At 38.1% G+C, this 143783-nt stretch overlaps 10 protein-coding genes across 15 annotated transcripts in view; 5 read left to right on the top strand and 5 right to left on the bottom strand.

Annotated features, from left to right (window-relative positions):
• Positions 1-7370: 7370 nt before the first annotated feature.
• Positions 7371-9852, top strand: helt (helt bHLH transcription factor). The gene is made up of 4 exons (XM_085164168.1): positions 7371-7976; positions 8558-8662; positions 8808-8904; positions 9132-9852. Exons 1-4 carry the CDS (start codon positions 7809-7811, stop codon positions 9605-9607), a joined length of 846 nt encoding a protein of 281 aa, XP_085020294.1. The 5' UTR covers positions 7371-7808; the 3' UTR covers positions 9608-9852.
• Positions 9853-34419: 24567 nt separating this feature from the next.
• On the top strand, positions 34420-36647 carry slc25a4 (solute carrier family 25 member 4). Its single transcript, XM_085163280.1, has 4 exons — positions 34420-34635; positions 35301-35787; positions 35872-36012; positions 36132-36647. The coding sequence occupies exons 1-4, from the start codon at positions 34525-34527 to the stop codon at positions 36290-36292; spliced, it is 900 nt and encodes a 299-aa protein (XP_085019406.1). The 5' UTR covers positions 34420-34524; the 3' UTR covers positions 36293-36647.
• Positions 36254-46087, bottom strand: cfap97 (cilia and flagella associated protein 97). Of its 2 annotated transcripts, none has more exons than XM_085163277.1 (5): positions 45896-46087; positions 42967-43900; positions 41627-41907; positions 38202-38364; positions 36254-37487 (listed from the first exon to the last, which is right to left on the bottom strand). In XM_085163277.1, exons 2-5 carry the CDS (start codon positions 43877-43879, stop codon positions 37381-37383), a joined length of 1464 nt encoding a protein of 487 aa, XP_085019403.1. In that variant the 5' UTR covers positions 43880-43900; positions 45896-46087; the 3' UTR covers positions 36254-37380. The 2 variants fall into 2 exon arrangements, with proteins under 2 accessions (XP_085019403.1, XP_085019402.1); XM_085163276.1 differs by having other exon boundaries at positions 36254-37490; positions 45896-46086.
• Positions 46088-47400: 1313 nt separating this feature from the next.
• ufsp2 (ufm1-specific peptidase 2) lies at positions 47401-55481 on the bottom strand. 2 transcript variants are annotated; one of them, XM_085163278.1, is made up of 12 exons: positions 55355-55481; positions 55073-55154; positions 53531-53714; positions 52740-52806; positions 52164-52318; positions 51873-52065; positions 50325-50471; positions 50067-50231; positions 49824-49948; positions 49666-49742; positions 48924-49048; positions 47401-48828 (listed from the first exon to the last, which is right to left on the bottom strand). In XM_085163278.1, exons 1-12 carry the CDS (start codon positions 55355-55357, stop codon positions 48742-48744), a joined length of 1410 nt encoding a protein of 469 aa, XP_085019404.1. In that variant the 5' UTR covers positions 55358-55481; the 3' UTR covers positions 47401-48741. The 2 variants fall into 2 exon arrangements, with proteins under 2 accessions (XP_085019404.1, XP_085019405.1); XM_085163279.1 differs by lacking the exon at positions 47401-48828 and having other exon boundaries at positions 49666-49738.
• An 8334-nt stretch (positions 55482-63815) lies between these two features.
• On the top strand, positions 63816-74181 carry gucy1a1 (guanylate cyclase 1 soluble subunit alpha 1). The gene is made up of 8 exons (XM_085162548.1): positions 63816-64299; positions 64519-64586; positions 65360-65448; positions 65554-66269; positions 67707-68192; positions 69944-70087; positions 71644-71798; positions 72511-74181. Exons 1-8 carry the CDS (start codon positions 64060-64062, stop codon positions 72647-72649), a joined length of 2037 nt encoding a protein of 678 aa, XP_085018674.1. The 5' UTR covers positions 63816-64059; the 3' UTR covers positions 72650-74181.
• An 896-nt stretch (positions 74182-75077) lies between these two features.
• On the top strand, positions 75078-95601 carry gucy1b1 (guanylate cyclase 1 soluble subunit beta 1). Its single transcript, XM_085162549.1, has 13 exons — positions 75078-75193; positions 75553-75626; positions 78079-78179; positions 78301-78419; positions 81830-82027; positions 83100-83330; positions 83494-83610; positions 87336-87469; positions 89182-89379; positions 90540-90777; positions 91436-91576; positions 93910-94064; positions 94257-95601. Exons 1-13 carry the CDS (start codon positions 75191-75193, stop codon positions 94381-94383), a joined length of 1836 nt encoding a protein of 611 aa, XP_085018675.1. The 5' UTR covers positions 75078-75190; the 3' UTR covers positions 94384-95601.
• A 2758-nt stretch (positions 95602-98359) lies between these two features.
• usp53b (ubiquitin specific peptidase 53b) lies at positions 98360-129918 on the bottom strand. Of its 3 annotated transcripts, none has more exons than XM_085162544.1 (17): positions 129420-129917; positions 128292-128481; positions 127609-127769; positions 127407-127499; positions 127130-127264; positions 126702-126815; positions 126395-126477; positions 122802-122907; positions 119598-119744; positions 119148-119297; positions 118879-119047; positions 111839-111961; positions 110975-111698; positions 107424-107485; positions 105998-106076; positions 104388-105229; positions 98360-104262 (listed from the first exon to the last, which is right to left on the bottom strand). In XM_085162544.1, exons 2-17 carry the CDS (start codon positions 128383-128385, stop codon positions 104186-104188), a joined length of 3159 nt encoding a protein of 1052 aa, XP_085018670.1. In that variant the 5' UTR covers positions 128386-128481; positions 129420-129917; the 3' UTR covers positions 98360-104185. The 3 variants fall into 3 exon arrangements, with proteins under 3 accessions (XP_085018670.1, XP_085018672.1, XP_085018673.1); XM_085162546.1 differs by having other exon boundaries at positions 104409-105229; XM_085162547.1 differs by lacking the exon at positions 119598-119744 and having other exon boundaries at positions 129420-129918.
• On the top strand, positions 99923-101063 carry LOC146516985 (fatty acid-binding protein, intestinal-like). The gene is made up of 4 exons (XM_085162551.1): positions 99923-100042; positions 100257-100429; positions 100648-100755; positions 100884-101063. The coding sequence occupies exons 1-4, from the start codon at positions 99976-99978 to the stop codon at positions 100932-100934; spliced, it is 399 nt and encodes a 132-aa protein (XP_085018677.1). The 5' UTR covers positions 99923-99975; the 3' UTR covers positions 100935-101063.
• A 2561-nt stretch (positions 129919-132479) lies between the features above and the next one.
• Positions 132480-136678, bottom strand: myoz2b (myozenin 2b). The gene is made up of 6 exons (XM_085162550.1): positions 136542-136678; positions 135451-135567; positions 134405-134571; positions 133945-134038; positions 133083-133245; positions 132480-133002 (listed from the first exon to the last, which is right to left on the bottom strand). Exons 2-6 carry the CDS (start codon positions 135530-135532, stop codon positions 132777-132779), a joined length of 732 nt encoding a protein of 243 aa, XP_085018676.1. The 5' UTR covers positions 135533-135567; positions 136542-136678; the 3' UTR covers positions 132480-132776.
• An 848-nt stretch (positions 136679-137526) lies between these two features.
• Positions 137527-143783, bottom strand: part of synpo2b (synaptopodin 2b) — a 14765-nt gene continuing 8508 nt past the window's right edge. For both annotated transcript variants that reach the window (XM_085163750.1, XM_085163749.1), the window contains exon 4: positions 137527-138868. In XM_085163750.1, the coding sequence (XP_085019876.1) occupies positions 138359-138868 (510 nt within the window). In that variant the 3' untranslated portion in view covers positions 137527-138358. The remainder of the gene's footprint in view (positions 138869-143783) is intronic.

The raw sequence follows: 143783 nt of genomic DNA, 5'->3' as shown, positions 1-143783 counted from the left end.
TGTTTTGAGCCGGAATCACAGAGAGAGCTGGTTGGCCCCTTTAGGGTCCCCGAAGGTGTGAAAATGACCTCTGCACAGTATGTGGAGTTTCTGACTGACCACTTTCCATGGTAGAAAGAGAAGAACTGTGCCTTCTGCAACACAATGGTACCCATTATTCCCCAACTTCAGTCCTACTGAGAACCTTTGGAGCATCTTTAAGCAAAAACATATGAGGGTGGGAGGCAGTTCACATCCAAACAGCAGCTCTGAGAGACTCTTCTGACATCCTGCAAAGACATTCAAGTAGAAACTTTCCAAAAACTTACAAGTTCCATGGATGCAAGAATTGTAAACCTGCTATCAAATAAGGGGTCCTATGTTAATATGTAACTTGACCTGTTAAGATGTTTTTGATTGAAATAGCTTTTGATTTCAATGAAATTGATCTACTAATGCTGCAAATTCAACAAATGACCATTTTCAATTCTCTACAACCTATAAAATCTTTTGAAACTCTGTGTGCGTAATAATTTGGATCAGTGCGTTTTAAATTTTTTATTTCTACAAAAAAATGTTTTCATTGGGAGTTTTGTTCAGTAACATTTGAATTATACTCTATTAGTCGATGACTCGAAAATTATGCCGACTGTCATTTGAATCCACTATTTAGGAAAAACAGAGAAAAATATCATTTGCATAATAATTTGGAACGCGGTGTATGTGGCCTATAATTTAAAAATGGAATTGACATCTCTTGCTTATCAAATTCACAGTCACAGGGGGCTGGAGCTTATCCAAGCTGTCATACGTGGCAGGCAGGGTGTACTCTGGACAGGTCAGGGCTAACACGTGGAGCCAATCATTCAGCTTCAGATTCATATCTGAAGTCAATTTTGAGTCACTGGTTAACATGTTTCGACTCTGGGAGTTTAAAAAACACAGGACCTTCTTACTGAGAGGCAAAAGTGCTCTTATCAAGAAACCTGATCCTCCTCCCCTTAGACAACCTGAAACAGGAAACTGAAAGTCATTTGACAAACATTATAATTTAACATTATGGTGACATAAAAACACCTTTTAAGACAGCTATGACGACAGAAATCCATAAAGGCAATGAACCAACCCAAAGACTGGAAAAACAGCAACAGCAATAAAAAAAAACAGGGTGCACACTCTGAAACAGAGAATCAATAATGCTCGCTATCAAGTCACTGGCTGTCTGTTATATCACCACCAGAGAGGTTAAAGGTGACCTGTTCCCCTCACCTACATCGTAACCACCTCTGATAACTCTGGCTTTACAAACAGCACCGAGTTGTACAAAGTAAACAAGCATACTGTCAAATTTTTACCAACTACAGTTTAGAGATAAGCATTTACATTACATACAGTGGGGCAAAAAAGTATTTAGTCAGCCACCGATTGTGCAAGTTCCCCCACTTAAAATGATGACAGAGGTCAGTAATTTGCACCAGAGGTACACTTCAACTGTGAGAGACAGAATGTGAAAAAAAAATCCATGAATTCACATGGTAGGATTTGTAAAGAATTTATTCGTAAATCAGGGTGGAAAATAAGTATTTGGTCAATAACAAAAATACAACTCAATACTTTGTAACATAACCTTTGTTGGCAATAACAGAGGTCAAACGTTTACTATAGGTCTTTACCAGGTTTGCACACACAGTAGCTGGTATTTTGGCCCATTCCTCCATGCAGATCTTCTCAAGAGCAGTGATGTTTTGGGGCTGTCGCCGAGCAACACGGACTTTCAACTCCCGCCACAGATTTTCTATGGGGTTGAGGTCTGGAGACTGGCTAGGCCACTCCAGGACTTTCAAATGCTTCTTACGGAGCCACTCCTTTGTTGCCCGGGCGGTGTGTTTTGGATCATTGTCATGTTGGAAGACCCAGCCTCGTTTCATCTTCAAAGTTCTCACTGATGGAAGGAGGTTTTGGCTCAAAATCTCACGATACTTGGCCCCATTCATTCTGTCCTTAACACGGATCAGTCGTCCTGTCCCCTTGGCAGAAAAACAGCCCCATAGCATGATGTTTCCACCCCCATGCTTCACAGTAGGTATGGTGTTCTTGGGATGCAACTCAGTATTCTTCTTCCTCCAAACACGACGAGTTGAGTTTATACCAAAAAGTTCTACTTTGGTTTCATCTGACCACATGACATTCTCCCAATCCTCTGCTGTATCATCCATGTGCTCTCTGGCAAACTTCAGACGGGCCTGGACATGCACTGGCTTCAGCAGCGGAACACGTCTGGCACTGCGGGATTTGATTCCCTGCCGTTGTAGTGTGTTACTGATGGTGACCTTTGTTACTTTGGTCCCAGCTCTCTGCAGGTCATTCACCAGGTCCCCCCGTGTGGTTCTGGGATCTTTGCTCACCGTTCTCATGATCATTTTGACCCCACGGGATGAGATCTTGCGTGGAGCCCCAGATCGAGGGACATTATCAGTGGTCTTGTATGTCTTCCATTTTCTGATGATTGCTCCCACAGTTGATTTTTTCACACCAAGCTGCTTGCCTATTGTAGATTCACTCTTCCCAGTCTGGTGCAGGTCTACAATTCTTTTCCTGGTGTCCTTCGAAAGCTCTTTGGTCTTGGCCATGGCGGAGTTTGGAGTCTGACTGGTTGAGGCTGTGGACAGGTGTCTTTTATACAGATGATGAGGTCAAACAGGTGCCATTCATACAGGTAACGAGTGGGGGACAGAAAAGCTTCTTACAGAAGACGTTACAGGTCTGTGAGAGCCAGGGATTTTCCTTGTTTGAGGTGACCAAATACTTATTTTCCACCCTGATTTACGAATAAATTCTTTACAAATCCTACCATGTGAATTCATGGATTTTTTTTTCACATTTTGTCTCTCACAGTTGAAGTGTACCTCTGGTGCAAATTACTGACCTCTGTCATCATTTTAAGTGGGGGAACTTGCACAATCGGTGGCTGACTAAATACTTTTTTGCCCCACTGTATGTACTCATATGCTGCATTTCACACTACCACAAGCCACTATCGGAAAGGGAAACATTCTACCTTTTTCACAGCTGTATGCACTTGTTAAATTTAGACCGTAGCCAATGAACAACTTAAACTGCAAACAATTGTGGGAACCATTATGTAATCTTTCTATTTTGGATACGACGTTCACGTCCAATTTTCTGTGAGATTTGAAGCTTTGGGAATTGGAAAGCCTCTTTAAGATGACTTTAGTATTTTTAAACTACAGCAAATTTAAACTTTTATGAAACTTTAAAAATATATATATGTACTAGAGGTGGACTGAATTATAATATATCTAACATAGTATTTCTAAAATTCTTGTTGACCGTTGATCCTGAGGTCCCCCTCCAGAGTACTTCGCTTTTTTTTTTGGTCCACTTAAATGTTTCAAATCATCAAACAAACTCTAATATTAGAAAAAGATAACCCAAGTAAATACTAAATGCAATTTTGTATTTAGTATTTACATTCAGAGAAGTTTACAATTCACCAAAAGTCACCTTTTCCGTTTCTTCATTAGGTTTATCTGCAAACACCACACAGCTAAATTACCCCATTGAACTCTCATGGACTTGTTTGAGTGCTTGACAAAAAACAAAACAAAACAATAAAACCCAATCCCAAATCTAAGTCAATATTTTCAAATGATTTAAGATGAATGCCTCTGCAGGTTCTCAGAAGTCCAGTTATTTTCTTTTCAGACTACCATATATGACATATAACTTTATGACTATATAACTTATTTTAAAGAGTTTTTCCTGGTAGTGGAAATCATCTATCACATACCACAGTAATCTGGAGCACTATAATATTGTTTATTTGTCTTTAAAAGAAAGCACACTGAACAGCGTCTCTGCATAAAGATCCTGGCCACTGCATTTCCCGGAATGTAACACAAGAGGGAGCGCTTTTGCCATTAGAGCAGCTATTATTTCTGTTGTTGAGTATTTGATCACAAGCCTCCTTTAAAGGATCTAAATTCTCTCTGACAAAATTACAATATAATTTGTTGCGGAGAAAATGTGTTTATTGTAAGTTTCTTGTGGCTCAGTAGTAATGTAAGACTTCTGTAACTGCTGATCAGAAACATGCTGTTCAGCAGGAGATATCTCTAGAAAGACATGGAAAGATAAACTGGCGGTGTAAACGCAAAACGTTGCCAAACGTGTACGTTTTGAGTCTTCGTTTTAAAAGTCAAGAAGTTACCCCAGAGTCTGATAAGTCTGCCTTCCTTTCTAATTTATGAAAAAAGGAATCAATGAATCACAGTTAGGAAAAAGGAAGAGCTCTGTGATGATGATGATGACTATGTGAGACTTTAAATATGGGCGATGTGTCTTTCTGGTCTTTGTCAGTATCAACAGAAGGCCCCTCAGATAGAGTTGGACTAGTTTTGGACAGCATTGCTCTGAGACAAGATGTCCTCAACTTTATATATTACAGTCCCAGATGCTTGTCTTGTGTTAATATGACTTAAGTGTTGAAACTTTAAAGAGTGTAATGATAGTCAAGGTTTCTCCTAGCTAATCAAAATATAAAAAGCTGTAATTTAGATGTATGTGAATGTTTGTATTTTATGCAACGTTCACACATATTTTTGCAGATTTCTCTATGATTAAATAGCATTTTTCTGACAAAGGCCCAGATATTACTTTGGGAATAGTCTGAATTTAAACGGACAGCTTCCTTCTCTAGCTTTAACGGCTTAAATAGTTCCAGTCTTCGTTTTTCAAAGGGGCCCTGAAGCTGCTTAACCATGCAGTCTGAACTCAGCTTAGATCATTTCCACGGGCTCATTGGGGACCGTGTGAACTGCTGCAGTTCAGGCGGAGGGTGGCGCCCCAAGCCAAAGGATTGTGTCTGGGACCCTCAGAGGTCACCACGGGTCAGAGCGCAGCGCCTGACAACACGGTCCACAGCGGCTACTGCTGCACACTGAGCCGCTGTTAGGCTTCGTGACTGGAGGCTTGTTTATGGTGTTTCAGTGGGGGCTTTTATCTCGCAGCGATGCCATTTGCAATAAAATAAAATAAAAAAATTATTATGATTAGAAAATAACCTAAAATGCAAAGATTGCACCAGACTCCCGCAGGCATACTTGTCAGTCATCTTAAAAACAGATCCTCTGGGTGAATATTATTCTTTTATGTGCAAACTGGAGCTTTGAACAGACAACAAAAACCATTTGCACATCCACACTGAATTTCCTTAGCAGCCCGCTGATATAACTGTACAAAAAAGTTAATTTTAGCAAGAAAAAAATTATCATGCACACATGAGCTACATATACCATTATCATACAAAAAGAGTCTTATTCATCTGATTTATGTTCACATCTTGTTGATCTACTTTTGCATGTAAAGTAAAACTAAAAAATGGATTTAACATGAGCGATGTGTCCTGTTAGGAATACTATAGGCTCACTTTTAAACATACACTATTACACTATTATTAAATATATACAATAAATTTATTAAAATGTTCACAAAGAGAATTCACATCTGATTTATATTCAGTTAGCTGTGTTACATTTTCGCTAAGATCTCTTAAATGTCATTTTATATCACTTGCCATTTTGTGCCATTTTAGGGTAACACAGTGATATTTAAATGCATATTTATTCATATGCGCTCTTGTGTCAAAAGTCCGCATTAGAGTTTTTTTCTCAGTAAATTGAATTAAATTAGCTAATACAAAAGTAATCTACACATTTTTGCTGTTTTTTAATGCCGTAAGAACTTTTTCTTTCTGTGGTGTTCAACAGGTGCTTGCTTTGCGACTGAATGCAAGTGCGCACGAGATAAATCAGCCCAGAAAGCGCGATTCTGTGTCCAGTGCGTGTACAGACTCTGCAGCAGTTTGATTTCATTCAAAGTAGATTGTTTAATATGCTCTAAAAAAGATTGTAATGCTTTTGCTCCTGAACAAACTAAAAGTTAAGCAGTTAATTTGCTGCAAAAATGTTACAGTAGCTGAGAAAGAAGGAGAAACACGGTGTGATAAAAGCTGACAGATGAGTGATTTCATTGACAAGGCACAAAAAACTATTAATATATATCCCATTTATTAAAACATTCGAAGTTTTACCAACAATAATTATCTGAATATGAAATACATTTAATGCATCACTACGAAACAAAAACCGTTATGCTGAGAAACCTCGACTCACGAGTTGGTTTCCTTCTGACGCAACTCTGTCGTTTAAAGTCTGACAGCAAAAACTTCCAGTATTTAATTCAGTTTCTTTTACAAAAGCAACAGCGCACAAGTCCCACAATATTTCAAAGGACAAACACATAAAAAAAAGTGTTAAAAACTCCACACTCAAGTAATTGGATTTTATGCCCCCGTCCCGCACGCTCGCGCTTTTCTCTCCATGGTGCTCTAAAAACTCTCCAAAAGCTTCAGATGTCTTGTGAGCTTTTCTTTCTCGATCTCCGCTGCTATTAATTCGTCGACATCGCTCACAGGATCAAATATATCCAAGCACAGTGAAAGTTTCGAGATTAAAACGTTCTCATTGGAAGAAAAAAAAGGAGCTGGATCAAACTGTTTTGGCGCATGAGAGCACTTTGAATCTGTGAGAAGGAGCGCACACAATAAATCTGTTGTTAACCTTGCTGTGAAAATATGTTTGAAGAAAACAGCCAATTGTTGTATGAAATGTATTCAAGTATAAAATAATGCCCTTTGTTTGGGAGAAAAACTTCAGCAATGTGAGGGTACAAAAGTCCCCTGTGGCATTTACCAGCACCCTTTGTGCTGTTTGCGCTTTGGCGTCTCCACTTGGCGCATTACCCAGGCCCCTTTAAACGCGATTGTTTCTTTCTTTCTAATGACATTTACCGGATCAAAACATGCTGTTAATTCGATCAGAAAGCTTCACCCTTCATAACAATGGCAGTATAATTTCTCCCAAAGTTTGTTAAGTTGACCGAAATTAGGCAAATGAATAGGGGTCTCCAGGCTACCCATCTTGCAGGTGACGGGGAATAATGCGCGTTCACACCAGCTGCATTCTTCTTTATTTCTCCCTTTCTTTCACAGCATTATTAAAATTTAGGCCAATGAAACTATTCATTCGAGTGAATAGACATTTTCTTATAGGATAATAGGATACAAATTGAGCCTCTCCAAAGAGTCTCCAGTGGTGGGTAACCCTCGTGTGCCAGAGGCTGCTGGAGACGCTGGCCTTGACGCGGACGACGCTCGTGTGCCAGGGCTAATCACACACCTGCCGAGGAGTCCAACAAAATAAAGAATGTAAACAAAAAGCTTGCCATCTCTCATAAAAGATGGACGTGTCACCAAGTCGTGTGAGAAGCGCCGGGAACAAACGGGGGGACTCCGTCTCCAAAAGATCTCCCCTGAACTTGGCGGAACAGCCTATTAAAGGCTTACTTAATTACTCTAATGACACTGGACAGGCCTTAAAACTCGGACCGGGCTTGGATGAGAGTTAAGATAGCTTGCTGGGATTTGTAAACAGGCGATCGTGTGAGAAACGCGAGTTGGAAGAAAAAGCGATTCTTTTTTTCGCCGGCTTTGTTTTCAGTGCGCACAGTGCGCCCCGCCGGATCAGCCGATCCCAGCGCTCAGTTCTTATTTCCCGCCTGGGTTGTTACTATGCAAATAATATTCCAAAAGTAATCACGTGTCTTTTGAACAGCCACGTGGATTAACAAAGCAGGTTTGCCCCCCTGCTAGCCTATGGCTTTAGATTTTACTATTTCTTTAACTGATCCTAAATGCACACATTTACCCAATGCATGTCTCTAATCCCATGGAATAATTTACACCATGAATGCGAGAGTCCCTTGGATGGATCCTTTATAAAGGACAGCTTTCTGCTCAAACCTCAGTCTTCTCCTTCACCTTCCAGACCAGGACATCTCTACAGCTTCGAGCTAAATTCATTTTTAAGACGTTTATCAGGGATTCGTTGATGGCATCTAAAATGAAAGACAGGAAGGTATGCGCTCCTTGTGCGCTCGGCATTTTGGGGACAGAAATAATTTGGAACCTGGCACTTTTAACGACTTTTGAGTACACTGTTGGAATTATTTGCTTCTCTATATACAGCTAAAAGTGTAAAACTGCTATCTCCCGGACTTTTCACTTTAGAGGAGTAAATCGCTTTTGTGCATCTCCATGTGGCGCGCGTTAAAGAGAAGCCTAACTTCTGTTGAGGTGAAAGACCATATTATGCAGTTCGGCAGTATCTGGTGGCAGCAGTGTGAATCCATTTATCACAAACCTTTATAATGTGTTACACTCGTTAAACGATAGTCAGAGTATCGTTTACTTGTCTCAGAGATAACGAAATTGTCCAGAGCGCAGGTGGCCGCTGCGCGCTCCTGGAGCAGCACAGCGCGCGACGCGCAAAACCCGCCAGGATTTGTAGCTCTTCTTAGGATCTCTTCCACATTATTTCGTATTATTTTGGAAATTGTGGGATTTCCTTTCTAAAAAAAATGGCTTGTTTAGGACCGTAAAAGGGCGGCAATACAACGATTCCGTTTACTCATGATGTCTCTTTCCCTGTTTTCACAGAGAACTCCAATCTCCCACAAAGTCATCGAGAAAAGAAGACGGGACCGCATTAATCGTTGCCTGAACGAACTGGGAAAAACAGTTCCAATGGCGTTGGCTAAACAGGTATTGTGAAATGTATCGGATATTTATTGTTGACTAGCTTTATTATATAACATCTAAAAAAGTTAATAGGGCAGTCCAGTCTTCTATATATGTAAACATTTTAAAATGTTTTTTAAAATAATTTTAACGATTCATTTTTTCTCAGAATTCTGGAAAACTAGAGAAAGCTGAAATCTTGGAGATGACGGTTCAGTACCTGCGAGCGCTCCACTCAGCGGACTTTCCCCGCGGGAGAGAGAAAGGTCAGTAAAGTCTTGTACTTTACGCATGACATTACCATCATTCTCTCAGCTAAGTTAAAAGCTTCAAACGTGCTGGTCGTGTAAAATTTGGCAGACTTTATTTTTTTAATGTATGTTTCACCGGATGCCCAGTTTTACGCACCAGAATGAGCCACAAAAACCACGAAGTGGTTGTTCAACATGTCACCCGCAGGGTTCTAACCAGCACTTATTTTGGCTAATTTCAGGCGAACTACTTGCTGAATTTGCAAACTACTTCCACTACGGATACCACGAGTGTATGAAGAACTTGGTGCACTACCTGACCACAGAGGATAGAGCTGAAACCAAAGACATCAAGTACGCAAGGATCCTCGCCTTTTTACAGTCAAAGTCCCGTGTGGTCACCGAGCCTGTGTTTGGCTCTGTCGGCGCGATGCCAGAACCGTCTGAATATCTCAGCCAGCTGCATTCCTCCCCGGAGCACCAAAACCACAGCCCCAGTGACTCCGTGTACCAACAGAGTCCACCGGGACACTTCTCGTGGCACAGCTCAGCCCGCAGTCCAGGCATCTCATACCCAACAGTGCCACTCTCTGCCCACACACAACAGCACGGTGGATACTTGTCGCCGGTGCCGGGACTCGATCACCACTATTTCAACTTCATCGGGCACACGCACGCAAATACGTTTAGTTTGCACAATGCGCAACACGCCATGTAAATAGCCTTGTTTTATGTTTTTTATTTATGCATATGGATCATGTAAATGTTGTGAATAAATAGAGTATTTCTGCCTAAAATACTGCTTGTTTTGTTATCATTACACTTACATTAGGTGAGCAAGAGGGCCCAAATCTCCGAATAAAGCAACACACACACACACACACACACACACACACACACACACACACACACACACACACACACACACACACACACACACACACACACAGAGAGAGAGAGAGAGATAACAGGATAAACCACAACTCTGGGAAAAGACGTTTACAAAAGAAAGGGAAAAGGGTTCATTTTTAGCAGTTTGTGATTTCCCTACATTGCCTGAACAGAGAAGAACTACTAGAAGTATACAAAAAACAGCATGCTACAAACTTTTTTTCCTGGTATATTTAAACAAAAGTTAAGTAAAATTTGACTGGAGTAGATTTGAGAGTAAATTGTGTCATTTGGACATGAGAGAGCATGGTGACACATGAGTCTGAAGTGCTCTTGATATGAGCTAAACTAAACTGAAAAATGTATCCACAGAATAGCTTTGAGTATAAATCCCAGGCTAGGATCTGTGGCTGTGAGGCCTAACAAATAAGGGTGTAAACATGAGTCTGATTCCCACCCACCCCTGACTTAACCAAGCCAGCACCAAAGAAACTCCAAATTACCCCTTAATTTCAACATGCTGTTTAAGCATAGTTTTTATGTCAATAAATGTTTTCAACATTCACTATTAAAACAACAGGATGCCCCCCCCCCCCCCAGTGTGTTTTCCAGGCAGATGAATCTGCATTCCAGATTTCCAAAAATCAATTTTCAAAACAAATCCCCCACATAAACAAATAACATGATAACAATGAAAGCCACAGTAACAATTACAATAGCAATAAACTTGCAATAATAAAAGAAATTGAGTAAAAAAAAACCCTTGGAAAAATTGTAACGTGGTAGACTAATGTGCCTGTGTTAATTCAGCTCCATATTATTGTGTGAAGTTGCACTGGGTTGGGAGTGGTTGTGTGTGTGTGTGTCACATTTTTTGTGAGCCAATGGCTGGAATGGGGTTGGACTAATTAGAGGCAGGTGTACTTGATTGCACTGATACACTGGTCTACTTATAGCGCACACTACAAACACTGCTGTGCCATTTTGTCTCTGTGTGCAGGTATGTAATGTGATGAAATTGGATATGTTTGGGATGGATGGGTTTTGCACTATGAATTCTATAGTGAAGGTGTCATTTTGTCTGTCTGTGCAGGCCAGGGCCTATTATATGCAGCAGAGTTGCAGAGGCTGGAGTGACCACTGGCTATATACTTGCAGGGTGGTGGGTCTCAGAGGACAACTTCTAACCTTGTTGAAGGCAACACGTGGAGTGCAACTGGCAGTGTGGCATAGCTGGCTCTGGCCTTGGGACTGTGTGTTTTACTTGATTCATAAATGGGACACTGGACTGTTTTATCTTTTGATTATTTGTCAATAAATGATCTTTTAGAATTTTATTGACTGTCATGTTTTTGCCTGCGGCTGAGACGGTTGGTCAGACCTAGAATCTTTTCTTTTTTTGGGTGTGTTACAAAAATCACAAAAGAACAAACAATAACTTTATTAAAACAGAAGTAAAAAGACATGCAGTGTGATTGACAAAACCTTGACCTCAAAGCATGACTAAATACAAATATAAAATACGTATGCCTTTAAAAATGATTCAAATCCAGCTGTTGGACAGGTCCTCATGTCAGATGGAAATATTAGAGAAATCATACTCTCCTTTAGTTGTTTAGATGATGACACTAAGAGAAGCTGTTGGGGGGATGACCTCAGTGACCTTGGACCCATGCAGCTACTCAGTGTAAATGAGGTAAAATGGAAGAAGTTTTGACCCACGTGCAATTGAAAATGAGTGGAATAATAAAATCTGGGGGTTACAATAGTCCAGCCAAGAGGTGATAAAGGCATGGATCATTTTTTCTAAGCTCGTTAGAGGCAAAACTGGCTTTAATTTAGTATGAATCACAGTTGTTCTTCACAACACTACTGATTTGACTGTTCAAAGTCAACAAGAAAGCATAATGATTTTCATCTACAGTTAAGACCAAGGGCCTTGATGGCAGTGACTTTGAGGCTGGGTTGGGGCAAAATAAATTTACCTGAGCTTTGCTGGAAATTTAGTTAAGACTTAAGACTATTTGAAATCATTACAACATTTCAAGAGGTTCTTCACAGAATAGTCACTGTCACTTACAATCAGAATATTTTCTGTATAACAGTGCTATTAAATATTATGTTTCTAAAAGACAGAGCTGAGGGGTACTTGTAAACTGAAAACAGAAGAGGACCCAAAATGGATCCTTGAGGGATGCCACGTCTACTGGAAGCTGGCCATGATGAACAGTTCTCTATAGAGCAAATGTTCTAGTTCAAATACGAGTAACACAAGCCTAGACATCTGATTAGAAAGATTTTTCTTCTTATGTGCGTGTGTGTACTTTTAAATCAAAAGTTGCATTTTATTGATCACAGAGAACGAAACAAAAGTTATCCTGTCAGAACTTTAGCCAAGTTTTCCTGTTTCCATATATTTAAGGAAATGAGGATCTTTATTAATCAGGATTAAAGAAGGATGCTATGCAGGAAAAAGAAAACCTGCCACAGTTAGAAAGTTTCTGTTTATTTACATTTGACATTTGTTGCCTCTTCAGAGCAACATAGCACCAACATTTTTATTGCGCTGATCAATCTTTACAGTCAGTAGGTTTCTTTGCCTTCAACAGAGTAAGAACTTGTTTTTGGCAAGCTTGTGTCTGCTGTATGTGACTGCCACATCTCAATAAGTGGAACAAAGTGCTTTCAGGCCCCTTTCTTTCTTACTTTCTGAAAAAGAAGGTAAGAAAGAAAGAGTGGGGGAAACCACATGTTGTTGTTTTTTGAAACCAAGAAGCTCCTTTGTGGTGCATCTGGAAGGGGAACAATTGATGAATCCTTGTGCTTCATCCTTGAGTGACTGCGAAGAAAAATAATCAACACCATGAAATCAAAGTTTCTCTCTGAGAGGAGAGCAAGTAAACCCTTTCTCTGTGTTTTAATTCATAGGCAAAGCTGAAATTATTACACGTAGCTTACCCCCTTTGCCACTTTAGGCATCTGCCCTCCAATGTGGTACTGACAGAGAAAAAAGGAGCTGGGTAGGTGTCTTCATGTGCATGTTGTCATGTTAAAATTGCTGGATAGGTGTGCGAATCATTACTCAGTGGATAGGTGGAGGACGGCTGGATAAGCCCATATTAATCGCCTGGATGGCTGGATAAACCCACATTAACCAGCCTCTGACCAAAAAGACAAGCAACAAGCGAGCAAATGAAAGAAATGGAAGACAGTGGCCACGCAGATGGAAAAGTAACAATACGATGAAAGAGGAAAGGCTTTTCAAGGAATACTTGGATCCCTGCAGCCTCAATATTGGTCTAAATCCTGACTCTAGCAGGAAGAAAGACTCATGTTCAACCAGATGAGAAAGATTTAGCCACAGCACCTCACATGAATAATAATAAATTGAGCAGGAATAAAAAACAGACTCCAGACCATTCACCATTCATTGTCATGTAAAAATGAGCCGCGGTGGTAAAGCTTCAGTTGGAGAATGTTTATTTTAGCATTAATATCACAGGCTGAACATTAACAATCGGCTCTTTCATAAAATTATTCATCATGGGAATATCAAAGCACCTCACCGTCAGAGCTAAATCTTAGAGTTGAACTTTGAGGAGAATGAAGTCAAGCAACTTCATAAGGGAGAAAAAAGGAGTTTTATCATCCTACGGGACAAAGACAAAAGTATTTTATAAAGATAAAGTAAAATAAACCTTAAAAAGATCTGCGTATTCATCCGTTTACACACTTTTTAACTGCAACTCCTTTTTGTGCACTTTCTGAGAAATGGATTTGCATAACATGCAAGACACATGAGACACAATTCGTCACTTGCTCTGATTTTGTTTGTAAAAGTAACCAAGACTACATTTGCAGTTTTTTTTTATACTGACAAGACTCTTTGCACACCAGCCAGCTTCTCTTCATCAAGAGTGATATGACTTTTTTTGTCTGAATACATGTTACAGTCACTATAATTCTGCTGGTTGTGTACTGTTATATGTAGCAGTTTTTCCTGCATCATTTTAAAAAGCAGGTCTCAAGTTCTCCTTAAGCTAAGTACCTGGGCAGCTACTCCTGTCATTGTGATGCTTTAATGCCTAATGTCTATTAATGCTTAATTAAAAGACTTCATTCATTTTTATCTTAAAATTTTTTTGAAGATAAAATTTATTGCAAAATTAGTTTTGCTTCTGTAAAATCATGTTTTCAAGGTTTTAAATGTAAAAGTTAAAATTGTGTATAATGAATGTACTAAGGAGCAGTGGTGGAAGAATTCATCTTTATCTGAATAGCCAAACATCATCTTCACTAATGAGAAATTCTTTAAATTTTCGCAGTTTTCTTTTCTTTTCTTTTGTTTTTTAATTCTGCCTCTTGTCTTCTTAAATAATAGATATATTCATTCAATTAAAGTCTGAGAAAGAAAATGCCCATTTCATGACTCATGATTAGAGATCAGTTCATCTTAAGGGAAAAATTTTGGAAAATTTTGGACAATCTTGGAAAATGTCTTTATTCACATCTGTAAGAAGAACCAGATGAAAAGATGCAAACAGCCTGCTTATTTGAGCCTTTCAATTGTTTTAGATTACCAGAGGAAAAGTATTACATGCAAATGTTAAAAAAGCCCTCGACCACCTCTAAAGTTCAGAAATGAAAACAGTGGGCTTGGTATTTGATTATTGCCCAGCAGTATAGTCTACAATGAATGGCTGAAAACAGAGCAACACACACTGTGTTTGATTGTTACTACAGAACAAACAGGGTGAGAATGCATAAACGCCTCAGCTGGTAATGAAGATAAAAACATTTTTTTCAAAGGATTTCTGATCACAGGTAAAAATGATCAAATGAACTCTGCTATAATGTGTGCGCTTCAACAATTGACTGCTCGCTGGGCATGGTTTGTGCTGGAAGGACCTTGTTTTGTTGGTGTGCGTGTTTCAATTATTGTTTTGTTAAGATGTTCTTTGTTTCTGTGTTGAGCTGCTGCAGTGTCACAGTGTGAAGAATAGCTACTGCTTTGCTGTGTGTCTATGTCTGAATGCACACAAATACATGTGTCTGTGTATATGAATCTATGCACATATTAAACCTTTTTACTTTTCATGTATGGGTCCATGTATGTCAGTAAATTCCATTTAAATATTGTATTTTCTCATCATATTTGTGGTGTTTATGGTGTTTTTTTGCACCAATTGAGGGAGTATTGCCTTAATTTCATTACACTTGCACAATGACAACAGAGCCTTGCATATTGTTTTCTTTTTCCAGGCTGGAAGCAGAAGCAAGTGGGGGGAGTAATTAACTGCTCTCAGCGAATAAATCTTCTCCCAATGTACCTGTGATTTTCTTCTTTCTTTGTTTTTATAATTCGGTTTCAGATCAAAGAGATCATGGACAGCATGATACTTTCAGAAAGAAACAGGCACTGTTTACCCCTCTTTCCCATCGTAATATCAGGCTAAACTAAGCCACTTGTATTTATTTTACAGACACAGAAAATGTGCATTTACATAACTTTTCATTTAAGAGGCCATAAACTGGTAAGGTTGGAAATTCTAAATGCTGATTCGCTCAATATGTGTCTCAAAGCTCCTGTTTGATCTTTGCACTAAAGTCAAGCTTAGTTAAGCTTCTCAGGGCACAACATCTCCTGTTGTACTGCATTTGCATTGCGCCTTTGTATGTGTGTGTGTGTGTGTGAGTGTGTGTGTGCTTGAAGGAGGGTTACAGTCATACTTTGGGAGTGAAGCCAAAGAAGTACCCAAGCTGTGAGAAATCCAACAGCCAGTGCTGGTTGATAATCAAAGTGCTCCAGTGGCATCGGATCTTTGCCAGCTCACCTCAGGATGGTTGTCTGATCTACAGCATGAAAAGACAGAGACTGGGGAGGGAGAGGGGGAGGGGTTCAGGAGGGGGGTGAAACGGGGAGACAGAAGAAGAGAGTGAGTGCGAGAAACAGAAACAGCAAGAGATAGAGAGGGAGAGAGCGAGAGCCCTAAGTCTCAGAAAAGGGGGGAAAGGGATGAAGATCATTCCCACAACAGATAGCACTATCTCACAGGGTTTAAAGGGCCCCCTTTCTGTACTCCCCCCACTCCCTACCCTCTCCCTCCCCACCCCTTCCTCACCAATAATGCCAAAACTTGGCAGCCAACACAGCACATGAGCAACAGTTTCCCATCAGAGAGAGGCAGCCATCCCACTGCCTTGGCACCAGTGATGTCTGAAGAATGACAGCCACTGTAAGACGACTGCAGACATGAATGGAGTCTGTTTGGGAGGGGGGGGGGGCACTTATCAATTGCTTTAGATTGTCTGGGAGTGATTCTGGCGAGAGGACCTTGCTGAGCTTTTAGCCAGTGTCAAAAGTGATAGGATTTGATTTGATCATGTGGGTTTTGAGGGTGTGTGTACACATATTAAATAAGTGTCATAATTCTCTATGCAAAGCGTATGTTTTGCACAAGATGGGCAAAAAAATGAGTGCAAGCAGAACAAATAAAACTTGCTATGATCCTGTCGGAGGAGGGTTTTCATAGCTGTTTCTGCCCCCTGCCAAGGGATGAGGGCTTCACCTTTTTGCACTTGGCACAACCCTCTATGTGCACACCAGCAATGCCATCAGATTATGCAAATCCATGGAGATACTCTATTCAACACTACCACCATTTAGAGCAAAGATATTTGAGCCAAAAATGAATAGAGTGATAAAGCAGGCAGTGTTTTAAAGGAGAGGGAGCAACGAAGGGTCAAAGACATCTCCGATGTAAATGAAAACATAATGAAGACTGTACAAAATATCCCACTGTGCACCACGGTTTTAGTCACACCCTTGCTTTTCTTGCTGCTTTGTGTCATTCTGTTGTTTGGTAATGTTTTTCTAGTTTACAGCACAGCGCAGTTGCTGCAGTCTGAAACATATCCGGCCACACGGCAGCATGGGAATACCCCAACCTGCATGCAGCATTACACTGCAAAAGAAACAACACAACAAGCAAAAAGAAAAAAAAAAGAAAAAGAAAGAAAGAAAGAAAAAGAAACAAACTTGAATCAAACTCTTTGTTATTCATGGGAGAAAAGGAGCAAGCTTGTTAAGTTGCACAATTAAGGCATCATTTGCCAAGAGAAAGTGCAGTTCTTTGTTTTTGGAGGACAAAAGGTTGAGAAAGTGCGTTTTGGATCGGTGCTGAGTGTTTCACAAGGGAGGGTTTAGTTATCTGGTGTGCCACAACAAGGGGCACTTTTGTCATGAGCACAGACAGTGTGACATTGGAAAGTGCTCAAGATAAATCAGGTAATTTTGCATGGTAGTTGGACAATGAGCACCAGTCATTCTGGTTCCTGGCAAATGTAACACTGTGTGAGTAATTTCACAAGGCGTCCAATGGAGTGGCATAATTTAAAATTTAAGGCCTTTTTGTTAAAGATTAAAGGCATTAAGTTAACAACAATAACAACATCCATAAATTATTCATATTGGAAAAATATGTTAAAGAAATCTTAACCTAAATATTTAAGGCCAATAAGTATTTATAATATTATAACACACAGTTTTCTCCTGACTCCTTTATTTCTTTACTTAAACTTGATATTTGAGACTGGCATTAAAAAATATTGGAACTAAAGAAAATAAACAGTCGCATATCAGTTGAAATTAAAGTCAGTGCAAATGATATATGATAGACTCTTAAACATGTTATGGTTGTTGGTACCATAGGGACTGGTTGGAGTCTGCTGATATACTGGGATTTCCCCATAAAAGCATCAGCTCCCACCAGTCTGGACATTAGCTTCTGACCTCTGGCATACTCAAGGCATCTTTACCCACAGAACTGTAATCACTGGATCTTGTCTCTTTTTCAGACCATTCTCTGTAAACACTAGAGATAGAAAGGCAACAGCAACTCAAATAACCACTTGTTACAATTGTTACAGGGTATGCAGAAGAGCATCTCTGAATGCACAAACCATGAAGTAGCAGCTAGAGCATCTGAAGACCACCTGGATGTCACTCCTGCAAGTTAAGAACAGAACTGAGGCTACAATTTACTCAGGCTCACCAAAACTGCACAATAGAACATTTGAATAATGTTGCCTCGTCTGATGAGTCTCGATTTCTGCTGTGACATTTGAATGGTCAGGTCAGACTTGGATGCCGACCATGTCTATCCCTTAATGACCAGTGTACCCATCTTTTGGTAGCTGCTTCCAGCAGGATAACACAGCATGTCACAAAGCTCAAATCATCAACTGGTTTCTTGAATATGACAGCGACCTCCACAGTCACCACATCTCAAACCAATAATCCAGCCCAAGCACTTTTGGGATATGATGAAACAGGAGATTAACATCATGGCTATCATGTCAATATGGACCAAAATCTCTGAGGAATCTTTCCAGCACCTTGTTGAATCAATGCCATATAAATAAAATACAATAACAACAAACAAATAAACATGTTTACAAACTACATGTGAATGTGCTGGAAACAATAATAATAACACAAAGATTCAAATAACAATCTGAACATAGCCACTTAAATATTTTTAAGTTTTGTGTGTTTAAATAGAGCAAAACTAGCAGGGATTTTTTTTGTACTTAAAATCAAAGATTGTCTGTAATTTAAGTAATAAACTTGTACTTTTTATTTCCTTGCTAAGCTATCGTGTTGCTGTCTCTATTCTGAAAGTAGAGCTCAAGATCTCCAGCACCACTGGAATCCCCTTCTTGTGTTTGAAAGGGGAGATCCGTCCTTTCAGCTTCAATCACACCACGGTCGTGAGACCGTATTCACGCCTAGGGTTTCTTCGGGAAAGCCTGCAAGTCGTAACCGGTTCATTTGCCCCAGAAATCTTTCTCAAACATAACGCTTCAGTAGCATGAAGCATGAAACCTGACAGTGTGAATCAGGGGAGTGCAGCATGAGGCTCTTTGGGAATCTGAAGGGCTGTGTGAGAGTGTGATGTGGTCAGACGGTCACAGCTGAGGCACCTGACAAACTTGACGCCCCAGCCGACTCTTTGCAGGAGCAAAAAAAAAGGGTAAATTAAACTCAGAGGTCCTAATGTGCTCCCTGTGCGCTTGGCTGGACTCATGAGGGGTGAGCATGGTATGTTTGCCCTTTTGTCCGGTAAGATGACGGCTGCTCCTCTGTATTTAGCTGCTCCTGGGGGCAAGCGCAGGGCCAGCAAGAGGGGACCCCAGGGCTCGGGTCAGGCTCTGAGGTCACGATCTGAGTAACCAATCGAGAAAGGGAAAAAAAACAGCAGAAATGAGATTGGCAGCCAGAGAGGGTGGAAAACTTGATCTCAAGTGAGTGCATGTGTTCAAAGTGAATAAGCAAATGAATGTTCTCGTGTGAAAGTTATAGTAGGGACAGAGTGAAAGGGGTTTTTTTGGGGGGGGAGGGAGCTTGCTTCTGAATACACATCGCAGGGACATACTTTAACATATTAACAAGATAACTGTTTGTAAAGTTTTTTAAATAATAAACAATACTGTGAATGAAAATAATCAGAATTTAACATCTCAACATCTCACTGGTTAAAAATCAGTGGTCATCGTGGCGGCTGGGTGAAACAGTCACAGCCCCAGTGACCTCACCCTGTCCTTCACAGCAGGACACCCGTGTCCAACACTGGGAACATGATGCAGCACAACATGAACAGCCTGCAGAACGAGAAAGACACAATAACAATAATTATTATAATATAGATATATAGAGTATGAGCGGGTGACACGCAATAAAGAACCCCATTAAGACCGAGAACAGGGGCTTTGAGGACACTGTGACCACTGTGACCTCTGTGACAACTGTGACGACGACTATTTCCACTGGAAAAAAGAAAAGAAATCTTTTCCTTCCATAAGCGAATTTTTCACAGGATTATCTCAAAATATAATATAAAATGTCAAAAATATTTTCTCAGTTAGTACGCTGAAATTCTGCAATACCTTTTTTCAGTGACATAAACAACACATGACACAGATGTCTTTTTAATTTTAACCTCACACAATATTATTTGACTTTAAAAATAAGACAGTGACATTTTGCTTGTACCCATTAAACTGGCTTTGAATGAATCAAAGTTAGCCAACCTATAATTTCAATCACATGTACTTTATCTCTGTTGGGATGTGTATCAGCAGCTATGCATAAACCTTTCACTGCTTCAGGGAGGCAGAAGAAGACTGTTCTGGTGTCCGCATAATATTTGCTGTTATTCCCACATTTTTAACAGTAGAGCTTTTTGTTTTGCATAAAGATTGAATTTCCAGTTTATTACAAGCCACTGATGTTAAAGCTTGATGTCCACATGCAACTTCTGTGAGTTCAGCTCAATGTCAGCGCTCTGAACACCCACTGTCACTGCAGGACTGTGTTACAAAAAAGATTATTTTTATTGCGCAGAATTAATACCCATTAGGAAAACAACAAGGGCTTGAGGGGTATCTGCTGCACTCAGACTTGGCTGCTCTTCCTGCCAACATTGGTGAACACTCTGCTTTCTCAAGACGAGCTGGAATTTATTCAGAGTGACAACCAAGCCACTTGGTTTAATAGTAATACATCTTAAAGATATCGAAAATAATCATAGCAACGTTAAGGATTTATTGTAAATATATGTTACTTTTGTTTTCCCACCACTTTTTAAAATTGCCAGAAAGAAACAGCAAATTTAAATTTGAAGCTTTAAAACATGTGAAGGGACTCCCACAGCATCTCTGTAGGCGGTGCTAACACATAAAGACACATCAGTGTGAAACTTCAAATCTCGCTAAAGTTCAAATGAGGGCTGAGTTGAGATATCTGAGCTGAGAAAACAGAAAATCCAGCGGTCGAAAGAAAAACGGGGATTAAAATAACAGAACAAGCCTCGTTTGTGAGGGGAGAAAACACCCACAGATAACTTTCTGAATGGCTGCTTACGCTTCTCTCTTTAAGATAGGCGAGGAGAGAAAAAAGACTAACAAGATGCACATTTTACATTGAAAACTGTTATTGTTCCCCTCCTAATCTGGCCCACCATCTGAGAGGAAGGCTGCGCTAAAGAGCGCAGGGCTTTAATGGGAGGATGACAGCCAACTCAGTTACAGGGGAGATGAGGGGAGGAGGGGGAGATGATGGTGCTGGTGGTGGTGGTGGTGGAGGCAGGGGGCTGGTCTTTGGCTTTAAGGAGGGGATCAGTTGGGAAGTGTAGAATGGATGTTTCTTTTTCGCTATGGGGGGAACTTTGTATTTGACTGTTGTTTGTATCTGTCTTTCAGCAGCCTGATCCCCGTGGGCCAAGACAGGGAGATGCCTCTATATGTGTTTGCATGTGTGTGTGTGTCTATATGTGTGTGTGTGAGGCAGAGAGAGAGAGACTGATGGTGGGATCTACCCCTCTTCTTTCCTACAGCTGCAGCTCAGCGGATTAGCCGTCATCCACAAGGCAACATTACACAAGTAGCCTTTGAACAAAAGTCATGGATACTATTAATGATATGGTAATCCGTAATGGAGCTACCTCCCAGTAGTGATTATACTGACATGGGAAGAATGTCCAAGAGTCCTGGACGCAACTACCCAAACAACACTGTGGCTATTGTTGCCAGGCCTGGTCTGAGGCCTGCACCTATTTCCACTGGCATCGGCCAACGAACAATCCCTTCCTCCTACACACACACACACACACACAGACACAGACACAAACTGCCCCCTGCTTTCTTGACACCCTTCCCTCCACCCCGACCACCCTATGAATAAAAATGAAAACCCCAAAAAATGGATGGACAGAAAGAGAGGGAGGGAAGGGGTGGGAGAGGAGGGGAGAAAAACAAAGTGTCTTGGCCAGGATCAGCCAGGGATTTCTTCCTATGTGGTTCCCACACACTGACTGAAGCTCCTCTCTTTCTCTGCCCGGTCCATCCTTTCTCCCCACGTCCCAGAGAAGACCACACAAACACTAAATGATTTCATGATTTAATCTCAGAGAGGATGCTGGAGAGGATGAGAGTTGAGTCAGTGCTCCTCTTTTCATTCCTAGGGTGCTACTGTGGTGGGTGTGTTGGGGCTAAGGTGGGGGCTAGGGAGAGGCCACTGTTTGCCTGGGTAAATGTTCTCTGCAGGACAGACTAGGTCACAGCAGGCATGTTTAACCCTAAAAATTTGTTTCTTTTACCAATTACTGAGTTCTCTGTTAACTCCCACCACTAATCCACTCTGAGGTTCATCCATTATCTAAGGTGAAAACATTCAGGAGAGCTTGGGGCGCGTAAATCAACAAGATGGATGGAAAGAAGGGGTCCAAATTAGCATATTTGCTTATTACCGTCCTGATTGTTCATTTGTTCACTTCATTAGTTTTTTATGAGATTTAATTCAAGTCACTTTTATTTATATAGCACTAAATAACACCTAAAGGCACTTTTTATTGTAAGGTAGAGATGCTATAATAATAGAAAGGCATTACAATGATTGCATGTTTCAAATGTTTGCCGTAAAACTGCTGCATTATTTCTGTTTTCAATACCTAGCATAGTGAAAAACAAAGGATGCTCATTTGTTATTTGTGCTCTAATTTCCCAAACGGGTTCTACAATGTACTAAACGTGAAAAAAAAAAAACACAACATGGAGTGTTTTGTTAAAAAAAAAGAGCTCATTTTGAAATGTCTTGTAAAATTCCAGAAAGGCTGGCATAAGGGTGGCAACGAAAGACTGGAACATTTGTGTAATGCAAACAAGAGGAAGAAGATGTCAGAGCTAATCGGGATAACTGGCTAACATAAAACTGCAAGAATGTGATGATTTCAACACTGATATAAAATACATAATTCACAGCACAAAGATCCAGAGAATCCAGAGAGAAAGTCAGTGTGTGGCCTCAGGACTCCTGATCATTGCTGCTACTTTCAGCTTGTCAATAAAAATGGAGATTTACATTCAGCAATATTATGTGCACCAAAAGTTGTGAAAGGATGCTGTCATCAAAGCTAAAGGAAAGTGAATAAATGATTATTGGGCGACATTTTGGCTGGGCAGAACAGTGGTTCAGTGGTTAACAGTGTTGCTTCACATCAAGAAGGTTGTGGGTTTGAATCCAGCTGGAGCCTTTCTGTGGGGGGTTTGCACGTTCGTATATGTGTCAGTTCTCTCCTGCTACTCTGGCTTCCTCACAAAGTCCAAAGACATACATTTAGTAGGGTTAGATTAACCAGTAATTGTCCATAGGTGTAGTGGGAAACTATGCTGTGATCTGAACAACCAAATATGGAATTGTACCAAAGCATGAATAAAGCTAAATCATATCTACAGGTTTTAGAGTCACATTTTACTGCCAGGTTTATTTCAGCAACACAATAACACACCACATTCCAGCAGCACGGCTCCAGAGTCACAGACCGAGTACTAAACTCCTTCTGAAGTGCAGACCTGCCAGGTGGCCCTGAAAAACAGAGCAGCCCAACTGGTATATTAAAAAAGAAAGAAGAAAGATGTTACTTTTTGGTTATCTCAGTTTCCAAAATGCTTAGAGTGCTTTTAAAAAATGATGTGATAAACATGCTACTGTCTCAACTAAAAACAAAATGAGCATGTATTTGTAAATTAAACTTTTCATTTTAACTCTATCTAGGTACTAATTTTGATTAAATATATATATATATATATATTAATGATAATTTTCTACTCGGCATCCTGTCTTATAATAATTATAATAAACACATTTCCCACATGTGGAACTAACAAAGGTTATCTCATCTTATCTTATTTTGGAGAAGGTGATATATGTGATTGCTGAAGTTTTTTTTGTTTTTGGGTGGCGAAATTTACAGGAACTTGTTCATTAAAAGCACGTGCAAAGATGGGAGTTCAAGTTGCCTGAAGTATTACAAGACAAGTTAAAAGTATCTGTAATCTGTATCTCTTGAGAGGCGAGATAGAAAAAATACATGTTTATACATTCGCTGTTAGGTAGCAATAGTATATTTCAGTTATATTGTCCCTCCTTTTTTATATGTCCCCAACGAGACTAGACAAACCTCCAGTGCCACAAGCTGAGGTGTAGCTCAGAACTTCTCCTCACTCACACCTTCTGAACCAAAGACTGAGCGGAAAAGTTTCAACTGTAAAGTGAAGACATACTTTGAAATCTCTGACAGTTTCAATGTGAAGATATTCAGTTTAAACATTTAGTTTAATCCAAAAAAAATCTGAGTTCTATGTAGATATTTTATATTCTAAAGACAGAAAAGAGACAGTATTATGATGATATGCAGATTTCATACTGAAAACTACACACATATTTTCTGTTTGGAGGTTTTAAAACTTGTTTTTGATTTTCTGGATGTCTTTCTGCCGTTTTTTTATGTCTCGTTTGTTGCATTGTTCTGTTGCTTTTGTTTGTCGATTGCTTCCTTTGTGAAAGCTTCTTGTTCTCAGATGTTTTTTTAATAAAAAAAAAAACATGTTTAAAAAATAATGGCATTTCTGTCTCATTAAGGCTGGCTGACCAAATGAACTATGAATTCAATGTATACATGCATTTATGGCAAAACACAAAAAATATTAGATACTGATCCAGTCTCATAGCTTTAATACATAAAAATGCAGTGTTTGAATCTAAAGTGCATGAATTATTTTGCAGAGAGACAAACTTATTATTTATTTCATCAATTGAATTATTCTTTTAGAAAATAAAATTTCTAAATATTTATTCCAATTCATTTATTGCTCGTTTTGCATTGTTAAGTTGGTCAACATGACAAAGGTGTCTAAGCATGATGTAAATCACAAAATGTTAGAGGGATTTTGTGTTTTAAGGTTAGGTTACAGGAAGTTTGAGGCAAGTAGTATTAGATTAAAAACAAATCTCCAGTTAATGTACTACCCTCCTAAGTAATGGCCTCCATGTGTGTGTGCGTGCGTGTGTGCGTGTGTGTTTGAGCTTAACAATTTATAAACACCCTTATTATTAAAATGCATGTATTCTGTGTGTAATTAACACGTGCAACAAAATCAAGGCCTTCTTGATTGTGTCTTATTACACATTCTTACACACAATCTGAACTTAATAATGTCATGCACAACTTAACAGCATGTCTGTTTAATGATGAAGAAATTGATCTCACAGCCCATCAGTGCTGCTAGTTTCAGTCATTATACAAACCTCAGAGATCAGCAGAGACTGAAGAAGTCACTTGGATAAGTAACGTCCACATGACTGGACAGATGAACAGAACAACTTTCGGGGAGCATGTCTAATGTTGCTTTGTTGGAGCTCTAAAGACAAAGGTGTTTTAAACAGTTTGTTTCAAGAGGACCTAATAAATACATGCAAATTTACAAATAACATTTAAAATGCCACTTCTTAGCCATCAGTCTGCCTTCGGATCAGCACTCTTTGTGGCAGAGTGTCCTTGCTTGACTGATATGTCAAAGTTGAGGACATGGCGGAAAGAAGAGAATGAGAATACCACACAGGCACTGACACAGGGATCAATCCGATTGGAATGATTTAGCATTTCTACATTTTGAATAAAAATGAGTGCGCTAGACGGTGGAGGTTTGATTAGTGAGATCCCTAAGTCCCCCGAAGCCTTCAGGGCCCTTTTTCTCTTCCTTCACTGCTAGAAGAAAAGTCTTCTTTCTCTCTTTTCAAAAGTCCCTTGGTACCCCGGCTTTTTGCTCACTGTTGGTATTACAAAATCCCCATTCAAAACAACCCTTGTCACCTGTCAGCTAAGCCAGGCTAATTTGCTAGGTCTTTATCCCCAGCACATACACTCACACGTACACAGAGGCTAACTCCCTACCCCCACCTAACACCCCCACCATTAATGCACATATCCCCCTACATTCATACAGATACATAGACACAGCCACAACTGCAAATCCTAACCGCACACACACACACGCCCACCCACTCACCCATGCTCACACACTAAAACCACATGTCTGAGAGCTGTTACTAGAGCAGTTTAAAATTCATTACCCTGTTCACTTTAACAAACGTCCGCTCTGGGATGGGCTGCTTTCAGCTGTACTTTGGCGTGCTGTGGTTAAGGTCAGAAAAACAAGTCTGCTGCTCCGTGGGTCAAATCTGTTGGACACATAGGACAAATTAAGAGGAGTTAAAGAAAAAGGTAAAGAAACATTTAGCAAGACAATTTAAAAGTTATTGTCCTCACATCCCAACCATCCTAATCCAATAAAAAAAGAAAGACAGATAGTAGTTAATAATTTTGTTTTAACAATGTATAAAATCTATTCATGTCTCAACAGGGTTTACCCAACTAAATATATTACCTGATTAAGTCACTGTAATCTATTTGTTTGATGTTTTATTGACTTTTTTAGTTCATGATTCAACTAATAAGGATTTCTGAGGTTACAAAAAATACATCAGCAAATAAGAAATCAAGAAAAAATAAATAAATAATAAAACAATAAAGAAAATCACAATTTCATCTTTCCAGTGGGATGTTTGAGTTCGGTAAATCTGTATACATCACTACAGCTCAGTGTCAGTCAGGATAAATGTGGCAAAACACTCACCTTCACTGTTAGTGCATGTATTTAATAAGGTCTGAAGCACTTTACCTAGATCAGTGGGTCACGTGCAGTATACTTTTTAGAGTAATCTGTGACAGTGTTGTAGTCGATTATTATGAAATTCGAGACAGGTGTTTCAAAAGCTGTTTCATTTTTAGTAGATTGTTACTGTTACAGCAAAGGATGCCAATACTCCTACACCACAGAAGATGGATGGATGGATGGATAATTGAAACAATTACTACCAGCGGACTAAAATGAACTATTTTTAGCATTTGTGTACTTATAACACTTATAAAAGGATTATGTCATTATTCATATCCACAAAACTTACATATTATAATGTATTGTGTTGGTAACCGGCTGATAATGAGAAAAACTACATTTACATAGCAGAACAGGATATAGGCATGTACTAGTCTTATGAATAGGCTGTAACATCTTTCATTGTGAGTGAAATAAGTTTCTACATGTGTAAAAATTCTAAAAGCCTAAAGCAATGAGTTACACGAATAAACCTATTAAAACATGTTTTAATAGTGCATCAGGATAACCTTTATTCTAATGAAATTTATGCTTAAAAGTCAGTTTCAGCTTTCAGGGTTTTTTTTTTGTTTTTTTTAATAATAATGCTCCTGTGTTGATAGAGTTGCTGCACAGCTGCCACAGGTTCAGTGATCATTTCCGCTGATGAGCAGTGAAAGCTTGAGCAGCAGCTGTACAAACCCGAGCTTAAATCCTGAGTCCCAGTTTCTCTCACAGAGAGGGAGGAAGAGCAGAGGGTATTTAACTGAAGGCCATAGAGAGATACAAGAGTCGGGGCAGAGGGTGGTCATCCGGTCTGGTCACTTAGCCAGGGCCCAGTATGCCCCGAGCAGCCGTCGCTCATTAACCCACTGACAGGAGCTCCGGACAGCGAAGAGAAGAGCGCCACCCCACACACAAAGGTCATGGGGTCAATCTGCTCTCTCTTCGGCCATCAAATCAAGATGGATGCACAAGCAGAGACTTATCCCCCAATCAATGAATTAGCCATGCATTGTCAGGCACACGCACACACTGACACAGGACCACACGTGAAAACAAACTGATTTACCAAAGGCTTTGAGTTGCTTTTGAACTAATCTACCTTTAAGATTTTGAAATACTCTAAAACCTGAGACAAAGACAACATGAAGACATTATCCCGGACCAAACATGTGTGACTGGGTGCTTTGCAAGAAAATGATACGCTAGTGTTATAGGTGAGTATAAGAAAGCAGACAGAAGCAAACAATGTATGACAACATCTTCGCTCTCCTGGGGTGGAGCAAAAATATCTGAAAAACAAAATCACATTTCAGTTTCAAAAGTTTATTTTTGTGTCTGTCAGATTCTTATCTCTGAACATCTGTAGAGTACCACCTTTCTGGGTGTGTGAGTACGCAAGGTCGATGTTATTTTTAATAAAGTTTACACACACACACACACACACACACACACACGCACACAAAACCCTAAATAAAGATAATGGAATAAATATGAAAACAAATACACAAAACAATAAAAATTTAACAAAAATATTTAACCTGCTGAGGATAAGAATATTTACATTTCACATAGTTGTCTTTAAGAAAGAGTTAAAATATTCTTACCTAAGAACATGATTTGATATTAAAATCCAATAAATAAATAACATCAACTGTCGAAAGTATATGTGCCAATTCCAAAAACAATTTTGCACTAAATGTTTCTGACACTTGTTAATAAAAGCTAAGCTATTCTAAGTTAGTTAATCAATCAACCAACAGAAGGATTTTCTTGTGTGTGTGTGTGTGTATGTTTTTCATCAACAGTCCACTGAATAAAAACACTCCAGGCTCTGCAAAATTGTGATGATTTATCCACTTTAAAAAAAAAAAAAAAAAAACTTGTTAATTTTAAAGAAGTACAAAAAAAGAACAATAAGGTTAATCTACACCATAATGAAAGCATATTTGTTTCAACATATATGAAACTATTATTTGTTTAACGAAGCTTCAAATTTATTTGTACAGCATTGCATTTTTTACTTGACTTATTTGAGATTTGATTAAAATGTATAATTAAATATTATTACACTCAAATAAAGACAAATATATATGCATTTTCTAAAATATATTTTCTTACAGCCTTTGAAGTCATCTCTTCTGGTCTTCTTGTTTTCTATCTGCAAATGCAGAAAGATGCCCTCTGCGCAAGAAAGTGACCGAGCCTTTGTACAACAAATTTCCAAGACAAAACCTGTACTCTTAAGTACATCTACACAATAGAGCCTCTAAAATTTAAACTCAACAAGCTGTGCAACAAAGCCTTCCTCATTGCACACTCTCACCCGGGCAGAGATAATTTCACAGCTATAATGGCAGCACTAATTTGAAAGTAAAAGCTCTTGAGAAGGTTCAGAATCCGTCTTAAACGACCCTAAAGTTTGAAGAGGTTGTTGTCTTTCCGAGCAGCGAGACAAATGAATGAATGCCGTGCATGCGCTTCTATGAGAGGGACCATCATCTCGAGGGTTTTACAAGTATGTGACTACTCTGAACTGATTAGGTTGTCTTCACTGACCACCAGTCCAAGTGAAATGCTCCCATTATAGGAAGAGATGAGTGCAACCATTTAAAATTTCCAACGCTGTGGTGCAAAGAAACCATGGCAGTGGAAGGTAAAAGAGACTTTAACGTCAAAGAAAAGAAGAGAGATTTTGTTCATTACTTTGCTTTATGCTGACGAGGTTTGCACACATTTCATCGGCCAGATGTGTACCTGAATTACACAAGAGTGACATCAATTAGCCGATGAATGTGAACGCCAGTATGCATAAACCTTCACTAGGCTTATGCATATTAGATATTCTGATGCATGAAAACCCGAACAAAGAATGTAAAAGCCTTAGTGCACTTGATCATTCTTAGTAAGTGAAAACGATCTAAAAGGAGAAGAAGAAATGAATGAATGCAGTAAACCTCTTATAAAACACTCTCTCACACAGAAACACAAGCTGGGTGATCCTATTACTGCTCATTCTGCACCACAGCCACACCAAATCCTGAAAATGGACTCTAAGTAAAGTTTACAAATGGCAAATATATTCAATTTAGGAAACTTAATCTATGAATCCCTGAAATCTTATCATTAAAGACCAGCACAGAAGGTTCTTAAGTCTCTGATTTTGTATGTGAGTCATTATTAGCGCCAAATGCAATGCTTCTTATTGTTATAGTAATTTATATTTGTTTTGAGGCACTGGGTGAAGATATGACACCTCAAACAACCCGGAATGGGAATCTGGCTGGAAAAGTATAACAAATTTGGAAAATTAACTGGGACTGTACAAAGGTTTTGGCCCTAATAATAACAGTAAAATGCAGTGAATCAATAAATGAACAGTTACTAAAACTGCTTTACCACCTTATTAGGACCAGACATGTAGTATCAATACATAAATTCAGCAGTTTTCTCAGGAGGATTGCTTGCAGTCCTCCTCTGGGACCAGAGGCACATCTTTTACTACCTCACTTAGCACTTCTTCTTATTGTAGATATTTTGTATTAGTAGTTCTCATAGGAGCACTTTTAAGTGCAGCTGATAAAATGCTTTACTGGATATTTCTTCCCTGTGCTCTGTTTACAATATGTCCCTGTTATATTAACATATGTTGTTCATTGTCTTACAATCATTTTCAATATTGTATATTATATATTTATCTGTAGATTATTTACTTGACCAAGCAATTACCATTTTTCTCTTCAAGGTCAGACAATGATGAAAATAGCCATGAAAAATTCCCACAGCTCCAGGTCATGTGTCTGAATTTTTATCCTTAAGTATCCTTTAATGTCAAAAAACTATTTTAGCTGTGCAATGACCACCCAGCCGTGAATCATCTTCATAGATATTTTTAATAACATATTTTTAATAACATATTTTTAATAACGTAATTGTTGTGCAGACATTATCATAACAAAACACCAACACACAATGAACTTGATTGCTCAGGTTTATTTGACAGCTGCAATCATCAGACTTCGCTCTTAACTCTCATCTTTTCTTCTTCTTTCCTCAGCAACACATCTGCTCTCATATCGTCACTCTCCCCCACTTCCTTTTCTCATGAACTGTTTTTTCCTGTCACTCAAGTGTCTGTCAATCTGAAGCCCCCACTCTTGCCCGGTCCATCTTTAGTCCCCCACTGACTGCATGTCTCCAGGTCCTTCTGATTGGTCATGGAGATTTTTACTCTTTCGCAGCTGTGTGTGTGTGTGTTCGTCCACCTTGCATGCTCTGCCATGGGCACTGCCCTGACTGCGGGTGTTAAATGGCAGCTGCATGATGCGCTCTCCCTCTCACCATGTCTGCAGCATTTTTTATATCCACAGACACACACACACACACACGCATATGTGCTTTTGACATGTTTAGTCCCCAGTCAGCCCCTTTAACGTTTATGAAGAGGGGCCAACAGCCAATAATGGCACCAAAGAGAAGACGGAAAGCACTTAAATAATCTCCTGAGCCCCAAAGAGCTCAGTCTCTCTGTCTGCCAGGGAGAACTCATGCTGGATCTGAGGCCACGGGATTGAGTTAAGATTGTGCCTTTAAACTCACAAAGCTCACGGGACTGAGTATTGTGAGGAAGAAAATAAACAATATGGTTTTCTCTTAAGAGGGAGCAGGTTGTTTGCTGATTCATATGTAGGAGATCGGACAAAGAATTATGAAACATCCTCCAAATGTCTGTATAATTATTGGTTTTTGTGTTGTATCCCCATGCTGCCTTAGGACCAGTTAGAGCTTAGTGCTACAGACAGTGTAGGGAAAGGTTTTTCTTTTTTAACCTGTGTACATGAGAGGTCAAAGTATCTTGGAAAACTAAGCGACTGTGGTCGGTGAATACTGTAAATCAAAATAACACAAACATTAATGTTTACAATGTTTTGGACTAAACACTAATACTGTCAAGGCAGCGCAGGAGGTTTGCAGCAGTTTTTGTTGCATTGTGGCAAAATTAAATTAAATCCTCCAGACAGAAGAAACCTACACTGCTGAGTTCTGACCTTCATATGAGTGGTTTTAACCCTGTCTGACATTCATAATCTCCATTCTCATCGTGCCTCAAATAGACAATAGGGGCTCAGGGGAATTAAAAAAGAAAAGAAAAACATGCCTGCTTCTTAACAGATAAAATCAGTGACTGTATTAGTGTAAGAGTGGTGTGTAACGGCTCTGTGTATGCGTGTTCTTGGAGCGGTGGGAGGGGGTTAACTGTCTGACACCTGCAGCTCTTCATACTCAAAATGCAAATCCAAACTCAACCCCCACCCCGGGTGACCCCTCCCTCAATCTAAAATCCAAGGTTACTGAGCAACGACTTTTGCAAACCTAGATTAGATTTAAATAATAGCACAAAAAGAGGTTTGACAGCAGCAAAGGCAACGTTAAACTGCTTCTCTAGAATTATAATGAGATATCAGATCACTTCAGATAATATTCACAGCTCATATGTAGACCTGTAGACTTTGAAAATCCTTGAAGACGACGAGTCATAAGAACATTTTTAGAAACAAAAAATCTCTCTTTGAATATTAGGTCATCCAAAACTCCCTCAGTGCACATCATCTTCAATTAACAGAAGATGACTGATGCAGTGGATCAAGATATAGTTTCATTTCAAGAATACTTTCCAAAAGTAGCCTTTAATAATCCCATTAAATGAGGCTGTCTGCTGTAACTCAGGATAAAGATGCCTTAGAAGACAATGATGTAAACTAGAAAAGCCAGGTTTGAGTCTGTGCGCTTGTAACTGCAAAAACTCCAACATTTGCTCACTCAAAAGCAGGTGCAAGTCACGGTGCCAGCCAGCATCTGCCTTACCGAAGTGCTCAAGTGAACAAGATGCTGAATCCCTAACTAGAAATAAGGTCACAGGCCTGCAGCCTGACCTCTGACCTGGGTGGTGGGAGGGGGACAAATAAAGTGGTGCATTATTTTCATTGTTGTGTGGTAAGTAAATAAGGAAAAGCACCTGTTTTACTGAGTGCACAAGTTGCACTCTGGAGGCGTTAGTGATGCTCTGGTGTGTAATTCAGCTCTCTGGTGCCACCCAGTGACTTCTTTTAATTCAAAAGTCAGCAGCAGGGAAATGGGGAAGGACCACAACCAGGGGACCCTCCAGATAAACATTTAACACAGTTAAAAAGTTAAAGATGAAAAACATTGTTTTCCCCATTCTATAAATAAGAGCATCAGCAAATATGGTTTTTGATAATGAACTAAATAAATAAATAGATAAATAATAATAATATTGTCTGTTAGATATACTACCATGAAGAATCTGTTTCTACGTCTAACATACACTCATATACATACAGTCTGAGTGTTAATGTAGGAATAATGAGTTTTGTAGTCTTACAACGGGGTTACTGATGTTATCCTGACAGGAGACGCCTAGGAGAAGCGTCAAGTTGACTGTCAATCTAAACAGTCAATAAGCGCCACCAAGTGGCCACAAGGTGGTAGTTAGTTATAGACATATTCTTAGAGTGTAAACAAGAACAAAGCATTTCAGGGCTTGGGGGACGGCAAATCAAACATTTATCAGAAATAAAATCTGTGCAGAAACGCTAACATTGGGCACAATTTTCAGAATCCTATTCCAAATTTATTATGTGAAAAGTGGAGCTGCATAAGACTTTAAATATAATTTTGTGTTAGATAGTTGCTTTGCAAAGTGGGAAAAAAACCTTATTTATGCTTTTAACTTCAGTAAAAGTTACAAACCTACTGAAGTATTATAATAGTGCACAAATTGCTTCATCAATCAATGGTGTATATATGTCGGTGCAGTGGTTTAGGACTGTTACCTCGCAACAAGAAGGTCCTGGGTTTGAACACTGTGCGGAATTTGTATGTCCTTCTTGCTTGAACTTGTCATAAAGGCCTAGCGTAGATTGTAAATTGTTTAAATTAATGTTATTGAACTTCTGTGCAGTGAATCTGGTATTGCCCTGGCTTATTGAACAGAAAATAAGTCTTTGGGGGAAATATGTGAATGGGGTAATTTTGGAACACTATAGAGAACATGATACTCCGGTTGGTTAACATTTGCTCGGCAACCCCTCAGTGCAACAAATCCAGGTTGGCCAGTTTACCTGTTTCAGGTAAGTTCATATCATCTCTTATGCAACAAGAAAAAATGACCTAAAACTATATTTTTGCTTTTTGACAAGTGGTACGCATTACTTAGAGAGTTACCCTAAGCACAAAGAGTTAGGGTTAGGTGGGGCCATAGAGGTGGAGCCATAGAGGTGGAGCAAGACTACATCAGTGCGAATAACTTCTCCTCCCTACTAACAAAGCTGGACAAGTGACATGTTTGAAATGACTATTTATCACAAATGAATACGCGACAAAACTGCCAGTGTGATGATACAAAAATCTCTAAGAAGTATCTGTTATTCAAGGGAAGGCCTTAGTTTAATCTTCTTTTTTCAGAAAATATGTGTTTCATCCACTTGCCCTGTCTTAGAACAGATTGTATTTAGATAGATAGATAGATAGATAGATAGATAGAAATCTATTTTATGTTCTTTTAGGTTTCCCAAGGCCCTAGCAACTGGAGTCATTTTTGGATAAAAATTACACCATGAGGTTTACAGATTTACAGAGTACACAGCTTTCAGTAAATGTCATACTTGGGTTGAAGTCATGATACACATTTAATACGCTATGAAATTTAAATGTTATCTTAATATTATTCTATTAAAGACAGGTTTTTTTTTCAGTTTTCTGGAAACTCAATAAACCCCACAAGTGTGTGTAGACAGAATGCAAAAGCTGTTCTCCAGTCGGACTTTAGATAAAGGACTTCTCCATCATAAGGATTAGTGACACCTGACTTTTAATAATTATCAAATTACACACATTGTGTCCTTTAAACGTCCCCGGGTAGGCCGACTCTTGACTTCAGAAACATGGCGCACGAGTTGAACTTTAACCTCGGAAATTTATTCGGCCTCGTTTATCTGTTCGACAAACTGCAAATCCATCACTCAAGATTCTCGCGATAATTGCCCCGCATATATTAAGACACATGGGGGTGCCTCGTCCACTTGGAGAAGCGTAGGGTTTCCTTGAGGATCTTGGCCACCTTTGGAAAAGTCAGAAGTCTCGGATCTCCACAAGAAACAACCAATCATGTCGGACGCAGTGACTAGTTTTATGAAAGACTTTTTGGCCGGTGGCATCGCCGCTGCCATCTCCAAAACAGCTGTCGCTCCCATTGAGAGAGTCAAGCTGTTGCTGCAGGTAAAATGACTGAACCAACTGCTGCCTCTGGCACGGTCGCATGTCTGCGTAAAGCGTGCGTAATTGTGGGGCTTCTGCGATAACTCAAACACAAACTGCAACACAAGAATTGTTTTTCAAGAAAGAAATGGCCCTTTGGACTCATTTGGTCTCGTGCGTAATGCCAGTGGGCACGTGAGAGGTCATGGATTGATGTGGAAATAGTTTTACGCGCCGAATTACGCAGAATTCTTCTGGTGACAGTAAGGGTGGCAAGCCCTCCTAATAAGCGTTGCAGTAAAACGACCATAAGTAGCTAGTTCATCATGCTGTTTGTGCTTTTATTAAGTTAATTAATCCTTTATTATTACAGATGACCGCTGCAATAATCAGTGAAAGTGGACTGCTAAATTTAACTTGAAGTGTGTAATCTAATACACAGTGAGGTCTCAAATGACAGGAGTGTGCCTCTGCTGGGCCTACAACTACATGATGTCTGTCCGGAGAATATTAAACATAGTAGTCTAAGATTATGTAAATACCAAAATTATGTATTTAAAATTAAAATTTTGCTCAGATATTGCATACTATTTAGAAAAAATGGTCCCTGTCGTGTCAAGGTTTACATTTACATGGAACTATGGCACACGTGTGTCCAATACAGAACTTTCATGCTTTGTTTGCAGGTCCAGCATGCCAGCAAGCAGATCACAGTAGAAACACAGTACAAGGGAATCATTGACTGTGTGGTTAGAATCCCCAAGGAACAGGGCTTCATTTCTTTCTGGAGAGGCAACCTGGCCAATGTCATCCGTTACTTCCCAACCCAAGCCCTCAACTTCGCCTTCAAAGACAAGTACAAGAAGATCTTCCTCGGTGGCGTGGATCAAAAAAAACAATTCTGGCGTTACTTCGCTGGCAACCTGGCATCTGGTGGTGCCGCTGGTGCGACTTCGCTCTGTTTCGTGTATCCTCTCGACTTCGCCAGAACGAGGCTGGCTGCAGACATCGGCAAGGGCACAGCAGAGAGAGAGTTCACTGGTCTTGGAAACTGTATTGCCAAGATCTTCAAAACCGATGGGCTCAAGGGTCTTTACCTCGGATTCAACGTGTCAGTGCAGGGTATTATTATCTACAGAGCGGCCTACTTTGGATGCTTCGACACGGCTAAAGGTGCGCACAGCTGTGACACTAGAATGTATTAACAGTGTACATGTGCATTTTACACGTGGGTGACTTAACTTGTGCTTCTTATAGGTATGCTGCCAGATCCCAAGAACACGCACATCATCGTCAGCTGGATGATCGCCCAAACCGTCACTGCTGTAGCTGGTCTCATCTCATACCCCTTCGATACAGTCAGACGTCGTATGATGATGCAGTCTGGACGCAAAGGAGGTGAAACCATGTTAGATTCGTTTGGCCCAGTTATTGCACAGTTATTAAGCATTCATGTGAGAGCATTATGCAACATTATTCATGTCCGTTTTCTTCTTCTTCTCTTTTTATTTCCAAAGCTGACATCATGTACAAGGGCACAATCGACTGCTGGAAGAAGATCATCAAGGACGAGGGACCAAAAGCCTTCTTCAAAGGTGCCTGGTCTAATGTGATCAGAGGCATGGGTGGTGCCTTTGTGCTGGTGCTTTACGATGAGTTCAAGAAGTTGGCATACTAAACTTTCAACCAATCCCCAAGGAAACCCTTTACTTTGTTTAAGTCTTATTTCTGGTGATACAGTGATAACAGCTTGGTGAATTTACAGTGTGGGCGTCTACAGTATGACAGCCCAGGTAAGGAGGGTGGGTGAACCAAAAGTGTATATATCCCATCTAGGACATGCCAACAGGCAGTCGTTCAGTAAAAGTCAAGCAGGTGGAGATTTTGTGATGACGCACATGATGATGTCACTTCAGGTCATGCTTCCCATGTTAGTAAGTTTGTGAAGCAAGTTGAGGAGACCCATGTGTTATGCTGTGACCACTCTGATCCTCATAAATTATTTTATTAAGAATAAAAACATATTATTCTAACAGTCCAGTCTTTTTGATGAATGCACTGTTGTCAGTCTTGTTGGTTTTCAAATGAGATTTTCTGTTTAACACCCCACACGGACACCAAGCCAACATACACAATGCTTCAGAAGTGAAGCAGCAAAGTGCAACTTTTCGATTTATTATTTACACCCATTTTTTTCTGCTGTCCCATCAATTCTCTTCCATGATAAAAGCTAATAAATGCATCTTCCGGCAAGAATGTTTTGAACAAAACTTGCATCTTTAAAGATGCAAAACAGCACACTAACAGCTTTAGTTAACAGGAAACAGAATAAATATAAACAAGTAAACCTTTAAATAACTTAAAAACACAATTTTTTGTGTATCCTATTTAATCAAGCAATGTAAAAAAAAAAAAGGTTACATTTATAGGAACTGAAATTCAGTCATAATAAACAATAATTTGTACATTTATACCTTCAACAAAACAATATCTTCTGCTTGCGCAGCTAACTTCGGTACTGCGACACTGCTGTGGAAGCCACACATACCATATTTCAGATTCAAAGAAAATGTTTATAATGGATAAGCATGGTTACACGAAAATCACTGAAGAGTTGATTAAGCCAGATGAAAGTATGCTGAACACATTTACGTGACAAGAACCTTTGAGCTTTGTTCCTTTTTTAATATTTAGCGATGCAAAGATATCAACTGAATATGGATAACAGAAACCAGATTTTAGCAGATTAAATGTTAAGCAGCGCTCTCAGCACCATGCTGCCCGGGCTGCACCTGTTTTTTTTGATCTGGGTGAAGGTCTGCTGCTGGAGTCAGTGGAGGGGAGTGATGCCCTGGAGTTGACTGACCTGGGACCTGCTGGATAACAGAAACATGCTCTCTGATTACAGGCTTATCATTACAGTTTAATCAGAAAATAACACAACTTTAAAAATCATTAATACACTGCTAAGAAAATATGTACATATTTGAAATTTTTATTAAAAACAATCAGGCAAACACATACACACATGTGTTTTATGACAGTTGGAATCTGGTTAATTATTTCAAATGTTATTTTAACACCAGGAAGCAACAATGAAACACAAACATTAAAAAGACAAAAAGGTGTTAAGAGGAGAAACAGTTTGTCAGTTACTGAGCCATGAAATTCATTTCATAGCAGTGTTAAGAGCTGCTTCTTACAGTCTTCTCGTTCTCTTTAATCCAGTCTTTGCAACCATCTGGAGATAAATTTGCAGCCGTCAGTTTGACAAGAGTGCGTACCACATGCTAATGCCTTTTTCTACCTTAATTAAAGCAACACAAGCAAATAACAGCAGGCTTCTCCAAAATTCTTCTCCCCACACACACTCCTGCAGGTGGTGTGCTCGTTGAACAAAAACACTGAGGTCTGCATGCAAATTTATTGTTTATTATTAATATTCTGTAGCTGTGCTTTAAGTGCAGTATGATAAACTGTAACTGGAGGAGGATATAGCATGTACTAGAAGGTACATATCTGTTATCTAAACCAAAGAACTTAAAATTAAAATTGTTGGAAAACAGCCAAAGATGTAAGACACCAACCGGAGGTAGTCCTGCTGCTAGATCGATCTTTCTTTGTGGTGGACCTGCAGATGGGAAATGAAGAACCTCCCAAGTATCCGGCTTGGCGCTGATAGTCTGCCAGTTGCTCTGAGCGCCTCAGGCCAGGTGTGGGCTTCACAGACTCCAGCCTCTTCAGGAAAGCCTGAGAGGAATAGAAAGATTCTTACCTCATTAATACTCCAAAAATACTGTAAAAGTAAACTGTTCCCCTACCACTGCGGGAGGTAACTACATTTAATTAGGTACTGGACCTAAGGTACTGACAGAAAAAAATACACACAGTTTGTAATATTGTATGTGATATAGACCAATGATGCCAAATATACGTCCCATCAGGCCCACTGATGTTTAGTGTAATCAGCTTGTGAAGGTTTTTGTTTGTTTGGTTTTTTTTTAAAAAAAACATTAAGTCAGTGAGATTGTTTCTTTGAAGTGCTTAACAAAAGTATTAGACCACCACCCAATGTTAGGGTTATGCCAAAGCTGCCTGAAATTAACTACTGTATTGGCAAAAATACTTTTTTTATGTTTAGGTAATGGTTAAATCAACATCAAGCTGGTGTGCAAGCTCTTTAATTAAAATAACATTTTTAAGTCTAAAATATAATAATTATTTTTCATGAACTTTTAAATTTACCATTTTACAAAAAAGCTGAAACAACAGTACATGAGCACATGATTATTTTTTGATTAACAAGCTAAATTACCGTTTGTTTGGTTTTTTTTGCAATACTCAGCAGAAAAAGTTGAATATTAGGCTTGATTCATTTCAGACTTCTTTGAGAAGTCTAGTCTGCTGTTTCAAATTTCCGTATTAAACATTAATTCAGTGAATTCAGCAATTTTAAGTTTTAAACAGGTTTTCGACAGATTTCTAAAATATTTGTGTTCTTTGTTTTTAGGTGGTCAAACAGTTTAAGTGCTGTATGTCCACTTTAGATGAAACCGGGGTGACACTCGAGCTAAACTACGCAGCACAGTTACAGTAGATATAGATAAAACAACCTGAAATGAACACCGTGCAAAAGAAATATATGGTAAGAGGTTTTTTTTTTTAAATAATTTTTTTAATATTACTTTTTTATTATTTGATTTGACTGGTTTGATTATATTCATTCTTGCTCTTGGCTAGAATGAATACATAAAAAAAAACAGCACATACACTAAACTGTATTTTAAAACAATCTACCTCTTAAGAATAAGTCACTATTTTATTAAATAAGTCAAAATTACCAGTCAACAATTTACCAACTGCTGTGCACCAGGACTTTGCAAAAGGTACACAGCAACCCCAACAAAACAGCATGAGGCAAATCAGTGTAGACAAGTGGCTAAATGTCACGCATGCACTCCCACACGCAGGGTCTGCTGTAATCTCTCAGTGAACAAAAGCTCCATATGAAGCAGTGTGATGAGGAAAAAGCTCAAGCATCACCAGACCTTCGTGCTGAAGATCAAAAGTCTTCCAGAGGGGATGAAAAGGCACTGCAGGCTTCTAAATACAGCCAGAATTACCACCTACTATATTTTTAATGTTTGCATTACAGGAGACATCTTCAATGAAAATGTACCCATTGTACTATTATTATTATTATTATTATTATTATTATTATTATTATTATTATTATTATTATTATTATTATTGTATATAATTTCTTTGAAAGAATACTAACTGTAGAGGGTAAATGAGGACTTGAAATACACAGAAGTGGTACTACTTGTGATTGCCAGAGGTGTCTTACATGTGTGATGTGTGGGGTGTATACACTGATCACACGGGCAGATTCAATTACTAATCTCTAAGAATAGAGAAGGCGAAAAGCACTCCTGACGCAGAGAGATGGGCTCAAGAGAGAGGACAGTCTGTCCTTAAAACCATAGAAACATTCTGGCTCATAGCAGCAACAGTAGGGATCAATTTAAAATATCTAATCATTATTACAGGAACACATGAGTAAAAAAGAAGTCAGGTTTTCACTTAGTAACACCAGTGCCTTGGCTGGCTACCATTAATTAATATGTCTTTACTTCCCCATCTCCTCTTTTGAACCTGTGCTGCATGTAGACATAAAAAATGTTGCCAAGATAAGTCAGTATATGGGATGAGAGACTAAAGCTGCAGAGACTGAACTCTGTCAAATGTCAGTCTGCGGCACTGCTGCTGGCTGCCACCTGCTGCCATCTGTCCAAGTCTTTCCATGTACGTTTGCAGAGGTGGCACTCTTGGACTGACGCTAAACTCAAATCAAAATATCTCTATTCTTTATTCTCTCTATTCTGTTTTCTACTTAAAGTATTTATGAGGAAACTTCATTTTTTTCATAAAATGTTTTCTTTATGTTTCTTCAATAGTTTACTAAAGGCAACGTAAAAAAAACATTTTAAAAAAAGAGTAAATAATTAAAAACTAGGATGTAATACAGTAACATGTAGGCTGGTTTTCAAGGAAGTTGCCAACTTGAGTAACAAGTCTAGTGGAAAAAGTCAACTTCTATAGTTACATGTTGTATTTACAGTCTCTTTAAGAATTTAAAATACAGTAAGAAAAGATTGGTTTTAGAGTAGAAACCCAAAAAGACTTATTTAGACGTCCCCTAACAAAAAATAATGCCACTCTGACTCTATCTAGCAAACTGAAAGTCATTTTTATTCTATTAATTTCACACCTATAGACATTTAGATTCAACAAGAAAAGAAATATAATTACATTTGAATTATGAATTCAAATGTATTATTACCTCAAAACCAGTCCTAAGATTTCTGTTTGGGACTTTTCTGACTTACATCTTAACTTTTGGGTGATTTACATATTATTAACCTACACGATCTCTCACAGAGTGACAAGCCTGTCCACAGCAACATTAAATCTCTCTGCTCTTTTTGATATCCACTCATGTTAATAATTATCTTTCTTAGTTTTGAGAACTTCTATTAGGGGTGTTGTTCTTTACAGTCTTTCTCCTCAAAACCATATTGAAGAAAGTTGCTTTCAACCATAAGCATTTTGAGATATTTGAAAAACGGGCTAATACAAATGCTGAATAAATAGCAAAATAACAAAAGAAAATACATTTTCTTATCCTTTCTAAAAATTTGTTGAAGAAAAAAAAACATGAAATTTCTTTCTACAGATTATATGTATACTGCAAGGACACAGGAGTAATTTTTTCCCCAACATTACATACTAGAATTAGTTGGGGGGATCATCCAATTCAATACATTAGTGGGTGAAGAGTTGTACGCCTGGTGAAACTCTTCTGTTGTTTGCAAAAGACAAAGACACATAAGCAAATTAATGTCTTACCCAGTTTATCACAAATGTTTCTCTTGCTATTAAGACCGCCTATTATCAAAAAAATTAAGCAAATCAAGGGTTGAGTTTTGACCCAAGAAGTGAAACTTACCAGGTTCTCCTGCTCAATCCGTTGCTGTTCTCGTTGCCTGTTCACTGCACTGTGAGTGAGGCGAATTCGAGGAGAGTTACTTGCCCCATGGCTTTTCTTCACTGGTGCGCTTCCCGATCTGGGACCCGGAGAGAGGCGAGACAGCTCGCGAAGTAGTCGCTGATTCTCTAAATCAATGCGCCGAACCTCGTCATTGCTGAAGGAGTAGTTTTTCCTGTTTCTCCCTCCAGGATAGTGGAAGACCAGTTTTCTTCCAAGCTGACTTTCTAAATTGAGAGAGCCTGAAAGGAAAAACAAACAGTTGTATCATCATTTGAGTTTCACATTTTGTGCTAGTGGTGGAAAATGTTCTGTTGTACTGATGCTCAGGTCAAACATCAGTACAACAGAATATCCTCTGCAAACAGCTAAAAACGCATCTTTTTCCAACTTGTTTTTGAGTCTTTGTTTTTTAGGTTTTAGCATTTTTGTTGTGAATTTCTCTATATAAATAAAATTGTACTTACTTCTGCTGCTTATATAAGTTTGGGTTCTTTGATATGAAAAACTGAATTTTTGAAGAGCCATATTCTTGAGCTACATTTCTGCAACCTCCATCATGTACATTTTGAAAAGTCACAAATAAGTGAAGTGGAATCTTTTTGTGCACTTTATTTCTTCATCAGTGTTCAAAAGAGCTTGCTCTATAATATTAAGCACACTCTGTGCAAACGCCTTCTGAGCTACATTTTGAAAAACAGCAGTATGTTGAAACTAAAAGAGAAAACCTTGAGAAAGATTTTTATGTGAAGCAGAATTCAACTAAAACTCACAAATCTTTGTGTGGACAACTGTTTTCATACACGTTACAATTACTTTGGGGAAAAAAGCTGATTTACTGAACTCAGGAGGAGAAATAAACTTCTGTTTTAGAGAGAGAGAGAAGCTCATATAAAGCTTACACTACACTTACCAGCTAAAATCTTTAATGAAATGCATGTTTATGCAACAATTCCTATTTGTCAGGTTTGGGGCTGAAGTGTTTTTTATAGTTAGACTGCAATTTTAAGTGTAACAAATTTTCATGTCATTTTCACCACATCAATGGACCTTTTTCATAACTGCTATTCTGAACTGTGTTTGTAGGTTAATTATGGTCTTGTCCATAGTAATGCATGCTGTCTCACTGGAATGAGTGTGGCGTAATAAAGGAAATGTTCCCATAATACCTTTAACCAATTAAACATCTATTTACGCTTCTACGACATGTCAAAATGACTACTGTGAAAAGAGGCCTAGGGCATAACTCCATGTGGGCTTAGAAATACAACTATTATAACGTAAAGCTCAACCATACTCACACTCATCCACATCCTGATCTGAGTCGTCATCTTGTATGTTTCTAAGACCACTGGAGGGCACACTCTCCCGCGGCTGCTCCTCTTTATGACTTTCTTCTTCGACCTCTGTGACATTCAAGTCCAGTGACTGAAGAGGACTGGTGTCAGGTGAGGAGAGTGGGGTCACATCTGTCACTGAATCATCTGAGTCTGCCGTGTGGAGAACAGGAAAATCACGAGGCCTTGCTGAGCCTACTCTGGTCCTTCTTATTCCTGGACATGAAGAAGAAGTTGCACTTGGTTTCGGGAGGGCAGGGGACTCTAAGCTGCTCTTGTGACTGCTACTGCTATAGGAGCCCTCAGAGTCTGCATCTGTGCTGGTCTCAGTCGATGAAAGAGAAGGACTCTCAGACCTGCTTGGAGGAGCTGAAGGACTTTGGTTGTGCAAATTTCTAATTACTTTTTTAGGAGATTGTTTATTTCTCCTTTTAGAGCTGGCACTGAATGGTAATGCTTCTCCTTTGGTCTCTTTTGGACTCTGAATGTAAACATCTGTATTATCTACCTCTTTGGCTTCAGCCAGTAAAGCCATGAATGTTCTACTGGACCTTTTAGGTTCTAAATTGACGCAATCTTCACTATCACTGCTTTCATTGCTGACTTTATCTGATGTAGTGGAAACTACTGCTCTACTGCTCCTATTACAGGTCTCCGCTTGCTTTAGATGTTTTCTTGTCTGATCAGTCCTTGATGACAGATCGCCACGATAATTCTCTCTGTGTTTTGCATGTAACTTATCATGTGCTTTTGAGATCTTCTTCTCAGCTTTCAAACCTTTCTCCACCTTATGTTGTGCATCTGTGCTGCTTTCAGCACAATCGCTGTCGAAAAACGAGTGATCCACTTCACCTTCCAGTTCACTGGGGTTGAACATGGCAATTTCCCCTCTGCACACCTGTAATGATGTAATGTGAGATACCTAAGTAGTAATTTTTTAACCCATTTATTTAACATAACAGCTAACAACTTAGCAAAACCTGCTAGAGTGACTGCTTTCAAAGACTGAAATGATTGGCCAGGTGTCCCTCTTTATGTTGGATTGCACAGCATTTTTATCTTTTGTCCACCGTCTCACATATCGAGACAATGTTCCACATTTTATGTGGTTCTAGCTTACAAACATCCTTACAAGAAGCATGGTTTAAACAGACATGTGCAAACAAGGATCCATATTGAAATACAAAATAACATTTTTAAAGTTTTTTTGCAATATAAAACGGGTAACACTGCATAAATCCATGAAAACAAGAACAAGAACAATAGGATAGTCCAGTGAACTCAGTGAAAACACACGATGGAGAAATGTTGATATGCACAAGTTACAGAACTTGAATGCATTTCTAAAGAACTGAAGATCATCACTTAAAACTGCTGTATGATCATCAACTGTATGATCAGGCTCAAGCCTGCCATGAACTGGAAACTGTTCGACCACCAGTGCCACAGTCTACAGTGAAGAGAGTTTTACATCACCATGTACCAAATTTCCCCTTTTGGGACAATTAAAGGATTATTCTATTCTATTCTATTCGACTGAGAGGGCGCCAATGAAAAAAGATGCCCCTGTTACAACATCAAAACCTTCAAGTTCAACTATTATTTGCAGCTGCCCACAGGGATAAAATAAATGCCTTCTGGAGAAGAATTTTATGGTCAGACGAGACAAACACTGAGCTATCTGGCTACAATGACAAGAGGAATGTTTGGTAGCATGAAGGCGAGGCTTTCAAACTGTAGTACCTGTCAAGTACTGTGGTATTAGCATGATGCTCTGGGGCTGTTGTGCTGCCAGTAGTACTGGCACACTACACAAAGTGGGTGGAATAATAAAGACAGAGGACTACCTCCAAATTCTTCAACTTCACCTCAAATCAGCAGCTAGAGGGTTCAAACTTGAACCAACTGGGTGTTCCAGCAAGATGAGCACACACTGGCTTTGGAATGGATGAAGCAGGCTAACACTAAGCTTCATTATTGGCTTTCCAATTCAAAATTTGTGGACCCTGCTTAAAAGCTGTGGTCTGATGAAGGAAACCAACCGGTTTGAATGAACTCTACTAACTCTGCCAAGAAGAGTGGTCAAATACACACCCAGAATTATGCCAGAAAGTTGCTGATGACTACCAAAGATGTGTGCTCCAGGTGCAACTTGCTAAGGGACATTTAACCAAATATTAGTAGGGGTGCATGTATACACGTGAGACTACATGTATACTGACGATGTGTGGATTAGAGAATCCAAATTAAATTCAAACTTATGGACCCAATACTAAAGTAATTAAAGATGTAGCTGTACAATCATTCTACCCTGGAAAAAGAACAGTCCACAAAAATTAATTAAAAGCCCCAAATTACCAAGATATTCAGGCCCATGATGTGTAATCCTTTGTGTCAGATACAGTAACGGGACATCTGCATAGTTTGTGTGTGTGTGTGTGTTTTTGTTGAGGTTAGATAGTACATCTTATACTATCGTGTAGCTTTAGCAAGCTTTGTCACATATAAATAAAATCTTTGCCCCAAATTTCGCTTGTTGGTCCCCCTAGAGTGGCCTCTTCAACACTTTTCCTCAGCGCAAAGACCGGGTTTCATTTAGCTTAAAGTGGCATAACAGCAAACTGTTGTGTAATCTATCCATCAGTGTGTAGCAAGCTCCAAAACACTAACACTATTGGTTATCTGTTTACCTACACTTTCAATCTCCATTACTACAATAATATAAAAATGTATGCAATAAAATGTGGTGGGTATAATGCTTTCACATGTGTTTAACCCATAAACAACACACGTTAAGCCTGGCAGTTAACTAACGTTAATAGTAACATAGCTAACTTATCCAATTCGTTTAGTTTAGCTAACTTAAGCTCCAAGAATATCTTATTTCTCTTACCCAACGAAAGAAGGCACGATGGACCGTTTTCACGTTAGAATTAAGTTTCTTCTTAAGAAAGAATGTCAGGAATCTGAATAAATACAGAGCAAACCTGCAATAAAAACAAATTTAGCGTTAGCAGGCTGAAGCTGGAGTAACACGGTGCCTGGTAACTACGCGACGTCACTTCCTGGCAACGGTCGCCCTAGGAGATCTCTGCACTAGTTAAGAGAAGCAGTCCACTCCAGCATTTTATCGCTATGAGGGTTATCAGAGTTTGATTTATTTTATAAAAACAATAACAGCGAAAATTCAGCCGCTGATTTGCTAAATCCGATTATTTCAATCAAAGTAAGTTAAACTGATCAAAACTACATTTATTTTTTGGTACTGAATCTAACAATAACTCTTTGTGTTATATTTGAAGGTATTTGGGATAAAATTCAGTTAACATACAGTTTACAAAATGGTTTCTTATTGAGTAATATTAGGTAAACTTAATTTATATTGTATTATTTCTTTCTCATGATTTTGAGTGATAGAAAACATGCGCATTAACAAGACAAAATTGATGCAACTGCTACACTGGGATAACAGAGTATATGACATATAATATGTATGTACTTGAATTTGAATCACCTTTATTCTGATTCCTATCCTTTATTTATCTTTTGTTACTTTTCCTGCCCCTTGTATTTGTTTACGCGTGTCTACTTACTAAAATATGACTTAATACAATGATGCCTCTCCATGTTTTATATTTTTCACCTTTTTTCTTGAGGTTATAAGTTTTGTTCTTTATAGACAATAAAATTTACTTTACTTCCTGCAATCTGGCCACCCAACTTACTGTTTTATGCAGAAAACAAACAAACAAAAAGAGAGTTGCCCTGTGTTGTGTGTTTTTATCTTTGTGCACAAATTTCTAACCTACTTAAGAAATATGTCAAGAAACAGATACTGGAGACAAACAGATGGGAGGTCATTAAGTTTCTCCTGGGGAACCATTATGCCACAGTAACTGCTCCTCCTAGTGCATCTCCATTACCAAGAAGAGGATTATCTGGAGGCGCGTCCCCTGAAATCACAATTTGTCATGGTTTTACTCTTAATAACATAATTAGACCAAGAAGTGACACACACTAATGAAATGCCGATGTCCTGGGACAATAGCACTCGGGGGAATCTGTTGTATAAACCTGTGACTGGTCACTGTCATATAATTTACATGCCAATGCAGGATGGGTAGAAATGAGGATTGAATAGGGGGGGGGGGGGGTTCTTTATTTGTCCCATACTCAGACAATGAAGGCATAAGTAACTGCAAATTTAGTATGAAAAAGATGAAAAAAAGTTAATAAATCTCTGTTTTCTTTGAAAGAAAACCACCCATTTGACTGTGACACCTGGCTAATATTGGAACTTCAGTTACGAAGAAGGAGCATTTTCCACAAATAACTTTTTCATTAACCATTTTTTTTAAACCCAAGAAACGAATACCTGCATATCCTACAAACTGAGGGTTAGTTTCAGTGAAATGTATTTTATTCATTAAAAACAGAGTTAATTTCTTTCTGTTTCAACTGTAACTTGTTTCCAAATGAATACAGAATACATATCCGTACAATGTGATGTAAGGTTTGTTCTTTAGTTGTCTTATATAGGACTACACCAACGAATTATTTATCATATAAATAGTAATATAGTGGCACAGATTCAACAAGGTGCTGGCAACATTCCTGAGAGATTTTGGTTCATATCCTGGAAGTATTGATCAGAAGGTTACACTGAGGTAATAAAAGGATGGACATGGTCAGCAGCAAAGCTCCCCACACCATTACACCACCATCCGCCTGAACTATTGACATAAGGCAGGATGGAGCCATGATTTCATGCTATTTACACCAAATTCTGACCCTACCATCCAGATGTTGCAGCAGACATCAAACTCTTCAAACTTCTTTTTTCCAATTTTGGTGAGCCTGCACGAATTGTAGTTTCCTGTTCTTAATTGACAAAAGTGGCACCCAGTGTGGTCTTCTGCTGCTGCAATCCACCTGTTTCAAAGTTCAACACATAAAAGATGCTCTTCTGCATATCTTGGTTGTCAACTTAAAGCAGTTTGATCATTCTCTTCTGGCATCAGCAACATACTTTCACTCTGAGAACTGCCACTCACTGGATAATTTCTCTTTTTCCAGACCGTTCTCCGTAAACTCTATAGATGATTGTGAAGGACCAACTTGTCTGGCACTAACAATAATGGCATAAAATCACTTTAATCACCTTTCCTCCCCATGCTGATGCTCAGTTTGAACTTAAACAGGTCATCCTGTCCATGTCTACTTGCCTAAATACATTGAGTTGTTGCTATGCAACTTGCTGATTAGATATTTGTATTAACAAGCGGTTAAACAGGTATACCTAATAAAGTGACCAATGAGTGCATTGCCCTTTATGGCATTTTAGCAAGGACTCCATCTTTCATGGTAGGTTCATATGTCCACCAGGAACAAAAGGCAATGAGAAAACTGTTTAACTGTTTGAAATGAAGTAAGATCAACATATATAACTGAGCATAATTGATATAATTGATGAGCCTTTGTTATATTAAACCATGTCAAACAATGAAAGCACAGTAAACAACTATTTTCTTATTTCAGTACAAACATTACTTCCAACTGTAGCTGCAAGTTAATCATTTATGCAGGACTCAACCAAACCAAAGCCTTTTGCATAATAACACATTTTACTTCAGTTTGCAAAAGTTGACACGTGTTCATAAAGAAGGCGAGTTAGAGTGCTCCTCCATATTTCTGAACATGATTCACTGAAACGAGATCCATCTGGAAGGCTGAGGGAGCTCAGATGACCTTCGGCCTCTGAGGCAGACACAAATTATAATACGCAGTTTGATCCCAAAAGTCAGGTCCTTTCCAGCCACACCAGCCCTGGAAATATAACAGCCACACCAAGATCAGCACAGTGTGTGGGAACCTGCTTTTCAGACTGAGAATTGCTGGCGGTGTGAATGCTTTTCCGTTACCTTGTCTGTGATAACCTGCAAGTCCTCAGCTCCAGTGTAATGAGGATCTAGGATGAGGTAGCGGATCTGCCCTGTGATCTCACTCCAAGCCACACCCAGGATAGTGTGAGCTAAAACGCCTCCTCCTGCAACACAGAGCAAACAGCAATGTAAGTTTGAACAACCTTTGTCTATGTTAGCTATCAACAGTACAGGCTTCTGAAAATAGTCAGCTCCCTCCTTTTCCAAATCCATAATCAATAGAGTACAATTCATATTTTTGGGCCAATTAGTAAAATTCTTAAGATGTCGACTGTACGCACAAATCCTGGAAATGATAGCAGGCTCTGGTTTTCTTCGAGTTTTTGTGGTGATGTGACTTTAAAAAAAAAATGTTTTAATGTTTATTTGTGGTGTTTATAGTGAGTTTTATGTTGTCCTGCACTGACAGCAAAATTCATGACAAATTTCCACTACTTTGTAATGGAAATGAAGTTTATTGATTCTGATTTTGAATATAATGAACTCCCTTCTTTACCAAATCCAAAATCAATAAGCTGCCAATTAAAACAAAACAAACAGAAAAATCCTGGGAATGATAGTGGGCTTCTGCTTCTCTTCGGGTTTTTGCGGTGAGGTAATTTTTCTATATTTGGATAATGAATTATAAAAATAAGGCTTATCATAAAAAAATATCAAGAATACAAAGTTTCTGCGAGGTCATAAAATTAATGTAACTATAACAGTTTGAAAGTGAGCTCACCAATCATGACTGGAGTTCCTTCAGTGAGGAAGTGGTTGGCCAGTTCTCGGCCTTTGGATGCCAGCTCAGCTCCCTGACTACAGAGAAGGCAGATTAGTTGTCAGATATATTAAAATCATCCACAAACACATAATCATTCACAAGAAATTCAATCCCACCTCACAAACAGGATCTTGGAAGTGAGCCCAAGCAAATGACTCAGAACAGCCTGAACCTCAATGGATCCAATCCACTGACGTGACCCGACGAAGGATGCCTGCTTGTCTCCAACATCCACTAAAGCCTGGAAAGCAGAGAACCAGGCAGCTTGGACATGTCTGATAACATTGTAAAAAAAAAAAAAAAAAAAGAGGAAATGTGGACATATCTTGTACTCGGATCATATTTTATAGGGCAACTACCTGCTGGATCTCCTTGTGAGTGGGCACAGGCCGCTCTACGTAACCCTGCTGCTGGAACCACGAGCAGATAGTCTGCAGGGAGCGATAAGCACAGCCCCAGCCGTTGTCATCTACACGGTCCTGCATGTAGTGGTGATAGCTGTAGATCCCCTGGACCAAGTACACCTTGAGAAAAGAAAGAAAATTCCTGCCGTGTTCATCTATTTCTGCAAAAGAGCAGAATACTGTTAAGGATTTAAAATAAGTAATTAGATATACCTTTCCATTATCTAGGGTAGGGTGCGTGAGAGCCAGATGAGGGTTTCGGAGATAACCATCTTTGTAGGGCTCATTGGGAAAGTGGTAAGCATTGGCTCTTCTGAAGTAAGGCATGTCATCTGGTAGCTCAAACTGCTCATGCAGCTCCTATTCAGACAAAATAAAGTTTCAAGGAAAGGTCATTCATTTTTTTTCCCCCTTTCTTTAAACAAGAAAGCACAAGTTGAACTCATTAATAATAATAATAATAATAATAATAATAATAATACATTTTATTTGAAAGCGCCTTTCAAAACATTCAAGGTCGCTGTACACAGTAGAATAAAAGCAACATAAAAGCAAGAAGTTTACAGAAACATAAAAGCATAAGACATAAACAAATAAAATAGGAGAGTGGAAAGGTTATGTGGGATAAGCTATTTTGTACAAGTGGGTTTTGAGTTTGGACTTAAAGAGAGAGAAGGAAGAGATGTTTCTTAAATCAGGAGGTAGGGAATTCCATAGTTGTGGAGCAGAGCAGCTGAAAGCCCTGCTCCCCATGGTTGCAAGACGGGGGGAAGGGACGGAGAGTGAAAGGGAAAAAGAAGATCTGAGACAACGAGATGGGGCGGTGATCTTAACCAGGTCAGAGAGATATGGAGGAGAGAGATGATGAATAGCCTTAAATGTGTACGAGAGTATTTTGAAATTGATGCGATATTTGACCGGGAGCCAATGAAGCTGCTGCAGGACATGAGTGATGTGGTGGGCAGAAGGGGTCCTGGTGATGATACGGGCAGCAGAGTTCTGGACGCGTTGGAGCTTGTGGGTGGATTTTTGAGTAAGACCAAACAGAAGTGAATTACAATAATCAATCCGGGAAGTAACAAGGCTGTGGACAAGAATGGCAGTGGCATGTGGGGTGAGAAAAGGACAGATACAATTAATGTTGCGCAATTGAAAATATGCAGACCGAGTAATATTATTAATGTGTGAATTGAAAGATAGAGTACTATTGAGGATGACACCCAAGAAGAAAGAAGACCGGTGAGTTATCGATAGCAATAGAGAAACTGTTGGTTCTGGATAATGTTGATTTAGTGCCTACCAAGAGGAGCTTGGATTTATTACTATTGAGTTTGAGAAAATTAGAAGAGAACCATGAATTTAGTTCAGCTAAGCAGAGGGTGAGGGAGGATGGGGGAAGAGCAGAATCAGGTTTAGTGGACAGATAAAGCTGGGTGTCATCGGCATAACAATGAAAATAGATATTGTATTTACGGAAAATGTGTCCAAGCGGAAGAAGGTAGATAATGAAAAGAAGGGGGCCCAGGACAGATCCCTGGGGCACGCCAGTGGTCAGAGGAAAGAGCTGAGAAGTAAAGGATTTGAGTTGAATGAACTCAAATTAATATGTCTACGATTATAGAAGTTCAGTCTGCAGTTCTTAGTTTACTTTCCCAAAAAGTTGATTCTGCTCATCTGGACGGAGCTCTAAATCCAGATGAAGTGAATCAACTTCTTGGGATTTCCTTACATGGATGATTGAGCACATGTTAAGACACTAACCTTACGTTGTGCTACTAGCTGGCTGTCAGGCACTCCTACTGGATAAACCACAGTCACCAGTCCTTTTGGTTCTGGAAGGAGGAAGTGGACCGGTTCAGGAACAAGTAATGTCATTCCCTTCATGTTCTGAAGAGTCACTTTCTCCATCTCACACAACTGATGAGTTAGTGCCTCAATTAGCTGCTCGCAGGCACTGCAATACCAGAATAAAAAAAACAAAAAGTCATATTACTGTAAGAGACGAGCTTTGGTTAGTGGTATGAAACCAGATGTTTTGTATAAAAGACATACTCCTTGATTGTATCGCTGTGGCCAGTGCAGACAACACAGTCTAGTGGAAGAGTCACACTCACAAAGTGGGATTTCAGAACTGTTTTGGTGAGGATGGGGGCTGAGAGGGGGCCTGGCTTTGTCACCTCCGTCATCAGACAAAGGTTTATGACACTCTGAAAGGGAATAAGAGTGAATTTATATTAACAGTTAAACGCAAACACCATAAAGACAACTAGACATAAAAAACGTTATGATGAGAGCTGGAACAATTAGCCAGTGGCATAGGTTCAAGTCTCATCTGCAGTGAACAGCAGGTTGACAGAGCATGCCTGGCCTGTGGCAGCAGGACTGAGCCTGCTCTACTGTGTCAGCACTTTTATCATGTATTGTCACTGTGATATGAACTATTGTGATTAGACTGGATCAAAGCATCACACTGGGCTCAGGAAACAGTGCTATTTTCTCCTTTCTTTCTTTTATAAACAAAAATTGGTCAGATAATTAAAAAAAATCACTGTCAAACTGATTATAGTCTTTAATATGGCTCCATATTATTCACAGAACACAAAATATTGCTGATTATTCGATACGTACTGCCACCGAACTTTTTTTGCTTTTCTTTTTTGATGATTTTTTCCCAGAACTCTCTTGTTCGTCTGCCCTGAAATAAAAAACAAAACAACCCCCCCACACACACTTTTCAATATAGCCCAATAAAATACAAAGAAACAACAATGACAATAAAAGAGGTCCAGAACAATATAGGGAAACACGCAAACACACATTTAAAACTATAAAACAAAACAGAGACTAAAACAGATGAGCACAAATCAAAGTGTCAAACACATGAATGCATTTATTCCTATAAAGTTCGTAGTATGGAGTGCATAAAATGTATTACATGACCACAGATGTCTGAAATTTTACGTAATATCTGAAATTTGCTGTGGGTGGCTGCAGCTCAGGGATAGAGTCTACTCTGAAGGTATCTGGTAGTTCAAGATACCGATACTAAATGTTCTACTTCAGCTTTTTATTTTTACCTTCATCTATTCTGCTTTAGATTTTTTTCCATCATGCCACTAAAAGATGCTGATTAATATGTCACTAAAGACTGTATTCCTGTTGGTTAGTTGGTAGCAACAGTTTTATTGTGTGTTAGTCGTCCATAAATTTCAGACATTTTTTTTAATAATTACATCCCAAATTATCTGTGGTCCACAACTCTGAACATCTCTCACTGTGCAACAAGGGACCACTGTTCATGAGCCACAATCAAAGATATTGTCTCAATTCTTGCATGTCGGTCAGCCTTCTTCTTACAAAATAAGATGAAGAATCTATTCAAGAGAGAAATAATGCACTGTAATAATGTCTGTACTTACTGTATCCATTGATGCATATCTTCACATAGTGTACTTGGAGTTATTTCTTCAGGTGTGGCATAAGCATCTTTGTTTGGCCATATAATAACAGGACTGTTGCTCACTGCCAGAACACAGGATTCAGATTTCACCTGGGAGCGAAGAGTCTCAAACGTTCTCGAGATGACATTTCGCACCAGCTGCTCTGTAAGAAGAACATAGTGTTTCTCTTTAACATTACTACAGCGTTAGGGTAATAGATTTGTATGGCTTGAGTTCTGGAATTTGCATTTGACCAGTTACTGCCACTCTGTTATGGAATTTACTGTGTCTAGTACACTAAACGGCTACACATGTATACATTTTACTTTAGTTGACTAAATATCTTCTAAATGAGGACATCCAAAGTAATGTTTGGGGGTTTTGTCTTAGAAGGTCATCATTACATCAAGCATGTATGTTGACATTATATTCCTGGCAATGTGGGTAAAGTTTGAAATAGCATTTAGTCTGACTCAATTATAGCAGGAAAAATGAATAGAAAAGCTGCAATTTCTATAATCCACACGGGATCAAATATATAGATAGATCCCCACTAATATTTGGTTAAGTGTCACTTAGTGAGTTCCATCGTGGTACCCAACAACAAAATTCTGGCATAATTCTGGCTAGATATTTGACCACTCTTCTTGGCAGAATTGGTAGAGTTCATTTAAACTGGTTGGTTTCCTGGCATGGACGCAGATTTTAAGCATAATCCACAAATTTTCAATAGTCCTTCAGTTGAGCTTGAAGGTACCGATTTTGGAGCAAGGGCTTCTTTCTCAGTCTAAGGTGATGTGAAACTCTCTTCATTGTGGACAGTGACGCTAGTGTTCCAGCAGTTTCTAGTTCATAGGAAGTTTGAGCTTTGGTCGTTCCTGGGTTGTTCCTGAGCATCCTAACCAATTTCCTCTAATCTAAGGGTGATAGTTTGGGTCTTCTACCAGACCATGACAAAGTGGCGACATATGTAAATAACATGTAATTATGTACAGTTGTTTGAAGTGATGATTATGGAATCTGCAGTTGTTTAGAAGTGGCTCCATGAGACCTTCTCAGCTTGTGTAAATCTGTAATTCTCATTCTTAGATTTTCATGGAGCTCCTTTGACTTTCACAACTACAAAGAGAAACTACAATTTATTAATCAATCATGATCACAAATGAGAAGGTAACAGGTTTTAGCCCCGTCAAGTTAAAATACATTTTAGAACCTTAATCTCCATTTATTAAAAAAAAAAAAAAAAATGAAATGAGTGTATTTATTTATTTGAACTTCGCACAGAGTTTGACTCTGTGTTTAGTAGAAAAAAAAAACCCAAATAAACATGTGCACACAAGTCTTAAAACTGTGTGCTGTGCTCGGAAGACAGCACTTCCAAGAAATCATTAAAAGCCCCAAAATATCATGACATTCATGCGCGAGCTGAATGGATGCAAACCACTTACCACGACTGTGGATGTTTTAACTTTACGGGTGTGTACATTTAGACATATCATGAAAAAACGTTTCTGAACACACCATCTGTGCTGTCCAGCTGACATCTGAACTCCAGCAGACCTTTGACACGAAGAACAGTCGCAGTCTCGGAGTCAACAACGACCTGATAGCACACAAAACGACAGAAAGTCAGCGGCTGGTTGGGGAAATCATCTGACAACGATTGTAATTACTCTTTTAGCGTTACTGGCTAGCTGCTAAGCCACGAACTGAAGAACCCACAAGATAAACTTACTCGTGGGTCTGAACACAGAGGAACACAGACACGACCTCGTTTCGATAACTTAATTTCAGCAACCTTACCATTTTGTAGTTCTCAGCCTAGCAAAGGAACTACACTGTTTATTATCAGTTGTTTCTAAGCACTGGGGGCTGACATGTCTACTAAAGCAAAAGTTCAACGTGTCTCTGGTTGGGGCTTTCTATTGGGCCACAATGGCTCCGCCCATTTATGGTGCATTTATAGTAGCTCGTAAATTCGGGAACGTTTTCTAGATAGTTTGTCATACACGTCTTCACAATATTTCGTTTTCTTTTATCATTTTTTTCCCTTTTAAATTTAAAACGCCTATAAATGTATTGTATATTACCACCTATATCCTCCCGAGAACCGAGGAAAAGTGCATCTTCTAGTTGAACTTTTGTTGTGAAATGTGAATCCCCTGAGATTCACATTTACTGCATGGATTTTTGTAGTTCATGAGATAAACAATCATATACTCAATAGTTTACAAAAAAATAATAATTGAAAAACCAACACCCAACATTAGTCTATCTACATCTGGGGTAAAATTAGCCAATAAGTAAATAAAGGCACTTATAATCCTCCTCAATCCTCCCTTAGAGAACGCAAAATCTTGTGCTTAGTCTCTAATGCACACTTTACTCCATCTAATTAGTCTTGCTTCACTGCCCATGTTCCCCTTTTTATGCAACATTTGACCCAATGTGTCAATATTCTTCTTATTATTAATTTTGTTGAGATATTTATTTTGTATGGGTGTGTATGACTGTGTGTGTGTGTGTGTGTGTAGGGGAGGAGGGTATTATAAAAAGCAAGAAGTGTTTTGTAACACTGTAAGTGCTCACAGTCAGACACACACAAAAAAAGGTTAAAATGTGTTTCTTGGTGCATTGCCAGTTTACCTCAGGATATTCATAAGAGTTATGTGAGTTAAGCCAGAAGTGTAAGTGTAGACAAGGCTTTTGATATTTTAAGTTGCTGTTATGCAGGCTTAAGTCATAAATTGTTCCAAACATCACTGCCAAAGCTCTTCTAGTCAAAGGCAGATAAATTAAATCAGCATCAAGGCTCTGCTTGCAGATAAATCAGATTTACACCCTCTGATTTATAAAATATAAAGGGCAACTGTTGAGCCTAAGAATTATAAATTACAAGAATATCTGTAAAAAGGAGGATCTACTGAAAAAATATTCCCATTACAGACCTTTTCCACCCCATTTTAAATCGTATTAGCTATTCTTAGCTGCTATGTCAAAGTCAAATAGCACAAATACCACATGCCAGGAAGTGGGGTTGAAAATGAGGACAGTTTCAGGTCACTGATGTTTTGTCCTAACAATGCCTCTGGATAAAATCAAGTTTGTTAGGATTACTGGAAAACAGAGATGAAATGGTTCATCTTGTACACGCATGAAGTGCGTGTACAAGATGCACAACTTTATATCAGTTGTATATTATACAACTGATATAAAGTCAGTTGTCTAAATCTAACAGAGTGTCAGATAAAATAAAATAAACACACCTAACAGGTGCAGTGCAGGGAAAAAGTATTTGCCCCCTTTCTTATTTCTTTCTTCTTCTTCTTCTTCTTTTTTTTTTTTGCATATTTGTCACACTTACATGTTTCAGAACATAAAATTTTAATATTAGACAAAATTGTGAATTAACTCATTTCAATTTCACTAGCAACACTCACGTTACTTTGGTTACTGTTGACTAAAGAAATTACTTAGTTAGAGCCTGTCTGACAGAATGAAGTCAACTAATAGATCTCTAAAGGCAACACATCATGACAGAAACAGCTGAGAAGCAAAATCAGTCACATCTATCGGTCTGGGAAGACTTTCAAAGCCATTGTAACTCTTTGGGATGCCAGTGAACTTATGGTGAGAGCTGAAAACTCTGCTGACCAAAAGGAACACAAAGGCTCGACTCACATTTGCCAAAAAACAATATTTTCATGATCCCCAAGACACTTTGGAAAACAGTCTGTGCACTGAGGAGACAGAGGCTGAACTTTTTGGAAGGTTTGAGTTACATGTGCATAAAATTAATAGCATTTCATAAAACGAACATCACACCGACAGTCAAACATGGTGCTGGACCTTAAACAGGCCATTTATGCTTGAAAACCTTCCAGTGTGGTCAAAATAAAACAATTCTGAAAAGAAGAGAGAAAGTAATGGCTTTTTTTCACACAGAGCCAGGTAGGTTTGGATAACTTTTTTCTCTAAATGAACAAAACATTTTGCATTTTGTAAATGTTATCTTTGTCTAATATTAAGATTTCTTTTATCTAAAACATTTATAGAATATTCAATATTTATTCAATATATACACTAAAGTGCTGGAACACAACATTACCACAGTATGGTACTCCAAGTATCTACATTATTAAACAATTCTCTGTGCCCAAATGTGGCAATCTGCTCCAGGATGTTCCCTCTTATCAAACTGAGTCCGGCAGCAGCAGCATGCATTGTAACAGTGTGAAGTCATGACTCTTGAGTTCCCGTGGACTTAGTGTGCTGAGGAAGATTTGTGATGAGATTAACTATCTCCCTTTGTATCATAAACAGAGCATTAAGATCTTTTCAGTTATATGCTATAAATATTAGAGTGTGAGCGAGGAATGATTATATGGCAAGCACTCACATTATAAATGCACATTCATCATATGTCCATAGGCAGAGTTTATCTTTGGAGTCTTTTATTTATGTGGAAAAAGTGGCAGATGTGCTGGGATGTCAAAAACAAAACAAAAAAACCCAACTTCAATATATATATAAAGAATTTTTGTGCAGCTGTGATAAAACATTTTGGCTTTCTAATGAGAGCTATATAAAAGCATTTCAGTATCAGCAGTGTGATTATTTGCTTGCTCCTTTTGCTGAGCGGCTGGTGATTGTAGACGAGCCATGAAGGTTCAAAGCTACATTTTTACAAAATAGAAGCACAAATCTGTCTTGCACACCTATGTGAGCAACGTCAGAGTGGAAAATTGGTGCTATATGATAAAAAAAATCCCAAAAAACAAAACAATTGTAAAACATCCACTAGCTTCAGATTAATGTTGGAACATTCATTTGTACCAAATAGCCACTGAACGTAGATTAGGGAGGTTTTAATGACCACTTTGAACAAGAGGAATGATTATTGCAAGAATCTCTTGTTTCAGTGCTTCTATGAGAACTTGGTAGTTATTTTAAGGCCCCCTTTAAAAAAATCCTTTAAGTAATCTTAAAGCCTCACAAGATACTTTTTTTCAAGTAATGTCAAGAAGAGAAACATCTGGATCATGTTGTGCTCAGAGGTTTCACAAATGAAAGAAGTAGCTTTTGGCATATGTGTGCTCTCTCAGAGCAGGATTAATCTAGTTCATGAAAATCTTCTAATTTGTCTATATCAGGCAATGTAAGCAGTATACAGTAAATACTTTATGTAACTATAATTACATTTTCCTGCCTGCCTTTAGATTATCCAGCCATTAAAGCCACTATTTGATTTTCTTTCCCAAACGCCATCAGATAATGTCAGAAATAATTTGAGCATTGCAGTTTCTCTCTGCTCTCAAACATTTGTCACCTGCATGGAACTAAAGTCCAAACAGTTATAAAGAATATTACATCTTATTGGCTTTCCTACAAATGTTAGGGAATGTCAAGGGTAATTAAAAATAACAAGTAGAAGAGAGCATTGCATGAAAACCTCCTTTTGCTGCAGGATATCAAATGAGCTTAGCTTCACTTGATTGGTCTCCTATTGAGGCATGAGGTCTGCACACTGGTCTCTAGTCATTCCTCAACACTAAGAGGCTCACCACAGGGCAACATCTGAGGGACAAATAGAGGCAGGCAACAGACGAGGAAAAGGAAAGCATACTTTTCTGTTCCTTATGCTGCATTAAAAAAAAGTACATATATATAAATAATTTAATCACAAATATTATATTTATGGATTTCCACTTCATGCTGTGGCCCAGAAATGATGATATTTGTTTAACTTTTCAACATAATGAGGCCAATAATAAAATAAAAACATAATTTATCAGTAGAATATTCCAGTATATTAGCTTATTCATTCAGTCACATAAATGGATTTCCCTTTACGGATTTCCCTATATTTATGCTTTGCCTGAATGTACTTGGATCAGCTGGATGTTAAGTTTATGTCTCCAAACATGGCTGTTCCCAAAAAGGATGCTGCAGAGTGCCCTTTTGTGGACAAACTGTGTAGCATCAACTCTTATAATATGGTTGAAGGGTGTTTCTCCCATCTCTTCTTTACTCTTTAGAATTTTTCAGTTATTCCCTGTTATAAATAAATACAATATAAATTATACTGATACATGAGCAAATAGCTAATATCTGGTGTAAATACTGGCTTGCCAATAATCAGCTGGGCTTCAATATGCAGTAAGGCTGAAATGTAATTATGCTGCCTAATGGCTTTCACATTTGCTGCTATTACAGTTTGCTGATAAAATGTTTCTTATTTCCACTTGTATGACTTCAGGCTTTAACAGTGTAGCCATAGATGGAAATATTGGAGGATTTCATGCACGGAAACCAGATTCCACAGAATGGAGGAGCTGGACTTTCTTCCCTCTTTTTCCAACCTCTTCTAGGTACTTTATTTTATTCTATTAACTGATATCCTAATGACATCATAGAGCTCTGCATGAGCTCTCTCTCCACCTTCCCCAAATTTCTAGCACAGACAACCAGAAGTAGCTGTGAGATCAATCTCGGTTCAGTCCTGTGATCATTGAGAGTATGAATGAGATGTTGAAGATATCATGTCATCTCTTATTAGCACCTCGTCTTTCTCTGAATTTGGATCCTTAATCATAACAACTGCACTTAGACGGAGAGCCATTTTCCACTTTCCCCTGTCGTCAAGGTGTTACTTGAGAACAAACAGAGCGAGAAACAGACCTGCCTGCTGTGTCAGTCAGCGCTTCTCATTTTATCTGAAAGATGTGTTGAAACCTGGTGGTTACTCCCTCAGTGCAAACAGGGCTCCTCTGAAAGAACACACTGATAAGACACAGAGTAAAACAAAGCCCAGATTAACACTGAAACTTTTCAGCCAATCATGACAAAGATGTTTGTTCATGCCAGCGCAGCTGGTGCTCTCTCCACTGGGTCCTGGTGAGAGGCAGCAGCAGCTGTTACCTCTGAGGTAGCAGATGGGTCACTAAGACCTGGGGAAAAAGATCTGCTTCAAGATGTTGCCCTCCAACCCCATATCAGTGCCCTGAGAGGCAAATGCAAACGAGCAATTCACTGGCTGGATAGCTGTGATAGAGGCTATATTATTAACTTAAAGTGAATTAGAAGTCGTTGCTCTGGACTTGTTGTAAAGCATGATCTTGTTTCAAGCTAAAAATGTCTGAAAAAAATCACACAAATGCTGCTACATGTTAAAAATATTATTCAATTGGTCTCCATTAGAGCTGCTTTTAAGTAAATTTGCTTGTAAGGGGGTGGGGGGGGGGGGGGGGGGAGTGTTTGAAATGTTTGCTAACTTTTGTGAGCCGGCCTTTGAATGGAGTGGTTTTACTCACCTCAAAGCAGTTTTATACAACAGCCACTTTAACAAAAAGTTAATTGTCTTTCCCAAAATATCTTCATCATGAAGATGGAGGAGCTTGGGATAAAACAAAATTAGGAAATGAGCCACATCCTGAGTCCTGTGGCTCAGGAGGCCTATTCATCAGAACCCCACAACTGGGTGCAATAATTTTAAGTTAAAAGTTAAAAGTCATTGAAAGTCTTTAGAAACTCCAAATGTAATTAAAAAGATTTGGTTCTCTTTCTTAAATCATATCTACAGGGGTCTAAAGGGTCAGAAAGCCATCATTCTTAAGAAGTGTACGTTACAACACCACCAGACCAACACCTACAGTAGTTTTAAAGATAGTCTGCACATTTAGGACTGTGTGGTTTCAAAATGTTTTATCTCATTCTTGAATAAATTCACGATCAATGTGTGGGTCTGTGTTAAATGACAGGTTTTGTTGTATTCATGACCAAGATTGGGTGACTTACAGTACTGTTTTTTTTGTTTGTTGTTGTTTTACAATTATAGTAAAACAAAATCAGTTGTTTCACTTAAAAAGAATTCAATAAATTTTAAAATGTGGGCAGATTCAGTGATAAAGTAAACTGGACTGAACTAAAATACCGTCGTTGTTACGACTACAGGAGCACGTTCAGAAAAAGAAATCATTCCCACCTGTGGCCGTCAAACTCGATGGCTCCTCCCCATGACTAATCATGATTACAGACTGAAACCTGGATTATTCCACTTTCCATTTTCTTTTATATGAAGAACATAACTTAAATTAACTTCGGAGTATTGATTTAATATATTTTAAATATTTTTTTTAATAAATATTTATTCTATTTTTCTGCATTTCATATTGTGATTTTGTTTGTGTAAAGATTGACTTTATTTTGTATAAATATTATTTAACCTTTACACAAGCATGATACTGCGATTCTTGAGATTAAGAGACACCTATACACATAGCAAAAATCCACAAAGTGCATTAAGTCTACCAAATATGCAATAGATAAAGAGGAACATACTCAAATCTGTCAACTTCAGTGGCAGTAAAGCCTAAAACATCAGTAAAAGTGATTGTCCAGTGGTATTAATGGCACTGATTTGCAGCCTCAAGAAGCTGCTTTCAGGTTAGTTAAAATCATCTTAAAATTCACTGACTTTCACTGAATTTATTTTTATTTATATTTATTTCTTTTATTTATTTCTTTTATTGCATGGCCAGATGTAGCTAATAAGCCACTATCTGCCTGTATCACTAACTTTAGCCTTACTTCAGAGCATCCATGCTCTTGCCATTTCAGTTAAAGTACTATAAAACTGTCACATGTAACATAACTTGCACATTTTAAATGAGTAGCTTTTTTTAAAATTATTTCTCTCCCCCCACCCCCCACCTCCTTTTCCCCCCTTAGGTTGAACTGTTAAATTAATTACTCGAGTGGGGCGCCCACCCTGGGGCCCGATGAAAGGGTTCCTCCTTTAATCTCTAACCTATAAACCTTTTGTTTTATATGGTAGCAACATCTTTGGTCTTGACCTTAAAAGAAGCTCAGGGTTATATAAGTCCCTGTGAGAAACAAGAAAAGTCCCATGTGACAATACTATTCATTACTTAAACTCTCGAAATTGATTTATGGTGTTGTAGTGAAATTGCTTGCTTTTCAGACCAAACATGGCCAATAAGCACGAGTTTAGCCTTGTCATAGCCAACAAAATCTATTTCTTTCCACAATTTTTTTAATAAATGATCATCTAACATGTCCAATCCTTTCTGCGCCTTTCCCGACCTTCAGCAGAACAGACCTAATTCAACTCACACAGGGTAACATCTTCTGTCGAAATGTGATGTCATGTTGCTCAGACTTCATGTATTTACAAGACTAAAGCACATTTGTGTTTTTGTAAATGTGCCACTGTTAGACAGCTGCTTCATGAAACCCTTGAGTTATCTGTGGTTGATGTAGCCTCGAGCAGAGATGAGGAGGACTCACTTGTTTTTAACATTAGTCCCTTTCAGCCAAACTGGATGCAATGGCATCAGTTAAGTTATCTGTACAGCTTTATAAAACGCGTATAGGCATGGGTGTGAGTTAAACAAGTTGGGGACCATCTTTAAATCATTGTGCTGCTCATAAAGCATGTAGAAATACTGCTTTTCATACAGTCTTCCGCTTAAATGAACTTTTGGTTCAATAGTTTGTGTAACGATTGCAAGTTGCGGCACCACAAATTGTTTAAGAAGACTTAAGACCCTGTAAGAGTTGCAGTAGTGACATTCACTCTGTCAAAACAGATCAATTGGAAATTTACTGCCCAAAATGTAGAAATGGTTTTTAAAGCACTGTCTGTGACTCAAACTTCAATTCTCTTTATGTATCTGACAGAAAGCTTTGGAAAGTGTTCTCGGTGAGGAGAGCTTTAATGCGATGATTCTGATCATGTTACTTATTTATTTATATATTTTATGTTGGATAGAAAATTATTCAAACAATTAATTTGTCCAACAGCTGTAAGTTACAAAATGTTTAGGAAGGCTTAAGTCGTTGGTTCGAAAAGACAGGACAATTGGCTGCATTGGCCTGATCCGAGTACAGCTGATTGTTGGTACAGGAAATACTGGTGAGATTCTGGAATGAATTAAACGTGCAGAAAACATGAGTGACACATACATTATTAGAGTAAGCTATGCGAGATTTGTAATGCCAAATAAGATAATAAATGTAAAATGAACACCTTTCAGCGCAGAGCGGGGATATAACAGAAGTGTGGTTAACCTTATAGGTTACTAGTTTTATTTGATGGTTCCCCGTCGGGCTAAAGTGAAAAAAAATTTTTTTGCATGCGACGAGTCGTCTGGAAATAATTTCTCATTGCTGATAGGTTGCTTGGCTACACCATCCCCACTTGCGCATGGATTGGCTTAGTGCTCTTGCCCCCCCTCTAGTTCCTCATTGGCTTTTGGTAATGATAGTTCCCTGCCATCATTTGCCCATGCTGTTTTCAATAAATATTGTATGTGGTCTCTGGCTTTGGTGCCGATCATGTGAATCGGCGGGTTGAGAGGAGGAAGGTATCCTGAATGAGCACATCAGATGATGGAATTTCCCCCAGAGACCACAACTGCTCGTCCACAACTGTCTCCCTCCGAAATTAGATAAGAGAGAAGCGCCAGGAGGTTACAGCCGGGAAGATGTTCTGCGCCAAGCTGAAAGAGCTGAAGATATCCGGAGAGTGTCCGTTCTCTGCCAGCGCCAAAAATAATGAGCTCGGAGACTTTGAGGAGCGCTCAACTGAGACGGCGGATTTATTGCCTGTTTCCAAGGACGTGCACGGAAAAACAGGTGAGGGTGTACCTCGAAAGAAGACAAGCAGAGCCAAAGTTAACCTGCATACACTTGGGGATAGCATCCGAAAACTGGCATGTCCCGAGGTGAGTTATAAATGCATTTCTTACTGCATTTATCGCATCTATTTTTATTTTATTTTATTTTATTTTTTTTGCCTTAAAGCACAGACACCATGCCCCTGTGTCCGCTTGAGACAATGAAACAGATAAATCTTATGCTATAAATATTAGAGCCTCTGTAATTGACGTTTAAGTATTCCCAGACGCTGACCTTTAACTTGCTTTGGGCACTCTGTGATACAGTTTCAAAGGCTGCACACTGCCCTCCAACGAATGGTGACACTATCAGATCACAGCAGGGACTCTGAAAGGTAACTGGTGTTTTTAATTTCAGCTGCCACCAACACATCAATAAAAACACTGCTCATCCTATCAGCCGCAGTCTGTGAATTATAGGTCTAGCCCACAACTTTCACCACAGCATGTATTCCTCATGATAAAAATAGTGAGGGTGAGATGTGTGATTTGTTACAAAATACCTTCTGGCACTCTCACTACTAGACTGATACAAGGAGTTGTGATACAGACTCCGGCTGCTATGGATACCTGGAGAAAAAGTGAAAAGCCCTCCCAAATGAAGGGCACATTAGACTGCTATGGAAAATATCACATGCGCAGTGACACTAATGCATAGTTTTCACAGTAGGGTCACGGTCTGATGAGGAGCTAAAATGATTAGTGTATTAACCAATTAGCTGAAAATTAATTTGGAACTATTTTTGGTGATGTTTTCCCTCATTTTTAATGCATGTGTACCGATTTTTACCTTGCCGCAGCCTCTTAAATGCAAGGTTTTGCAGTCTTTGTGGTCACCTGTCATATATGTGGATATAGAAATATAAATATGGAAAAAGAATCTTTGGCTGTTTGTTCAGACAAAAAAGCACGTAGAAAAATGCCACCTAGGAAGTTATAGCAGACATTTTCCATTTTGTCTGCGATGTTACAGACAGATGAAAAGGAAAATCAATAGTTAAAATGATCTTGTGGACAATTCCAGCCGAAGTCTGATGTATCTCAGTGACTGTCTACTGAAAGTGTGTTTTTTATGTGTGTCTGACTTTGATATTTGTTGACTTTCCAGTCTAGCAATTTCCTGTTCACATCACCAGAGCTGTAGCAGTGAACCAGAGCATTTATTAGAGATGATGAACATTCATTCTGTCAAAACAGGTAAAGACAAATCGGAATCTTATTGGCCAAAACATGCTAATGTTTTAGGCGGGTTTTAAGCACTGATTGTGAATCAGATCCCTATCCTCTTCATGTATCTAACAGGAATCCCGATAGAAGCTTTGAAAATTGCTCTTGGTGAGGAGATTTTCAATATGTGTTACGAAGAGGACAGCCACATTTTGACGGTGGTGGGGGGAGCCCTCCACGACTTCCTCAACAGCTTCAATGTTTTGTTGAAACAGAGCAGCATGCTGCCCAACCAGGATAGAGGAGATTGTGTAAACGAACCTTCGGTACTCTGCTTAGACAAAGATCCGGGCCTGCTTACTGTCTATTTCTTCAACCCTTGCACCGCCACTGAGCTCTTTTTCCCAGGAGTCATCAAAGCTGCTGCCCGCCTGTTGTACAACACCACTGTGGATGTGGTGATGGACCTCCAACATGGCAGAGACACCATCTTGCAATCCAGTCCACAGCCCAGCCTCCTGTACACAGTTGTAGTTAAAGATACAAAAAATCTGAGCCCCAGTCCGTTGCGGGCTACCTCAGCTGGGACCCTTCCTACCTCTCTCTTTTCCACTATCTTCCCTTTCCATCTGATACTTGACCAGGATCTGGTTCTGGTGCAAGTAGGACACGGGCTCAGGAAAAGACTGATCAGGAAGGATGGACTCAGACGGTTTAGTACCTTCCAAGACCACTTCGCTATTGTGTCCCCCCAGATCAAATGTACCTTTCAGGGTATCCTCACTATGCTAAATGCACAGTTTCTCATTCGGATAAAGCATGGAGTCGCCACCACAGATAACACAGGAAAGGTATGTTGATACATCTGTGAAATTCCTTGAACAGTGACTAGAGAGACTAGAGAGGCTGAAAACATTTTCCCATCATCACCTACATGTTTAAGGGACTTGGGTAGAAGAGGGGAAAAATGGGCTGCTTATAAGCATCGTAGCTTATTAGTGGTGTACTTGGGTGCACTCGGCCTGAGGTAGAGATCAACATTATACCCCCAGTGGAGATCAGAAGGAAATGTCAAACCATTTTATCCATCAAAGCCACAGCCATGCTCATGCTATTTTTGTAAGGGTGCACAGCCATCAGTTGCAATGAGAGGTACTGGCGAGTAAATGTTGCATGCTATAATGAAACTTATTCAAAGATGCTTCCACTTAATACCATGTGGCACTTGTCCTCCAGTGGTAGATTTACAGCTAGTGAACAGGGTCCAATTAAAACAGGTAGAAATCAGCAAGTGGGCGAGCCAGCAAGTTTCACAGTCTCTTGCATCTTGGGTCAGCAATTTGATACTTATATTCCAGTCAGCAGAGATAGCACATTAACATAACTTGAATTATCTGATACGTTAAAAAAAGGAAAAAAGGCCCACTCCTATGGCTCCACAAATCAAATTTTCATGTTAATTTATTCTAACAAATATTTAATATAAACATGAGAAATCAAAAGCATTCAGTGCCATTGTTGGGAAAGCTGTCTGTCTATGAAAAATAAAGAATAAGCTGTCATTTAGGGGAGAGAAATTTTAGCTATTTTCAGACAAAATGAATGAAATCGGAAAATTGTTGAGAAGACGATGTCAGATCTCTTCAAAGGCAAACAAACAAAAACACACAAACCAAAGGCTTGCAAAGGTTTTTATTTAAACACCCCACATTTTTATCTTTTGAAGTCTTGACTGTGAGACAGATTGACCAATTGACCGGCTTACATTCCCTACATAAATAAACCTTTCAGCTTTGTTTAAAACTGTGGCTGATTGCAGCTGTACGCAGCTGTCATTTTATTTTACTGGAATATTTACATCTCTTGAGGGAATTAATTGTGTATACATTTGAAAAAACTGTTTCCATGGATTAAAAACCCCACAGCATATATGTATATGTATGTATATATATATATATATATATATATATATGTATATGTATATATATATGTATATGTATATGTGTATATATATATATATATATATATATATATATATATATATATATATATATATATATATATATATATATATATATATATATATATATATATATATATATATATATATATATATATATAAATAATTTTGGCTGTGGGAAAGCTGTACTTATTTTTTTAAAGAAAAAAAAAAGGCATCCTACAGTACAAATGCACATAATATTTTAGCTGTAAGGATCTCATAGCTTTTAATAACAGTTTCGTTAAAAATTTCTAAATGTTTCTCATCATTTTACTTTTCCTTTTAGCACATGGACCTTAAAGGTCAGATGATTTACGTTTCAGAGTCAAACGCCATCTTGTTCTTGGGATCGCCATGCGTGGACAAGCTGGAGGAGCTGACAGGTCGCGGCCTCTATCTGTCAGACATCCCTATTCATAACGCTCTCCGTGATGTAGTCCTGGTTGGCGAGCAGGCCAAAGCACAGGATGGTTTGAAGAAGCGTTTGGGGAAGGCCAAGGCAGCCTTGGAGCATGCACATCAAGCTCTGGAGGAGGAAAAGAAGAAAACAGTGGATCTCCTCTTCTCGATCTTTCCCGGCACTGTGGCACAGCAGCTGTGGCAAGGTGAAACCGTCCAAGCCAAGAAGTTTGACCATGTTACGATGCTCTTCTCTGATATTGTGGGCTTCACGGCTGTTTGCTCAATCTGTACGCCCATGCAAGTGATCACCATGCTCAATGAGCTATACACCAGGTTTGACCACCAATGTGGAGAGCTTGATGTGTATAAGGTAGGTTGATATATATTGCTGAGCTGAGCTGAACTTTTTTTTTTTTTTTTTTTACAGTGAACATTCACACATGCTTTCATGTCTGCACTGCACAAATGTTGGGAAGCTTTCAAATTTGTTATGGAAAAGTAAGTGACATGGTACAATATTAAGCAAGACTCAACATCAAGATTGAACATCCTAGCATTTTTTTTTTAAAATAACAAAAAATGCAGTTTATTAGAAAGTCGTTTTGCTGGCAGAAATTTCAGACTTATAGATAGATGACTTCTTTCTTTATGAATAGCCACAACAACAATTGTTATTTTATTAATTCATTTGTTGGTTCATTAATTTTTATGTAAGTAAACTCGATCTTGCTAGGAATGTAAGTGTGCAAGTCAGTTGTAAGTACTCAGTTTCTGTCTTTTGTAAACCATTAAAATCCTTTTCTTAACTCCCACGTAAATTAAGGTGGACCTTACCTGTATGTCCCCCATGACCACACAGCTGTGCCAGCAGCTTGAATAACTTAGATGTAATTATACAGTAAAATAATATACACATACTATACACACAAAACTCAAAGACAAAGAACTGCCCCTGTAACCCATTTGGTAGAAGAAGAGCCTGTTGAAGCTCTTTCTGCAACATCCTGGGCCACCAGGATAAGTATAATATACATACATTTATATATAAATATATGTGTATATATATGAATAGGAGGCTACAAAATGCATTAAATGCTTTCACAACATTTTGAACAAAGTAATACCATTTTGTGTACAAAGGACTGTAACTCAACCAGCTAGCGAAGTGTCTTGCATAGGCTGCTAATCTGCAGGGAGGCTGGATAATGTAATCAAACCGTCGTGGAAGCATAACAGAGAGAGGAGCGCGTTTGACAAATATCTCGTAAAACGCTAGGAAGTCAGAGGTTCCTTGAGGACCCTGTTTCCACTCCACATGTGTGAGCCTAAAAATAGTTTTACTTTGTTCCAGCCACATAGCAGCTGAGTGCTCTCCGGTTCAGATTTACACAGAATAGAAGAAGAAAGGGGAAAAACGCTGGACTTTTTAATAAAGTACTACAGTATTACAGTTTAAGTTTTATTACACTTTCTTGTCTTCTGCTGCACGATGGAGGCAAATTGTTGCAGACTGTTTAGTGAATATCCATTTTACACTTATCACTCTGTCTAAGGTTCGGTGCCTTCATGTCAAATGCATTCTTAACAGTTAAATATCATAGTCTCAGATTAAAAAAACATAGGGTCCATATTTTCTTTTGATCACACCAGTCACAACACCATTGACCAAGCTTCAAGAATATCACATTTATATATCAGATGAAGATAGCTCATATTGGAAGACTTACTAATGCATTGGAAATGAAAATAAAGGACTGGTGAGTAAAGTAAGGGTGGGCTACTTCTGCTACGTCTTACCCATTATTCATGGGTCAGACCACACACACATCTTTAAAGTTTAAAACTACACACCTAAACACGTTCACAGCTATCACATAACTATTGCTTTAACAAAACGTGCCTGCTTACACATAGATAAACACACACACACACTGCTACTGCTACAATATTAATATGCACCAATGTCGCGGCTCATAGCTTAAACGTGGTGTGCCACTTTAAATGCAGCAATAAAGCCCTTGACATTGAGTAGGAGAAGACATAAAAAGCTCCTGAAACAATGTATGCCGTTTTATATTTGTCTTTGTAGAAATAATTTTAACAATCTTCCGCTTTATTCAGGTGGAGACCATTGGTGATGCATACTGTGTAGCTGGTGGCTTGCACAGGGAGAGTGACACTCATGCTGTTCAAATTGCACTCATGGCTTTAAAGATGATGGAGCTTTCAAATGAAGTTATGACACCAACGGGAGAACCAATACAGGTGAGGGCCAAGCACTAATTACTGTACAATTCTTTATTCAGTCAGATTATGTAACTTCCAACAGTGTCAGAGTGTTTTTATTTGGAGAGTTTTAAGAACAAGAAAAAGAGAACTATCACTACATTGTTGCTGTTACAAAATGTTGTTTATTATAATTTGAATATAAAGCAGATAATGATTTCACACAATAAGTAATGCTTTAATGGCTTCCTGCACTTTAAACTGTTGTCACTATTATTGGTGGCTTTCCAGTTATTGTCCTTATCTGCAGAGAACTTGGCACAATTAACGAACAATGAAGTTGACAGCCACTACTGCCACTGTATCAGTGAGTCAGACAATTTAGGGGTTTTTTCAACATGAGTCTAATCTATCAAAACAAGAATGTGAATCACAAAAGGAAAGTGTAACATCTTTAATAATTAGGTGACACTTTCTAATCAGAGACACACAATTAAATCATCCTGAGTCAGATGTTGGTGAAACATTATGATTTGTACTCTGTGTCTCTCTTGACTGCTGGTTGCTCTTAGTAGTAGTTCACACAAAACTTATCTTCTGTTAAGAAATGTTGATTCACGCACTCTACAGAAGAAGTTTATGTATGAAGCTAGCTTGATTTCTATAACAGAAAAGTGTATTCAGGGTAATGTATTTCTATATAGTGTGTAAATGCATTATTAATTGAATAGCCTCACATTTCAGCTATTTGGTTGCATATTAAATTATGAAAGAATTAACTGTGAATTATTCATCCTTAACTGATTAGCTCTATTGACCTTGAACTAAAAACCTAAATAGATACATATCTTGATTGAATGGCATTGATTCAAGATTCATTCTGCATTAATTTATGTATTAAATATCAGAAATAAAAATAAGTTAAACATTACTTAATTTGTACTCTTCATAAGATGTTACAAACTGCACGGCACATTACAGCACAGGATTTATTACACAGAAAGAATTGTATTCATAAAAGTGAACTGTCTTAGATATTTGACTAAATACTCTGATATGTAATCACGCATGTCTGATGATGATAAAACTGTGTGGTGTCTTTGCCTTAAAAAGTCCTAATTGGCCTAATAACTGTCAGAATCAGCCAAACCAAACATGTGTAAAGTCATGTCATTAACTTCCACGAATGCCAGAAATGCCATTCAGGATGTTTTCCTCAGTGGTTACTTGGGAAGGTTTTATTTATATATATATATATATATATATATATATATATATATATATATATATATATATATATATATATATATATATATATATATATATATATATATTATTTTTTAATTTTTTTCAGGGGCCCTAATCCCTGTCTACCAATATTTGTAAATCTCACTTTTCCCAAAATTAAAATTACATTGGCTTCTTGGTAGGTCTCTGCATTTGTTACTGTATTCAGATGTTACTTTCACCATAGGTGATGAGTATAGCAGCATGAGAATGAAGGCAGGAATGGGTGTCATCGTGCACACAACTGCGTGCATGTGTAAGACAAGACAAGCTGAAACTTGAACTAAAACATCTCATTTTCTTCCTAGATGCGTATCGGCCTCCACACCGGTTCAGTACTCGCTGGTGTAGTTGGGGTTAAGATGCCTCGCTACTGCCTTTTTGGGAACAATGTCACATTGGCCAACAAGTTTGAATCATGCAGCCAACCTAGAAAAATCAACATCAGCCCCACAACCCACAGGTGATATAACTCTGCAACTCTGTAGCTCATAGTCACATGTCACTGTCTCAAAACATATAATCTGAAAAAAAGCTTCAAAACAACTGTCCACCAAGCTAAATATTGTATGTTAAAGTGCCCGTATTATGTTTTTTGTGCATGTAAAAGCTTTGCAGGTTCAAGTAAGTCCATCCCAAATGGAGATATTATCTCCCATTGAAAATGCTACCCTTTAACTGCTTGAAATGTCCTGTTTATCATCCAGACAGTTCTGCTGTGACTTATCTACATTGCCAGGTAACACAATGACAATTACCTCCTACAGACAGACCCACAAACAAAAAGAATGACCTGCTACCTAGTTGGCAGCTCGTATGGGGCCACGCTGCTACTTATAGACTTATGAAAGGTGACCACTGCCTCATTTTTATGAGACAGACTGACCAATCAGAGCAGACTAGCTATTACTGGAGCTAAAGAAAAGCCTTGCAGAACAGAACAATAACTGTTCAAAGTAAACCTATTCAGGCAGAACCCCCCAAATAAAATTGCATGCCTCTCTTTCTGCACAGTATAATTTGTTTGCACAAGTGGTTGTTGCAGATAACAAAAAACCCAAAGTGCTCTTGACAGGAAACTTAACATTTGGATGAGCACTGTGTTTCCTCTTGTGTCAAATAATTCGCCACGTTGTTTTGAGATCCATCTTTTATCTGTGTGCTCTTTGTCCCAGATTGCTGAAGGGTCGCCCAGAGTTCGTGTTTGTTCCCAGGAGCAGACAGGAGCTTCCGGCCAACTTTCCAGACGACATCCCTGGAGTTTGTTACTTTTTGGAGGCATCTGTCAAAACTTCAAAACTGAATATGAAATGAAGTCATGTGACAGATCCCAAAAATGTTAGCTATGGAGTAATATAAACCTATCTAGTGAACACAGTGCAACAACCTTGTATATCTTGGTTTTGGTTGAGTTGATGTTGATGATAGTGTCTTCGAGTCAAACTCTTGCAGTTGCTTAATTACAGAGATGTCAGTTTACTGTCAAACATGAGTCTTGTCTCTGTACAATTATCCATTTGTACAGTTGTTGTAGAAACTTACTTCATCTTTCTTCCAGAATGAGTCATCTGCGCAAACTGATATGATATAAAAGTAGCTTTCATTTCTAGCTCCTGCCAGAGAAATAGAAGTGCTGTCAAGAGAGGACTTTGGGACTGTTGTTCTAAGACTGTTGTCTGTAAAAATAGTATAAAATGTATAGTAAATGCACCAAAAAGCATACAAATTTTTAAAAAGAGTCATTAAAGTTTTTAATCTTGTAAAATGTGGCTATGTTACAAAAATACATTTTTGATATGATGACCTGTAAATGTCTGACTACCCAGACTAGGTACCTGGTAAAGCAATGTGTCCCAGAATTAGATACAAATAATAAAAATAAATAAATAAAAATATATTCTTTAATAACATATAACACAAACAATTAAACTATGTTTAGGATTAAACCTTTGAACCAATGAAGCAATGCTGAGCAGATCAAGGTGCCTTATGCAAGCTCTACAGGCAGGATCATATGTTGGTTTACAAACAAATGCTTTTATTTATTTATTTTTATTTTTTAGTAAAACACAGCCAATAATTTCTTTCTGAGTCAGATAAAAAAACATATACACCGTTTTTTAGGTGTGTTATGTAACATAAAGCATTCCTAACTCTCACTATCTTAACATAGTTAATGTTTGTGCATATTTATAGTCTTTTTCCACACCTCACATTTATACTATATTTATTACATGAGTTTCATAGCACTCCTTTGCTACAGAGGGAATATGACACGGCCAGAGTACAATGAATGTCACCCATAATGATGTGCTTTAACCATTATTGTAATGTAATCAAAGTGCAATAAATATTGACAAACAGTTTTAAATGAATGACTCTGTAGCACATTGCATTGTATGAATAATTGTCATCTTAAGTTATTGACATATATATGATGCAGTACATGCATTGAAAAGTAACTAGAGGCATTTACTCAATTACTTCTTTTCTGTATCATTTCAGGCACTTTTATTTTACTTGAGTGTTTTTAGTTTAAATTTCAGAGTAGAATAATTCCCTTTTTACTCCAGTACATTTATATGATAACTTCACAAAAATTAATTCCAAGGCAGAAACACATATGAGCTTCCTAAATTTGGGATTACAAAAACTATTTCTTACTATTCAGATTCATGCTCATTTAAATATTGGAATTGTGAAATTGTTGGCTAATATGTATGTTTTAAATAAGACGTTGTCTGATAGCTGATACTTATACCGCTGATTTTTGTTTATTTTTTATGTTGCTATTAATCCCTGTTGTGTAAACAAAGAAATTATTATAATAAATAACTATTAAAGTCTTTCAGTCCATTATCATACTGTCTTGAAAGAGAATACATTTTGTTCTATTACTGACCAAACTGCATGTAGGCGCTGCATTGATAAATAAAAAAGAAATAAACATCCAACCAATGCCATTGGTGTCCTGCTAGTTCCAGTGTTGGGTTGATAAATCGCTGCATCACTGCTTAATGAAATATAATGACTTTATCAGACCAATAGCATATAACACTTTTAAACTTTATGTGACCAGCTACAGCATTAAAATGCTGCATGGAGAGCAACAAAAATATTACGTGCACATATTAGGTAAAGTGAGGATCATTTTAAAAATAAGACCATGAAAGAAATTAATCTGGATCTGTGTGTAGCTGCAGAAAGAATGAACACAACCCTGATGTGTGCTAGACAGGTTAAAATACTAACACCTTTATAAAATACAGAGTTATTAGGAAGTATTTTGCTATAGGCAACACTTATTATTCTTAATCTTAATATTAATTATGTTAATATTTCGTTACTTATAGCCTTGTTTAGTAGAAACATAAATGCATGACCTTTATTTTGAAAAAGAAAAGTAGGTCTGTTTTAAATATATTTATATATAGTTGTGGTTCCAGGTGTATCACCTGGGTACTTCTACCCTTAATATCAATAATAAACCCTGTTACCCCGCATACTTTTTCAAAATGATGATTTTAGGTAAGTTTAAATGAAAAACTGTTAACATGTTTATCAGAATATATTATCAGGGCATTACAGTTGAACGCTCTTAGCAGAAACTATGTACGGAGAGTGCAGGTTGACCAGCATCACTTGGGCAACAGCAGATTCATTGCCATTGGTCAAAGTCTGCTTACGTAACGCCATTGCCGATCTGTTATTGGACAGTCTGGCTGTCAGTAAGAAGCTGACTGAAAAACGGGAGCTGGACCCAGAGACAGTCAGCATCTGTACCAAACGATGAAGATTTTGCTGGATTCTAATAATTTTGCTCAAAAATAAAGAAAACGAGAAACAGCGGACATCATGGTAAGTATTTAACATTAATATTTCCGATTGTGTTTGAATACTAATTAAGTAAGTAGCATTTCCCCCCCGAAACGGTGTATTTGCGGTTGTCGTTTCCTGTTGGAATACCGCTATGTAGCGGTTTTTACAATAATATCCATGATTATCCTCATATTAAAATATATTAATAGCTGGACAGAACGTACATGAACACAAAAGGTCATAAAATGTTTAAGAATATTTAATGTAATAAGCATATTTATATTTATACATATATATATATATATATATATATATATATATATATATATATATTTAAGAAAATTGCGTTCGTTCCATGAAATATAACTCACGTTGCTCGTGTTTTTGAAAATTTACAGTATGGTTTTGTGAATCACGCCCTGGAGCTCCTCGTTTTGAGGAATTACGGTCCGGAAGTGTGGGAAGACATCAAGTGAGTTTCAGGATGTGTTTACTATTCAGCCATGTTGGTATCAAAGGTTACACTGTAGCAACTTAGATCACAACAACAAGGACACAGGCCAGGCCTAATGTATACTGTACAGCCAGCCCAGCAGCATACACTGCCACAGTGTTACCAGCAAGAACAGATTAACCTGAATACCCTCCACCCTCTGTAGGCTCATGTAGGTTCACACCAAAAGTTAGTTGGTGAAGTGACAAAATGCCATTATTATTATTATTATTATTATTATTATTATTATTATTATTATTATTATTATTTCCCATTATGGTTGTAATTGTAACAAGTAAATACCTGCAATAAATATGCAGTACAGACTTGTTTGATGAAGTAACCTACTAAGAAATGCAAAAATTTATCATTCTGCATTCAAAATCTTGCTTATGTAAAAATATGCATAAATAATCACCAATATCAAGTAAATTCAAGTACTAATTATTGTCATGTTTGTCTATATTTGAATATATTTGCTACCTATAAGTGGAATATTTAAAGTAAAAATGTAATCTTACTTTTTCATAGAACTGGTTGACCTCTGGAACTTTAATCATAATTGCTGTTTACCGTTTAGATTATCCACTTTATTAGTGGAGTTTAAAAAAATGTAAAAAAATAATTCTCTTCTCTAAATCCATCTGCCATTTCTTGCTTTAAATAAGCATTTCTTATCAGGTTCTTATATTTAGGCCTAGTAAGTTCGCTGTAATCAAAATGTTATTAGTCACTGAATAAAATGCCTTTTTCACCAGAATGTAACTTAAATGAATGTGTTAATTCTGTTATTTTTATTTTTATTTTTTTTGCAGAAAAAGCTGGCAATATCTTTTTGTGATGTTTTTACATTTTTTCAAAGAAAAACTGCAAGTACACCCCTTTGGACAAAACATGATGACTTAACAGTAGGAGAATCAGTAAAGATGCAACTGGAAACATTGCTAAAGATCAGCATTAACCAGACAGTACAACCGCACAGTGTCACATCAAAAGACAGGAAACTTTATTGCACACTCTGAAATAACAACAACAATAACAACAAAATAAATAAAGATAAAAAATAAAACCAGTATAAAAATAACTATGAACTATAACTATAAAAGAGTGTACTTTTGTTATGTCTAGAAAGCGAAGATGCAAAGTAGTTCATGGAGTTGGCAAACAACATTATGATATATACACTGTGAACAAACTGATAAGTGGGACTCGACCAGCTCTAATATGACAATCTGCTGCTGTGAACATAGTGACTTTAGATGACAAATGAAAGTGCTGTTTGCAGGTTTCTGCCAGTGAAACCTTGTTTAGGAAAGAGACACAGTGTCTGATTTAGTGGGATTTGAAACTAAAGCATTCGAGCTGATACTGAGAGTAATATCAAGTAAGCTTATTATCTCATTTTAGACTGAGGTGGCATCCGAGGCAGTTGCCTCTTAATATGTTTAATATGGACACTAAAGATTGACAAGGATACAGCAGCAAAACTAACGAATCCTTTGTTTATTCATATACAGTAAAGTATAATTCAAATGTGCTCCAATTGCCAAAACCCCATAAAATAAAATAGTTTACACTATATGAGCTTTAAGTTTAGTCAACTTTAGGTTTAGTCTTAATGAGTCCTTTCCCCAGAATAATGGCCATTTTCTTCAGCTGTTGAAATATTTGGCTTAAAGTGAAGTTTATTTTTCATCTGTAGTCTTCTATGCCCTATGCATGACCCTGTGAGCTGCAGCTGCCTTTTGTAAATGTTTTCAGAGTGGTCATTTTCCAGCCACCACAAAAAAACATGCTTCAGCGTGGCATGCTACAGCTCAGGGTTATATGTTACATCTCCAAATGTAACTCGCTGTTACTCAGTGCTCAGTTTACCAGGTTCCGTCATGTGCTTTTTTAAAGGTTTTCATGAACTCAGTTATTTATATCAGAATTCTTACTTTTTCAAAGCTCGGTATGTTTTTCCAGCTGTGACACATTATGATAAAATTGTGGTTGCTGGTCAGGCCTGTAAATCATTCCTGTTTACTCAGTTAAATATTTGCAATCAGAAGCTCATTAAGCTTTCTGACAATTTTGTGAAAATTGGATTTTCTAAGATATAAATAGCAAAATGTACTCAGGAGCTTGGAGTGCATTGTATCAAAGGACCTGCAGTAGATCTAAACCTGATTAGCTATCTCTGCTTGTTCAGCAGTGCAATTCACACAAGGACTTCAAAGCAATATCAAAAGCTTTATTTAATGTTTCCAGCTGAATATATATCATGAAAGAAGACCCAACCGTTGGTGTCGAGTTGTTGGTGTAAACAGAAAAGCAACTGCAAAAAAGCCAAAGCTAGTGGTTTCCTGAACAAGTTGCCTACGAGACTGTTTACTTCTGCTGTGACATTTGCTGTAGCTTGTGAGTAACAGCTTCCCTTTGTTTTCAGGAGGGAGGCTCAGCTTGATATTGAGGGCCAGTTCCTCGTTAGAATCATATATGAGGATGGCAAAACATATGATCTTGTTGCAGCTGCAAGCAAAGTTCTCAGTAAGTAACAGCACGATTTTAAATCCCTGGAAATGAAATAAATGTAATTTGATGTAGGATACAAATGAAGCTTTAGCAGACATTTGCCCGATTTTAATAAGCTTTTTGTTTTGTTTTGCAGAAGTTGATGCGGGAGAGATCTTGCAGATGTTTGGCAAGATGTTTTTTGAATTTTGCCAGGAGTCAGGATATGACACCATCTTACGCGTGCTGGGCTCAAACGTTCGTGAATTCCTGCAGGTAGAGTCTTCCTCTTTGCCTTTAGGAGCGAACTGAAGATGAGAGGAGGTTTTATTCATCACACTGAGTTTTTAGCCTGTGAAAACATTTGTATGATATTTTCTGCTGAGTTTTGGAGGGTTCTTAGGCTGAAGATTTGAGGCTTTTTAACAGAAAGCCAGACTTAACACACTGTGGCTGTAAAGTTTGAAAGACACGATAATTTACTGAGCACAAAAAATGTTATGTTGTAGTATATCTTTTTTTTTTTTAGCTTAAAGGTCAGCTGGATGTGTTACATCGCATAAATCAGCTTTGGGTGTCACGTGAAAACACTGGATTGTTGTAAATTGGTCGTTTCATGCTGATAAATACCATTTGTTCGGGGAGTATTTGTAAGATTCCACTTTTGCAGTAAATTAAAAAAATAATGTTATACTGTATAACTATATATAGCTGGATTCTGCTGCTAGAAATCAGCAAACGTAAAGGCCTCAAGTTAAGTAAACACTTGTAGAACAGTACTCTGCAAAAGTCTTGGCCTATCCCTCAGTTCTGTATATTTTAATAGTAAAATAGAAAACAGGTGTAGCAATTTATTGAAAGATGTGCAAACATAAATGGGAATACTGTATAAATACAACTTGAAAGTTTGTAATGCTGTGACCAGGTTTATTCTTTAACACAGCCTGAACTTTCTGAGACAGTCTTCCTTACAAAAAGTAGTCTTCAGAAATAGTTATTTAGGCTTTTTGAAGGACATTCAAAACTCTTCTTTGAAAGTTGGAAGCCTTTTGTTCCATGGAACAGGATCCATCACAGATCACTGTAGACAGTCACTGTGTAGCCCTGTTGCCACTGATTTTCAGTTCTTTCTCCCTGTTTTCATTCCTTAACAATGACTTCTTAACAGCCACCCTTCCAGTGACACTACAGCAAACAGTAGATTGACATCTCTCAGGTCCTGTGTCAGGTCTTTACTAAATTGTTTCCTATTTCTGAGACATGGCTTTCAGATAAAGTTCAACTGCTGTAGATAATGTTTAGGTCTGCCATTTCTTCTTTTGTCCTCGACTTGTCCAGTTTTTGGAGATAACCCAAGTTTTCAGCTTAGCTTTCTAGCTCTTTGGGAATCCCCTTGATGGTGCAAAAATACTATTTTATGGCTGTTTTGTATTTCTTTGGTTTTTGGTTTTTGTTCAAAAAGCAACTTTAAAAGTAGGGCTGCAACGATTCATCAGTGTAATCAATCAAGTCGACTATAAAAATTTGTCAATGCGGATTTTCCCGTCATATCCTAATACCACCTAAATGTGTTTTTGTAACTGCAATACACTACAGGAAGCCATGGGGGCAGTATTGTCTATATTGTCTGCCAAGACTGCGCTCAGTACTAACGAAGAATAACATAGCGAGACCCGCTAAACATTAGGATAAAAGAAAATGGAAGCAAAGATTTAATAAAAAAAGTAAACACATTTCACATAAAACAAACAAAGTTAAATGCAGACTGTGCAAAACAGAGCTTTCCATCCACTACAGCACTATTGCAGTGCATATCAAAAATGATTGTGGGAATTTAAGCTGTTATAAATGACTTGCTGACCAAAAACTGTTAAAAATAGGTCAATCATATCTCTCATGAAGAATATCAAGTAATTTAGAGCCAGAAATAACATTTCTAATACAAAGTAGATGCTGCAATCAGTTTTTGGCTAAGTGACTTTTATATATCCGTTATTTATCCTGGTAAAAAGTGTCATTGACATTAAAAACATGGTTTTCAAGCGAGATCTAGCCAAGGGGACAGCTGAAATTGTTAGATATATAACATCACAGTTCTATAAACTTACTTGAAGTGACCTGTTCACTACAGTCTATTTACTAATATAAGTAAAGATATTACTTTACTTATATTAGTAAGATAAGTTAAGTAAGTGCATCGTGTTGAAACCATGTTTATGTGAAGGGTTAGGGTTTGTACGGTTTGTACTGTGATGCTTATGTTAGCTCACCTATTGGAAACTTCTCAGGATGACGCTTGCTTTTGTTTAAATACTAGTAGCACTTTAATTTGTATTATTTCATATTTGTATTTATTTTATTTTTATTCTGACAGTCCTATTGAGTAATGTTAAAAATACATTTGATTATTTTCAAATTTATATTATTTTAATTTGCTGTGGGATGAGATCATCATTGGCAAAAAACTTCTTGATTTTGCCAATAACTGTAGTGTGGCATGAATCTTAGACCTTAGAATATAAAAATTACAAAAAAATTTTGGTGACATTCACAGGTGTGCAACTAGAGCAGGTGAGCTTAAAACAGGAGGTTTGCCCAGGAAACGGAGATAAGACTTATCGACTAATCGAAGAAAAATTGGCAGATTAGTCGACTACCAAAATTATCTTTAGTTGCAGTCCTATTTGAAAGAACTTCAGAAAGCCTGAAGAACTATCAGTCAAGACCACTTTAAAGATTACAAGAATGTCTGGCTGCCTGGAAGCAAAATATAAAGAAATAAGGGTTGGCACAAGTCTTTTGCACAACACTGTTCTTTAATAAAAGGAACAATTTCTCACTGTGCCCCCGCATTCTGTTGTCTGAAATCAGCAAACTTAAGAAATGCCAGTATTCTTTTAAAAGACTTCAAAACCTCTAGAAAGAGTATATATTTCAGTGAAACACAGTGATGCTCTCATTATAGTTTAGGCTGTGTGATGTCAGATACTAAAAAGAAAGCAAGGTCAAAGCGAAAACAGTCGCTGGGTTATTAGATTTCAGTTTATTACAGTACGAAGGGTAACAATGCTGTGTACAACAGCATGATAGAAGACATCATCCACGAGCTTTCCATCCTGTGTTCAGTAATTACTAAAATGTATAATCAGCTGTGACAAAATATGCTGATAATAGTACTTCTCAGTAAATGTGTGTGCTAGGATGATTATGATGTAGTGCCCTTCATTTTGCATTAAGTTTGTTAGGATTTTTTAATCATATTCATTCAGATTAAGTCGCACTCTGTGAAACAAGCCTATTTTCACCCTGCATAGAAACAAGCCTATCCCTTCATAGTTTGTAAGACATCTGTTTGTACAGCTGGTTCTTGCATGAGGCCCGCAGTCTGCATTTTCACAAAAAACAAGTAGAGGAGGAGCAGCACTTCAAAGGGCAGAAGCAAATCGTGATGTGGGGGAGTGCAGCTTCTTTGTGCAGGTGTTTTCTTTTTAGTAGTGATCACATGATGCGATAATAGTTAAAGATAACTTACTGTTGTCATATGTGGTCTAATGAGGTTTTATGATGAACACCCAGCTGAGCTTTTAATTTTTTTATTCACCTTTTGAACTTCTTCTATTTGCACAACATAGAGGGTCGTGTTACAATCGGCTGTTCCATATTTTTTCTTTGATTTGAATTTTCAGAATCTGGATGCTCTCCACGATCACCTGGGCACCATTTATCCCGGGATGAGGGCTCCCTCGTTTCGCTGCACCGATGCAGAGAAAGGAAACAATCTGATTCTTCACTATTACTCGGAGAGAGAAGGCCTGCAAGACATAGTGATTGGCATCATTAAAACCGTCGCTCAGCAAATCCACGGAACAGAGATAGAGATGAAGGTCTCCTTTGTTGTTTTTGTTACCTTTTTGTGCATCGCGAAACCTTCGACTCTTTGGCTCACTCTGTCACTGCTAATGAACGGATATGACTTCTTCTCGCTCCCCTTTAATTTATGGTACAATATTCAAAGGCACTCTTGTGTTCCTGCATTGCATTGTGTCAGAATGTGTAAGTCTGTGTCACACAATATAAGTGGCGAGGCTGTAACGTGAAGATTAAACAACAGAAACTTCTCAAATACCCAAATGGGAACACTGTGACAGCTGCAGTTGAGTAGTGAATTTTTGGATAATGTCTGTGAGTCACAGGATATTTTTAGATCTAAGATATAGAGTCTCTAGCATAGAGACGGTGGGAATCTTTCAAGGAGTTTTATTCTTGCTCCTCATTTTTTTCAAACTTTGCTCTCACTGCGGCTGAACCAAAAATGACTGAGGGAATAGAAGAACAAGCCACATTTAAAATGTTAACTTAACCAGGCTACTCTCAGTAGCACCAAATTAAAAATTTCTAACAAACCAGCATTAAAAACTGTTACGCTTGTTTTTTTTAATTGTAGGCCACCAAAAGCCTCAGCCTTAATCTGTACCATTCCCTGCAGCACGTTATTCCCCTCAGACGTCTACTGTGTTTAGATTGAGCTTTTCCTCTTCATTCAGTCGGTGACATTTTCTCCCAAACTTAATCATATTGTACAGACAGGATAATATCTTTCAGCAATTCTATAATGAAAGCACAGAAAATGGCAGACGCTCCAAATGTGACACACAATTTCTGGAAATATTAGCCAGTGTTGCTGTGGCAACAGGGTGCAGAGACACCAGGTTGACGTCAGCATGCCTTATGCCCATAAAGCCACAGGACTCTGTCATTATTACCCGCCTAATTCTATATAATAAATGCAAAATTAACATTGGTATTATTGGTATTATGTTTATGAAATGAAAATTGCAACGTTAAGGTTCAGATTTCTCTTTAAGGCCGTCATAGTGCTCTAATGATGTGCAACACAGTTAGTCTTGCATCAGTGTCGTCAATATGTTATCAACTTATGAACTTCACGTGATGCAGATGATCCAACCCAAAAATGAGGAGTGTGACCACATCAAATTTCTGATTGAGGAGAAGGAGTCAGAGGAAGAGGCGTTCTACGAAGATCTCGATGGCTTTGAAGAGAACGGCACGCAGGAGACTCGAATCAGCCCGTACACATTTTGCAAGGCCTTTCCATTCCACCTCATGTTTGACAAGGACCTGATGCTCACACAGTGTGGGAACGCCATTTACCGAGTCCTGCCACAGGTCTGCATTCACATTCAGTTCTCCCAAACTCAGAATTTCAAGAAATTAGCAAATAATTATGTTTTAAATATTTGTTTTGTCTTTTATTATCAATAATAATGCTATAGTTTAATATAAAGAATAAATTCAATGTTACTAACATATGGATATTTTTATCATATAGCTCCAGCCGGGTACCTGTATCCTTCCTTCAGTTTTTTCTTTGGTACGTCCTCACATTGACTTCAGCTTTCATGGCATCCTTTCCCACATCAACACTGTCTTCGTTCTTCGTAGCAAGGTATGTATGAAACATGTATGTTTGTAAGAGTGCGTTTGGCTAATCGCTTTTCATGTATTCGTTTAGCAGAGGAAATAGATCAATAAAATACACCAAAGTCTAATTAATTAAAATGTGGTTTGAAAGAATGTGTTAACAGTGTGTTAATATTCATAAGGTCACTGATATTTTTAGAAGCGCCGTAAAATTTGATGCTGTGGAGCTCAGTTAAAAAAAATAAAGGAGAAGGAAATTGTTGCCATGCAGGGAGCACTGAGCATATAAACAAATAGAAATAATATGTAAATTAGAATAATAATAAGAGCATCTCTATAAAAGTAGAAGTTCTGACTCTTTGCTGTTATGGAGCATAACAGCAAAGAGTGTAAACATAGTGCCCAGCAGGAAAGACATCAGAAATGATCTCAGAGAAGCAAATGCTGTTGCTCATAACTCTGGGAAGGGTTTTCTGGTCATTTCCAAACACTCTAAAATCCATCATTTAGCAGTGAGAAAAATTATTCACAAGTGGAAAACATTCAAGACAGTTCTTCCCAGGAGTGGACTTCCCAGCTTATTCACCCTAAGGTCAGACCATGGAATGCTCAGAGAAACTGCAGAAAAAACCAAGAGCTACATTTCAAACTCTACAGGCTTCAGTTTGCATGTCTAATGTTAAAGTTCACGACAGTACAGTTAGAAAGAGACTGAATAAGTATGAGTTGTCTGGAAGGGTTGCCAAGAGAAAGCCTCTTCTCTCTAAAGAAAAATGACTTAAAGCTTAAATTTGCAAAGTTGTATCTGAACAAACCACAAGACCTCTGGAACAATGCCCATCTCCAAGTTAGGTGAAAACCTAACTGTCATGCAGCACAGTTAGAATATACCTTTGTTGGTCAGTGTGAAGTCAAATGAAAAGTCACATGGTAAAAATAGAGCAAGAATAGAAAATAGTTTCAGATTTAAAATTTGTGTGGTCTGGTTTCTCATGGGATGGTTAATTCTTAAGTGACAAAATAATTCAATTCAATTCAATTCAATTTTATTTATATAGCGCCAAATCACAACAAATGTCGCCTCAAGGCGCTTCATAGATACAGAGAAAAGCCCAACAATCATATGACCCCCTATGAGCAAGCACTTTGGCGACAGTGGGAAGGAAAAACTCCCTTTTAACAGGAAGAAACCTCCGGCAGAACCAGGCTCAGGGAGGGGCGGCCATCTGCTGCGACCGGTTGGGGTGAGAGAAGGAAGACAGGATAAAAGACATGCTGTGGAAGAGAGACAGAGATTAATAACAGGTATGATTCAATACAGAGAGGTCTATTAACACATAGTGAGTGAGAAAGGTGACTGGAAAGGAAAAACTCAATGCATCATGGGTATCCCCCGGCAGCCTACATCTATTGCAGCATAACTAAGGGAGGATTCAGGGTCACCTGGTCCAGCCCTAACTATATGCTTTAGCAAAAAGGAAAGTTTTAAGCCTAATCTTAAAAGTAGAGATAGTGTCTGTCTCCCGAATCCAAACTGGAAGCTGGTTCCACAGAAGAGGGGCCTGAAAACTGAAGGCTCTCCCTCCCATTCTACTTTTAAATACCCTAGGAACAACAAGTAGGCTTGCAGAGCGGGAGCGAAGTGCTCTAATAGGGTAATATGGTACTACAAGGTCATTAAGATAAGATGGGGCCTGATTATTTAAGACCTTGTATGTGAGGAGCAGGATTTTGAATTCAATTCTGGATTTAACAGGAAGCCAATGAAGGGAAGCCAAAACAGGAGAAATATGCTCTCTCTTTCTAGTCCCTGTCAGTACTCTTGCTGCAGCATTTTGGATTAACTGAAGGCTTTTCAGTGAGTTTTTTGGACATCCTGATAATAATGAATTGCAGTAGTCCAGCCTGGAAGTAATAAATGCATGAACTAGTTTTTCAGCGTCACTCTGAGACAGGATATTTCTAATTTTAGAGATGTTGCGCAAATGGAAGAACGCAGTCTTACATATTTGTTTAATATGTGCGTTGAAGGACATATCCTGGTCAAAAATGACTCCAAGGTTCCTCACAGTGTTACTGGAGGCCAAGGTAATGCCATCCAGAGTAAGAATCTGGTTAGATACCATATTTCTAAGCTTTTCAGCGCCGAGTACAATGACCTCAGTTTTATCTGAGTTAAGAAGCAGAAAGTTAGTGGCCATCCAAGTCTTTATGTCTTTAAGACATTCCTGCAGTTTAACTAATTGGTGTGTGTTATCTGGCTTCATGGACAGATAGAGCTGGGTGTCATCTGCATAGCAATGAAAATGTATGCTATGTCTTCTAATGATGCTGCCTAGGGGAAGCATGTATAATGTAAACAGAATTGGTCCTAGCACTGAACCCTGTGGAACTCCATAATTAACCTCAGTGTGTGAAGAGGACTCTCCATTTACATGCACAAATTGGAGTCTATTAGATAGATATGATACAAACCACTGTAGTGCAATACCTGTAATACCTACAGCATGTTCTAATCGCTCTAATAGGATATTATGGTCAACAGTATCGAATGCTGCACTAAGGTCAAGAAGGACAAGCACAGAGATGAGTCCACTGTCAGAGGCCATAAGAAGATCATTTGTAACCTTCACTAAAGCTGTTTCTGTGCTGTGATGAGCTCTGAAACCTGACTGAAACTCTTCAAATAAACCATTCCTCTGCAGATGATCTGTTAGCTGTTTGACAACTACTCTTTCAAGGATTTTTGATATGAAAGGAAGGTTGGAGATTGGCCTATAATTAGCTAAGACTGCTGGGTCTAGAGATGGCTTTTTGAGTAAAGGTTTAACTGCAGCCACCTTGAAGGCCTGTGGTACATAGCCGATTATTAGAGATAGGTTGATCATATATAAGATCGAAGAATTAATCAATGGCAGGACTTCTTTGAGCAGTTTTGTAGGAATGGGGTCTAAAAGACACGTTGATGGTTTGGAGGAAGTAATTATTGAAGTTAACTCAGAAAGATCGATTGGAGAAAAAGAGTCTAACTTAACATCAATGGTACTAAGAGTAGCTGTAGATAATATTACATCTGTGGGATGATTATTGGTAATTTTTTCTCTAATGATAAAAATTTTATTTGTGAAGAAGTTCATGAAGTCATCACTAGTTAACGTTAAAGGGATGGTTGGCTCAAAAGAGCTCTGACTTTTTGTCAGCCTGGCTACAGTGCTGAAGAGAAACCTGGGGTTGTTCTTATTTTCTTCAATCAGTGATGAGTAGTAAGCTGTTCTGGCTTTGCGGAGGGCTTTCTTATAAAGCAACAAACTATTTCTCCAGGCTAAATGATGATCCTCTAAATTTGTGACAGCCATTTCCTCTCCAGATTACGAGTCATCTGCTTTAGGGTACGTGTTTGAGAATTATACCACGGGGTCAGGTACTTCTGATTAATAGCTGCAGGGCCCGACCGCTATACTCAGATTAATTGTGACAAGACTGATCCTTGAAGCACTGCCATTCTTGGGGCATAAGCTACATGGCTACGTAAGCCCTGACAAAAAAAGAAGAGTTTACTTTTTTTTTTTTCTTTACACAATAAAATCAAAATTAATTTAATGTAATGAGCGCTGAAAAATGTAACATTTAAAATGAAAAGCCAGATTTAAAAATAAAGTGCGAGCTAAACTGGCGCCCAGTTTGGAAGCACATTTAGAAATGAACGCACTGCATCATGAAATATTCATAAGAGGGATGTAATCCTGACAGGAGGGCCTGCTGAATGTGGAGACTGTAGAGAATGAGGACGAGCTGACGGGGGTGGAGATCAGCTGTCTGAGACTGAAAGGACAGATGATTTATTTGCCAGAGGCTGAGAACATCCTTTTTCTTTGCTCACCCAGGTAAGCCATCAGTTGCAGAAGCCTTGACTGAAAATGCACACCAGAAAAATGTTACTTTTACCCACAGAATGAGAATGCTCAGATTTCAGGTGAAGACATCTTGAAATCTAAAGGTTCAAGGTTTTGACTTACAGCAGAGTATAATCTATCTCTGTAAACCAATATTTGAAATAAAGCTGATTTTTTTAAAGGAAGAGTTTTGTTCACTATTAATTGCTCGTATGCATGAAGGTTACTTACAATGTGCTTTTCTTTCTGTGATTTTTGTTTCCAACCAAAATATAAGAAACGAATTTCCACTTTTAGAGCTGTATTGCTACATGATAGTGTTGGAAAAAACTAAATATTTCTGCAAATTACAGCGAGCTGAGACAAACCTTAACATTCAGGATATATAGTCTAACCATAATCTAAGACAGCTAACTTAACACAGGTGAAGTGGATGCTACTTTGAATCAGAGCTGCTGTCAGAAGGAGTCTATTACAGAGTTGGTGGTACTCTGTGAAAGTCCTCGTCCAGATATTCACTGATGATATACTGTTGGACATCTGTAATAATGTTTTTCGTTGTGCATTTAGCATTTCTTATGTCCAGCTGGCGATGCTTATGCTGATGCTAGATGCACGGAGACTAATTAGGTCCCTTCAAACAGCCAGAGTGTTTAAACGACAAAGTTAACTGGAGAATCTGAGAATAATGGACATACTGGTCATATGCAAACATTAAAGATTTCAAAAATCACACTCAAAGTGTCGACATTAAAAATAGATCTAACTTCAGGGGAAAAAGGAAGCTCACCAGAGTCATCAAAAACATCAGTTAGCAAAAACCAAGGAGACAATTATGTGTTTTCACTGTGCTGTATGGTCTCATGGAGTTTAGCATTGCTATATATGGTGGTTTGACACCCCTGGTCTAGATGACTACAAGGCTTATCCTTTAACAGTGTATAGTGTAGCAAAGACAGTATTCTGTGTAAAACGTCTAAGTGTAGTTAATTAGAGCAAGAAAATGATTGATGAAAAGTAGAAGAGACATCAACAGAAGATCTGTTTTTGATTTACTTGTAATTTTGATCTGTTATAATCTCACTAATGAAAATGAGGTTATTTTTTCCATGTAGTTACACACTCTGTTAATCAAGCAATTACACAGAATACTCAGAAGTGTTTTCCTCTTGGCCTTTTGGAAATGACAATGGGCAGGTAGATCGCCAGAGTGTGACCTCCGTTATCCTCTGTAGCTCTTACGTAATCATTCAGAATTTTTTAGTAAACTGTTCGATCCAGGAGATGGCAGGGTTAAAAAGGTCTTGTCCCCTTACATTGAAGGCAGTTTTCAGATTGTAGGATGAGTGTTTTCACTAAAGGTTGCTGCCTTGGAGGACTTTAACTGCTAATGAATGAAAACGAGATGCAACCTGACCAGAAATGATCCGAACAGCACAGCGTCTGACCTCACCAGACAAAAAGCAGCATTTATCTGGAAACATTACAGTGCTCTCAGCCCTCACAAGAGGATGATGATTTCACTGCTCATGCCTCATTTTTTATGCCCTGTATAATTTATAACACCTCTTGATATGAACAAGAACAGCAAGACACAAATCAAATGTTTCCAGCAGCTTCACTCTGCAAAAATCTCTTATAATTTATGACTCTCACTTTTTTTTGCCCTCGCTTTGTTGACCTGTTCCTACTTTTCTGGTTAGTGTTATGAACTTGGACGATCTTACACGGCGGGGACTCTACCTAAGTGACATCCCGCTGCATGATGCCACGCGCGACCTGGTGCTGCTGGGCGAGCAGTTTCGTGAGGAGTACAAACTGACCCAAGAGCTGGAAATCTTGACGGATCGCCTCCAGCACACACTCCGAGCCCTGGAGGACGAAAAGAAAAAGACAGATAGGTTTGACTGTTTTTATATTTTCATTAAAGTAGTCTTTAAGTACAGTGTGGGGTCAGATATTTATTAATTACAGGTATTATGCCCACCAATTCTCAATCAGTTTTTTGACATTATAATGTAGCTAGTATATGCAGCTTTAACCCATGTTGCCTGTCTCCCTTCATTTTTTCACTTTATTTAAACAAAAGAAAGTATTAAATGATATCATTTACATTTTCTAGTTATGTCATTATCTGTAGGTTGTGTGCAGTATCCAAATTCACTACTATAAATCTCTAATAGCACTGTCATGATTCATTTGCTAGGAAAAAAATGATAAAAAAAAAAGATTGTTTATTATAAGTCTTGAGTAGGGAGATAAAGAGAAGCCTTAACCAGTTTTCCCTTTTAAGGGCAAATCACCGACAATACAGAAAGACACAGGTCTCAGTACAACAAAGTTGCATTAAGGATGTATGACAGCAGGGCAAGCAGGGACTGATATTTCAGCTTCTCTTCAGTCCCTGTCAGAAAAAGGCCTGCCATTGTATTTTGTCACAGCAGTGGGTGACAGCTGGAGATGGAGAAGGGTGGAGTGTGATCTTTATTAAGAGCGCTGTAGCAGTTTATCTTCTCTTAGGAAAAGACTTTCACTCTCCCACTGGATTCCCACGTTATTATTCTGACCATTCTCTGGACTCAGATTGCCTCGGGCTCCAGACATCGATTTGAATTCATGGCTTCTCTAAATTTTAAGAGAACTGCTGCTGCACTGTTGTTGCCTTTTTAGATGCTACATCACTCTTTGTTTTTGCTTCTTTTCAACTTAGAGGTACAAGGCTGTGCATAAAATCTTAACTATTTTAGATTTAAATATATGTATTTAAGCGCTGTATATATATATATACTATTTTTTTTATGAATACATTTTAGAGTTTGCCATCTGTATGCATCATTCATCCTAAGATTATGATGCATCAAGGAAGGTATTTTGCTTTTAAGAGGCAGCCATGATCTAACCAGTTACCATAGAAACACCACCCTCCTTTCTGAAAGCAGCTTCCACAGCAAAATGACCAAAAGGTGGTGTTTGTGCAAACAAAATGCTGATCCAAAGGACGGACTTCAGCCCGGCGTCCCCAGCTCTCGCCCAGAATGTTCATTTCTCTTCTCCTTCTCAGATTGCTCTATTCTGTCCTGCCACCATCTGTTGCCAATGAGCTGCGACACAAACGCCCGGTGCCAGCAAAGCGCTATGACAACGTGACCATCCTCTTTAGTGGCATTGTCGGGTTCAATGCTTTCTGCAGCAAGCACGCCTCAGCTGAAGGAGCCATCAAGATCGTCAACCTGCTCAACGATGTTTACACACGCTTTGACATTTTGACAGACTCTCGGAAGAACCCTTATGTATACAAGGTCAGAAGCAGGAACTTTACCATCACGTAATATTGAATACTGGTGTAAATTTGTGGTCAATAAAAAGACCAGAAAGGAGGAAGTTTTGCTTCTACTCTGGAGGTCTGGTTCTGCAGCTGTAATGCACTAAGCTGCTGAATAATATTATGCAATTATGCACATGCAACTCAGTTACAGAGTATTTATATCAGTTAACTTAGGGTAGTACCAACATCTAAACAGGGTGTAGTTTTACAATGGCACTGCACCATTTTATAGGCCTCGTGCAACAGATTTACTCTCCAGGCTTTCAGACAAGAATGCACTTTAAGAAGTCAAACAGACCTCTTCCATGAGATTGGCTTCAGGCACTGGGTCACCAAAAAAAGTAATATTTACTCTACAAGCTGAATGGCTAGGTGGTCCAGGGGTTTTAACAGGGCTTAAAGAGTCCCTGAATGTCTTAAAGCTGATGTAAGTGTTTAAGTGTTTATCTCAGGGTGTTTCAGTTTATTTCTGGCTGCACAGCACATTGGAACACCCCCCACCCCCCGTTGTACAGTGGGAACAAATCATTCTACATGAAGCAAAAGTAAATAGAAGCAGAAAAGAAAAAAGAAGTCATGACATCACTCATGTGGAGAATAAGAAAATGTTTTGGTTTATTTTCTTTATACAGGTGGAAACAGTCGGTGATAAGTACATGACGGTTAGTGGCCTGCCCGAGCCGTGCACACACCACGCAAAGTCGATCTGCCACCTTGCTCTCGACATGATGGAGATTGCTGGACAAGTGAAAGTGGATGATGAACCAGTGCAGGTGTGATATGAATCTCAGGTTTCAGAATAAAACCTGCATATTATACTTCATATTCAGCTGAGCAACTTTTTATACAGTACTTTTGCTTGACCTTAAATAATACCTGTTGCTGCTGAGAAAATTAGCAGAATATATTTATTTTTCTATAGTTTTAGCTGCTTCCAACACTGATAGATTATAGGCGTGCCTATAGAGATCTCCTTGAACACTCTTGCCCACCATGTTACAAAAATTGTGAGGTGTGTAACTGGCCTAAACCACACCAGAGCGCAGCAAAGCCGTCACTTTTGTTGTGCCTTAAGGCAGTAGTGGCGAGTGTAATCTTTAGGTCTCGCTCGCTGATCGCGATTATCAACGATGAATCATCACAAGTGAATCAAAGTGTGTTTATGATTTGATTTTAAAACAATTGGTTTTAATCAGAATAATTTCTCCCAAATTGGGAAGTTAATGCATGTGAGAGGAATAATTTCCTGTATTAGTCCTGGTTTGATTGGGTAGCAAAGGAAAATGTGAAGGTGTCGGAAACATTACCTCCACCTGCTGAAGCTCAGTGTGGCAGTAGTATATGTCTGTCTAGTCTAAAGCCAGTTCAGATGTTGTTCAAATTTAATCGTGGTGGCAGAGAATCAACACACTCAGTCACTCACTGTGGACAGTTTACTGTGGACCTGTCAGCTCCAAGACTTTTATAGTAAACAAAAGCTAAATTAAAAACTAACACTAGATGTGGAAAAAAAATTCAAATTAAAAATAGACTTTTGAAAAAAAAACTGAAACTGAAATGAGAATATAGAGGAAACATGCTTAGTTTGAGAGTTTGATAGTTTGGAAAAAATCTTATTATATCTTTGATGGATGTGTTTATTGAGACTTTGGATGACTATGAGACTGTAAGTCAAGTCCTTTTAAAAAATTATGTGTTTTTATTGTAACACCTGTACTGATTTTCTTAGATCTTGCCTCCGACACATGTCTTCCATACATGAATTAATTTAGTAAAAAGACTAAAATATATTATTATAAACTGAAAAAAACCAACCTGAAACTGGAAAAAAAAACCCACTCTGGAAACTAACTAAAACTAAACTTAATTTAAAAAAAAAGGTAGAAATGAAATGAAATAGAGAAATTAATTAGAAAATGCAAAACTATAATTCCATTTTTACATACAGGCTGTAACAGTTAAGAACGTAACAGTGTAAACTTTAGTGCACAGAGGATTTTTTTAAACAAATTAAATAGACCAAAAAAAAGGACTAACTGGAAAATAATGTCATTGCATGTATTTCATCTTGTCTCTCTAACATGTCTGTTATATAGCTGTTGGATTATCTCTGTGTGGTGATGCGCGCTGACTGTCTAACTGTTCTCCTTCACATTTAATTATTTTTCAGCTTCTAAGCACTCCATCTGTTATTTTGGCACAGATGATTTTTTGGAGCGCTGTCGGCTTTCTAATATTAGTTTGAAAATTCTCATATTAGTGCACCATATTAATGTGTCAGGCATTTACTCTATTACACGTAATATATACACATTTTTATTTTAGAATAATTATACCTGCGTATCTGGGAATGTATTTTCGTGCTGAAGTAATGAGCAATGAGAAGTTGTTTAAGTGAGTGCTGGAGATTGTTATTATATCAATGACTGTTGAGACTTAACTTTGGAAAATTGTGTCTGGTTAACAAAAGACTGTTTATTTTCAGACATGGCACTGGCTAAAGAGGGGCCTGGCTTAGTAGCAGAAACCGACTCAAATCATTTCACGATCCTGTGGCTTAAAATAGATTCTCATTTGTCCCAAACACTCCTGGCATGTTCATGCTCTGATGGCAGCAAGCGCTGAAGTGCCTATAAGATTAAGTGTAAATATTAGTCTCTTGATTGTCGAGGATTTCTTTTGGAACTGTTTACTGCAAATTTGAAACTACAAGGAAATTTTAATTTTGTGCATGGAGACACCCCAGGCAAAGTCAACCTTATATTTACCAACCACATGTCAGTCGATGGCTTTAAGAATTTGTGCCAACACAAAACTTGCAATTTATTTCTATAAAGCATAAATTATTCATTCAAGTCCTTGAGTTATAATGTACACGGGATTTAAAGTAGTACATTTTGTAGGAAATAAGGTTTGTTGTGTGCTGTTTTACAAATAAATGTACAGCAGATAACTAATGATCTGTGCTGCAGAGATGTATTTAAAGTTACGTTTGCAAATTTAAAAAGAAACAGGGATGTCTTTAGGTAACTGCAGCATTTATTTTGCTTTGGTTAAAGTGTAAACATGCGCTTCGATCACATGTTTTCTTCTCTTTTCTTTTCAGATTACTATTGGGATCCACACAGGAGAGGTGGTGACCGGAGTCATTGGGCAGAGGATGCCCAGATATTGCCTTTTTGGAAATACGGTCAACCTCACAAGCCGTACAGAGACGACGGGTGAAAAAGGAAAAATAAACGTGTCTGAATATACGTACCGGTGAGCAGCAGCGTCTCCTTATTTTTCAGGATCAGTTGTACTGCTAGAATTTTTTTATTCTTTTAACTTTTAAGAAAATATCCATTAATAGACATAAAACATGAAGCATATACAAGGAAAAACAAACCTAGTTACTGTGGACGTGAGCACGGCAAGTGTGCAGCTTGTGTGATATGTAGCGTTGTATTGCAGGTGTTTGCAGTCTGCCGAGAATGCCGACCCTCAGTTTCATCTGGAGTATCGGGGCCCGGTCACCATGAAAGGAAAGAAGGAGCCAATGAAGGTGTGGTTTCTTTCCAGGAAGCCCACAGACGCTTAAGGATCATCGAAGGATTGCATTAATGCGGTCATGTCCTGTCACATTTTGTTACAGGGATGGGTTGGATCAGGTGACACATATGCAGATATTTTTATTATGATGAAACACATTTGTCTATCCGAACACCCGCCTCTCTCTACGTACCCATGGTCTGCCATTACCTCACTACATTTTATAGCTGTGTAGCATTTCATCGAGAGGTCCGTGATACAGTATTTGGTGCAGTCAAGTTTGATACGTTTGATACATACAAAGTGGTGTATTAGACTACACACTAAAGGTTTTAATAAACAAAACAATTTCCATTTATTGATTATTTTTATTTTAGTTTCCGTTTTTGTCTGCCGTGTTTGTGTAGTGTGAAGCGTGCCAAAAAAAGACAATTTATAGCCAAATTAAGTAATTTCAGAATATGCTTTATTTTATCATCATCATATTAAATTTTACAGGTACAGAATATATTAAATGTAAGTAAAAATTTGACTAATTAGTTTAATGAAAATGACGGTAGAGCTTACATTATTGTCCTTGTTCACCAAATGTGAGAATTTATAGTTTTACACTGAATATATTACACTGGCTTCAAGATTATTATAACAAATGAGAATTTAGATTTAGACTAGATATTATTATATATATAATACTGATGTCAAACTAGTGTGCCAACTACATTCATATACAGTTTTACATTACACAGACTTACTTGTATTTTTAAAAGCCACAAATCATAAAGCATTTGAGCCAATAGTTCTTTACATGTACCCATTACTTAATTATTAAAATACCCTTAGTATTAAAAGCACTTAACACTATTTTATATATTTATGTTACCTCTGTACACATTGCACAATCACCTCATGTCTGCTTAAATGATATTGAATGCTATTTTCAGTTCTACTGTATGTTACTGAGATAAAGCTACATATTTATTGTGTCATGTTATTTTGTATTTATTCCTTTTTTGAGAAAAGAACTGTTATTACTTTTAGAAATGAAAAAAGAAAACGTATGGTAAATTTTGCTATGTATGACACTACTTTGTGCCTCCATCACATGTTGGATTAATCTCACTTGAGTTTATGTGCTGTACAATTTTCCAAATCACTATTAATAAACTAAACACAGTGTCCTCCGAGGTTTAATGTGTGACAACACACAGGTGCCTCTTGTGTTATAAGAGTGCATTTCTGTGCTTGTAGGACATCTTGTTTTATCTGGTGTTTATTTTGGAGGTGACTAATAAATAATGTGGACAAGTGTGGATTACTTGATATAGATATTTTATTTTGTACTGCATATATATATATATATATATATATAATCCGTCAGGAAATTCAGACTGAATCATGTAGCTGTATTTTATGGTCTTTATTTTTGACCAAAGGCTGAAGTATGGCACACACACGTATGTTTTTTTGAGATGCACTCCCTCTAGTGGTGTGTCAGAAAATTGCAGCCCTTTTCTGTGATAATGGCCACATACAGTACTGTGCAAAAGTCTTGAGCCACCCCTTTTCTTTAAAATATTTTGCTTTTTGTAGGTCTTTCAACTTTTTAGATGGCTGCTTTTCACTCATTTTCAGTCCAGTCCTTGTACCTGAACATTTTCAGAGGAATACTTTTTTTTGGATTTGTCAACGCTGAGCTATGAATCATTCAAGCATAAAAAAGGCACCTAACTCAAGCGACGAACCACTGTAGTGTTTACTCATAACAGACATCTTAGCAAAGAATTAATTTTAAATTGCAACTTTAGGGATTTTATTACAAGCAGCCTTTTGCAGCCAGTGTGGTAACACACTGCCATTGTAGTAAAAGCATACCTGGATAGAAAAACACACAATAGAACATTATTAGTCACGGATTAGCCTCTCCATAGTCTGGATCTCAACATTACTGAAGCAGTGTGGGATCATCTCGACAAAGAACAAAATAAAGTTGACTTTCATTCACATTAGAAGTGTACAAACGCAGTTTTTGCCTTATATACTGCATTTCCATGTATGTTTTCATGTTTCAATAAATCACTGCAATCACTGTTTCCCATTTTCCTACAAAAACTATGAAGGAATGGCTCAAGACATTTACACATTACTCTACCTTCAAAATCAGGTAAATTGTTTTATGTGTCTCTTGTCCTGCTTATCCATTCAGAATAAACTTTCTATTGCAGTACAATAATTAAAAAAAAATTGGTCAAGCCAATTTTCTTTAAATAACCAAATGTGAATTTTGCTTAAAATTAGATTCTTACCTTCATATGTAAGAGGCTGGTGGGGTCTTGGACAGGCAAGCAGAGAACATGGACACCCAAGTTTGTGAATGTGATAACTCGAAAATGAAGCAATGTAGGTGTTTCAAATTGATACCACATGTATTTTCTAAAAATCTCAGATGAATTCAAATCTCGGTGACTTCAACTTCAAAGTCGGAGGTTACGTTTTCTGGAAATCTTGTAAATGCAATAACATGATGTAGGATTTTGAAATTGATACCATAGGTATCAATGGGCATCCTGTCTATGGTGCACCCAACCTCTCATCCTAAGGTAGCTGGGATAGACTCCATCCCTCCCCCAGCAACCCTGATAAGGATAAGTGGAAAAGAATGGATGGATGAATGGATGAGCTGTACCACTGGCCAAGGCAAGTATTTTTCAAATTACAGGTATTGTCCTTAAATCTAATTTAGAATGTGGCACCTTGTTCTCCTAGAAAATTTTAGAGACCGTGAAAAACAAAATAACTACTCAAAGACACATTTACCATGTTGCTTCTATGGTTGTTTTCAAGCAATGCAACAGAAGCTAATACTAGCAGCTGATGGTAAAGTCAGGAAGATTAGGGAGTAAACCTGTAGCTAAAAAGTCTGCGTAGGTTCTCAGTCATCCAGGCCATTCCAGTCTAAGGAGACTGAAAATGTGGCAGCTGAACTTGTTTAATTTTTATTTTCAAGATGTTTTACCTCTCATCCAGGTTTCTTTAGTAACTCTTCTTCAGCTCTGTAGCTAAAGAGACAGTTGTGTTTAATTAGATACCAGATATTGGAAAAAGGTAAACTGGATTTTCATTTCACTTTCCTGAGGTAATATAGCATTTAAATGTTTCACCCAGTGACCACAGATGTAGTAAATAGTTATAGTGACTCCTTCATCAAATGGAGCACTAAGGAACTTAAACAGAGGCATCATCCGTATCAGTTCTACTATAGATTGTGATCAGCGTTATGGGCTCTGGCCATGACAACAGTCTGGCCAGTGAGCCACTCTGGAGAATTAATAAGCTGTTAAGAGTCTTGCTCAAGTCTCTTTCACTGTTATTAAAAAGTGAGGGACAAGTGCTCTTATCTTCCGTACCCAAATTTATCTTGCTAGGTCAAGGTCCAGCATGGAATTATCACGAGCTCGCTTGTAAACTTCTGGTAGCACAACAAATGTTAAGCTGTTAGGTTCATAAAGTTTTCGAGTAATGACCCAATGCTGAGAATTTTGCCTTCGTACACCAAAACAGTGGATTTTAAATCAAACAAGACCCTCAGCTTTAATTCCAAGGGTTTAGCATGAATTGTTTAGGAACACATAACTAATTTTTAAAAGCTCAAAGTTAATTGAACTAACAAATATCAAGATTTAAAGTTCAAGATTGTTTTTCATATTTGGATGAAAATCCTTTACAGTCAAGGACTGCCTGAAGTCCGGACCATATGGACATCACCAAATGCTATGTTTACCGTCTTGAGATGCTCTGCCATGCATTTACTGCAGCCCCATTCAGTTACACCCTATTGTAAATCCTCGGTACTTACTTACATTAATGAAACCGTCTTATGATTGTTGACTTTGACAAATGCATGTGAATTTCCTAGAGGGTTTTCTGGGTTAGATTTTGTAAAATTCACTTTAGTCCTCCTCCATGGTCTTCCAGGCCATAGGAGCTTGTTGCAAGTGCATTTCTCCTATTTTTAAAAAAAATAAATAAATATATATTTCTGATATATTTATTTAGGTTTTAAGCCTAGTGATGGCCTACTTCACCTACATTTCTTTGAACCTCATATCAATTCTGCCAGTGCAACAATAACTAAAATAAGCTCAACACTTGGAATCAACTCCAGATTTTTTGCTGCTTAGTTTGTCCTGGGATAATGAGTAAACAGCCCATGTCAGACCATAAAAACTTTTTGGCAATCAATTATCCAATTATATTACATATAATTGCCTGATTTAAAAGTCACTGTGGTAAAGTATGCAGACAAAATTACAAAAAATGTGTCACTGTCCAAAAACCTACGCACCAGACTGTACTTGAATGGATTTGAAAAAGACGGAAATTTGTTATCAGCATTTGTTTAGTATTTACTAAAATGGAGTTCACTGAATCACTAATTCAACCCTTTCAGTCTAGTCTATTTAAGCACATTTGTCACGTGCTTTTATGACTTATATTACAAACTGGACAAACCTCAAAGGATATAATTATGTTATAAAGAGTTTCCACCAGACTTGATCAACTATGGCTCCAGCTCACCTGTGAATTTCATCACTGCAGTCTTGACAGAAAGGTCTTTTGTCTGATAAGATGCAGTATTACTGAGGTGGAATTGAAGGTCAGGCAAAGGTCTCTTTGACACATAGAATGACAAGAAACTGTGATGAAAGAGAAGACATGCTCTACATGTTTTATTCATCCCATTCATCCACTTGGTTAGGTATAGGTTAAAATAATTTTATTGCATATTTTAGCATTTTTTTTCTTTCTGTTAAACTTAAATATTTCAGTTTTAATAGTGCAGTTAGTTGTGGGTTAGTTAATAGTTTTACAATGTTTTTGATGTCCTTAAATTAAATTAAATTAAATTTCGGTGGTAATTTAATTACATAAAATTACTAGATGGTGGTAGACACAGTAGTGTCTACCACCAATAGTGCTAGACACCAGTAGTGTCTAGCACTATTTTTTATAACATTAACTTTAGATGGCAAAGGTCTTGTTTATTAGCAATGGGCAATTAAGGACAAAGGTATCACATATAATCAAGTATAGTGGAAGAAAGAAATTACAACTAGTACACTGATGCAGTATCTTGGATGAATGATAAGATTTAACCTGCATTAGCTACATACAGATTTGGAGGAGTGCATATGTGCAATGGATCTGTAATAATAGTAAATGGCAGGAACAAAAAAACAGATTTACAGTTTTAAAGTAAAAAAATTCTAATATATTCCTCTTGTATCAAATAGTGCAGACTTAAATGCTGCAGTTCTGAACTGAATATGGTTAGTGGTTAAGCTGTGACCAACACTTTTGGCAAACAGATTCAGGATAAGTGGCTATTAAGCATTCAACAGAGCACTTTGAGTGCTCTAGTAGAGTAGAGAAGCACTCTATAAGCTTGAGTCCATTTACCATTTAACTATTCATTGTCACACAGTTAGGATATTACCTTGGAAAAAAAAACATGAGCTTTAAACGGCCACATCAGCAATCAGATAGATGACGAGATAAGAGGGTGTGTGGTTTAAAAGGAGCGGCAGAGTTTGAAAAGGGCACTCCTTGTTGCAGAGTCCTCCAGCTCACCCTCACCGCCACCATGACTTTCAACGGCACCTGGAAAGTTACTCAAAGTGAGAACTATGACAAATTCATGGAAAAAATGGGTGAGTGCTAGAGTTGCCTTGATAAGCTGCTTCTGAATCTTCATTTTTTCTTAAATAAAGAATACTGATGCATTAATGTCTAAATATAATCTTTGCACCAAACTGATAGTCATGCACATTTTTTTGTGACTGCATTATAAGTGATTAGCCTTTAGACAGGTAAAACTTCCTGACATTGCTCAATCTATTGTGACCTTATTGTGTCTATCCATAGGAGTTAACATGGTGAAGAGGAAGCTGGCTGCTCACGACAACCTCAAGATTATCATCGCGCAGGAGGGAGACAAGTTTAACGTCAAGGAGAGCAGCACTTTCCGCAACATCGAAATTGAATTTACCCTCGGAGTCACCTTTGAGTACGCCCTTGCAGATGGAACAGAACTATCAGTAAGTTAAAGTGGCTCCTAGTTTCACTCACTTTAGACTTTTGAGTCCCTGTTACTAAGTCAACAATCCTTACATCAAGCCTTGACTTTGCCCTCTGTTCAATACTGCAACCATAAAAGTGTCAAACAGCCTAGTCAGCCTTTCGACTTCTGCACAATATCCCCTCCTTGCCTGTTCTCTATTTCATTAATTTCCTGATTGTTGGTTTCAACTCTCAGGGTGCGTGGACCTTGGAGGGAGACGTGTTGAAGGGAATTTTCAAGAGAAAGGACAACGGAAAAGACCTGACGACAACCAGAATTGTTCAAGGAGATGAACTCATACAGGCAAGGCAGAGCTCCTACAAACGCATAAAAAATAGAGATTATACATTCAGAAATACAAATATTCATCCCGACATAAAAAAAATGTGAAGTTAAATAACAACTGTATTTGATTAATCTTTCTTCAACAGAGCTACACCTACGAAGGTGTGGATGCAAAGAGGATTTTCAAGAGGAGTTAGACCAAATCCATCTAAAGAACCGAATTGAAACATTTTCAGGGTTACATACAGTTTTGTGCCAAGTCATCAACAACATGTAACTCATCATATTTTAATAGCTGTATTAATAAAGTCACAACTGCCTATTAATTTGTGTGCTTGTTTCCTCTGCTTTTCATCAAATAATATTCTGTGGAAGCTCATGCAAAGTTAAACACACACACACACACGGTCAAGTGGCTAATTTAGTAGTGATACAATAATTGAAACTTTATTCAACAATGAATAAAAATAAATATATATATCTACAAAAATATAAAGTGTAGACAGGTTTCACATGTTTCTTTAAACTGACATGAAGCATTTACTGTAATGTCAATAAATCAACTCAGCAGACCAAATGCACAGGACCAAAACCAAGCAGACGGCAGGATTCAGGGAGGCATCCCGAGCCTACTTATCAGGCATCGTCATCTTATAACTTCTTATAACTTCTTATAACTGATAAGATCAGTGACATGATGCAGAAAGCTTTCTTTTGTTTTGTGGTTTTACAGCGTAATTAGCTTGCGGGTAGCCCGAAATAAAAGAAACAGATTGATGCAATGCCAACTGTGACTTTAAGTGACACAGGAGAAAACCAGTCTCATCAAGCAGGCCTCGAGAGCAAATTCAAACTTTAACTGAAGACTACAAACTGTGGATGCAAGACATAATCGTATTTGCACAATTGCATTAAGTACTGTTAGTTTAACAGAGGGAATCGTTTTTGAACTGCTGAGTTTGCTGCCTGCAGCTGTGATTGTTGCATCAAAGTCTGAAGGAGCCACTAAGAACCCCAATCCAACCTATAAATAACATTTTCACATACAGGAGTGTCAAATACGTCACCGGTAGCATTGCCTGCTCCAAAGTTTTATCGCAACATCGTCTATTTTCCTTCATTCATCATTTTTATTCTCTAAATGTGGTTCACCAACAAAGAACAAAACAACAACAACAAATGAATTCACTGAAAGTGTCAAGGCACTGTTGATACAACTGAAGACACAATGTTCAGAATGTAAAATTAAACTTGTGAGGAAAAGAGAAGAGTTTTTTAAGATGAAGGAAAAAAAACCCCACAATCATTATGAAGAAAAAACACTTCACATGTGAATCAACGTTAAGGTAATCTGGTTATTATTCGTGTACTGAGCTTCTGTTTATCGGTAATTTAGTTATTTAGTTACTTTTTCCATTAAATATATAGGAAGTCTTAAAAATAGCAGGGATTTATAATTACTACAGCACAATCAAGTTGTTTAAAGGCAGTCTAGTGTATATCATCGTGTACTGTATCAGTGAGCGATAGACTGGACTGCCTGTGAAGTCCAAGTCTTGTTTTTCTTATATTTAAACAGTGTAAGTAAACCATGACAAATACAAGTAGAAACACACAAAAATCGAAATGATCAATGCAAATTTCAAATGTCTGTCGGGTCAAACACGGCATACATACACAGCTAAATGTGTTCAGTAGGAGGAGTAAATACCTGGACAAAGGTTGCTGTGATAAAAATGTAAGGTGAAAAAAAATATGTGTATATGGCATGATGGTTATAAAGAGACTTGACAATCTAGTGAGTTGAAAAAAAAAATATATATATATTGAGATTTGAAAAATGTGCATATAAAAAAAAGGATCTAAAAACACCAAAACCTGCTCTTAAAGTAATTATTTTTTAAAGTAAATGCATAGTATGTCTCGGACAGTTTGTTTTCAAACACATTGTTTGCATTATACATTTAGATCCAAAAATGTAAGCATAACATATTATTGTGTATTCTAGTGTGAGCAAGAGAACATTCAAGTGTTTAAAAGGTTACAAATTGCTATTTGATGACTTTGTTTTATTACAATTGAATAAAATCAAACAGAATGTTATGTTTGCTGGAGTCAGTCCAGGATTATCATGCTCATGCTCAGGCTGTACAAACAGCTAGTATGACTCTGTAAAGGCCACATGCAGGTTTCAGAATATTAGTCTTACTATGAACAAGGATACTTGTGTGTTATGTTAAGTAGTATGGTTAATAGTTATGTCAGTTATATCAATTACATTGGCATTATTATGAAAATACCTGGAAATACAGACCTGCATTTAAATCTGCCTACTTTAAGAGGAAGACTGGGGAAAAATGGTTTTGACATCACTGGGAATTACAAAAAAAAAGGTTACAAGAATCAGCACTGAAGACAAGAAAACACAAAAATGTTGCACGACTGTGTATGGTGGTTACTAAATAGCCTGAAGGCTGCCCTGTGACATTGCCAATAAAACCAGCCAATAAAACAAGTTACACTTTTGTTTTTCAAGGATGACATAAAATTGACCTTTACTGGGGGTGGTTTTCTCAAGTAAATGAACAATCGATCATCTTTTCCAGTACACTTTTTTTTTTTTACATCAAAAGACTGACTGGTGTGGGGCAGCCCACACTCATTCATTAACAGAATAATGTTGTAAAATAACTGATAACACTTAGAACACCTCAGTAAATAAATAAGAGTCACTGTTACAGCGTTTGTCCTCTGGTGACCTAAAGCCTCCAAAATGTGCATAAAACTCATAAGGTGCTCAGAAATCATGAATAACTTTTCCAATCTTACTCCTTTGACAGGGGTAATTAGATTAACTGCCTTTAACCTGCTATCGATGAGGCCAACCTTTGATGTTATTGTGTTGTGCAGAATGACATCATAATCAGATAATGTATCTTTAGCATATCTTTTCATGATAGCATGCTCTTATTTGTGATCACACTCAATTCTTTTACCGTACAGACCACAGCACATCATCTGTGATTCACCTTAATCTCTTTTGCCTTACCCTAAATATATTTGTATAGTTTAATTTCTGCAGCACTAGTGCACAAATAAAATATGTGCACTAAAATACAAATATTTTAAAACGGACATATGGTGATAAAAAATAATGATCTAACCCTAAAAAAACTTCTTAGTGCAAACTGAAAACAGGGTTTTGATGAAACAAAATCTTCGTGCAGCAACGCTACAAAACAAATGAAGATACACGTGAACGTTGATAATCCCTCAAGTCATACACAACAGCATTTAGAAATAGGTTTTATTTATGTGACAGGCTTGCATAAATAAGTTCGTCTCGGTTTGGAGGTGCCGTGGCTTCCTGACATATTTCCATTCTGTAAACTCTTTGGCATCCAGTTAATACTGCCCATCCATGTAAACAAAACTTACCAAGTTACACTCATAAAAAACCACGTTCATCCAGTCCTTTGGCTGTCACTGGGTTCCATTTTGCAGAGGGTTTATTGCTATTATGGCCTGTAAAGGGAAAAAAAAGAGTTTCCTTTAAAAAAAAAACTTGTTTTTACGACAGTCATGTGTCACTGACACAGCAACAAAGAAAACAATACGATATTGTCATTTTGTCCTTTCCAGTAACTTACTGGTTTTGTTTGGAGGCTTACTTGTTTCCGGTCTGGCTTTTGGCACATCTTGTGAATGTGTGTCACTGTTATCTCTCCGCTCACTTGCAACCGTTGTCCGTGGCACCGTGGCAGAGAGGACAAGAGGCCTCTGGTTGTGGTACTTGAGACGGTATGTTTCCGTCATGCAGTTATCCACATTGAAGTATGTTGTCAGAGAAACCTCTTGAGCAGGCACTGCCTGTTCCATCCTGCATCCAGCTGCTCTTTCCTCGCTTTCACACGATGATGGGGTACTCCTTTCTGGGTCAGACCCCGACTTGGAGCTTGCATCTGAGAAGGTTCGGAGGCCCGACATGTCGGGCTTTCTGTGAGGACTGACGTAAGATGTGGACGAAAGACGAGGACTTGATGGAAAAGGTTCTTGGAGCATCCTGGGACGAAACACTGGGTGGCCTGTTTCCCCTTGGTGAGGAGTCCGTTGGCTGGGTCGAAGGTGAGGCAACCCTGTTGTACCAAGCTGACGCTGGCTGTTCAGTTGAAGAGGTTCTGCCGTCACATTGCTGGGAGGGTGGTATGGCAGGCTTATATGGGGACACTGAGAATCAGAGGCTGTGGCCTCGCTGTTACTGGAGAGGTAAGTGCTTTCTCTATCCTCTGGCTCAGAGAGAGCAAGATCATCAGAGCTGTTCCATTCTGAGCTGCTGGTTTTTGTAATGTGCCTCAGGTTTGTACTTTCTCCAGTGTGCCCTCTACAGTTTGTCATCTCCTGCTGCTCACTCTGCCTGCTGTCCGAGCCAGACGAGATCCTCTCAGAAGACCCTGCTTTTCTGGAGGTACTAGACGTGTACTTTGATTTCCGTCTACAGAAAAAGAGGAAATTAATTAAGGTGTAAAAACTTAAAATTCATGTATATTGTCTTAAAGCATTTTGCTATATATTATTGCTATATTACATTTCAGTGTAATAACTTGGATTTATGCAAAACAACACATTTTGGGGTGCAAACTGAAGCGGCGCATGTTTCCGACAACTTTTCAAACATCCAAGATCTACAACTTGCTGGCTGGCCTAATCACTGTAATCCAAACTACTCTGACATGTCACATGTATTTTTTTTTAAAGATATATTATACAACTGTACTTTTTCTCAGGTATCACTGATTTTCACTGAATGAAATGTCCAGGAATGTTCAGGAAGGACGCTCAGCATCTGGTCTGGTTTGCTTTTTTGTCAGCTGATGTTTGGGGAGGAGAAACTAAAGTTTCCATGACAGCAGTGCTGCAAAATAATCTCTTCTAGTAGTTATGCACACATCTATTTTTGATGTGGAGGGCATTGTAGGAACATAACAAGTTTCCAGAGGTAAACTGAGTTTTAGAATCGCAGTGTTGACTTTCTGGCTCCATCCTTTAGGCCTCCTCTTCCATTTCATTTAGCTCTCTGTCTGTGTTCTCAGTTTATACTAATTATGCAATTTGTTAATTTATCCAATATGACCCATTACACACTATAACCACAGTGCAAGTCATCCCTATATATACAGGTGGATTAAGTCCATCAACTTGAACTATTTTTTAAAAACTAAAGCCATTTTTATGTAATTCAAGAGAAACAACATGAAACAACCTCGAACATGGACTGCTCTTTTGATGTGAATGTGAAACTTGATCATGGTTCTTTCCCTGAGGTTTGGGTTGATGTTTGCCTATAAAACAAAACAAAACAAAACAAAAAACAGGATCAAAACAAAGCAGTAAACTGAATAAAACAGGAAAGATGCAAAAAAGATAAATCCATCTTTTTATAAGGTTTATTATTACTATTATTACACAAGAAGAGCTATACAAATATTAAGACATGGAAAATCACAGGCTAAGAAACAATGAGAGGAAGTACCAGACCAAACACAGAAAAAACCCCAACATGTATGTTTTTTCCTCAGACAGTGCAGACAATTATGCCTATGTTAAAAAGCAAAGCTAAACAAAAGTCTAAACTAATAAGGCAGATGGGAGAAAATCATCTGTCTGACGTCAAGGCTGTTGCCCTCTCAGGACACAAGGTGGCAGCAGAAGCAAGTTAATCTCACACGACTTTCACACAGCTGGATGAATCAGTCAGCAAGCTCCCTCCATGCACCAGCGCAGCGAGAGGCAGTGTGGTGCTGAATTCCTTCCCTTTAAAAATAGATGTGTTATTTTTTTCTTCGCTGTTGCCCTGGAGAGGTCCATGCAAGGATAAAAGTTCTAGCTGTTGGTTGGAAACACTGGCTCTGAATGCACATAGCCTTGATTAAGTATTGAGTGCAGCACACTCCTAAGTACAGCATGCAACAGAAAGATATTTATGACAATGCCAGCAGCTACGTCCAGCTGTGCTAGCTGAACAAGCTTTGTGGGATTATCATCAGATTAATGCCTGTGCAGGACTGACTGGGTGAAGAGGTTAAATAAGCCAGTCCAAACTCAGAAATCAACATAGCCTTTACAAGACAGGTTGAAGAAAGAAAGAAAGAAAGAAAGAAAGAAAGAAAGAAAGAAAGAAAGAAAGAAAGAAAGAAAGATGAACTTTTGAAATCTAATCTAAGTTTCTTTTTTCCTTGTAAATCTTTTCATGTAAGTATTGCAAATGTTTTAAAACATATAACTGAGATCAAAGTCCTGTTTCAAATGTCACATTATATTACTTTAATTTTTCTTTTTTTTTACATGTTATCCTTTTTTTTGCTTCTTTTATGGCAAAATCTACATTTAAAACATCCACATCATGTTTTTAAAGCAGATATGACTTTGTTTTTGGAGGGATAATTACATCCACCCACAACGTATGTTTCCATGCATACCTGTTATATAAAGTGGACTTAGTGGACTAGAATAAGGCTGTTACATACAAGTACATGCATGTTAACATTTTACCAAAAACTGAAAATTACTAAAAGCAGGTTACAATTACGCACTGCGCTGTGGTTACTTCACACACTGCATTTATTACCAGCTAATTCTTTTACTGTGCCACGAAAACCTCAGGAAGCCTTTAAAATCGTGGAACTTACCATTGTGTGGAGGTGAGGACATTATACTAGATTTTGCATCGCCTCCTTTTTGGTGCTGCTGGCTGAAAATAAAAGACAGCAACTGAGTGTGTTTCCAAGTGTAATACAGAACCAGCATAAAAAAACCCAGAAGCATCAAACTTTTACTCTTTTTCTGGCAATAAATAATGCACATCAATCCAGATAATACCAGTAGTATGGCAGGACCAAAGACATATTCAAGGTCTACTGAGACTCTAATGACTAGAATTGACTTTAGATGGAATTGACTGTATAACAGTTGTTTTGAATCTTGTCTAGTCGACCCAATATATTGTCGAGCCTGTAAAAACGCATGATTGCTTTTAATTCTTACATTACATTCAAATTTTCATGTAGTTCTCTAGCTATACCATATATTGTTCTACAAAATGACAAAAAATGTGCATAAAAAGGCTGAAAACAGTAGTAGTCCATGGTACCCTTTCATTTAAAGTGTTTTTATTTTCAACAGACACCTAAGGTAAATAACCAACCACAGAAAATATCTATTGTTATTACCAAGTTAAAACTGATTATTAATTGCTACATTCCTTCAGACCATTACAAAAATAATGCTTTGATGAGTACCATCATCAATAACATTCATGATATTTCAAAGATACCTTTGTAATATGATAGTGACTAAATGCAGTACTCAATAGGCTGTAAAAAATGCAGCTTTTATTAAATAATTATTATTCCTAAAGGTGCTTATTATATTAGGAATCCTCTCTAAAATTTACCTGTGTGTATCGGTACTCTCTGTTTATAAACCATACTCACTGACAAAGACTTACAAACTGCAAATTGAACAATTATGGAGAAATTTTATTAAATTTTTCATAATATTAATTAGGGATGGGTATTGATAAGATTTTCACGATTCCGATTCCATTTTCGATTCTGTTTAACGATTCGATTCTTTATCGATTCTCTTATCGATTCTCTTATCGATTCTTTTTAAAAAAGGAGAACACTAAGGTCAAATAGCTTAGAACTTTGTTTTATATCTTCTCTTTGAACAAGATAGAAATTTAGGAGTAACATGGCCTTACAAACCCAACAGTGAGATCTTAAGAGATCCACAGCCTACGGCTCTTCAATGGGGTGTCACTGGGTCCCCAGGAAAAAAAATTGTAAATGTAAAATAATAAAATAAATATTCTTCTGTAGCAATAACAAAGTATAACATCAATTATTCTGTAGCAATTACACAAGAATATCCAGTAATGTCCCTGCCTACAATTAAACACATTCACTTACCGAAAATCATCTGCTGTGGCAAATGGGTGCAAACCTTTGACCACAAACTTAGTCACTGTTCGGTGACATTCGTCTATCCTGGCCTGAAAGGAGACGCTAACGGTAGACTGCAGTGAGAACTGCCAGCATCTGAGCCAGACTCTGACTGTCTCTCTCATCATGGTCATCTAAATGCACAGTAATGGCAGGTTTTGTAATAAGGCAGATCGCGCTAACATAATATGCACTGTTAGTTGATTATTTACCTGCCGCATTAACGGGAGAGGACGTGCAAACGTTACCGCTGCTGCTGGGTTGAGATTCACGAGTCCGGAGCGGAATTAAAAACACGACATTCATTTAAGGTCATCGTATGTTTTGTGAGCAAATGCTTTTGTATATTTGTAGTGTTTCCTCCCTTAAATGAAATATCTACTTTGCAAGTATTGCAAGTTGCCCTGTTGTCATCCATTCTCGTAAAGCAAAACCAAACTTTTGAGCGTTTGAGCCGCTTAGGCGCCGTGTTTCCTGCCAGGTAAATGACGCTCCGCAACGTGGTGACGTCATTCGGGGCGACTGGAATCGATAAGGGAATCGTTTGCAAAAATGGCAAACAATTCCAAGGAATTGAAACACTGGGAACCGGTTCTCAACAAGAACTGGTTTTCGATACCCATCCCTAATATTAATTTACAAAAACCAGATGATTTCCTACCTTAAATACCTTTTACACAATATAATTACATACTTAAATACTTACTTAAAGTATTTTAATAGTTTGCTTTTACTTGCATGAGGCACTTTCATATTTTAATATCTCCGTGTACAGACTGCAAATTTAGAGAGCATTTACACATGCATTTCTTTTTAAACTTTAAAGTCCTTTTTAACCATACAATTTTGGGTTGAATGTGACCTTTAAACAATCAATATTTACGTCAAATAAAGTCATTAACTGATGGGTGATTTGGAGCCTTGGTGAACACAAACAAATTTAGGACCAAATTCTCACAGCGTGACTGCTTCTCTACACACACACACAAAACAACCAATCAAAACATACTGAGTAATGAAAAGTGCCATCTGAACAAGATTTAGAATGAAAACCACTCAAAGATGGCTTTCAGTGATTAATAATTCTTTGTTAAATATACAGCCAAAACTGTTTCCTAGCTTCCAGGTTTGCTTATGTATTGTAGATATATGTGCATTTCTGTGTCTGCTGCTGGCGTCCTCCACACACTCACCCTTTAAAGTGTACATGGGAATAGAGTATTAAAATAAACTTCCCTTTTTTAGCTTCTGGGAAGCTTTTATAAATATAAAATGTCAGAGAATAAAAAAAATAATGGAAAAATATCCTGTTTCCTATCAAAGGTTTTTAAGGTGTCTCTTTTATAATTATGGCGCTCACTGTGGATCCAAATGGATTTAGCTAGACCTACTCCAGCTGGACTCAGTCCAGGTACACTGCAGTGAGCGGCGTCCATCTCAGTCTATAGAGAAAAAGCTTTTTTGTCCACAACACAAAACGTAACCAGTGGACAAGTGGAAAAAAATAGCAAGTGGCAGAATATATCCAGCTCTCTTAAAATAACCATAGACGCAAAAGGAAAACAAGAGTGCGCGTGACAATGAAACAAAAATTTGCAGAGCAGCATTTTTAAAACACATAAGCTAAAAAGATGGACAACATAAGCTTGTTTGTTTTTTTCTGTTTACATTGTAACGCCAATTGCGTGTTTTTCATAATAGTTTACAAATAGAAATGCTAGATATTGTCACTGACAAAGAACTTGACATATTCTCAAGATGTTTATTAATGAAGGTTTTTATCCATAGTGTATTAATGCCATGGTAATGAGCTGAATCAAGAAGAAATTGTCTTCTTAGATTCACACATAGTACACATTTCGCAGTGCAGGATGAGTCATAAACTTCGTTTGGTTTTCCAGGAAAAGATAGGCCTTAAAATACATTTTGAACATATACAAAACTACTTTTTGTCATTGTTAACACAGGCTTATTGGTGCTTTTAGAAAAAGATATCTGAAAATGTGATTTCTGGGCCAAAGTTTTCTGGGTCATCAAAATGTCCTTTTGTCACATGTACTATTTTAATGAGAAAATTCATAACAAAAGATTCACTTAAATCTTACTCTATTTCTAGAGATCTTATGATGTTGCCTATTAAAGAAACTATTTATTTATGAACACAGCATGCTGGCGATTTGCCGCAGGTAAAATTAAAATGACAATATCTGTCATAGTCATCAACTGAGTCTTACCTTTGCAGCGGTACCTCCGCTGTTGATCTCTGGTCTTTAACAGCAAAGCCATCGACCCCAGGAGAATCAGGATTGGTGGAGCCACTGCTGAGTCTATCACTGCTCTCATAGCCAGACTCTGTCCTTTGAATGGTCCAGGTATCACTACGTAGAAGAGTCTTTGGGCCCCCCTTTAGTTTGCTGCCCCTCTGGTAATTTACTCGGCTTTCTGACTCTACAGAGCTGTGGCTCTCAGTCTCAAGCCGCTGCTCGTCCTCATAAATTGTCATTAAACATTTCTGTTTCCGATCCTCTCTGGTTCGGACATATTCCCGCTCGCGATCTCGGCTTTGTTCTGGGTGCACCCTCTCGTGTGATGGAGGCTTACTACACCGTGGGCTGTCATGTTGCTGCTGACGCCGCTGCTCTAGTTCATTCAATACCGTGTCCACATTTAACACCTCCCGAATAGGTCTCCAAGTAGACTTAGACTTATTGCGACTTCCTCCACTCCCACCTTTTTCCCATTGGTCATGGGTGCCATCCTGGTCATTGTGACCTGGGAAATTATTAGTTTTCCGACTATGTCCACAACTCTGTGCACCAAAGGACTGTCCATGTGGCTCCTGAGATCCTCTGCTTGAATGGTTTGATGGCTTCTCATTACGTGGATAGCTTTTTGATTTTTCCACAGGAGGCCCTGGACCATTCTCTGGTGGAGATGAAGGTCTTGCATGCGTCATATCTAAGAACAGTGAACACAGATTATATGCAGAATATCGCATGTAGAGCCCATGCAGTCTGCAAATTTGTCTTTCTCCTCCCAGATTTACACTGCTACCCTTATAACTAGAGAACATGTGCTATGTGCACACAGCCCTCTACCTTTGTTTTGTGATGGTTCAGTTCTTCGATGACCTCTGTCTTTTTTTGATGTTTCACCTGGCCTCTGCAAATTCTCCATGAAAGTTTCCTGAAATTTGTTAGGACTGCCAAGAGGATGTTTTACTGTTGAGGAAAATAAATTAATCAAATGACAGGACTGTGGTTCCTCTACAACACAGAAATTATACTGTTTTTGACAAATAATTTGGAATATTTCTGGCTCTCGAACAACTAAATGAGTGTTAAATATTTACTCTGAGCCATAAACTACCTTTAGCAGGGTTAGTTCCCATGGCCCAAATTTAAGAAAAGAAAGAAAGAAATAATGAGTAAAATGGAAAAACTCTAAAGATTTGTATATATTTTAACTCAAGACTACAGTCTATACAAAAGACATTATTATGCTTTTGACCAACATTATGTATGACGTAACCACAACTCTCCAGCATCACAAATATTTTGGCAAAGAGACAATAAGAGCACACACTCAAATGCGCATTTGCACTTTGAGTAATGTACTCTATCTTTTTATTTCTGCCAGGACGCTGGGGATGAAGCCAGTGGCCAGTGACTACAGATGTTTCTCATTTGATATCACGGTCACATTGATCGAACGTCCATATTGGTCATGAAACAACCACCGACAGCGGGAGAAAAGTGTAAATCCCGGAACTGGTTAGCAAGTGGTTTCTGGATTTTGTCGGCTATTACTAGGTGAAACTGGTCGCAAGAGAGTGCTGCTTGTCAGTGGTTTGATTGTTACCAAATGGCCACAGTCGCCTGTGGTTTGCATGGAAAATGTCTGCATTGTCTGCAAGCACTCACAATCTACTAATCTACTGCAGTCTACATGTTCCAGAAGATGCAACATTGATTTTGAAGGCAAATGTTTCAATACAGCTCGAAGAGTAGCCGGGGAACAGTGTCAGTGTGCTCAATGCAAACTATGGGTAACCAAAGCAATCTTAAAGAGGTTTTTGCCAATTACTTAGGAAATACACATGGTTGCTAGGACCAGTTTTTAGGCCTGCATGATTTAGCCCTGTGGGCTATTCACTTAATCTATGATCGTCATCATGACTGTCACATGTCCAAAGTGGGCAGACAAGTCAACATGACGTAGTTAGCAGTCATGTATCTCACAAAACCTCAATATCATTTTTTGATCCATAAGATGTGAAATCCTGTGCAAACACGTATTCAACAGCAATTGGAAACTTTGTCTGGTTAAGCAAAAGCTGGTTGCCTTATGGTCTTGTTACACCCTGAATCTCATGATAAGACAGCAGTGTTAATCTGTTTGCACAATTAGTGGCTGTAAATTCATCCATGGGCTATGATTTACTCTTAGAGTGACTCCTTTTGCATTTTTTCCTGTGCCATATACTTATAAGAATTAGTTATGAATCAAGTAAACGGTATTGCATGAGAAAAATGTTAGAAGGGCTACTTTCATTATTAAATCATAGTCCATATAAAGTACACAGTAGATGCACCATTCTGCCGTTGCTTCTTGCCAATGGGGAAAGAGAAAAAACAAAGAACATATGCTGCATCATTAACTTTGGTAAAATACACAATTGCTGCCATGGCTGCCCACCCTGTGGTGTTTCTTTGCCTTTTGTAGCAAACGGGTCACTGTGAGAAACAGTGCTGATGTGAACTGCGAACATCTGGCTTTTTAATGAGCATGATCACCTAACAGCTTCCACTGTCTTTTACTTTTGTAACTCAGCTCTTCTCTTAGTTACTTTGCTTTTTGCAGCACTGTCTCTTTCTTTTTATGTGTACTGCGCTTTAAGCAGAGGCTTCATTTTTACTTTTTATTATAAGATCTACATTAAAACATAATACAATTATTACACTACAAATATTTATATTGCAGAGAAGGAAATATTGTGAGGATTATCTGAAACATGAGGTGAAATTATTGCATTATTGCATAATGCTGTGTGCATGCAAAGCTGGATGTTACAAAAGTGGTGAGTAAGAGCAGTGAGTAAACTGTCATATACTGTTCATGCAGCCCAATACTGGCATTGTAGGACTTCGACTGTTCCAAGCATACTAAACAGTATATGCAGCAAAGTGCTGTTTAATTTAAAAAAGCAAATTTTATCTTGTGTCTTGAAATGATAGAGCAAATTTGTAACGAAAGCATTAAACCACAAAACATTTCTTGGTTTGCTGCTTTAATTTGAATGAGCATAAAGTACTGTACAGGACTGAAAACTCACTCCTAAAAACTGCACGTCAAATTAACAGGACAACAGACAAAATATGATTACATTCAATGAAAGGATAATAAAAAAAACTGAGCCATCTGAGTGTGAAGCAAATGCATCAACGACTTACTTTGAATGTCATAAAAACAAAAAATCCTGTCCCATGCCAAAGTATCTGGGCTCCACATTAAAGCAAAACAATCCATCTAAACAGGAAAGGTGCCATTGCCAAAACCCCAAGCTTATAAATTAATGGAGGCAAATGTCGGAAATGTCCAGGGGAGGAGCGAGAACTGTGGAGCAGGGGCATGAGTGCGTTTGGCCACAGGAGCGGGGATTAGGGAGCGAGGCGTGGGTGGTAATCTGCATGCAACAGAGGCATCATCCTCATGTCAAGTTCAAGCCAGCACATAGACCAGGACAATCTTTCTGCCTGAGGTTTAACGGCATCACCCTGACGGAAACCATAACTGTAATTTGTGATTGACTGAAATCACCACTGTCATACTATTGTCGTACTGTTAAATTTTACCTGATGATACTTTCACAAAGACAATTCAAATGCTGAAACAGACTGGGCTTTTTGGAAAAGAAATTACTAGACAAATTGGAATGGGTCAGCATTCTGATCCCTATCATGCTCTCTTATGTCGTAGCTTCATTTCACTTTAAGTTCCCAGACAAGCCAAGGATAATCTCTGTGATTGCAGCCTGGTGGACACTAAACCCTATTGTTGCACAAAACTCATTGTGTAAGTGTAAGGTTTGCTTAGATAAATCATACGCACACAGTAAAAAACACTGCACTTTTTTAATCTAAGCTAACAAAGAGAGCACACTGCATCTTACTCTGAAAAGAACACTGAGCCCAACATTATGTAACTAAAGCAAAATTAAAAAAAACAAAATTCCTTTAGCTCGCTAAAATTATTACGTATTACTATGTCAGAGGATTATTTTACTCCTTGCTGTATGTCCAGGTAGCTAATGTTAGCTGTCCGTTAGCAAGCTACTGCAGTACGTTTGCATTTGCAAACGTAATAACATGAATCATTGTTTTTTTTTTAAATAATCCAGAGTCCACTATTATAGAGTTACATATGTGTTACCTTACTTTAAAAAAAATAGCCTCACACTGGCATTTGAATATCACTGATAAAATACAAGATGCTAAAATAGACACAGATCACATCAAGTGCCAGGATCCCACAATTTTTCTATTCTTTCTGCTCTTGTTTATACAAAAAAAAAAAAACTGTGCATCCCACTCCACAGCATCTATTAGGCACTTATTACATTAATCAGATAGAGTTGATATGGAGGCATCTTTACACAATCAGAAGTCAGTGTAGAGCCATGAATTGTTGTCCCCTGTGTGAGTGGGAATTAACTTCACTCTATGCTATATGAGAGAACATTTGAGTTTGTGCGCACATGTGTGAAATTTCACATACCCCATTTTATAGTGTGAAGAATCAGTTAAGACTCATCCAGATATTAGCTGCTTAATATTACCTCATTCTTTTCACACTAGTGTTTCAGTAAAACCACCATTCCTTTTTGGAAAGTTTGTATGTCCAATCTGAAGTCACAAAAAGTTTTATGGTCATTTATCATGAATCTCCTGTTCCACCATGTGCTTTACGAGATTGAGATCTGGTGACTGTGGAGGCCATTTGAGTACAGTGAACTTAATTTACTGTTCAAGAAGCCAGTTTTCAGTGATTTGAGCTTTGGGACATGGAATGTAGTGGAGGTAGCCATAAGAGGATGGGTACAGTGATGGGTACATTTGGTGCTGAGGGGTCCAAAAAGTGTGCCACATAATATCCCCTACACTATTACACCACCACAATGATGGTTCACTGCTTTCATGTCATTTACATCAAATTCCGAGCCTACCATCTGAATGTTGCAGCCAAAATCAAGACTCGTTAGATCAGGCAAAATGTCCAATTTTGGTGAGCCTGTGCAAACTGAACCCTTGAGCTCCTGTTCTTAGATTTTTAGATACTTTTCTGCCTTGGATGAAACTTGTGATTATTTCATCGACTGATGTCTTCCTGTTAGCTTGAAACAGTCCTCTGACCTCTGATATCAACAGGGCAACTTGTGCCAGAGAAGTGCTGCTCACTGTGAATTTTCTTTTATTTGTCATTTTATGTAAACAGCAGTTTTGCACTTGAGGAAGCAAAACATAAACATTTAATTCTTTGATTAATTACAGGTAGTAATCAGAAGTTAACTGCAGATTATCCCTAATCTGACTCGGGGTAGGCCATTATTTAATCTCATGGATTTATTGACAGTATTTGCCAACAATCCAATAATCATTAATACATTATTTACTTTCTCAAGTTAGTAAATGCAGGATAACTGATTTTAGGCATTAATGTATAACCAAACGATCTTGATGTAGAAAAATGAAGGAATGAACAGAAAGTAGGTCTATACAATTCAAACCATAAATACAAGCATTTCTGAGGCAGAGTTGAACATGTTTAGGGTGGGAAAATATAGTTCACAGTAAAAAGACATCACACCTCATATATATTGTGGATTATCCCCTTCATATATATATAAAGGGGATAATCCACAATATATATATATATATATATATATATATATATATATATATATATATGAGAAGTTATCTTTTGTCTCATCCTGGATTGTGGTGCTGACACTAACCAGTCCCCGGCCCCCTTCCTTCCACTTAGCGTACAGCCTCAGGGTGCTGGACTTGGGGTGAAAGCCTCCATACATGGTAAGGAGCTTTCTTGTCTTGATGTCAGTGGCTTCTATCTCCTCCTTTGGCTAACTTATTATACCAGCTGGGTACCTGATTACGGGCAGGGCATAGGTGTTGATAGCCTGGATCTTGTTCTTACCGTTCAGCTGACTCCTCAGGACTCGCCTGACCCTCTGCAGGCACTTGGTGGTTGCAGCTTTCCTAGCTGCCTCTTCATGGTTCCCATTCGCCTGCAGGATCCCCAGGTACTTGTAACTGTTTTGCGCCTCTGGTATTCTTGCCAATCCCTTTCTGTGCCCTGCTCATGTATTGACCCATGTGCCTGTTCATCTTAGCCGATATGATGCCTGATAGGAGCTTCCATGTAGTACTGAGGCAGGTTATTGGTCGGTAGTTGGATGGGACCGGTCCCTTCTTGGAGTCCTTGGGGATCAGGACCGTCCGACCTTCGGTTAGCCATTCCGGGTGTCTCTCGTCAACTAGCAGCTGGTTCATTTGTGCTGCCAGACGCTCGTGGAGTGCAGTCAGCTTCTTCAGCCAGTAGGCATGAACCATGTCAGGCCTGGTGCTGTCCAACTCTTCATACTAGAGACCCTTGCTTGGATGTCTGCCACTGTGATGGTTACTGGACCCTGTTCAGGGAGGTTGCTATGATCTGCCCTCAGATCCACTAGCCACTGAGCATTGCCGTTATGGGTTGCGTCCTTCTCCCATATGTATTGCAGTATTGCTCCGTCTCCAGCATTGGTGGTGCTGTTCTCTTATTGTTCCCTTGCCACTGAGAGTACACCTTTGCTGGTTCTGTGGAGAACAGCTGGTTTATTCTCCTGCCTTCTATCTCTCTGGTGTACCTCCTCAAGCGGCTGGCCAAGGCTGTGAGTCTTTGCTTGGCAGTTTCCAAGGCCTCAGGTATGGACAGCTGGCTGTATTTTTTATGCACCTTCTTTGTCGCACCTTTCTGCAACTCAGTTAGTTGGCTAACCTCCCTCCGTCCTTCTTTGATCTTGCCCTCTAGCCTCCTTCTCCATGGAGGGCACTGCTCCTTGTGGCTGTTCAACTTATAGACATGCATCTCACTGATCACTGCTGCCGTATTGTAGATCAGCTTATGATGGCCTCAACTGACAGTGTGCTCAGTGAATACCTCAGGCAGCAAAAACCCAAGAAAGAGGAGGGAGACAAGGAACCATCATGGAAGGACAGGCCCCTGCACGGTATGTACCACCAGCAGATAGAGGAGGTGGCTGATATCCAGAAATCCTACCAGTGGCTGGACAAAGCTGGACTGAAAGACAGCACAGAGGCACTAATCATGGCAGCACAAGAACAAGCTCTGAGTACAAGATCCATAGAGGCTGGGGTCTATCACACCAGGCAAGACTCCAGGTGCAGGCTGTGTAAAGATGCTCCAGAGACAATCCAGCACATAACAGCAGGGTGCAAGATGCTAGCCGGAAGGGCATACATGGAACGCCATAACCAAGTGGCCGGCATAGTATACAGAAACATCTGTGACGAATATGGCCTGGAAGTTCCGAGGTCAAAATGGGAGACGCCCCCAAGGGTGGTGGAGAATGACCGAGCTAAGATCTTGTGGGACTTCCAGATACAGACGGACAAAATGGTGGTGGCTAACAAACCGGACATAGTGGTGGTAGACAAACATGAGAAGACGGCCGTAGTGATCGATGTAGCGGTTCCGAATGACAGCAACATCAGAAAGAAGGAACACGAGAAGCTGGAGAAATACCAAGGGCTCAGAGAAGAGCTCGAGAGGATGTGGAGGGTGAAGGTAACGGTGGTCCCCGTGGTAATCGGAGCACTAGGTGCGGTGACTCCCAAGCTAGGCGAGTGGCTACAGCAGATCCCGGGAACAACATCGGAGATCTCTATCCAGAAGAGCGCAGTCCTGGGAACAGCTAAGATACTTCACAGGACCCTCAAGCTCCCAGGCCTCTGGTAGAGGACCCGAGCTTGAAGGATAAACCGCCCGCAGGGGCGAGCTGGGTGTTTTTTTTTGTTTTTTTTTTTGAGAAGTTATAATAAGTGGAAGGCTGTCTTACCGTTCATGTCACCGTTTACTTGGGCTTTGTAGCGGGGACACATGGTGGTCTGCCTTGGTGCATCTTCATTAGATACAGGACTGCCCTCGGGGTTGGTGTAAAATAAAAGAAGCGGCTGGAAATGTCCTCTAATGCATTTAGAAGCAACATCTTTCCATTTGGACCCAATCTGAAAAAAGGTGAAAATAACTGAGTTAGAGCATGTAACACAGTAGTAGGTAATACACTTTTGAAAAGGGGTAAGGCGGATTAATGGCAGACATCCTAACCTCTTTCACAGTAGCATCATCAAAAAACATCCACTTTGAAGATTTGGTGTGATAGGCAAAAGCTGAGTAATGTTTACTCGCAAAACAGATCATCCCCACCAGATGTAGCTCACTCCGTTTAGCATTTTCATCAGTGACTCGGTTGAAAAGCTGAAAGAGAGCAAATTGAAGTTTGATGGTTTTGTGCCAGATTCTAAATCCTATGAAAATATCAGTTATTTGTGTGACTTCCGTGGCCAGTTTAAAGATTACAGCATGCTGACCTTCATATATATGATATTAAATGATAAAATTGGCAAATATCTTTTTATATGTACATTTGTAACAAGTCTTTTAAAACACTGGACAAAAGTACAAAAAGTACAATGTTTTTCATCCATAATAATCTAATGGATTTCCATTTGTTATCAGGTTACTGGTAACTCCATTCAGCCTTTGACTTGGTCTTACCCCACACAGGTTCAAACGGGGGCTAAGGGACTTAATAACATCATCTGTAAGATCAGACTGCTCGGCGTCCCATACAAATCCAATCGTCACAATCTCTGGACAGTTCATTAGGACGCGACGGATCTTGATGCTCTGACCACAGTTACTCTGCATAACAAATAATGCATTTAAGGATAAAAACAACTGGGCATAGCAATTTTTAATTGTCCAGTAAAGTCCAGTAAAACTATATAATCTTTCTATTTGAAAAAAAAATTATGTTTGCATTTAAGTTATGCAGTAATGGGAAATGTGCCTTTCTAATGGGCTACTAGTTTAGGCAAATATTAGGGGTGCAACGATACACAAAATTCACGGTTCGGTTCGGTTCGATACTTTGGTGTCACGGTTCGATATTTTTTCGATACAAAAAAAATGTTCATGCCTTTTTATTAATTTGTCATTTATTAAATTTTCACGGCACATTCTGCACCACATCTCTGTGCGTTCATCATTTGTTTGAAGCCAGCTCACCTCCTGCAACCACTTTTCAGAGAATACGCGCTTCTTTTGTGGTTCGGACTCCTTCTGACATTTCTTTGGAGGTGGAGGAACATCACAGTAACTGCTTAAAGGAGCTTCTTCGACATCTTTAAGAGTTCTAAACAAATGTCTGTCCTCCTGAAAATCTTATGTACGCAAACACGCGTTGCAACTTCTTATCTTGTGCGGGTTTTTATTTTGACAGCGAATGCGCACCTGCGGACCACTTATGTGCAGCCCTGGTTATTTAGCTCGTCATATTGCAGCCACAGAAATTCTTTTGTCCATGAAACCATAAAGCTGCACTTTCTTTTTTCCTTATAGTCTGATTTGTCATAACCTTTCCGTTTTGTGGTAAGCTTTTCTTTGGCTGTCACTTCTTCACGCTGACCTGTCTTATTTGGCTCAGCAGAACTAAAATATATATCCTGCTGCTTTTACACACGCACTAACATAACGCTCAGCGATTCTCTGCGCGATCAACCTCTCACATGTTTAAGCTGCGGGAGATTTCACTTGTCATGTTTGCATAGTAAGCTAACGATTGATAAGACGATGTCAGAGGAATTGGTGCGCAAATTATCATCACTCACCAATCAGTACTGTCGCTCTCTATACACAGTTCACGCGATTGCAAAGTGAAAGCAAAAAACAAGCGCAAATTCAAACGCGATTTCAGTATGTCACATATTGACAGTGGCCGATGCCAATGACATAATTACCCAGCTACATTTCCAAAAGAATGCAAAAGCATTGACATATATTTTTCCTTCCTAGGATAGGCCGACGGGCAGGGCAGAGATAGATTTTGGTAGCCCGACTGGAAAAAAGCCCCGTCGGGCTAGCGATTTTGCGAGCCCTGTATCTGATTGAGGAATCACTCATCTTTGGAAAAGAGAGTTTATTATGGAGAAATGTCTCTTTCCAAAATAAAAGCTATACTATACGCTTCTTCTGGGCTATATTCTCAGCAGCATATTAAACATATCAGGTCCCCATAAGGAGAATCGTGTGCTAACGGCTGTCTAAATGACTCGGGTAAAGTTTGTAGCATGCTGCTTGTTGTTTTTCTCTGCTTCCACTTGTCTTTGCACTAGGATGATGTCGGAGTAAATGTGCAGTCATATTGGTTGTGTTCCCACTAGTGCTGTCAGCGTAAATCTGAAATGACATTAACGTCACAACACGGCAAATCTCCGTTAACGAGCTACCGCGGATCACCTCATGAGTGGGGCTGGAAGACGTCAACACATTAACGAGCTAACTGCGCTAACACACTAGTTCCCACCAATTGAGCATTGCTGGCACATCCAACATACTGTTTTACTTTTGTCCATGACAGGCTTACCTTCAGGGTCATACATCACATGAAAACCAAAATAGTTCCAAACGCCAGATCTGAATGAGGGTGGGGGAGGTTCAATTTGCCATGTTGCAACTAGCCTAGCTTCTGTCTCGCTAGCTTGCCCTGCGCTCAGTGAATCTGTGTTCGACTACTCCGCCTAGGCTGCACTGTCGAGCGCAGATCCACTGAGCGCTCAACACAGACAGCATCGTCAGAAGGAAAGTTGATAAAATAAATTAAAAATGTTGTATCGTTCGATACATATGCGTACCGAACCGAAAGCACTGTATCGAACGGTTCGATATCGATACGAGTATCGTTGCACCCCTAGCAAATATGCTGTCTTTTCTAACTCTGAGAAAAACCCACTCTGTTGGATGTTTTGTAATTAGTTTTTAGTGATAAAGTTGTAAAGTTGTAATAAAGTTGTTTATAAAACACTTTACCAAAATTGCAAAATACTTTAAAACAACAACCAATAAAAACAAAGATGCAGACACTGGTAAGGAAAAAGTTCTTCACTCAAAGTAATAAAGGCATTAAATAAACAAGACAAGAATGAATAAACAAGACGCACAATAAAAAAATGAAATGACCGTGTGTAAATAAAACACTTACAATGTGGCTGAAAGTTTTGAATTGTTTTACAATTTGATTGAGGCTAGCTGTTCTACTTATATAACTCTCACTGAACCAATCGCACTGTTGGAAACACATAAAAAAAAAAGCAAACGTGAACTTTTCTTACTAACTTCTTTTAAGCAAATTTCCCCAAATGTCAGAGTCATAGGTTGTGTCTTTTTGAGGTATAAACAAAAAGATGAAATAAACCGAAAGGAAATTAAAGTGACTTAAATATCATCATCAGAATATTGCAAAGGCATAAAGCAGCCAGAGAGCATGGGAAGAGTACGGGTTTAAGGGAACACAGCGCTGTGCCTTAACTGATGCACACTGAAAAGGAAGACAGCGGTAGCAAATACAGATGAGAGAAAAACAGTGGATAAGCCCTTACCGCTATTTATATCCTAACACTAGTCTGGCATCGTCTCCTTCCGGTCGCTTCAAGTGCAGTGTCACAGCAGAAAGCACAGAGTGTACTCTGTACAGTTGCAACAGTCATTTTTGTGTCCATTTTAAAGTATCATACTAACTGTTAAACTGAATGCCTAAATTATTCATTTATAGCTGCGTCAAACAAATCAGCATTTGCTAAAGGTTAAATTCAGACAGATGTTCTTACTAAATAGCATAACAGGGAAAAGGTAGTGAGCCACCGATTTTCTAAGAAATATTACCACAGGAAAAGGAAAAGTGACAGCAAATATGGAACATACCGGGCAGCTTCGGAGGTCACCTGTGTTGTTTGCGGCCTGCAGCAATTCTCCAAACATGTCTGACCTTAGCCACTCGCTCTTCCCCAACATGCGATCAACCTGTTGGCTGGGTGCAAAAACAGAAAATGCATCAACTAATATTTTGTTCCCATTCGATGTATAACATTAAAAAAAGTGTGAATCAGAAAATATGATCCAAACAATAAATCTGATATAAATTCTGTATTTAAGCAGATAATAATAATATTTATGCTATTTATTATTGAGATTGTGCATTTTATTATTTTTTGTCTTTGTAAGGTAGAGTGTGCAAAGCCCACGAAACACCTGCTGATAAAATCCAATAATAATAACAGACTACAGCTAAAAATCCCCCCTGGACACATTTGAAGAAATATAAAAACACCTTTCCATTAAAAAACTGTGCAAACTGTGCAATTATTTAGCAGGTAACAAACCATCATTTACTCTCTGAAAGAGTAATTGACTCTGCATGAATGTACACACATCTCATACTTACATAGAGTAGAAAGAGAATGTAAAAATATCTTTCCATTAAACTGTTTATGAAGGTGTTTTGTTTTTTAACACACAAAGTGAAGGTTAAATATACAAAGGAAATCACAATAGCAACCATAGTAGGTGACACTGGACTGGATTGGAAAATGTTGAGGTCGTTACGATATTGGAATTTCAAACTTCATAGCAATAGCCAGCAAAATACTGGATACCACTTTTTTACCATTAAAAAGAAATACAAAATTAATCAATGACAACACTATTTTTAGGTTGTCTGAAACAGGACAAAAAACTATGAGGTTAAAAATTACAGATATTTTAAGACTTTCGTTGGTAGAGCAAAAAAGGAAAAAATATATTTTTAAATTGTCTGAAGTAGTGCTGTGCTTCAGGTGACGGCACTATATACTGCTGATCAGGGGGACTTTGTAAGGTAGGCTGCCAATGTTTCTATGTAACTGATGTAGACTTCTCTCAGTTTCAAATTGTGATTTTTTTGTCAAATTTGTTTTTAGTGTTATCCTGATAATTAAGGTTGTCTATTAATAATAAACATAGGCAGGACTGATAAGGTTCGCTTCCTCGCTCCCACATGAATATTGCTGTTTTATTTTTAACCACAGCCGCTAGCTGCTGCCTTAATGACAACTTAACAGGTTGATAATGTGGTTATTGGGGGATTGCTAATAGTTAAACAGCTAACATTAATGTGTACGTTGGTTAAGTTAACAGTTATGATAACTGTTTAATATTTAATGTTGTTGAAATGGGAGCTTCACCAACTTCTGAAAGTGAGTAAAGCAAATGTGGATCAAGACATATTCAATTTTGTTATCATTAGTATATGAGTACTGATTTTAGACAAGATCAGTCACTACTAAACATTTTTTTTATCTTTATGGTACAACAGTTTTTAGTGGGCAGCATTAGAGTTGTGGCCACTAGGTGTATATATTCATTCACTAGGTGTATATAATTAGTAGGGGTGGGGGGAAAAATTTATACTGTGTAGTATCGTGATATTTTGTTTGCTAATAATGTATCGATACAGGTACAGCAGAAATCGATATTTTGTTACAAAAAAGTTTTTGTGGACTGGAACATGCTCTGACTTCAGAGCATGTTGATCCTTTTTCTGAGCAAGAATCCTGACATTCTTTCACTGTCCAAATGCGTTTAACTTTTTTTTGGGCAGCAATAAACATGTTTTATTTCAATTAAGTTTAAAACTTTTTTTATTTAATGTAAAATTATATTTTGTTTTAATTTACTTTCAAATTCTTCAGTTGCTGAATGGGCCGCATAGTTTTCATAAATTTCATAGTTCAGAATAGCTATAATTGTACCAGATGGTTGCATTCAGTTAAGTTGGACTAGACTGTAATACAAACCGTTCAGTTTGTCAACAATAAAACTGAAATGAGAGAAAGACTGAGTGTGAGACTTTGATATTAGATAAAATGAATATTGATAAAGTTTACCTTTATGTACAGAATCTGAATATCGCAAAATATTTTAAAAAATTGCAATAATATCGTATCGTGCGTTAAGTATTGTGATAATATCGTATCGTGGGATGTATGGTGATTCCCACCTCTAATAATTAGCAGGGTGTTATTTGGCATCCATTTTGAGGTTCTTAAGAAATAAAAAGATTAACACAGAAAATTTCAAACAGGGATAAACTGATTGTAAAAATTCTTGGGCAATGTTTGAAATTTAGCTAATATCAAGTTAATGCAGATGTCAATATCTATACGTTTTTATGCACTTATTCCCCATTGGTGGAAAAGAAGCAAATTAATTTTCTGAACAACTATTACTTTAAATAACAATTTTAAGTCTTTCAGCTTTACACCTCACTATCTTTTAAAATTAATGTGGCAATATGAGTGAGCAAAGCTGTTCAACCTTTATTGCTATATGTCTTCTATCCATCACTTTTTGTTCCATAACAATTTAAAAGCACAAAAACATTTATAATCTATTAATTTCAATTTAATAATGCTAGCTTGGAAATAAATGAATGCAAAGACTAGACTTGTAGTCTAGTCTAGTCTTGGAGCATAGCTGAGCCACTGTGTGAGAGCTGAGCAGCGAAAGGAAATTAAGTGAGGAGCCGGCTCTCGCTCAATGGGAGTCGACTCTTTGGATTCACTACAAAACACTCTCTAAGCACGGCTCTGATGCTTTTGTGCGTGACACATTATCGAACGTTACGTTGTGTGTCATGGATACTGTTGACTCCAAATCTCCCGACCACTATGTCGATCTGAGACAGCAAGACCGAGACAGCAAGACCAAGACAAGACCGAGGGATCCGAGACCAAGACAAGACCGAGACCAAAGTACGTCGAGACCAAGACAAGACCAAGACCACGTAAAAGTGGTCTCGAGACCGGTCTCAAGACCAAGACCGGTCTCGAGACATCCAACTCTAGCAAAGACACTATTATTGATTTCTCACATCATTAAGATCGTGTGAAAAATTGATGGAAGTTTTGGTTATTATCTTTAAATTTCAACTTAATAATTTGAAATTATGGTTAGGTCTGAGACTCACTAATTCAAAATACTGAAAACATATGAAAACAAATTATTACGTTTCAATTTAGAGATAATACGCTGGTTCTCCAAAAGTTGATTACGTTCATCTGGACATAGCGTTTTGTGGGAGAAACATTTTGTCACTCATCCAAGTCACTTCTTCAGTCTCAGCTGACTGCAGGTTTCCCCAATCTTATAAACAGTACATTTGCATAATGACTGAAACCAGCCCACTGAAGGATAATAATACGCTGGAATTTATTTTTTGTCAGGTGCAGGTGAAAAAAGTCAGAAACAATCTTGCACATATTTGAACTAAAAATTGTGACTACAATAAGCCACAATAGACCTGCTGATAATAACCAGCCTTGGATTTGTAATGTGATGACTTGATTAAAACTAGTAACCATCATAGTTGTTTTAGCATTGGTAGTATTTTGACATTTAAATTGGGTTTACTGCTTTGGCCTGATTTATTTAACTTTTAATCAACCAATATCAATATTTTTTATCAATCGAGTACTTACCATAAAGCAGTAGTGGAGACATAATGTACTAATTCTGTGAATGGGTGTGGGTCAGAAGATGCGCCACAACAACGACACACGAACTGCAAAACAAAGGCTGTGCATTATTCTACTGTTTCAAGTTTACAGTCTAGCGTGTTAGATGCATATTTCTAACAAGCAACCAGCTATATGACTCTTTTTATTATTTCAATTCATTAATTGAAAAAACTGACCAAGTTAAAATTATCCCCTTCTTTTGCACAAGACAACGCTATTGTGTAGTTTTTTTTTAATAACACATAGTGGTTTTTACAAGATTACTCACTTGCTCATAAAGCATCATTGCAAACTTCTGATGGGTGATGCAGGATTTGGATGAGCATGAATCAGTCGCCGTGTCTGAAACTATGTGTAAATGAATTCGCTCCAAGATGTTCTCCTATTATGTGTGAGAGTAGATACAGAGGCAACGATCAATACAAAGAACACAGCACAGGTGCGTAATTGTAAACACAAAAGTTGACGCAGTAAATGAGAACCACTGAGTAACACTTCACGTAAGCGTGTATTTAATACTCCTCAAAAACGTAACTATGGTGATCATGTACCAACATTTGGACAGTCTTTTAATGTTCCTATTTCTTCTTTCTTTTCTTCAGTAACACAGTAATACTCTTTAACACTCAGTTAGTGTGGAAAGGTGAGCTGAAGATTATTTTTGATTGTAAAGCAAAAGGCACGGTGTCAACATACAAAGCACTCAGCAGCATCATCCATCAGCCCAAGCTGGAAGCGTTGCTCATCCTTAAAAGTTTCTGCAAGGGCGTTACGCAAGCTGTCGGAGGGAAGCACCCGCTCTCTGCTCTGCTGAAACTGGCTGAATATACTCTGAAAAAGACGTAATTAGTTGCATAATTAATTATTAGTTTGCGATGCAGATATTGCATGTATGATCAGACAAGAATTTAATCCTGGACAAAACTAATTTAAAAAAAAGAAGAATGACTTAATGAATTAACACTAAATGTACCTTTAAAGCGCAGAAAATGCAGGCATCACCGAGACAAAAGTGACCTGAGAGCTGCCTCAGACTTCTCCTGAAAATGTCCAGCTGCCAAAGCACCTGTGGGGGTCCAATCAACCACACACATGTGTTCACACAAGGACATAAACTAAAAAAAGAGTGTTAGAGTTACCCAGAAATCTAAACCTATTTAAAACATGGTGCACACCTGAACAGCGCTGTTTAAGAAGCAGCTATTCTGGCCAGGCTCATTCAGCAGGCCTTTGGTGAGTGCGAGGGACAGCATGCTCCCAGGCTGGTAGGATTTCTTCAGGCCTCCTCCAGGTTTTTTGAACATCTTCACCCATGCCATGGAATTATTGCCTGCAGCTAAAGGAAAAGAATAACTTTTTAAATTAGAACTTCCCAAAGTTATTCTCTCTACACAAATCAACTTTTGACTTACTTTTTGTTCTTATTACCAAGTAATGATGCAACTCTAAGCTATACTTATAATATCAATTTAGCACCATCTACATTCTTATCTCCTTATACTTTGTTCATCTGCCTTTGTCCCATGTACTTATAGTTGGTGCTCAGTAGGTTTAAATATAATATATTATAATAGATATTATATTTTATTGTATTTTTGGTTGTGGTGGTGTAAATGAAAAAAAAAAGTACTTTGAAAAAGAAACAACTAGTGTCAACTCAAAACACACCACCACCCAGATTTCTGTCAAATTAAATGCAGTTGCAGCTAAACTCCAGTATACCTATAGTAATAATATTTATTGCATACTGTAATGGAGGCCCTGCTTGAAAGTTCTGTTAATCTTGGATACAGTGTTCATTACATCACTAATGCAAATGACTGATTTGGTCAGACGCCAGATGAATCCTGTGAACTACCTTCTCCAGAGTTGGGGGGAGATTTGCTGCAGTTGGACATGTTGGGATGAGGGAGATAGTGAGTTGGTCTGGCCATGGGCTCCAACCATTTCATCCCCACGCACCTCCTGAGCGGTTTGTGGAAAGCATTGTCAGCCACAAGGCAGCCTCAGCCATGTGCTGCCCAACATTGAATGCTACTGGACAAAGTCTGAGGACCGAGGAGGGGGGGGGGGAAAGGTGTAACATTTTAAATACTGAGAAAATATTTTATTATGGGATTCTCAAAAACTATGATTGTTTTTAAGCTTAAACATGAAATGAAATATAGATATAAGATAAAATAAACAACAATCCAGAGACACTTTCTTGTATCTTACTTATATGATCCGACTTTACTCCTTTCATGTCTCTGGAATAGCTTAATTTCTTATGAATATAGTATGAAATTACAATGAATGGCTACAGAAGGAAAGAAGTAAATAACACCGTGGTTGTACATTTTAAAAAGACATAACATTTCATTTTAAAGCTACATCCATACATGCATAAAAAAGTCAAAACACAAATAAATGAATCGTGACTTGTGCAAAATCCCTCATTTGCATGTCTATACACAGGCGAATAAGTTATGTAAATGCTATTGTAAAAGTGACATAGCCAATATGAAATACATGCTGAAACAACGTTGATTTCAGGACATTAATTTCATCCTGAAGTCAATGTTGGTAACAAACTCAACAGTGTCATCGTATATTCTAACGTTTCAGTGGCCACATGTGTTTGTTGCAACCCTCTCTGACACCATGTGATGCCTGTATAGGCCTATACGTGTAAATAAGCGCCCATCTTTGCTGTCGGGTTCATGAAGAGGGCATACATCCTCCTTTATTGAACGGGATTTGTTGACCTGATCCTTGGTCCTGTGTTTCCTTGCGATAACACCCTACACCCACCACCCCCAAAAATAAATAAATAAATAAATAAAGCTTCGACGTTCCCACAGTAGGAGACACGTTGCCAGTGTTACACAGCCTTACGCTGTAGATTTTACTGTATATGGGAACAGCTCCCGGTCTGCTACTGTATCATAAATATGCCGCAACTTGCATTCATGCAGTGGGAAAACAAGCGCTCTTCTACACTCACCTTAAAGAGGAGTCGGATATCGGATAGTTGTCTTTCCTCTCCGCTGAAGGCGCAGAGCGGTCCAGCTGTCAACGCAAAAAAAAAAAAAAAAAAAAAAAAAAAAAAAAATCCAAAACAATCCACGATTGGTCGGTGAATCCTGCAAATAAAACTGCCCAGAAATGACTGCAGATAGGTCCACGTAACGCACTCGCTGTGCAGCATTCCCAACCCCTCCGACACGCACACGAGCGGCAGCCCGAGCCCCTGCTTCCCTGCTTGATAGCGCACTCAACGCAGGACAGTGTTAATTCACTGGAATTAGTCCCCCCGCCTTTTTTTTTTTTTTTTTTTGTAAAACGGGGCCGATGATGGCCTGTACCAGAATGTCCGACGCGGATTAGTGATGTTTTGAGACTTGAGAGGTCAAACTCCGCCCCTAGTGTAGCCTCAAGTGCACTGCTGCTGTATTGCAATCTTCAATCCCTGCATGGCAAACTGTGTGCTGGCGGAAGGTCAGACTTCCAACTTGTCATGATGATGATGAGAGAAGACATCACATGACTGCACTGGTTTCATAATCATGCAGCACTGTGGGGACTAACCCCTGCCTGCGCTGTGCAGCACAGCCTCTCATTCAAATAAATTAAAAAAAAAAAAAGAGTAGCATGTCTTTGCTGCGTTTTATGTCTTTGTTTGGAGTCCAAGTGAAATCCCAAATGTGTAAATATTCCACACGTGTCTTTTCAAGCAACGCCAGATAAAGGGCTCCGTCCCAGTTCTTATAAAATATAAGCTGGGGGGGAACTGCGCCCAATATTGAACATTTTGTCAAGAGGCTTTGGAGAAATTTTAAACCCACAGTCTCTATCTGTGTGAGTGTAATGCTGCAGTAAACAGCACATGCAGTCGCTAAAAAAAATCCGGGCAGATGGAGGGCCTAGCAGGGGCAAAACTGCCCAGCTGAGCAGGTTATAAGTGTACACAGGAAGACTCAAAGAGACTGATGGTGCATGTAAGCTGGAGTCAGCAAAAGTGCCACTAATTGGTTATGTCTTTCCCACATAGGTTACAGTGCATCTTTCCTGCACAGGAGAAAGTTTTGGCGCTTAACTGTAAAGCAAACTAAAGGAGAAAAAAACTGACTTAAAATCTTGCCAAGTGCTCATGCTGTTTTCCTACTTTGAATATTTACATTTGTGTATGTGAGCGTATACATGTTTGTGTGTGTGCGCTTGTGTATCCACAGCATGTGGTGCCAGCCTGTGAAAAACAAGTAAATCGCTGTTTATGAGCTGTTACACTGAGGAGTCCTTGTTGATCCTGAGTCCAAGAATGAAATCTGTTCAGGAATATTAAACAGGCACTTTGTCCTGTGGCTGGCAGTCACACGCAGTACTATCCCAGTGACTCACTGTAACACTCACTGTAAGAATCGACACCTTCGGCACCTTCAAGTTTGACCCTGGATGCTGTGACGCAAATCAGGCATTACTACTATTTACACATGATCCTGAATATATTTAGCTCCGTACTCCTAAACAGATATATAGATAGAGTTGTGCAATCTTATCTGAGAATACCTTTAAGATATTATGCGTATTCTTCCAGTGAAATAAATTCTTCTGTTAGTCTTTTCCAGCATTAGCACTGAAACCTCCCGTGGGAGACATGAAAAGGTGTTATTTATAAATACATCTGAAAAAAAAAAAAAAAAACAACAACATAGGCTTCAAATTTATCCTGCTGAATGTTAGTTTGCTGATTTCGACTCAGATGTGCTGTCATGTTCTTAAGGTTATTTTTGGAGTTGGATGAACCTATTTTTCTTTCTTTTCCTGTTTTCTGCATGTGGTGTTATAACGCAGCCTTCCTGCAGCTCTTAACTCTGGAGCATTGCCACCACAATGAGTGGTTATTAGAGGGAGTTGCGTTTTTGCAATACTTGTAGTTTTTTCCCATGACAGTCAGGTTTTGAGAAACATAAAGGCTTGTAAGCTTTATAATTAAGTATTATATAATTATATAAGTATTATATAATATAAGGAATAATGGTACATGTCTGATTCTTCAGCTCAGTATCAAACACCTGTACAGTGATTCATTCATTGTATTATTATATGTATTTGTACAGTATATGTAACGATGCTGTTACAACTTCTGTCTCTTCTTTCTATGATGAGAAACAATACAATGTGTGTGTGTGTGTGTGTGCGTGTGTGTGTGTGTGTGTGTGTGTGTGTGTGTGTGTGTGTAAGAGAGAAGAAAAGTGTAACTTTTATACAATAGTTACAATCACAGAAAAAATATGGAATTCAAACAGCTTAAATATTTTTATACATACACTCAGTACTTTTTTTTGGATGAATTTGGATTAGACCTCAGTTTATTTATAAATGTTGATTTATAATTGTTTCGGAATTTTTTTTCTTTTTTTCAAATCTAAATTTACACTCACTCTGGCCTTTAAACAATGCTCAACTGATACTAAGGAACCCAAAGTATGACAACAAATCCCCCACCATTACCATCCTGATCCTAACCCTGGTCCTCATAGTGTTCACACCAAATTCTGACCCTACCATTCACATGTGGAAGCAGACTCATACACGCCTTGGATGCAACTTGTGACTATTTGACTTATCGTAGCTTCCTATCATCTTGAAGCAGTCTGCCCATTCTCCCTTGACCTCTGGCATCAACAAGTTATTTTTCCCAGAGAACTGATGGACCTTTTCTCATTTCTGGACAGTTTGCTGTGAACTCTAGAGATGGTTGTGTGGGAAAATCTCACTAGATCGGCAGTTTCTGAAATACTCAGACCAGCTCATATGGCACCAATAACCATGCCACGTTCAAAGTCACCTTTCTTCCCCATTCTGTTGCTCAGTTTGAACTTCACCAGGTCTCCTCACCATGTCTATGTGCTCATGTGTACTGAGTCGCTGCCATGTGATTGGCTATTTAGATATTTGTGTTAAAATACAAATGAACAGGCGTACCTAACAAGAAGAATTCTGAATATAACCTAAATAACTTGTTGCATGGCCATTTTTTTCTTGCACCACCAATAAATATATGTATTTTTCATTTACAATTTATATTCATCACTTCATTCATTTTTCAAAATCTTTGTAATTTACAGATATACTTCAGTATCTCTAGAGACTCCAGAACACGTAGGGGTACATTCATTTTACTATTTACATTGTTTTCTTTGACACATGTCTTCAAAGGCAGTAAACATTCTAGTTTAAAGGGTGTCAAACACATGAAACCCTCTCTGTCCATTAAAACCTCTTAAAAAAATAGTGTTACTAATTGGCTATTTTCTTTTCACAGGCAGCACCAAGCTGGCATCATTTTGCATAAAATCATCTACAGGTCATCAGACTCTGGCACTGAGATGGGCTCCAGGGTAATAGTGGGTAAAATCAGATGGGTGCCCTCAGATATCCATCCTTGGGCTGTCCTGTTGAAGGTGGGTCGCTTCAACCCCGCGTCCTGGAGCTCTGGGTATTTGGGGGGGTTCAGGTCCACTTCAGGTAGTTTAAATGTGATTCCTCTGGAAACTTTCTCAAATCCACCAAATGGAGTGGCAACCCTGTAATCAAGATCAGTTTATGACTGTCAGTCTTTGTTGTGCTCAGCTCTAATTCATTAACAGACTCGTAGTTTTCTCACCGGTTGAAGCATTTGTATTCAGGAAGCTCTGACCGTGGGTCTGCTGCTGGCATTTTTAGTTTGAGAGTTTCAGCGAGGTCAGGGTCACGGAGCAGGGCCTCCTCCCATGGGGAGTGATATGACTTGTGTGTAGCTGTGGGATTTAACTTCTCAGTAGTCGTTACTGTGAAGGAGGAAACCAGAATCAGTCAAGGGCAATCATAATCTGGGCTATTGTTTGAACAGAATGATCCGTCAGCCTGCTTTGCTTTTACGTGTTAACTCTGAGCTGTTTTCTTGAGCCTTAATGTTTTAGAGCGGACAGGCTTATGAATAGATACTGCGCTTAGACAACACTTAATACAGGCACGCTGAGTTGTCCATCAATATGATCTGAGGCCTTAAAAATAGCACATAGTTGAAGCGTGTGCTCATCATGTAATGTGTCGACATGAGATGATATTGTGCTCAAGGGTTTTTAGAGGAGGCACAGGACTCTGTTTGCTGTCAAAATAATACAATTAAATAACGCTTTTAAAGCTGCCCATAATTAATCATAGTTACATTTAGTACATGGTGTCCTGTTCTGGAAATCGGTTGCCATAAGATAAGACCAGCTGTTATGAATCTATGATACCAGTTGTTATTATTATGACATCATTACATAATCAGTAGCTTTTATTTGACTGTGCAGTCTTATCGGCTGAATTTCAGACTCATGTACAGCGGAGGAAATGTAAAACAGAGTAATCCATCTCAAAACTACATATTTGATTATGATTGTTTTATTTATTTATTTTTTTGCATTACCATATTTAGATCCTCATTTAATTCACTGTTGGATAAAACAAGAACAGCCTCACTTACTAAGCTGCATAATTACCTGAATCTTTTTTTTCAGCATTAGCAATATTTCCATTGGCTGGCGGCTCCACTTTTATTTCCACAGAGTGTGTATTCATGTTCAAAATATCATTCTGCAAAACAGAATAAAGTGCATCATTGGGTTAAAATATCAGTTGTGTAGCTACACGTTGAACTGCTAACATCTATTGCTGCTTTTTGTGTCACGCACATTAACACACCCTAACATGCACTGAAATAAAGGGAAGCAGTTCCTCAGCAAAGTGCCTGAGCAGCCTCTCAGAAGACTTGCCTGCAGGATGTAAAAGGCACGAGGCACATGTCTCTGTTATCATCCATGTCTTACCACACTCTTTGTTAAGAGAAAATATCCTGATAAATGTGTGCAGGCCCCTTTACAGATTTTCTTTAAACCAAATCCTGGAACTTCAGAGAGAGATAATGAATAAAAAGTAAGTAAAACAAACAAGTCGACTTACACTGAGCAGCGCATTTGCTTCGTTTTGAATACTTTCAAACGTGTATTTGTCAGATCTTCTCTGGCGCATTTTGAAAAGCCGAGAACCTCTGTTGGAAAGCAGAGATAACTCCTCCAACATGATGTCTTTAGGAGTGCTGAGCTTCTTTCCAAGGTCCATAACGTAACCTGCCCAACAACAAAGTTGAAAAGCCGGGAAAAAAGCAGTCTGTTATGTAGTTTAATGTATTCATTACATTTTGCATAATAGTGATGAGGCAATATTTTTTTGATATTCCAGTATTTTACTGTATGTACTTTAAGTTTTAACTTTGAATTTTAATTTTCACTGATAACTGATGCTTTGCTATAAATGAGGGAGTGCAGGCAAAGGTTCCTGGTTTATGTCAATGCCACAATAAAAACTACATTCATGAGTACATAAATAACAATATTAGTTTGTATCTATGTTAGATGCATATTCCTGCAGACATTTGTGTACTAAAGTGGGAATGGATGGGATTAACAGTTGATACTAGCTTGTTTTCCCATAAACCTGTCCAGGAGATCATTGCAGCACTGGTTTTAAAGGTAAAAATGTGGGACAGAAAGTATAAATATACACAACGTAATGTCATGCGGTATCAGTTTATCGGCCTGGCTAGGTTTAGGCAAGCTCATAACATTATATGAATCACAAAATGTATAATTTCAATTCTTTGATCTCTGCCATGGAAAACAAGTTGTCCCCATTGTGCTTGTACTTGTACAATAGTTTTTGCTGTACGTGATGCTCCGTTATCCACGTGTACAGACAGAATGTACCCCAGCTGTCACAGACCTTCACGTTTCCCAAGCAGCAGTTGGCCCTCACAACCTCCCCCCCCTCTGACACCCACCCAAAAATAGACCTTTGGAAATGACAAAAACATAGCCACCAAAGGTATAAATCATCCCATTAGCTGATTTATGGTAGTCGCTGGAGAGCAGCCTTGACATTTTGAACTCTGATAACAACGAATTTTCTCTTGTGTTTTTGTCTGCCGAGCCTCAGCTCTAATATCATACCGCTGGTACCCTGGACCTCTCGGCATATAGCTGTGGCACACTTCTTCCTCTCTCCAGCAGGCATTGTACAGAATTGTGACATTGTGGCTTTGGCGAGATGGGAAGAACTCAGGAGGGCTGGAAACACATACAGGACACAGGATGTAGTTGTTCTGCCAGAATCATAAAGTTTTATTTTTTGCTCATAGGTTGATGAGTTTATAAATATAAGGCCATGTATGAAATGGAGAGTATTTAAAGACCTCTAAATAAAACTCAAAATATATTCATTCAGTGTTCGTTCTGTTTCTGTTTTGGTACAAAATAAAATTCACAGACATGAGACATGTATAATTTTTGAGTCTCTAACGTCTGTGTCCCATTTGCTGTTTGCATATCGATGATTTGAACAGTATACTGCACATGTCATTTTATAATAAACTCTGAAGGTGCCACATTTAAAGATTGCAGCATATTGCATAACCTATAAAGCTCCATTGTACATGCATTAGTGCCATACACGCAATTCTTAAATCTCTGGTGGTCACTGCACCAGTTTTTCAGTATGTGAGCTAACATTAGTGGCATCGCTTTTAATGCTGCGTAAAGGTCAAGGATGAATATGTGTCCTAAGTTTGCATGCGTAGCTGGACACAATCATTGTCCTGCAGAGCCAAATAAAACTGCTCAACTGTGAGACCAAAAATATTTTTCTCTGTAGCTGGTGTTTTGTGTATTTTTAGGTTTACTTTGTTGCTAAATTCAGAATGAGATCAAAGATGGTACAGCTCTAAAAATGCTTTTTAGAAACTCTGAAATGTTGAATAACTCTGCTGTGCCTTATGCCGTTGACTTTGGAAGAACTGTATTAAAACAAAATGTTAAAAGTAAAAAGAAAGACGATCAATGGGATTCTCAATGCAAAAATATATCCAATGCTCTGATGAACTCCTAAACACACATGCAGCCATTTAGAAAATAACATAAATGTTAGATGGAGTCAAATTTAATTTTTTTAAAATTTTAAAAGAAGTGCTGTGTTAACGTTATTACAGCATAATTAAAAATACATCACATATTCACAAAATAAGCATGATAAGGCTTGTCCATACCTGTGATGGTCGTCCTGTATCCTTGAAGAGGAGACACGGAGGCTCAGGGGTCAACCTACAGTAGGTAGTTTGATCTTCCCTGATCTTCACACTCCTGGACACTAAAGCCAAACTGTGAGTGTGTCTCTGGGTCTGTTGTGACTGGAATGCAGCTTACATCAATAGGCTAAATTTAACCTGCCAAACACTCAAAACCAATCTCAAACACCATGGGGCAAGGATCGCTATCATAGAGAGAGGGGGGAGGATGGACAGCACACACACCCACTCAGTGAGATTTTGTTTGGTGCCTCTCCTGTCTCTCGGCACCTTATATTTGACATGTCTCTGTGGGCTGACATAACCTCTGAGGTACCATGCATTCATGTTAGGGAAGCTGTTAATGCTGAGTGCGCACTTCTGTCTCCAAACTGAGTTGTGTTACTATTGTTATGTGTAATTACTGACTCTGGATAATGATAAACAGATAAGAGAGGGGTGTTAAAGGGGTGATGGTGTATTGCCAAGAAGGGTTTTATATCAAAGTCATTATCTTCGCAGTTGAAGCTGTTGCAGTGCTGCAGATATTCTGACCGTTAAATCTTTTTCAAAGTCTGTGAAGTTTAAAATAGGAATAAGGCAGAAACCCTGTCAACTCAGTATTTTAACCCTTTAAAGCCTGAACCATGAAATAATTGCCAGAAAATTCTAATCTAAAAATGGAGAGTTTATTGAACCATCTGACAAAATTGTTTAAAAAATTAATTACATTTTATTTTCTATATATAAATTTGTATCATATTTGCTACATCCGCCATTAAAAAAATGCTTAAAAATGTATCCTGCAATTTATACCATTTTTCAGGGGGATATTATCCTATAATCTGAACTTAAAAAGGCAAAACAGAGAAATGAAAAAGACTATATCTACTCTTCAAGAGTCAAATTTTATAATAACAGATTGATATCAGAAACTACAGTCTTCTGAGAAACAAATTAAATTCAAATAACAACACTAAAAGTGTGTTTTAATCTGTTTTATTTCTTGTGTTTCAAAAGTGAAAACAATGACATTGTACATGGTAAGAGCCCAACTTTAAATGTGCACACGTCACGTGGAAACTCTGGCACTCAAGGACAGCATCTGCTTCTGTTAACACTTAAACACCACACAGTGTCTGATCAAAGGTGGGAATCTTTGTGAATTTATTCATGCATGCAGGATTCATTCCTATTAAAAGATCAACAAAATAAAAGCAAATAAGCCAACACACAGTTTGTCACTTTAAATAACACTTTCCTTAAGGCACACACACTGATTGTAAGCTTACAACTTTTCTGGCAATGCATTGCAAAAGATAAAATAGGAACCATATGACGTCTGAAAACCACAAAAGTCAATAAAGTGAATGAAATAATTGGAAATGGTTACTTTTGTAATCGCCACTGCATTACTACTGAGAAAAAATCTGATTATTATAGGATGAGTGATATAATACTGTTTGGATGACACTCTGGTGGCACAATAGCAACATTTCCCATGAAAGCTGAGCTCATATCTCACACAATTGTCACAGTATGTTCTTGCTTTAAACCAAATGATTTTTTCATGCAATCAACATAATTATCCATCCTGTCATAAATGCAAAACCAACATAACAAATGGCTTAAACTGTGCCAAAGCCTTACCCTCATTTTTCAACATTCAGTACTCCATCTCCTAGTGACAAATAACAATTCTCTGCATTTCATGTTTTCTATACTCTGAAGGAAAATCTGTGCCTTACAATGTTAATATCATTTATTATTTCTCTTTCTCTGATATCTGACTTCATCTATTAACTTCGCTGAAATGCACTGTACACAGGAGAGCACTTTGTTGGACTGAAGCCTTGTGCCATTTGTCCAATACTGTCCCTAAGAGGCTGAGCAGGTCTGAAGGGAGGCCCACAGAAGGCTGGTTTCTCAGGTGAGAATGTCCTGCTCTTGGTAAGAATGTGAAAAGCTGGGGCCTCATGATGATAATGACTCTTACTGACAGGTGCAGGATCAAGAGATACCCTGCGTTTCCATTCTTCTGGAGGCTCTGGCAGAGATCCCCGGTGCTTTGCAGGTTTGGCATTAGTAGCTGCAGTTGAGGGGAGAAACAAAAAGGCTTCATCCACAGAGCCAATAGGGCTTCTTGATGCTGCCTCCCATGGTGTAAGTGGTTTGCGGACTTTTTCTTGGAATGATGTTTGCCTCTGTATTGGCAATACCCCGGGTGTGCTCACTGGTGACAGATGTCCAGGAGAAGGCATTGAACTCAGTCTCTGAGGCAGGCTCAGCGAACGACTTCTACCAAATCCCTAAAAGAAAAGCACAAACTTGTTGGCTGGAGTGACAGCAGCATTGCAGACTCTGCTGCCACCCTCTGGCTTCTCTGAAACCTGGAGAGCTAATGCTTTTGAAGTGTATTGATATTTTAAGTTTACAGTTTTTTCTGAATGCTTAAACCCTAACTGTGATTCTTATAGCACAATTCCTAAAACTATTAACACTTATAGCAAAACCACTCACTGAGTTTGCAAAACTAAAAGCACAAACACTGCTTTGCACTCAGTTTGCAATTTTGTAACACACACTTTGCAAAACTGTAGGCACAACTCACTGCTTACACTCAATTACCAAATTTCCAACACACTCCTAGCAAAATTATACACATGTATGGCTATCATTAACACTATTTTGCCAACTGTCTGGCACACTTTCACATGTGAAAACTGTTTTAGATAATTAGTCCACTTTGCAATCAGCCTAAGCACTATAAACAGGCCACAGGTAAGCTGTCTATGTGGAGTACAATGGAAGGAGCAGTAAGAGTGAGAAGAGTGAGAATCAGAGGAGGCCGAGGGAGAGGACGTGGAGGTGAAGAAGTTGGAGGAAGAGGACGTGGAGGTGAAGAAGTTGGAGGAAGAGGACGTGGAGGTGAAGAAGCAAGAGGGTTAGAGGAAGTTAGAGGAAGAGGACAAAGAGGAGCAAGAAGAGGACGAGGAGGGGAAAGAGGAAGGGTAAGAAGAGTAAGAAACAGAATAACTGATGACATCAGGGCTACAATAGTGGACCATGTCATCAACCATGGGATGACCCTGAGGGAAGCTGGCCAACGGGTTCAGCCTAAACTGAGCCGCTACACTGTGGCAAGCATCATTAGGACATTTCGAAATGAGAATCGGTAAGTACTTTGTAGCACTGCCATACTCTAATGAGAAACACAACAGTACCATACATGCAAAAATACTGAAATTGTTACTTTACAGAATTGCTAGACGTCCAGATGTTGGGGGCAGAGGCAGAATGTTCAATTGACATCTGTACACAGAGAAAGCAAAAGCCAGATATGTTTTGTATTCATACCATCAGTGTGCAGTTGGCGCATTGTGTGCTTAGTAGATGATGGCTTGTGTGTACTGTTTGATACGAAAACACCATTTTTACGAAGGTGTGAAGAGTTAATCTAGCTGTGTTCGCTTTTGCAAGAGAACTACAATGTTTTGATAATTGGGTGACAGGTTTTCTTATTTGTGTGTAGAGTTTTGCAAAAATAGCCAATAGTTACAAAAAATGTGCTTAAGCAATCAGAAAAAACTGTAATAAAATGTGTGTTACTCTTCTCTAAAATAAAAAAAGACTTACTGAATAAAGATTATCCTTGAATTGTCCTATGACAAAACATTACCATTATGTGAATGTTTGAGCCCTAAGAGTGTCAGGTATTGAAACTATTAGTTTCGATGCTAGAGGTGGGAATACTATCAAATGCCTCAAATAAAGAACAGCATGTAGGATTGAGTTGCACCAGTTACCCTGGTATAAAAGTCTAAATAAGGACTTAGACCTCTGATATTTCTTAAGTCACTACCTTTGCACGAAATTAGGAACCCCGTTTTTGTGATTGACTTGAGTTGACCTATAATGCTGTCTTTCTTGTCAAGCATTGTTGTATATTTGATATTGTTGTGGCTTCACTCTAGCTGTTCTGTTCTGAGTCTTTTTAAACTTTTTTATTTCTTGCATCTGTCCTTGCTTAGAAAAGTGTTTTAACAGCCCACGAGAGCACTTTGTACTTCGTGGGTGATGCCTCAACAGAAATGGTTTACTCAATAGTGCCTGTAGAAGCTAAAGAAAGCAATGCATGTATTTGATGTTGCACACCTGTGGTAAGTGTAGCTATAATTGCTCTGCTGGTATACTTGTGTCTCTGCACACAGAAGAAGGAATACATTGATGCATTTGAAATCTTGTTCATGTTTATGTCTTTAGCTCTTAGTAAAGATCCTTTATTACTTTACCAAATCCATCTTGACTGCCTGTTCTTTGATTTTTTATTTTCTTTATGTCATTTTTTGGTCATTTTATTTCATTTTCCTTTTTACACTTCCACAGAGCAAGGGCAGAAGTAGTGTTAATGTTTTGGGGTCCCCCCCCACCCGTTTTTTTCCATCTTTTTTTGATTGATTAAATATGCCTTACGTTGTCTTTTTAAAAGTGCAGATTCCACATTACAAAGCAATTTCAGATTTGTAGAATATTTTGAGGTTTTATTTGTTTTTTCTACGAATCCTGTTAAAATGTTTTAGTGAAAACAAATGGACATGGTTAATATCAATATTAGTAGCAAATGGACAATTTCACTTGTGTAAAAGTCATATATCTGAATTTTAGGAATTATTCAGACTAAATGAAGAAGATTTCCAAACTTACCTGCTGCTGGTTCAAGCACCTTGAAACAAGTACAGTGTTAATGCCATTGAAAAGACGGGGGGGGGGGGGGGGGGGGGGGGAGACTTGGAACGACTGGAAGTATTTCCTCTGCCTCTAGAATTTGCATAAGAATTAAAAAAATTACTTTTTTTTTTTTTTTTTTTTAGTTTGAACAAGTATTTATGTTATGGCTCTATTTCTAATTCTATTTCTAGTGTTTTTAATGCAATAAAAACAAACAAAACATTTAGCTACACGTAAGTATGTCAAAATTTTAATTTACTAACTTTTCTGGGAAAAAAACAACAACTTGAAACTGAGAAAATAACTTGAAATTTTAAGTTATGAAATCAAAATTTTGAGATGATAACCTGTAATTATGACTATAAATGTTTGTTGTTGTTTTTTTAAAAAGTAAAACTATTTTGTTTTTGCTTTTTTCAGTGGCAGAAACAAGCTTCTATATGGTTCTCATCAGATTAAAGGTAAACAGAGTCATGCTGTAAACTGTGTGACTGGATAACTCTCTCTCTTTTTCATTGTCACATTGTCACTCCTGAAGTCAACTGAATGTAGCATTTTTCATATTGCCTGTAATCTGCATACTATAGTATTTAGCAAGTTTGTGAGCTTATCCCAATACACTTTCCCTCTCACACACACAGGACAAGGAAAAAGACAATTGTTAAGAGAAAGAAATGTAAACTTAAATGTGCAATTTTACATGTGACCTGTAGAGGTCCACAGAATTGGGATGAGCTTGGAAGCACTTTAAAACACATCAATATTTTTCAGTATTTAAAAGAACTTATATACAACAGCTGCTACTAAAATATGTTTGATTTTGAACCCTGTATAGCAAAGATCTTTCAAAATCAGCAATAGCACTATATTTTAAGTTCATACTTTAATAAACTACTTACTTTATATACCTTAATACTATTATCATGTGCTAACACTATTATCACTGCCTACATGTGTTAGATTAGTATTATTAATATGACGATATTTGAATTAATAAGACATCGTATGTTAGAAGGTTGTGTTTGTTTTTCATGATCTTTTATTTATCCAGGTAAAAGTCTTATTGAGATTAAAATCTCTTTTCCAAGTGAGACTTGGCCAAGAGGACAAATGTATATAATTGAATGAATAGTGGAATTGTAAAGCGCTTTGGGTGCCTAGAAAAGCGCTATATAAATGCGATCCATTATTATTATTATTATTATTATTATTATTATTATTATTATTATTATTATTATATTTTCCATGCATATCATCTGATGCCTGGGCCACTATTTAGTCCAATTTCATAAATAACTATTTTGCATGTTAACATTTTTTTACTTGTATTTTAAGCTGACTTGTGAATAAACTAAACTGAATTCAATTTAATTGAACTGGTAACTATAATAAAGGTGTTTGTTGCATAATTATGGCTGTAACTAGACTGAGAAAGAGAGAGAGATTGATGTCAATCAAATGTTATTTCTACATGAAATAAGCAAAATAGTTTATTAATGTGTATAGTTTCTCAATAGAAAACAGGAACACTAAAAAGGTAAGGAAATATTTTGTGATTGCTGTATCTTTGATCAGTGATAATAAGTTAGGGGTATATGAAACCACTGAAAATGCTCAACGCTTTAGTTAATTCTACTCTGTCTCTAGTTATACATTTGAAAAAAAAATGCCTCTTTGCTGTATACAGATAATATATTATTTATCATAATGGAAACTAATGACTTGCTGTCCATAAATGTTTAGAATAGCAAAATCTAATTCTACTTCCAAAAGTGTGCAAAAAATATTTTGGGGGCTGAGATTATAGTTCCAGACTTTCAATATTCAGAGATTACGATGGAAAAGCTGTAACACACAAATAAAGTTAAGTTTGAAAGATTAGGTCATAATTGTTAAAAGTGCAACAAGATTGAGCCACTTATGTGCAAAAGTGTGAGGCAGTGAGAAAGACAAAGGAGAAAGGAAATAGGGAAATTGTTCACAACACACATATGAAGTACACAAGTAGGAGGAAAGAGAAATTTAATAGCATGATAGTGCCGAGTACAAGAAGTGCAAACACTGACATGTCAGAAAGATGAGGGGATAAAGATTTGCAGTAGATGTTTTTGAGAAACCGTAGCAGAACATTCAAATTTCTATGATATTTTGCTCATTTTTTCCATCAAGGATGAGGATATAGAATTTCTGATGAAATTTCTGACAGTTGAATAACTGGCCATATTGAAAAATACCCACATAAAAAACATTTTTAGAACATTTTAGTCATCAGGTCACAACCAAAATGAATGCTTTTTGCTGCTCTAATGCCATCAAAGTCTGGAATGAGGCTGAAGCAAATGCAAATTGTTTCCCCAAACACACATGAGCATTATAAGTATAAGTTGTACAAATCAGTTATCATTAACTTGAATAAAAGATAAAACAATCTAATTTGATAAGGGTAAATGTGTATATATCTATCTCTCTCTCTCTCTCTCTCTCTCTCTCTCTCTA

This window comes from Neolamprologus multifasciatus, chromosome 6 (genome assembly GCF_963576455.1).
Source record: "Neolamprologus multifasciatus chromosome 6, fNeoMul1.2, whole genome shotgun sequence".
NCBI classification, from domain to species: Eukaryota; Metazoa; Chordata; class Actinopteri; order Cichliformes; family Cichlidae; genus Neolamprologus; species Neolamprologus multifasciatus.
This window is presented reverse-complemented; position numbering and strand designations above follow the sequence as displayed.

Coding starts and splice junctions, on each gene's coding strand:
- cfap97 (XM_085163276.1), bottom strand. CDS start 43,879: ATGTTCAACCCCAGTGAACTGGAAGGTGAAGTGGATCACTCGTTTTTC. Junction 41,908..42,966: donor AGATCAGGATGTGGATGAGT/GTGAGTATGGTT, acceptor TTTTCCTTTCAG/GCTCTCTCAATTTAGAAAGT. Junction 38,365..41,626: donor GGATTGAGCAGGAGAACCTG/GTAAGTTTCACT, acceptor TATTCCTCTCAG/GCTTTCCTGAAGAGGCTGGA.
- gucy1b1 (XM_085162549.1), top strand. Junction 83,331..83,493: donor TTTACCGAGTCCTGCCACAG/GTCTGCATTCAC, acceptor TTTATCATATAG/CTCCAGCCGGGTACCTGTAT. Junction 87,470..89,181: donor CTTTTTCTTTGCTCACCCAG/GTAAGCCATCAG, acceptor TTTTCTGGTTAG/TGTTATGAACTTGGACGATC.
- myoz2b (XM_085162550.1), bottom strand. CDS start 135,532: ATGTCACAATTCTGTACAATGCCTGCTGGAGAGAGGAAGAAGTGTGCC. Junction 134,039..134,404: donor AAGCAAATGCGCTGCTCAGT/GTAAGTCGACTT, acceptor TCTGTTTTGCAG/AATGATATTTTGAACATGAA. Junction 133,246..133,944: donor TGCTGAAAAAAAAGATTCAG/GTAATTATGCAG, acceptor CCTCCTTCACAG/TAACGACTACTGAGAAGTTA.
- helt (XM_085164168.1), top strand. CDS start 7,809: ATGCGAGAGTCCCTTGGATGGATCCTTTATAAAGGACAGCTTTCTGCT. Junction 8,663..8,807: donor CAATGGCGTTGGCTAAACAG/GTATTGTGAAAT, acceptor ATTTTTTCTCAG/AATTCTGGAAAACTAGAGAA. Junction 8,905..9,131: donor TCCCCGCGGGAGAGAGAAAG/GTCAGTAAAGTC, acceptor GGCTAATTTCAG/GCGAACTACTTGCTGAATTT.
- usp53b (XM_085162544.1), bottom strand. CDS start 128,385: ATGAAATGGTTGGAGCCCATGGCCAGACCAACTCACTATCTCCCTCAT. Junction 127,500..127,608: donor TCTTAAACAGCGCTGTTCAG/GTGTGCACCATG, acceptor GGACCCCCACAG/GTGCTTTGGCAGCTGGACAT. Junction 127,265..127,406: donor GCATTTTCTGCGCTTTAAAG/GTACATTTAGTG, acceptor CGTCTTTTTCAG/AGTATATTCAGCCAGTTTCA.
- ufsp2 (XM_085163278.1), bottom strand. Junction 52,319..52,739: donor GCAAAAAAAGTTCGGTGGCA/GTACGTATCGAA, acceptor ATTCCCTTTCAG/AGTGTCATAAACCTTTGTCT. Junction 52,066..52,163: donor CACAGCGATACAATCAAGGA/GTATGTCTTTTA, acceptor CTGGTATTGCAG/TGCCTGCGAGCAGCTAATTG.
- slc25a4 (XM_085163280.1), top strand. CDS start 34,525: ATGTCGGACGCAGTGACTAGTTTTATGAAAGACTTTTTGGCCGGTGGC. Junction 35,788..35,871: donor ATGCTTCGACACGGCTAAAG/GTGCGCACAGCT, acceptor TGCTTCTTATAG/GTATGCTGCCAGATCCCAAG. Junction 36,013..36,131: donor GCAGTCTGGACGCAAAGGAG/GTGAAACCATGT, acceptor TTATTTCCAAAG/CTGACATCATGTACAAGGGC.
- gucy1a1 (XM_085162548.1), top strand. CDS start 64,060: ATGTTCTGCGCCAAGCTGAAAGAGCTGAAGATATCCGGAGAGTGTCCG. Junction 64,587..65,359: donor CACAGCAGGGACTCTGAAAG/GTAACTGGTGTT, acceptor TTGACTTTCCAG/TCTAGCAATTTCCTGTTCAC. Junction 66,270..67,706: donor CCACAGATAACACAGGAAAG/GTATGTTGATAC, acceptor TTTTCCTTTTAG/CACATGGACCTTAAAGGTCA.
- LOC146516985 (XM_085162551.1), top strand. CDS start 99,976: ATGACTTTCAACGGCACCTGGAAAGTTACTCAAAGTGAGAACTATGAC. Junction 100,043..100,256: donor CAAATTCATGGAAAAAATGG/GTGAGTGCTAGA, acceptor GTCTATCCATAG/GAGTTAACATGGTGAAGAGG. Junction 100,430..100,647: donor CAGATGGAACAGAACTATCA/GTAAGTTAAAGT, acceptor TTCAACTCTCAG/GGTGCGTGGACCTTGGAGGG.